The following is a 111,933-nucleotide window of genomic DNA, read 5'->3' as shown; positions in this document are numbered from 1 at the left end:
ACATTTATCCCTTCACCAACATCACTAAAACAGTTTAGCTGGTCATTTATCTTATTGCTGTTTGTAGGACCTTGCTGTGTGCACAATGGCTGCTGCATCTCACAACAACAGTGACTACACTTCAAACAAGTATTTATTGGTTGTAAGGTGCTTTTAGGCGTCCTGAGGTCATGAAAGGTGCTAAATAATGCATCAACAAATTTTTTATTCCTTTCTATTCCTACACTCCATGGTGCCAATGAAACCATTCAAACACTGCGGCATCACAATTGAGCCTGATCCTCCCATCAGGGTTCAGAGGATAGCATTAGGAATGGAAACCCTGGCCAATTTTACCAAATATGCTGAGGACAATACCACCACTCCTGTCTGAGGTCAGATAATTCAGTACAACCTGGTTCAAATGCAGGATCTTTATGGTCTGTATGGCTCAACCACTGTCTGGATAAAGTCACTAAGCTATTGGGTAATTTATGTATATCTATATATTAATATAATACAATACAACACAAACAGTACATCATGTGCCTATTTCCTGTGTTACACTTCAAAAAAACCATAAAGAAACAAAGACATTGGGGACGTTTTTCATTATCCGCGTTAACGGGTGGATAATGGCCTCAAAATGGGGTTGGTAGCCTTACTGCCATGTTAACATTGGTGGTGCGGCTGGGGCCTACCCAGGGTGTCCAAAGCCTGTTTCAGTCGATAGGCCCCTTTTAATATGGAAATCAGGGTCCTATAATATAAATACATAATAGTGACTACACTTCAAAAGTAAATTAATTGGCTGTGAAATGCTTTGGGATGTCCTTCCTTCCTTTCTTCTTGCCTTGGTACCCTTTAAAGCACAATAATATCCTTCTTATGAATAATTGACCAGAATTGAACAGTGTTCCAGGCATGGACTGACTAATACCTCATACAATAACAACAACAACAACTTGCCTTTATATAGTGCCTTTAACGCAGGAGCGTTTGTCAGGCAAAATTTGACACCAAGGCACATAAAGAGGTAGTAGGACAGGTTTTGGTCAAAGAGGTAGGTTTTAAGGAGTGACTTAAAGAAGGATAGAGAGGCGGAGAGGTTTAGGCAGCTGAAGGCACAGCCGCCAATGGTGGAGTGATGAAAATCGGGGACGCTCAAGAGGACAGAATTGGAGGAGCTCAAAGATCTCAGGGGGTTGTAGGGCTGAAGGAGGTTACAGATATAGGGAGAGGCGAGGCCATGGAGGGATTTGAACACAAGAATGAAAATTTTAACAGTAATGTAACCTAGTTTGAATTTTAACAGTAATATAATATAGTATTATACTAATATAGTATTTTGAATTGTACTCTATTGTTCTCCTGATGAAATGCAGTATATTATTTGCCTTTTTTAACCACAGCCGACCCCTGAGCTAATAGTTTCATAAATTTAGCTGCAATAAATTCCCACATCACTTTCTTGATCAACATGTTGTACGACAGCAACACATACTCACACTTTTGGGCCTTGACGTTACATTGTGTGGCACTGATGTTGTTTCTGTTAAGCCAACAGACAAGGGAATGTAATGTAAACACACTAATCATTTGTAAACTAATACGGTAATATTTAAGTCCATGGCTTCTTGCTTGCATTGTTCCCCAGTATTTACTTTGCACCCCTCTCCCCCATTTTGGGATCATCTGTTAGGGGCAGGGACTAAAACATGACCCAACTTTTGTTGTTGGGGGGTAACGGAATAGTGATCAAACTTGAGCTTGTTATATGACTTATTCTTTTATAAAGTAGTTCTGACAATCATTACATTGATTTTCAAGTCCTTGAGAACAGCTGCAGTCCAACTCTGAAAAGATGAGATTAAAAAGAAAAAAACTCCAAATGCTGAGATAAAAAATATAAAAATGCTGGAAATGAACTGTCGGTCTATCAGTATCCCAAAAGAGACAAAAAGCAGGTTAATGTTTTGTCAGAACTGCAGAAACATTAACTAACTTTTCTCTTTTCATGTCCCAACGGACCTGCAGTATGTTTTTTTTTCTTTTTAATTCTGAAAACATAAGGTTTCTGTTGTGAGAGACTTGCTGTTTACAGCAGATTAGTTTATTAGATTCAATTGTTTAGCCTAAGTCCCAGTAATTCCAGTGTAATATAAGTTTGCATTGGGTTATCTTGCTGATTATCTTGCTGAGCACTCTGCTGGTTCAGATCCAAAGTTCCAGTATCTCCTTGAATTGTCATGTCCACTTGACAACAACTATCAAACTCAGGATCGTTTGCGTCATCCAGACCTGGTGCATTTTGCAACTCCGTCACATTTAAGGAATTCTTCAAATATGGATTGGTTTTAATTATTTGTGGAAACACGTCATTTTCATCAGTATATTGTGGACAACAGTTTTCTCCTGCTCCATCAAATGTATTTATTCCAGTTTCCTGGTCGTTTGTACTTTTTTCCAAAGTATTTGAAAGTAGTGGCTGTTTTGACAATGACCTGCTGATGCCAGGAACTTGGCTCTTGTAGCCTTCTTCCAAGACTGTGTACATTACTGTATCCACAGACTGTAATAACTTGGTCTTTTCACCATCTGAAGTGCTTTGCTGAGGGGAAGGCACAATAAAGGAACATTCTACTTCTGCTGCGTGCAGATATGAAGTCTTGTCTTTCCCTATATAGTGTAGCTTGTCTTCCTCAGACACACATACGACTTCAACTGTGCTGAAGGTAGAGTTGAAATCATTCCCTGGATTCAGTATTTTAGGGGTTTGATCATTCTTGAAAAGGAAAAAAAAAGTTCAATCCTTCTGGTAAAATAAGACAGACACCACAGTAATAAAGTACTGCACCATAGCAAGAATTGAAAATTAGCTGATTCCATATTATTTTCCAGTCATTCCCTTTAATCCAGTCCTCTTTCACTGCTACCCTCCTGAGATTTTGTCCTATTTCCAAGCTGCCATTGCCACTACTCACCCAGAGGCCACTGTTGGTCCTCTCCACAAGGTTACCTCCCTGAGTCTATGGTTACTGATCTTCTAAGCCAGTTATTATTTCTCTTCAAATCCATGGCACTATATTTACCAGTATTAGCAAAAAAGTCAGCACAAGTAGAAATTCATTTTGATGTAAATCAGTTTCTCCTTGTACTTGTATCAGCCCTAACTGTGTCATGCAAGTCACCCAAAGAACAGGTAGACACCTTCAGGAGGTAGCTGCACACTGCTCAAGTTTTACACCAGATGGTCATTTTCTAACCTTCATTTTAAATGCAGTTAATATTCGCGGTAACTTGACATCCCACATTCTGAATTCTGATTATTTTTTAATAAGTAGAGAGTGGCGCTCTTCCAGTGCCATTTCTATTCCTAATAAGTGTCAGTTTGGCTTAGTGGTAACACTCTCACCAGAGTCAACCAGGGGTTTAAGCCCCTCTCCAGGACATTAGCATATCATCTATGTTCAATGCTGTACTAAGGAAGGTGCTGGTTTTTGGATGAGACACTAAACTGAAGTCCCATCTGCCTGTTCACGTTGATGTAAAAGATCCCATGACATTATTCAAAGAAAAGCAGGGAGTTCTCCTGACGTCCTGGACAACATTTATCCTCCAAACCAGACCAGTATATCAGATTAACTGGTCATTTATCTCATTTAATGTTTTCTGGAACATTGCTGTACGCAAGTTGGCTGCCACATTTGTCTACAAAACAATAAATTACACTTCAAAAATAACTCATTGGCTGTAAAGTACTAGCATCTTGAGGGGGTAAAAGATGCTATGTAAATGCAAGTTTCTTTCCTTTACCAATGGACACTGCTTCCCTCCTCAACATTGTCATTACCTAACTATAGGTTATCAATCACTGCTTCCCTTCTCGTGGCTATCACTACCTCCTGCTAGTCTCCCCTATAAGTACAATCAGTACCAAGCTGTTATAAGTAGTTCCACAAGTTTGCACATCCAAGTACTCCAATATACTTAACCAAAAGGGTAACGAGGGAGAGAGTAGGGCCTCTTAAGGATCAACAAGGTCATCTATGTGCGGAACCACAAGAGATGGGTGAGATCCTGAATGAATATTTCACATCGGTATTTACGGTTGAGAAAGGCATGGATGTTAGGGAACTTGGGGAAATAAATAGTGATGTCTTGAGGAGTGTACATATTACAGAGAGGGAGGTGCTGGAAGTCTTAACGCGCATCAAGGTAGATAAATCTCCGGGACCTGATGAAATGTATCCCAGGACGTTATGGGAGGTTAGGGAGGAAATTGCGGGTCCCCTAGCAGAGATATTTGAATCATCTACCGCTACAGGTGAGGTGCCTGAAGATTGGAGGGTAGCAAATGTTGTGCCTTTGTTTAAGAAGGGCGGCAGGGAAAAGCCTGGGAACTACAGACCAGTGAGCCTGACATCTGTAGTGGGTAAGTTGTTAGAGGGTATTCTGAGGGACAGAATCTACAGGCATTTGGAGAGGCAGGGACTAATTAGGAACAGTCAGCATGGTTTTGTGAGAGGAAAATCATGTCTCACGAATTTGATTGAGTTTTTTGAAGGGGTAACCAAGAAGATAGATGAGGGCTGTGCAGTAGACGTGGTCTACATGGACTTCAGCAAAGCATTTGACAAGGTACCGCATGGTAGGTTGTTACATAAGGTTAAATCTCATGGGATCCAAGGTGAGGTAGCCAATTGGATACAAAATTGGCTTGACGACAGAAGACAGAGGGTGGTTGTCGAGGGTTGTTTTTCAAACTGGATGCCTGTGTCCAGCGGTGTGCCTCAGGGATCGGTGCTGGGTCCGCTGTTATTTGTTATTTATATTAATGATTTGGATGAGAATTTAGGAGGCATGGTTAGTAAGTTTGCAGATGACACCAAGATTGGTGGCATTGTGGACAGTGAAGAAGGTTATCTAGGATTGCAACGGGATCTTGATAAATTGGGCCAGTGGGCCGATGAATGGCAGATGGAGTTTAATTTAGATAAATGTGAGGTGATGCATTTTGGTAGATCGAATCGGGCCAGGACCTACTCCGTTAATGGTAGGGCGTTGGGGAGAGTTATAGAACAAAGAGATCTAGGAGTACAGATTCATAGCTCCTTGAAAGTGGAGTCACAGGTGGATAGGGTGGTGAAGAAGGCATTCAGCATGCTTGGTTTCATTGGTCAGAACATTGAATGCAGGAGTTGGGATGTCTTGTTGAAGTTGTACAGGGCATTGGTGAGGCCACACTTGGAGTACTGTGTACAGTTCTGGTCACCCTATTATAGAAAGGATATTATTAAACTAGAAAGAGTGCAGAAAAGATTTACTAGGATGCTACCGGGACTTGATGGTTTGACTTACAGGGAGAGGTTAGACAGACTGGGACTTTATTCCCTGGAGAGTAGGAGGTTAAGGGCTGATCTTATAGAAGTCTATAAAATAATGAGGGGCATAGATAAGGTCGATAGTCAAAATCTTTTCCCAAAGGTAGGGGAGTCTATAACGAGGGGGCACAGATTTAAGGTGAGAGGGGAGAGATACAAAAGGATCCAGAGGGGCAATTTTTTCACTCAAAGGGTGGTGAGTGTCTGGAACGAGCTGCCAGAGGCAGTAGTAGAGGCGGGTACAATTTTGTCTTTTAAAAAGCATTTGGACAGTTACATGGGGAAGATGGGTATCGAGGGATATGGGCCAAGTGCAGGCAATTGGGACTAGCTTAGTGGTATAAACTGGGCGACATGGACATGTTGGGCCGAAGGGCCTGTTTCCATGTTGTAACTTCTATGATTCTATGATTCTAGATGTTTTTAAAGTTAAAGGGGCTGATATTACAATGGCAGCTGCCAATGTGCTGAAGTGTACAGGCAGCTCACTCCCCAGAAAATCAAGCATAGAGGCCCGAGACCCACAAAGACCTCAACATGTCCCAATGTGAGCAGCAAGTGCAAACACGGCCAGAAGCCAGTGCACAAGTTGTGTACTAAGCTTATTAAGCCCCCGAAGTCATAATTAAATGCTGCGTCCGCCCCATAACATGTTGGAATGCCTGAGCAGCACTCATTTGGAATGATTGCTGAAGAAGAGGCAACCTCTTAATGTAAAAAAGAAATTGGTCACCTCTACCCTTCTCCCCTCCCCCCCCCCCCCCCCCCACCTCTGCCAAGTTGTGAAACAGGCAGCCAGAAGCCCTTCACTGGCTGCTGGCACCCAATGGCGTGTCCCTAGGGCTTCAGCACATTGTGAGACACATGCATTATACAGTGAGGTGAGGTGAGCCGGTGGTGTGGTGCATGAGCTGCATCATCAGCTCCAAAAAGTCCTGAGAAATCCTCTCCACTCCATAAACTCTAATTGTCTTTATTTGTGCAATCACTAGGTAGGACACAGCTGTGTAGATATTTTATAGAGCCACATGGGATCCTAAACTACAGAAACTCTTTGGCATTAATATATATCAAAGGCATTATTAATCAGGCCACAATAATATTAAATCTCTTGCATGCATTTGTCTGATGTGCCTTTCTGGCAGTGGACTAGTGGTTCAAACACTATTTTTATTTTTGTAATATACAACAAGATGGCACCTAATACAAATGCAAATGTGAAAGATTAGAAATTAAGAAGCAAAAGGAATATAACAAATTTTTACATTAAAATCTTTTTACGACAGGAATAAAGATTTGTGTTGTGACTGAAGATTGCAAAGGTTTTTTGGTACTGATTGAATTTAGAAAAATGTCCATCCATTCAGTCTGTCATCACCAAATTATAAATTACACTCTTAAGTGATGTTAAGGGCTGGTAGACAAAAAATACTCACCACATCCATCCATTCCACTGTCTTTGAAAAATTTCACAAACATATATACCAAATTAAAACCTCCTCTACAAATCATAATTATCAGATCAGGAAAAAGTATACCTTAGGTTGGTGTTTCTGCAACCAATCAGCCACACTGCTCCCTGATGGATCGGCAACATCAGGCCAAATGTGTTTTTTAATCCTGAAAGAGTCAGAGATGATTATTATATTTATAATGAAATGCCAGTCATGGGAAGTAGAACATTTTACAAGCTTTCACCTTATTGGTTTCCTCAGGAAAGAATGGGAGAACTGAAAAACCTAAATCAGATTACCACAATGCTACATTATTAACTCAACCTGTGGATTGAAGCAAAGGGCAAACCAATCTTACCACTTGCAGTCAGGGACAAGATCCCACAACTACCACCCACTTCTAAGTCTCCATTATGTAAAATTAATACTAATGAAGTCAAGTGACCTCTGCACAGTCCTTGTGAAGACAAAATCTTGTCTCCACCATGAGGACATCCTCCGTCATGTAGTGTGGCATTACCACTGTACTAAGCAGGGCAAATGAAGGAAGGGTCTAGCAGCCCAACACTGGGCACCCATGAGGCGCTATGACGCATCATCAGCAGCAGAATGCTTAGGCTGATAAGTGGCAAGTAACATTTGTGCCACACAAGTGCAAGGTAATGATCATCTCCAACAAGAGAGCCTAGTCATCTCCCCTTGGCATTCAATAGCATTACCATCACCAAATCCACCACCATCCTGGGGGTCACCATTGACCAGAAACTCAACTGGACCAACCACATAAATGCCATGGATACTAGAACAGGTTAGAGGCTGGGCATTGTGTGACAAGTGGCTCACATCCTGACTCCCCAACAACTCTCCAACACCAACAAGGCACAAATCAGGAGTGCGATAGAATACTCTCCCCCCACCTGGATGGGTGCAGCTGTACAGCACTTAATAAGCTTAACACCAAGCAGGATAAAGCAGTCTGCCTGATCAGCACCTTGATCCACTAGCCTAAACATCCAGCAGCGGCGTACCGTGGCTGCAGTGTGTACTATTTACAGATGCACTGCAAAAAGTTGACATGGCTTCTTCGGCCGCACCTCCCAAATCAGTGGCCTCCACCACCCAGAAGCACAAGGGCAGCAGGTGTATGGGAACACCATCCCCTCCAAGTTCCCCTCCAAGTCACACACTATCCTAACTTGGACATATATTGCTGTTCCTTCATCGTTGCTGGGTCAAAATCCTGAAACACCCTACCTAACAGCATTGTGGGGGAGTACCTTCACCACACGGACTGCAATGGTTTGGGAAGAAGGCTCACCACCACCTTTTAAGGATGACAACAAATACATGCCTTGCCAGCAACACCCACATTCTAAGAATGAATAATAAAAGGAAAAAAGCAGTCCTGATCAGCACACTACTTAACTAATTTTATTTCAGAAAATGTTTTCTCCTTTAACACACAGCTGGAATTATGTCTTTGGTGAAAATACTTCAGCTGTGCCTTTGTACAGTAATTGGCTTGCTGTGGGTGGGTGGTAAATGTTAACATGTTGAATTTTTTTGAATCCAACCTGACTTCACCCTACGATGGGTGATTCATTCCTTCCTTTTGTGCTCCTTTTATTGGTTAAATAATGGGATTCAGCTGGAGCGGGATTCTATTGGCAGTGGAGAAACGTATCTCCTGCCAGCCACTAAATTCAATATTAAATTAATATCCCAGTCATTTGAAAAGTCCTGTTAAACAGGTTTCTTTTTTAAAATTCAGATTTCTGTGAGGTTTTTTTTGATAATTGTATAAAAAACAAAGAAAATGTACATTTAAGAGTGTAATTGAGCAAAATTAGCCTCAGTACCCTTTGGCTAGGGAAAGGATATATCAACCAGCATTCCCACTTCTGATCACTGTCCAATGACCATTACTGGAAAGGGCACATGTGGATGTTAAATGGGAACAGGATCGTCCTTCCACTGTGATGTCTCCTACACTCAAGCAGCCTATCTCAGGGAGACCAATAACGTAACGTTGAGCACCTAAAGCACTGCAGCAATTCAAGCACTGGGGCCCATGTTATGAGGCATTGAAGCCTTTTCAGCGCTTGATACATTCCAAACTCTGTTTTGTACGATGATTTTGTAGCTGTTCCATACAGCCTCTACAGCGAATGTGCAGAAAGCTCATTAGGCCCACAAGTTGGCAAGCAAATAAGGCTGATGCCTAACAATGCGGCTGGAGCCTCTGAGAGGCACTCCAAACATTAAGCATGGTAAGGATGCTTCCAGGAGGCCCATCTAGAAGGAAAAATTATTGCTCCTGGGTGACCCTCTCTTTGAAATATGGGCAACCCTTCCTTCCTACCCCTGGTTTCTTTGGCCTCTAACAGCCATATCCTGCAAGGGGATTAGGTCCCCAGTGCTGCAAGTGCAGCCACTGACTGCTGACATCAGACATTTCAGCTCCCGACCCACAAGCCATTGCCCATGCATCATGTGCTACATGTGGCAATGCCACAAAATATTGAAATGTACGCAATTTTACGTTGGGAATGGATATTGGAAAATTGGGCAGCTGCTGCCCAGCATTATCCACCCATTCAATTTAGTTGATGAAAAATCAACTTAATCACCTGATTTTCTGATGTGTGTGAAGTTCTGTCCAGGGAATGCAGAAGGCCAGAACTTGTTACAGACCAATGGTACTTGAAATTTCAAAAGATGCATTTAAAAGTCAATGTACTTACCTATGTTTGTTGTTGAAACAGATTACCGATACAATGACTATTAGTAGGAAGCAGAAAAGAACAGGAACCACAATCACCACAGTGTCTTCTTGCTCTGCAATACAATTATAAACTGACTATTATTTTAAAGCAAACCACAAACTTTTAATGCTTGTATCACTATTTAGATTTGACAAGGCTTCCCTTAGTATTAATGTAAAATGGTATATTTTAGTGTTATCCACTATTTTGTTCCATTTACACATGCTGAGAGTTTTACTTAATATGCTGATAAAGGTCAACTTCCAGTCGATTCTCCACAAACTTTCCAAGGGCCTTGAAATTATGCTACACAAATATTAACTCATTTGTATGGAATTCTTTAGTAAGCTATTTTAATTAGATATTTATTTTAAATGAATTAACCCCTCCTAATATTCGCACAACATAATTTCACAGCCAAGGAGTTTACAGGTGGGATATCAAACATGTAGATTTAAAAAGAAATCTTTCATCTGGTGATGTCAAACTCCATTGACAGTGCATAGCTTACATAAATTAAAATTAAAATAGCACCTTCTTGCATATTTACACACTTGATATCATGTAAACTTAGGTTACATTTCTTCTTGCTTGAAGGGGAAGCATGTTTTAAATCACTTAAACTCTTGTGGTTTCATGAGAATTCCAATTATTTAAATTTTCAAACAAAACTGATTATCTCAATATGTTTGCCAGAGCCAGTGTTTTTATTTTGTCACAATTTGAATCTTGCTGAGTAGATCAGATATACTTTACTTCTGAGCATACTTCTGCAGAATGGAGCACCTGCTGTTTCATTGTTATATTGAATAGTCATCTATTTTCAGCTGTTCAGCTACAAATGCAATGAAACACATTAAAGATGCTAGAAACACATTGATCAGCTGTGCAGAATTTAAATGGTACTTGTGCCCTCAACTTAGTGAGGTCTTTGAAATGCCTCTTGTCCTCTGAATGCACTGCTCAGTGTAGAACTGAACCATCCAAATCAAAAGGTTGCCAGCATCTGTGTAACCATACCCTGGCAGAAGGGTGGAATTGTACCCTGGCCGGACTGCAGAATTGTACCCTGGCAGGAGTGCGGAATTGTACCCTGGCAGGAGTGCGGAATTGTACACTGGCAGGAGTGCGGAATTGTACCCTGGCAGGAGCGCGGAATTGTACACTGGCAGGAGCGCGGAATTGTACACTGGCAGGAACGCGGAATTGTACACTGGCAGGAGCGCGGAATTGTACACTGGCAGGAGCGCGGAATTGTACCCTGGCAGGAGCGCGGAATTGTACCCTGGCAGGAATGCGGAATTGTACCCTGGCAGGAATGCGGAATTGTACACTGGCAGGAGCGCGGAATTGTACACTGGCAGGAATGCGGAATTGTACACTGGCAGGAGCGCGGAATTGTACACTGGCAGGAGTGCGGAATTGTACCCTGGCAGGAGCGCGGAATTGTACCCTGGCAGGAATGCGGAATTGTACACTGGCAGGAGCGCGGAATTGTACCCTGGCAGGAATGCGGAATTGTACCCTGGCAGGAATGCGCCCCTTCAGGATACAAGGGAAGAAAAATAGGATGGAATCTCAATTTATGAAGCAAAGGCAATTAGGAATAAAAAGAAATTAAAACCCAGTTTCTTTTCTGATGATTTCAATTGATTTGCCTGTCAAATACAACAATATTATTGCACTGGCACTAACATCAGCCCTAAATTTCCTTCGGGCCTGCAGTATTTTCCCAGTAGGTGAAACTGGCAGTGGTGAGAAATGGGCAGGACACATTAACGCTAAGTCTCAGTCCTGAATTTCCTTTGCGGCAGAAGGCACAGCAGAAGTTTCATTTGCTCCGTGGAACTCTAGAGTCTGAAAAGGAGGTGCAGCCCAGCAGGAGGGTGTTATGTCCTCTGGAATTCCCATTGCTCCCACCTGCTCTGCCCTGAACTAACTGGATGTTGGCAAGATACCATCATCCAGCTGAGTGGAGCACCAGAAGTGGAGCCCGTTGTCATGTTCCAAGCCTGGAACACTCCAGGAGATGAAAGATTGTTAAAGTGATATCAGCCCTCTTCTAAAAGGGATAATTTTAAACCTTATCAGAAGTTTTAAGCCAGTCTTGCTGATTTTACCCACACACAGTTGACAAGCATTGCATTTCTCTCTGCCCCTGCCCCCTCCCCCCAACCAGGTGCCTATGATGCATCAATACTGGCACAGGTGCCTGCCTATTTTATTCAAATAGTCTAATCTCAAAGACTTTGGCAGGGTCAGGTACACATCTCACCTGCAGGGCTCTGTGTGTGTGTGTGTTTCATTTTAACTTTTCTCCTGTTAGTGTTGGTCTAGGCTTCTTGGCCATGAAGTTGTGAGGAAAAAGTGGGGTAGGAGGAAGAAAGGAACATGCTGCCCCATATTTTTTACATGGCACATCGCCCTCTCCTTTCAGCTTCAAATCCTCCATTACCCCTGATGTTTCTTCCACTGCCACCATTTCCGATTCTTCTAGCATCTTCGTTTAAGCTTCTGCAAATATTTCCTGCACTTCACCATGAGGAGGCATGAAAGAGCACCCCTCCCACCCCTCCCCACCCCACCTCAATCCCTCTTCCTTCCCTCCTCCCCACACAGGAAAGCATCTGGCATCCACTCAGCTCCTGCTTCTGATAGCTCAGGTAAAATTAGGAACTCACCTCTTCCACCTGCACCCTCGTCCGTCCCGAAAGCGGCACCTACGCCCAGTAAAAATCGAGGCGCAAGTGTCCAGGCCAGGACCCCTGAGGATCATCGGGGGCAGAAGTTTATCCTATTTCTTTAAAGTGGCTCCTGACACAGGGGCCTATTGGAGGCGACAGTATCAGCCTTGCAGGGGTGAGAAGTTGTCCTGGAAAGGGAACACCACAGATGCACCTGTTCCACGAGGCCCCTCCCCCTGACTCCACAAACCTTGGCGGGGTCAGCCTCAGGCACAATCCCATTGCAAGTGTCGGGATTGCACCCTTGAGGAATTTCTGGGCCAATTACGTTCAACTAAGAAAGCAAGTATGACTGCAAAAATAAGTTTGCAGCTCATTTGGGTTATTTACTCTTGTATAAAACTGGAATGGTTTTGTGCAACTACAAACCTGAGAAATAAATGCATGAATTGCAACCTTTTTCTTAGATTGCTTCACTTACCAATTGCATTTGTTTTGAAGAAAGTCAATGTGCTATTTGTGCCTCCCTTCTCTGTGGATGCCATAACATATGCTGTGTATTCAGTATTTTTCTGCAGAGATTTCAGTGTATATTCATGAATAGTCGAATTTACTGTTACAGCTGGAAAATATTGGAAAAAACATTTAGACGGCAACAAAAAAGTGTCCGAGAGAACTTTGTAAAGAAGTCTTTGTGTGCATGAACAGTGCTTTAAAACATTATTCATTTCACAAATTAACTGAAAAACAGACCCCTCAAAGGCACATTCAGTAAATGCACAGACTAGGAAGGCCCCAGCTTCAGTCCAAGGTCTACATTGAGCAAGGGTCCTTAGCATTCCTGAGCTAAAGGCGGGGGGGGTGGGGGGAGGAGTTACTGCTGCCGCAGGGAAATAAATACTTCAGTCATGTCTCAAACAGTAAAATTTCTGCACTTTTCATGACATAATTCAAGTAAAATATTGTGTAATCGAGATGGATTTCAGTTAGCTGTATTCTTAAAAGGGGTCTCTTGTCAGTTAGAGATAACTATTCAGAAGGAAACTGTATTACCAAAGTTAATGGGACTAAATAAAATAAATCACCCAACCTCCTGCAGCATTCCGGGATGCGTGCCAGGCACAGATGGTATGCATCCCAGAAAACTGAAAGAGGTAGGGGAAAAGATAGCAGAGACATGAATTATAATTCTTCAAACATCTTTGGAAACAGGAAATTTGCCAAGAGACACTCGGTCTAAGAACTTAACTGCGGTGGAGCAGGAATCACAATCCACCGATGGAGAGATAGCCTGATCCTACCTGAGTTTTAGACCTCTAAATAAATCAGGCGGGCAACTGTCCCAGTATTGGTACATGCCAGGTGCCCACTAGAGGGGGAGTGCAAAATACAGTTAAAGTCATATTCCAGTTGGCAGGACTGGGCATAAAGTGTGACAGACATTGAAATTGGCCTGCTTTAGCAGAGGGGCAACTTAAATATTGAAGACTACCATCTTCTGCGGTGCTCCAGGCCAGGACCCCAGCCTGAAAATACCTGTGGGTTCCACTTCCGCTGCTCCATAGTACTGGAGGTTGGTATTTCACCAGCGTCCTGTTCGACCTGGACTCAGGAGGTGGGAGCTCCAATGAATGTGCCTTGCTTTTGATTGCCAGGCCACCGGGGGTGGACAGAACTTCCGTTCACCCCCGCCCTAAGGAGACAGGTGCCACACCTTCAGGGTGGAAGCCTGGTGTTATCGGATCCAGACCATTTTCTATCCCCACCATACTTGGATTGCCAGGCATCCATCCAAAATGTGCCACTGGCCCGAAGGAAATTCAGGGCCAGTAAATATAAGAACATAAGAAATAGGAGCAGGAATAGGCCATATGGCCCCTCTAGCCTGCTCCACCATTCAATAAGATCATGGCTGATCTTCGACCTCAACTTCACTTTCCCGCCCGATCCCCATATCCCTTGATTCCCCTATAAAAGCAAGGAAGTGATGCTGAATTTGTACAAGACATTGGTTAGGATACAGTTGGAGTAATGTGTCCCATTCTGGGCACCCCATTATAGCAAGCATATTAGAACCATAAAGGGTACAGTGAAGATTCACAAGAATAGTACCAGGTATGACAAGTTATAGTGAAGAGGAAATGCTAAACAAATTGGGTCTTTTTCCACTAGAACGGAAAAGGTTGAGGAGCGATCTAATAGAAGCTTTCAACATTATGAGAGGTTTTGAGAGAGTAAATAACAAAAAAAATTCCACTGGTTGGCAGATCAGTAACAGGAGGGCATAAACAGGATTACCACTAGAAGAATGAAGGGGAAAGTTAGAAGACACATTTTTCCACATAGAGTTTTTTTTATTCATTCATGGGATGTGAGCATCACTGGCAAGGCCGGCATTTATTGCCCATCCCTAATTCCCTTGAGAAGGTGGTGGTGAGCAGCCTTCTGGAACCGCTGCAGTTAAGAATTGGAGTCACATATAGACCAGACCAGGTAAGAACAGCAGGTTTCCTTCCCTAAAGGACATTAGTGAACCAAATGGGTTTTTATGCTGGAGGAGCCCTATTTAAAGGGGTAGTCCTCCAATGGCTGCTCCTGGAGCAAACACCCAAGTAGCACAATGGAGCAGCCCAGGGGAAAGGCTGCTCTTAGATTCAGTGATGCCTCACTCCAGGTGCTACTGGATGGGGTGAGGAGGAGGAGGGATGTCTTCTACCCGGCGAACGGGAGGAAGTGGCCTGCCTCTGCCACCAAGAAGGCCTGGCTTGAGGTGGCAGAGGAGGTCACCAGCAGCAGCAACATCTCCCGCACCTGGATCCAGTGCAGGAAGCGCTTCAATGACCTAACTAGGTCAGCCAAAGTGAGTACACTTATTCATTCTCCTACATTCCATCTTCCACATCACCGTCCCCACCCCCCAACTCATTCTGCACTGCCAACACTACTCTATCACATCACTCCTCACACCCACTTAAGGCTCATCCTCAACTGACCTGCACTTCCTCACCTCCCCAGTATTCCCCTCACCACTACCACTCAACCCAATCCTCATACAATGTCATGGCTCTGTCTCATACTCACCCTCTGATGCATCTCTTTCACGGTCAGCCGCACCCAAACCAATGCATTCATCGGTTGGCCACGCCACCATCACTCACTCACACGTCTGTACTTTCTCCCCTTATAAGAGAAGAGCACCCAAAATGCACGGGAGAAGGCAAGGACTGGAGGGGGGGCTGCAACAGGTAGTCGTGCTCACAGACGCGGAGCAGGAGGCGCTGGAGCTGAGCCGCACCCTCGAGTGCCTGTCCGTCGGGGACGCCGAGACTGGCACCCGACAAACATCTGGTGACAGAACTTTAACATTCAGCACACACAATAGCAAATGATGTTAACATGCCTTGCCATCTTCAGCATCTCAACATCTGTCATCATGCTGAATATTGCCTCCTGTTCTCTTACAGGGCCTTCAGCAACTGCTGTGACAGCGGAGGGCGATTCCTCAGAGGACCTGCCGGCCTCTGAGCGTGCACCGTCACATCTGAGTGAGCCATCCACCAGCGCAGATACACACACAGCTCGGTGGGTTCCGTCCTCAGTTAGTTGGGGTTGCACATGGTGAGTTACCACATACGTGAACACGAGCAGACACCAGCGGCAGGGGCAGCTGTGGAGAGTCCGCGTCGGTGGGAGCACTCTTCTCCAGGCTCTGCTCAGCTGGACACAGATGCTGAACCCTGGGGGCCATCTATTAAAAGGAGAATGATCGAGGGACAGCAGCACATTTGCGAGGTGCTGGAACAGGTGCCACGCGCACTCTCCACAATCGCGCAGAAGATGGAGGAGTCCAACTCGTGCATGAATGGAATGGTGGCACAGGTAAGGGAGGGCATCTCTAAGATACTGTCACAAGGATGTGAGGGCATCTCTGAGATAGTGTCGCGGGTAAGTGCGGGAATATCTGCGATGGAGGGAAGGCTAGCCTCCATCGAGCTTCAAGCACGGCTCACAAATGAGTCCATTCAGGCCCTGACAACAGCCGTTCGGACTCAGGGTGAACAACATTCTGCCACCTTAAACAGGGAGGCAGATACTCTAGCACTGGCCTTACAAGGCTTCACACATGTTCGGAGGTGAAAGGCGAAGGTTTTGTGAGCACAAAGGGGATGCACAAGGGTGTTTGACGGTTGGTAATGTTTTTTATTTATATATGCTTTTTGTTAAACACACATTAATTATTATTGTCACCACGACTGCCACGTCTTGGTCATTCTTGACTGGCTTCTGTAATAAGGCCTATTCATGAGGTTCACCATGAACGCCCACACTTGATGCCACCCATTGGGTCACTCTACAGTGGATATATGTATAGTTGCAGGACTGTTTTGTGCAGGGAGTGGGGGGGGGGGGGTGGTGGAGGGGATGCTGGTGTGGTTGCCGCTCGATCCAGGTGGTGAGGTCTGGACACTGTCTGATGTTAGGAGAACCGATCACATATCAGTGACTCCCTGGCCTCACAAGCAGCCAGGTGAGCCGCTGTTTTGCCCATGGGTTGCTCCTCCTCCTCTGCCTCCTCCTCCTCCACCTCATCCTCCGCCTCCTCCTCCACCTCCTCAATGTGATTGTCAGATGTGGATGGGCCCTCCTCAAGCGGCACCCCTCTCTGTTGTTCCATGTTGTGCAGCACACAACATACGACTATAATGCGTCCCACTCTGTCTGGTGTGTATTGAAACACTCCCCCAGAACGATCAAGGCACCTGAAGCGCATCTTGAGCAGCCCTACAGCGTGCTCAATTGTAGACCTGGTAGCGATGTGGCTGTCGTTATATCGACGCTGTTGCTCGGTGATGGGGTTCCTCAGAGGTGTCATGAGCCACGTGTGCAGGGGGTATCCCTTGTCCCCGAGGAGCCAGCCCTCGCGGATGTTCAGTGCGTGGAAGAGGGGCGGGATGTTGGACTCCCGGAGGATGAAAGAATCGTGGCAGCTGCCAGGGTATCTGGTGCACATATCAAGGAATCTCTTACGGTGGTCACAAACGAGCTGAGTGTTGATGGAGTGATAGCCCTTCCTGTTGATGATCAGTCCTGGCTCATGTGGAGGTGCTCGTATTGCTATATGGGTGCAATCGATTACAGCCTACACCCATGGGAAGCCAGCCACAGCTTGGAATCCCACTGCCCTCTCTGTCTGGCTGAGGTCGTCCATGGGAAGTTGACGTAGTGCGAGGCCCTGCGAAACAAGCCATTGGCGACCTGCCTTATGCACTTCTGTGCAGACGACTGAGAGACCCCAGCAATGTCCTCGGTGGCACCCTGGAATGATCCGGAGGCGAAGAAGTTGAGCGCAGTGGTGACTTTGACAGTGACAGGTAAGGAGGTGCTGCTCGGCCCAGCCGGGAGCAGCTCGGCATGAAGGAGGCTGCAGATGTCTGCAACTACCTGGCGACTGACTCTGAGCCTCCATAGGCACTACTCCTCAGAGAGGTCCAGGAAGCTGAGCCTCGTTCTATAGACCCTGTTGCAAGTGTAGTGCCTCCTGCGACGTCACTCTCTCTGTTGTTGCCCTCCATGCTCTTGTGCAGGTGCATGTGGGGCAGCACTGTGTTGTGGAGCTCCACATGGCGGAGGTGGACGGCATGCCTGCGAGGCTGGTGATGTTGCTCGTCCTCGGATGAAGTGATGAATGCAGCTATGGCGCCCACCATCCTGACGGTGTGAGTTTGAGGGGATCCGCAAAGTAGGTAAATGTGTTTGCACAGCAGAGTTTAGGGTATAAATTAAGAATTTTGAGTGGAAACACAAAGGTCTTGCAGCCAAAACTTTGTCTGAAGTGACAGAGTGCCCTGCTGCAATAAATGAGGATTTCCCCCCACTTGTCAAATAATCATTTGCATCTCCCACTGGCTGCTGGCTGAAACACGTCTGTTGCAACAGGGAGTGTTTCCCACAGCACGGGAAACACACTGAGGACCCTTCAAAATTGCACCACTGCCAAAATGTCTACTCAATGAGGAATCTCAAGTACCTTAACTATCTGTCAAGGTTTGTAAATCATCATCCTGCCGGCTTTAATTGCCGGTGGGACTCCCGCATTCAGGAGGCACGCACGCACCTGAACGTGTCACTGGGGAACCCGGAAGTCAGCGGGTTGGAGCCAGGCCCCGAACCCGCTTTGGATTGCTACAATTTTAGGAGCCCCCCCCCCGCCCCCAATGCACCCGCTCCGCCATCTGAAAATCGGGGCCATAGTCTCAAGATTATTAGTCCAGGCCTCTGCATTACTAGTCCAGTAACCGAACCACTATGCTACAGTACCCTCAGTTACTAGAACACAAGTGGCTACTGAGGCAGAGACTGTAACATCATTTAAAAAGGGACTGGATACATATTTAGAAGAAAGAAAAACTATAAAAAGATAGAGTAGAGAAATGGAATTAGAGTAAACAATTCCAGTTGAAGAGATAGCACTGGCACAGGCACAATGGGCTGAATGGCCTTCTTCTGTGCTGTAAATTCTATTCTATATGGATAGCACTTAATTGAGTAATAATATGTGAAAATACATTGATACTCAGTACAAAGTGAAGCCCAGTGTCAAACCAATAACTGGCAGTCTTAAAAAAAATTAGTGGATAACTGCTGCACATAGCATGTAACTATAAAGTGTAGACCAGGCATATCCCAGGTTTGATCAACAGAGAAGGGGAGAAAATTAGTTCCTGTAACAATAAAGAAATAGTGAATTCCGTAAATGGAATAAACCTTAGAGAGTTTTAGCAGCATCAAGCAGAATAGTACATAGAGGCACATGTAGGAAACAACTAAAAGAATGAGACATTCACAATGATAACACTGGGGTTTCCAGTCACAACACTGATATAGACCTGACTGTGACTTAATATTGATTTTTACTAGACTACTGTAACGATAAATCTTACCATTTTCGCCTTTCTTAGATTTGTAAAAGATGGTGTAATTGGTGATGAACCCACGTCGTTTTTCTACTGGGATTTTATTCCATTTAATTGAGGCTTCCGTTCCTCTCACATCTTGAGTAATACCACCTGGACCTTCTGCCGGATCTAAGAAAGAAAACTTTAGTCTAACACTCATGATATTTCAAATGGTATGTTGGCCTTTATTGCAAGGGGTTTAGAGAATAAGAGTAAGAAAGTCTTACGACAATTGTACAGGGCTTTGGTGAGACCTCACCTGGAGTACTGTGTACAGTTTTGGTCGCCTTATCTAAGGAAGGATATACTTGCCTTGGAGGCGGTGCAACAAAGTTTCACTAGATTGATTCCTGGGATGAGAGGGTTGTCTTATGAGGCGAGATTGAGTAGAATGGGCCTATGTTCTCTGGAATTTAGAAGAATGAGAGGTGATCTCATTGAAACATATAAGATTCTGAGGGGGCTTGACAGGGTGGAGGCTGAGAGGTTATTTCCCCTGGCTGGAGAGTCTAGAACTAGAGGACATTGTCGCAGGAGAAGGGGTCGGCCATTTAAGACTGAAATGAAGAGGAATTTATTCACTCAGAGGGTTGTGAATCTTTGGAATTCTCTACCCCAGAGGGCTGTGGATGCTGTGTCATTGAGTATATTCTAGGTTGAGATAGATAGATTTTTGGACTCTAGGGGAATCAAGGGATATGGGGATCGGGCAGGAAAGTGGAGTTGAGTTTGAAGATCAGCCATGATCTGATTGAATGGCGGAGCAGGCTCGAGGGGCCGTATGGCCGACTCCCACTCCTATTTCTTATGTTCTTAAACTAGTAATGTGCAGCATTTATTTGTATAGAATCAGAGTCATTTTTTTTTCTTTCTCATCGCCATTGGGCATTAATGACAGACAGCAGGGTATTTTTACATTACTGTACAGATTTGTGGGGAGCGGTATTCATCAGCCTCTCAGCAACACATTTCCCCCATTTACTTTTCCACCCATACACTGGTCAGAAACAGAATCAGTGAACATGGTAGTAGTTCATTAGACCACAAAAAATGTTAGTCTCCACTACTACCAGGACATGATAAGTCAGCCCTTTTATCTTCCCAAGTGAGTTTTATTTCCTTGCCTGTTATAATGAATGCCCTCTACAGATTATAGACTGATCCTATTAGGATTAGCAATGTTTAATCAAGTGTAATCAGGAATGTCATCCTTAAAGTCACTGATAATTGTAAAACTTAAAGCTTAATAAATCAGATGAAAACTGTTACCCACACAGAAATAGAAATAAATCCGGATATTTTTAATAATCAGGACAAATCAACAGGAAAAGTAATCTTTACACATTTTAAATGTAACATGTTTTTCTTGGTTTAATGAAATGGCACATTAACATTGCACAAAATATTACTTCAGTTTAATTACAAAACAGAAAAAGTGAGATTATTTTAACTGTGCTTACTTTTAAAGGTATTGTACTTTCTAGACCAGGGCTTGTTTTTAAATCAGGAAATACAGAATTTGAACAGTGCCAACTTGGCAAGCTGCATTTCCAAGTTGACAGCACTAGCTGGGATTTCTGGGACAGAATGATGATGGCCTGCTCTCAGATGTTCAGCCACACAATCTCTATAAACTGCCAAAGCCACTCCCTCAAGTCAAGGTCTCTGGAAAACCTTTCATTTTAATATTAAACCCTGGAGTATTTACTTACAATTTTGCTGTAGGTACGCCAGTGCTGAAAATGGATTTCCTGGACCATCACTGTACACGGCATAAACAGAGATGTTATAGCACTCAAATGGCTTTAAATCTCCTGTGAAGAATTCAACAAAAGGAATAAATGTGCAGCAGTTTAGCCAGATTCTTAAATAGTTTATTTTTAATATGGACACCAAAATATAAACTTCTTGTTAAAACTCCTAGTAGTCATATTCTCTTAATTAATACATGCAGTGCAATGCATGAAGTTTTTAACTGATCTTAAACAGCCAAATATTGGTAGCTACTGTGCTTTAGTGTTAGACCATTAACCAGGAGGCCAAAGTTCCAATCCCAATCTTCACTGACACCTCCGCCCTGGCTGAATTGTTTTTCTAGCTGGATTGTCTGAGGAACTGAAGGACTACTGGTTCCAGCCATCATTATCATTCAATAAGATCAAGAAGACTAAGGTGGAAGAGAAGATAAAGTAAAAATGCTATGAAATCATTTTTTGTGTTGCTTTTTTTAAATAAAAATATTTCAGGACATTCATGAAAGTATATTAGGTAGGATTACCATGGCCTCAAATTGTCACATAAAACTATGATACAACTGAAAGTCCCAGCTAGTAATTTCTTCTGTCTTAAAATCCGCAAACTGGGAAGATGATTACTAAAGGACTAATTTCCTTAATGTCATGTAAGTGTATATTTTTTGTTGCGAAGTATTTTCACTATTTTGGCACTCACATCTTATTTTAAATGTGTGGGCAGTACTAAGAATTTGCACATCTGTTCATGCTGTTAATACTGTGCTTTGTTTGGAGGATCTCTGCACAAATTAGACACAAGGACAGATTCCCTTCCAAAATCTCTTCAACTTTCTACCTCTCTCTCCTCCTTTAAGAAGCTCCCTAAAACCTACCTCTTTCTGTCCTAATATCTCCTTATGTGGCTCGGTGTCAAATTTTGTTTGATAATCGCTCCTGTGAAGCGCCTTGGGATCAGTTGAGCAGTAAGTTATTATGACCTGCTCGACTGTTAGTGTGCTGCCCATGATTCTGCATGGTTAGCTTTATTTACATAATGTGGGTGAGCTCCTAGCCCATATTTGGTCTGGTGTTGGGAGCTCCCCAGAAGAAATCATGTGTAAGCAGCTCTTAAAGGCAGTTTGCTACAACAACAACAACTTGCATTTATATAGCGCCTTTAACATAGTAAAACATCCCAAGGCGCTTCACAGGAGCGATTATCAAACAAAATTTGACACCGAGCCACATAAGGAGATATTAGGACAGAAAGAGGTAGGTTTTAGGGAGCTTCTTAAAGGAGGAGAGAGAGGTAGAAAGTTGAAGAGGTTTTGGGAGGGAATTCTAGAGCTTGGGGCCCAGGCAGCTGAAGGCATGGCCGCCAATGGTGCAGTGATTAAAATCAGGGATGCGCACGAGGCAAGAATTGGAGGAGCGCAGAGATCTTGGAGGGTTGTAGGGCTGGAGGAGGTTACAGAGATAGGGAGGAGGCCATGGAGGGATTTGAAAACAAGGATGAGAATTTTAAAATCAAGGCATTCCCAGACCGGGGGCCAATGTAGGTCAGCGAGCAGAGGGGTGATGGGTGAACGGGATTTGGTGTGAGTTAGGATATGGTCAGCAGTGTTTTGGATGAGCTCAAGTTTATGGAGAGTGGAAGATGGGAGGCTGACTAGGAGAGCATTGGAAAAGTCAAGTCTAGAGGTAACAAAGGCATGGATGAGGGTTTCAGCAGCAGATGAGCTGAGGCAGTGACAGAGATGCGCGATGTTATGGAGGTGGAAGTAGGTGATGCAGCGGATATGTGGTCAGAAGCTCATCACAGGGTCAAATAAGACACCAAGGTTGGGAATGGTCTTGCACAGGATGATGGGCAAAATTAAAGGAAAACCATCCATTAAAACTTGAGTGGCTACATTTAGGAACAAAATTGTTGGTAGGCTTTACAGAGGCTTCTAATATTGTTATTTGCTTCAGCATTTGCAAAGGCTTTGAAAATAGCTAGGAAATCCCAGTGGCTGGCACATATAAATGTGGAGATGGGAACAGAGTTGGTGGCCAAGTCACAGAGTTGTGCAACCCTCCTGTTTAATGGCCTGCAAAGAGGAAGTGGTGCAGGATGAGATGGTAGTGAGATGACTGGCCTTGCTTGCCACTCCAGGGCACCCATTGCAGCATTTCTGACAGGAAGTGGAAGAGATGACTATGTATACAGCTGATAATTATTGCCACTGACAAAGCCCAACCTTTGGTCCATGTTAGCTATGGATGTTTTGGCTCTCTAATAATCCAGAGCCTGTAGTTTTTCCACTGTATTTCCAGGTAAATGGACCTCTTCCTCTGAGTGAGAAGGTACCAGTAGTTGGGCACAGTCTGCCTTTGCTGCAGCCTGGCCTGCCTAACATCCCTCCATTGCTCGTCCCCTTTTTTTCTCCAAAATGCATAGAGAGGGGAATTTTCATTGGGAACCCCATTGTCCCAATATTTTTTAAAAATGACAGGGCCAGAGCATTTGGGACAATGCTTCTCAATGAAATGGAAACATAAAAGAAACAAAAAAAAGAAAAAGGTTTAGATATAGCCTCAAAATATCTTGACAAATCTTACATTAAATGGACTTCAGTAAGTAGCATTAGGAACCCTGGTTGCCCATTTTAACTGGGCAGGAGGATGATTGCAATGGAAGATCAAGCAATGGATCATCAGGGCCTAACATTAATGAAATTAGCTACAAGCTGGTAAGCACCGATACAGAAAACAACCAGAAAATTGGACGGAGAACTATACGGGTAGATATCCAGCATAACAGATCTCTTCCTATTTTTCCATTTGGTCATACCCACTTTAGGCCCATTAATCAGATGCTACAGTGTGCTATTCAAAACTGGACAATTGTGCTTCTCTCCTGCCCCCTTTGAAATTTTTTGCTCATTAAGATATGCGATATCAATTCTGGGGAATGGAATATTTTCCCATGGAATATTAAGCACTTCCAGATTAGATACAGGATGGTTAGATATAGAGTAAAGATCCCTCTAATCTGCCTCACAAGTCTCTGAACAGGAACCCTAGTTAGAATAGAATATACTATTGCACTAGTATATATTTTTCAACACCAGCCATCTTCTGGCTTCTCAGTGAGATTCCATTTCTTTTCCACCATAGGGGCTATTCTGTGCTATGGACACATGCCCAACCTCAATTCGTGAAGGACTCTTACAGCCAGCAGGCAGCGGAGATTTTTATCTCATTGGTCTGAATTGGATCTGAACCCAAGTCTCAGAGGTGAAAAGCCATTGTGCGCCAGTCCCATGGTTATTTCTAATTAGCGCATATTCTGTTGCCATCTTGTGAAAGCTGGTATATAAAGGTCCATTACCCAAAGAAAAGATGAAATGCAGGAAAAATGCATGCTAGAAAGATAATTATTAAAAGTTTCTTGGCAGTGACTATGTTTAAGAGTGATAGGAAAACAGGTTATGCACTATGTGCGACAGAATTATTAAAAGACAAAAAAAAGGAAAATCTCAATGTTATTACAGGCAGCATCTGCAGAAGTAACAAAAACTACTGAAGTGAATTACTTAAATAACGCCAAAAGGTAGGCCTGCTAAGCCAGCAACAGGTGTAATTCTACTCAATATTAATTAAAGTAGTCATGGAAATCCAGTCTAGAAACAACTCATTTATTATTTTCAAAGATGGCGTTATCATTAGTGATACCTGGCTCCCTGTAATTGGAGTTACCTGAGCAGTGGATTCTGAGTTTTCCCTAACTTGTTGACTTCTGGTGCCTGTAACTCGGGATATCTAGGCAACAGCTTTTGCATTTGATTAACTTGCAACCCATTACGCCTGCTGCCCTTTCAGTAGGCCTGTCTTTTGCTGTTATTTAAATATTTATCTTCAGCATTTTTTGTTACTTCTGAAGATCGTGGACAAAAACCCTGGAGAAACAATGTTAATAGCAGTTTATACTGTTACTGCAGAGTTTCTGTCAATCTTCCGCCTAAATTACAGTGGGAGATCATAAGAATCCCCACAGAAATTCCAGGAAAAGATCTTAAAAACTGCTGAAGAGAATCATTTAAATTCTTCAGCCCATCTGCAATAGGGGTAAATTGTCAAATTTACTTTTTATTTTTGCCTTTTCTGTCTTTATAATTTTCTTCTCATAATTCTGTAACATCTAGTACATAATCTTCGCTCTTGAAAACTATTTTAAAAAATCTCTGGAGAAATAAATGTCCTTTCCTATTTCTACTTCTTTCATTGCAACATTGTGATATCAGGATGACTAGCATAGCTATAGTACAATGTGGACATACAGGAAGCGTGTTTAAAGTACGAAATTCCCAATAATGTGTACAAGTTAGTCAGAGTATAATAGATTGCGGTCAGAGGACTGAAGTTGCACAATATTAGTTTTTCAAATAATAAATAGATAGTTAGTTTTTTCAGCTGGTTAACTGTACTACTTAGTGTGAAAATGAGTCCCACAAACCAGGAGTAATGCAGACAAGTTTGATGCCTGGTCTCTGCTGAGTTAGCAGATTGCAGCCAGATTCCCACTCCTAATTGCTATCCAATGGCCTCTGATGGTAAGTGTGCTTATGTGGTCATTGGGTAAGGTCAAGATTGGGCTTGGCTGATGATGGTTTAAGCCCATCCACAAAAATGATCATCTGAGAATGATCTGTGGACCCAACCCTAGTATGAGTCAGCGTCTTTAGGGAAGAAGAAATTGAGGGAAGGGAATAGCTTTCCTTCTCCTTTAAACCCTCAGTGCATTTAGTGCAGTCTGGAGTGACCATTTTACAATTATCTTATACTAGCATCCATACAGTATTTCTTTAATGTTACATAATGAATATTTACCCAGTAAGTAAGCCATCTCAGAAGTGTTGTGCTCATGTTGCCAGTGTAATGGCCCAGCACATGGGTTTGATTCCAAAAACAAACACCATTCAATGACATATCCGTTATCAGGTGGTCTTGGAGCCTTCCACTGTGTGAGCAGTTGGTTATTCTGTGGTATAATTCTAACATACTGAACAGCTGGAAGATCTTCTTTAAAAAAGAGATGAAGAGGCATCAGTGTACATTGTAGCATGAAATGCTATAGAACTGTAGTAATCCACCCATTAAGGTTAGGAAGCAGGAATAATCTGTTGTCCCTTTACCTTTTATTCAGTCTCTACTGCCACATACTATCTATGGAAAGCAATCAATCAAGCAACCTACTTCCAGGTCTGCTAATGTCACTCTGAAACCAGTTGCTAAGAGGTGCCTAACAATAGTGGTACCATAGAAGTTCATAGCACAAAAGGAGACCATTTGACCTTATGATGGATAAATTGGGCCATGTAGCGCCCGTTGTGTAGCCGCTACATGGACTCCTAAGCCCCGAAAATGGCATCCGAGATGCGCACAGATTCACTTCACCATTGACTTCTACCACTTCCTGCAGCCACAATGCACCTCCCCTTTACGAGGTGCAGGCTGCCTTTAAGTAGTGCTAGCCACTCCCGATATCGGGTCCCCCTGCTGGTGCATGCAGCAACTCAACAGCGCAGGTAGCGCTGGCTGCACGCAGCAATCACTGAAATCACGAATGTTACGTGCTGCCTGCACGGGTTAATTGCGCACCGCGTTCCCAGGGCCCGTTTTTGGTGGTTAACCGATTTAACCCCCATTGTGTCTCTGCTGGCTCTTTGCTAGAGCAATCTAAATCTAATCCCACTGATCCACTCTGTCCCCTGGCCTTGTGTCTTCTCCTGCTTCAAGTCTTTATCCAATTTTGCCTTAAAAGATGCAATGGTCTCTGCCTTAACCACTGCCTGTGGTGAAGCATTCCATGTCCCAACAATCCTGTGTGAAGGAAATTTCTCCTAACCTCCCTCCTCACACTTAGTGATAATTTTAAATTGATAACCCATCATCACTGACTCCCCAACCAGAGGCAATAATCTTTCCCTATTCATTCTATCAAAACTCTTCATAATTTTAAAAACCTCTATTAAATCTCCTCTTCATTTTCTCTGCTCCAGTGGAAATGGTCCCAGTATCTCAAGTCTCTCCTCATAACTTTAGTTTCCCATCCCTGGCATTATCCTGGAAAAAAGAATACTGTGCGCTCTATATGGCTTCTATAATGGAATGCCCAAAGCTGCACACAGTAATCCAACTGTGGCCTAAGCAATGTTAATTACTTCTTTACTTTTGTACCCCAATTTATAAAACCCCAAATTCTACTGGACTTTTCTATGGCTTGATCGACCTGCGTGCACACTTTGAGAATCATTCAGTTGAATCCCTAGGTCTCATCCACACCTTTTAGTGTCTTTCCACTAAGTATATACTTCTGTTCCTCATTCCTTTTCCCAAAGTGTATTCCCTCACACTTATGCACATAAAATTGCATCTGCCACCTGTCTGCCCATTCTACTAACATGGCTCTGTCTTTCTGAAGTCCTTCACAGTCCTCCTCACTGTTTGCCAAACCTCCTACTTTTGTGTCATCAACAAATTTCAAGATTGTGTTCCTTACGCCCACATTCAAAATCATCTATATATACCAAATTACTCCCTCCACATTTCCTGCTATTTCCATGGGGAACACCCGTACTCCGCTTAATAGCTCTCACTAGGGACATGGCTGGGATCAGGAACTCCGTATGCAGCTGACTGTGACCTGGGCATGGATCCACATCTTATCATTTCATGAGGTTGCAAAACATTGTGCAAACATGCTGCCCATGGAATAGCCAGGTTAGTTTATATGTATATGAACAGCAGATTTCTTGTAGCAAGAAGTTTGCCTCACACCTCATCTGGTGGTTATAACCACAACCCAATTAGAATAGTATGTCTCTTGTTAATTGGTCAAACAATTCAAAGTTGCTGAACCAGCAAATGGTCTTAGTCTGAAAACAAGTTCTGAAAACAATTCATGCCTGACAGTGTTGGATTTCAACAATCAATATTTTCACACGAGTAGCATTCCTACACCGAACAGGCTGAAGAAGAATGATCAAACTAGTGGCAGAAAACGTTTTCACTCGATAGTAAGCAGACTGTGTGATTAGGATATGGTTGAATATTATGTAGAGATTGGGTGACATACCACAACATGAAACTAGGAAACCTGGGTTCAAATCTCACCTTGTCTGGCATCAGCACCCAATTTTTTTGCCTAGTGAAATACCAGCGGCAGTATAGTGCAAGGATGAGGTACCTCAAAGTGAGAGGAAGCAGATGTTATTTTGGGTTTCTACCTCATGCCATAGTTCACAGAACTGACCGGCCACAGAAAAGCATTGACGGATGCTTTGAAAAGTGCATAGTTGACCATCCTTTCTTTACCAAAGTCTTGAGCCTACAGACTATAAGGGATAGAAAAGTGGGGCATGGGGAGCGCTCCTTTGGAGTTACACAACAAAATGGTTAATTATAATATTTCTGATATTAGTACTTCCTTTTGTGGCTCTTAGTAAAAGTTTTCAGTTACATAATTATCATGTGTTAGAGACAGTGAGACGTACCTGTCTGGTTGACTGCTGGAACTATCAAGGTTGCTTTAGGGGAGTCACCAGCTGAGTTATAAGCAACTACAGTTATAACGTATGCTTCATGGGTCAGGGACAAAGAATAATTCAAGGACGTTGTCTTATGCTGTTGCATCACTGACTGGTCCCTTCTTTTCTCACACCGTACTCTGTATCCTAAGATGATTCCATTTGCTTTGGACCTGTTTAATGCCTGCATCAAAAATAACAAGTCATTCTGAAAACAATTTTATTTCCAGTCATTTTCCATGGTTAAGATTATAGATTTACCATAAAGCTGTGTCTTCACGTCACTGTTACTATTATTAAATTCCAGATTTTCAGGGTGAAAATAACTGAAAATATTACTTCATCCTCTTTCTTGTCTTTCAGGGCCCACAAACTCTGATTCATTTTTCACTTCCTGCATACTTCTATGCTTACGCAGTTTGGGGAAAAAACATGCGGGAAAAGTACAATGTCTGGATCCAGAGTTTGCAATAGTTATACACAGGACTAACTGGAAGCTCAACTTTAAATAGATGCCTATTAAAATGTAAAAATTGCTAACTTAATTAACCTTTCTCATTCGAGCTACAACTAGTTCAACTTTAGCCCTCCAAGAAGTGATTTCTTCAGCCTAGTCTGTTACTCAGTGGGTAGAAAACCTTTAAACCCTTTAAAATAATAAACTTGGCAAAATACCCAGATTATCACTTATGATCATCATGGATTGAAAACTGGAATCCAAGGGTTTAATGTACTGATGTAATGGATTGAGGACACATATGGACTATGTATACAGAATAACAACAAACAGGGGGGAAAAAATCTGCAGTCTTATTTCTTTAACAAAAACAGTGAATGGAGAAGCACAACTGGAGTCTGAGGATACAACTCATTGCCACACCAAACTGAAGAAATCTAACTAGTGAATCCAGCTGTCACAGCAGCAGGAAGACCAACTTCTGTTTTTTACACTCGGTTTGTGACTAACATGTTTTCAGTACGACCCAAACATTGGCCCAGACTTTGCTGTAGCCAGTCATCGAACAGTGCCTGCTGTTAGTTAGACTTGTCCTTGCCAGTTTAATCTCCGTGATATTTTGCACCGCAAATAGGGATGCCAACTCTGGCTGGAGATATTCCTGGAGGTTTGATCACATGACTTCTACAAATGTTATTGTATTTAACTTTTAAAGGTTGGGTTCCCTGTAGTTGACTATTTTTGCTCATGGTTTCGCGCCAGCAGTTATTGTGCAACAAGTTCCAAGAACCAGGAGGCCTCCAGCGAGCAGGCGAAGAGGGGAAACCGAGGGTGGGAAAGAGGGGAAACCGAGGGTGGGGAAGAGGCGAAACCAAGGGTGGGGAAGAGGAGACCCCCCCCTTCAGAGACCCCCCCATTTCAGATCACCCCTGATTGCTGAAACCCCCGGATTGCCAAAACTCCTCGATTCACAACTCTTCAGCCTCCGCCCAACAGCGCTCCACGCAGTCACATCTATGTGGGTGACACCAACAAGCCGGAGGCTTCTCCAACAGCAGCCGGTGATGTCATGGAGCGGGGGGACGCACTCTGGCAGGAAATTTAAATTGCTGAATCTCCCGGGTTGCAGGAGGCAGTGCTCTGGAGAGCAATCCCCGATTCCAGGAAACTCTCGGTCATTCCGGGAGGGTTGAGAACCCTAGCCACAAGTTGCTGGAAGTGCGAGATGGAAATGATGCGGCAGCTTCTACACGGCATCTGGGATCTGAGTGAACAGGGCAAGCAACTGTGTATCCCCTTGACCAATCAGATTGAAGGATTGTGAAATTAATAGCACAAGGACTGAGAAGGAAGTGTAAGTTAGAATGGGTGAATTCAATGTCAAATCAGGTACAGGAAGAGAAATAGAGAGAGGGAAAGAAAGATTGGATTGAGAGAGAGAGAGAGAAAAGAGACGGAAAGAAAGAGTAAAAAACAAATTTTAATTTTAATGTTTAAAAAATCTCCAACAACGATTAAAACCTGAAGGAATGAGACTCCACACTTGTAATGGTTAATTTTCAGTGCCAGAGAGGTTGACTGGCAGTAAGTAGCACTTATCACGTCATTAAAAGGGTACTTAGACATGAAAGGACTTGACTTAACTTTCTGTGGCAAGTTTAGTTCGTATCTACCATGCAAATACAGGAACTTCACGCTGTTCAATGCATTTCAATGGGGAGCCAGACAGCGAGATCCCATTTTCATGAAGCTAACAGCACCAGGAACAGTAACTTTTGGATTTCTGCATTTAACGTCACACCTGCCCTCACCTGAAGTTTGTGCGCCATTAGCCTCATCGTTATTTTGACAGCAAATTCTGGGCCATTTATAAATGAAATTAAAGATTTTTATAAAGTTACAAAATCATACTCTAAAGAACTTTAAATAGTTGCAATAGTAGCATCATAAGAACATAGGAATAGGAGTAGGCCATACGGCCCCTCAAGCCTTCTGCGCCATTCAATAAGATCACAGCTGATCTTCTACTTCAACTCAACTTTCCCGCCCTATCCCCATATCCCTTGATTCCCTTAGTGTCCAAAAATCTGTCAATCTCAGTCTTGAATATACTCAACGACTGAACATCCACAGCCCTCCGGGGTAGAGAATTCCAAAGATTCACAACCCTCTAAGTGAAGAAATTTTTCCTCATCTCAGTCCTAAATGGCTGACCCCTTATCTTGGGACTATGACCCCTAAACTCCAGAGAATATACGCCCATTTTACTCAATCTCTCATCATAGGGCAACCATCTCATCCCATCTCATCCCAGGAATCAATCTAGTGAACCTTTGTTGCACCCCATCTAAGGCAAGTACATCCTTCCTTATTTAAGGAAACCAAAACTGTACACAGTACTCCAGGTATGGTCTCACCAGAGCCCTATATAATTTCAGCAAGACCTCCTTACTCTTATACTCCAACTCCCTTGCAATAAAGGTAAACATATCATTTGCCTTCCTAATTGCTTGCTGTACCTGCATGTTGACTTTTTGTGATTCCTGTTCAAGGACACCCAAATCCCTCTGAATACCTTGATTTCTTAGTCTCTCACCTTTTAAAAAATATTCTGCTTTTCTATTCTTCCTACCAAAGTGGATAATTTCACATTTCCCCACATTATACTCCATCTGCCACCTTCTTGCCCATTCACTTAATCTGTCTATATCCCTTTGGGTCCTCCTCACAGCATCATGCTGCAAAGTAATAAAATTCTTTAAAAAAATAAAGAAAACACTGACTTGGTCATCCAAACCAAAATCAGAACCAGGTTAGTCATCTCTGTGGGTTATTAGTCAAGGAAATGAATGACATTTGTGACTAAGAGAATATTATTTTGCTACCTTAGCTTTTGCAGTCAAAGCCATTTTGCCATTGTCTTCGGTCCCCGCTACAAACTCTGTTCCCTAGCATCCAACTCCATCCCTCTCCCTGGACACTATCTGAGGCTGAACCAGACTGTTCGCATCCTTGGCGTCCTATTTGACCTTGAGCTGAGCTTCTGGCCCCATATCTTCTCCATCACCAAAACTGTCTATTTCCACCTTGGTAATACCACTCGTCGCAGCCCCTGCCTCGGCCCATCAGCTGTTGAAACCCTTATCCATGCCTTTGTTACCTCTAGACTCGACTATTCCAATGCTGTCTTGGCCAGCCTCCCACCTCCCACCCTCCATAAACTTCAGCTCATCCAAAACTCTGCTGCCCTTATCCTAACTCATACCAAGTTCTGTTTACCCATCAACCCTGTGCTCGCTGATCTACATTGGCTCCTGGTCCGGCAACACCTCGAATTTAAAATTCTCATCCTTGATTGAATTTTTTGATGAGGTAATAGAGAGGGTTGATGAGGGAAATGCGGTTAATGTTGTGTATATGGACTTTCAAAAGGCATTTGATAAAGTGCCACATAATAGGCTTGTCAGCAAAATTGAAGCCCATGGAATAAAAGGAGCAGTGGCAGCATGGATACGAAATTGGTTAAGTGATAGGAAACAGAGAGTAGTGGAGAACAGCTGTTGTTCGGACTGGAGGATGGTATACAGTGGTGTTCCTCAAGGGTCGGTACTAGGACCACTGCTTTTTTTGATATATATTAATGACTTGGACTTGGGAGTACAGGGCACAATTTCAAAATTTGCAAATGACACAAAACTTTGAAGTGCAGTAAACAGTGAGGAAAATAGTAATAAACTTCAAGAGGACATAGACAGGCTGTGGAATGGGCAGACACATGGCAGATGAAATTTAACGCAGAGAAGTGCGAAGTGGTACATTTTGGCAGGAAGAACGAGGAAAGGCAATATAAACTAAATGGTGCAATTCTAAAAGGGGTACAGGAACAGAGAGATCTGGGGGTGTAAATGCACAAATCCTTGAAGCTGGCAGGACAGGTTGAGAAAGCGGTTAAAAAAGCATACGGGATCCTGGGCTTTATAAATAGAGGCATAGAGCACAAAAGCAAGGAAGTTATGATGAACCTTTATAAAACACTGGTTCGACCACAACTGGAGTATTGTGTCCAATTCTGGGCACCTCAATTTAGGAAGGATGTGAAGGCCTTAGAGAGGGTGCAGAAAAGTCTTACTAGAATGGTTCCAGGGATGAGGGACTTCAGTTACATGTACAGACTGGAGAAGCTGGGGTTGTTCTCCGTACAGCAGAGAAGGTTGATAGAAGTGTTCAAAATCATGAAGGGTTTAGATAAAGTAAATAAAGAGAAATTGTTCCCATTGGTGGAACATTTGAGAACCAGAGGACACAGATTTAAGATGATTGGCAAAAGAACCAAAGACAACATGAGGAGTAGTTATGATCTAGAATGCGCCGTCTGAAAAGGTGGTGGAAGCAGATTCAATTGTGGCTTTCAAAAAGTAATTTGATAAATACTTGAAGAGAAAAAAATTTGCAGATCTACGGAGAAAGAGCAGGGGATTGGGACTAACTGGATTGCTCTTACAAAGAGCCGGCATTGGCTCAATGGGCCAAATGGCCTCCTTCTGTGCTGTAACCATTTTATAATTCTATGTTTGTGCTCAAATCCCTCCATGGCTGCGCACCTTCCTGTAACCTCCTCCAGCCCTGCAACTCTCCGAGATCTATGTGCTTCTCCAATTCTGGCTTCTTGCACATCCCCGATTTCCATCGCCCCACTATTGGATGTGCTTTCAGCTGCCTAGGCCTAAGCTCTGGAATTCCCACCCAAAACCTTTCTGCCTCACTGCCTCTCTCTCCTTCTTTGAGACGCTCCTTAAAACCTACCTCTTTGCCTGTCCTAATATCTCTTTATGTGACTCAGTGTGAAATTTTGTTTGATTTCGCACCCTTGACACGCCTTGGGATGTTTTACTACATTTAAGGCACTATATAAATGTAAGTTGTTGTTGTTTATAAACAGTACTGAAACCTTCTCTTAGTAATGTGCCGTTGTTCTACATATCAAGGATTAATTAAAAAAAACAAGAAAAAAACAGAAAATGCTGGAAACACTCAACAAGTCAGGTGCAGCATCTGTGGAGAGAAGTGACAAGGTAATGTTTCAGGCATAGGCCTTCAGCAGAACTAGGGGATATTACAGATGAACAGCTTTTAAAAAGGAACAGATTGAGGGAAAGGAAGAAACACATGTACAAGAAAAGAAAATGAGCTGTGAGGTGATTAGAGAGAGAAGAGGAGATGATTAAATGACAGAAGTGATAACAGCATAAGACAAAAGGAGGCATGGTGAGAGAAATTAGAGAAATAAAAGACATATTTTTTTTTTTATTCGTTCACGGGATGTGGGCGTCGCTGGCGAGGCCAGCATTTATTGCCCATCCCTAATTGCCCTCGAGAAGGTGGTGGTGAGCCGCCTTCTTAACTGAGTGGCTTGCTAGGCCATTTGAGAGGGCAATTAAGAATCAACCACATTGCTGTGGGTCTGGAGTCACATATAGGCCAGACCGGGGTACGGATGGCAGGTTTCCTTCCCTGAAGGACATTAGTGAACCAGATGGGTTTTTACGACAATCCGGTAGTTTCATGGCCATCATTACTGATACTAGTATTTTTAATTCCAGATTTTATACAAGACCCAGAGAATGTTTGCTAAATTGGAGAGGAAGAGCATGAAAACCTGGCAAAAAGAAGCAGGCTCCAATGGTCCAGGAGCCTAGTGGAAGGAAAAGGTAGGTCGATACCAGGGGGGTTGCAGACCACCTCACTGGTGGTGTACCGATGGTGAATCCCCATCCCAAGCGCTAAGCTGCTCCCTCCCCCGTCCATGGAAACGCTGGTACAGTCATCCTACTTTACCAGTATCTACTGTCAGAGAGAAAATGGGAGCTATGGTTAAGGTCTGGAGTTGTTAAAGTCAACATTAAGGCCAGACAGCTGAAAAGTGCCTAGTATAAAGATAAGGTACGGTTCCTGGAGCTTACATTGAGCTTCACTAGAACAGTGTAGGAGGCCAAGGAAAGAGAGGTCAGTGTGGGAGTGGGATAGAGAATTGAAGTGGTAAACAACAGGGAACTCAGGGTCATGCTTGCATACAGAATGGATGGGTTCAAAAAACAGTCACCAAAATCTATGTTTGATCTCCCCGTGTAGAGGAGACTGGATACAGTATACTAGGTTGGAAGAAGTACAAGTAAATCGCTGCCTCAACCGGAAGGGGTGTTTGGGGCCCTGGACGGTGGTACAGGAGGGGATGAAAGGGCAGGTGTTGCATCTATTGTGCTCACATAGGAGGTGCCAGAGGAAGGAGAGCAGGTGTTATGGGTGATGGAAGACTGGACTAGGGTGCCACGGATGAAACGGTCCCTTTGGATGCTGAATGGGGAGGGGAGAGGAAGATGTATTTGGTGATGGGGTCGTATCAGAGGTGGCGGAAATGGCAGAGGACAATCTGATGTATGTGGAGACTGGTGGGGTGGAAGGTCAGGACAAGGGAGACCCTATCACGGTTCTGGAAGAGGGGGGAGAGGGTGTGGGCTGAAGTATAGGAAATGGGACGGACTTGATCAAGGACCCTATCTACCATGGTAGAGAGGAGTCCTTGGCTGAGGAAAAAGGACGACATTTCAGAAGCTCTAGTATGCAATGTGACATCGTCAGAGCAGATGCGATGGAGACAGATAAAGAGAGAAGGGGATGGAGTCCTTACAGGAAGTGGGGTGGGAAAAAGTATAATCTAGATAGTTGTGGGAATCAGTGCACTTGTAATAGATGTCAGTGGACAGCCTATCCCCAGAGATGGAGATATAGAAGTCCAGGAAGGGAAGGGAAGAGTCAGAGATGGATCATGTAAAGGTACAGTAGGGCTGGAAATTTGAAGCAAAATTAATGAAATTCTCCACGGGTTAATGTCCATTTGTTATCTAAATTCCTCTTTTACTTTTGACAATCAATTGGCCATTTTTAAACTGGAAACAAGTTACCTTCCATAGAAGATGCACTTCTCTATTCCCCTGATAATCAGGATATTTAATCTGTCTCCAAAGGTCTGGTCCTGTTAATGGTTCTGGAAATAAAGAGAGGGAGAGAAAAATAAACAAAGAAGAACTCTATTAAACTTTATTCTGATCAATCCACTTATTCCATGTTTTGCTTTAATACAGAAATGCAACAAGTCATTCTTTTCATCTCAGACATTCATTTTTGGATAGTTATTGAGAAATTACATTCACTCACCTTTTTTCTTTGATGTTTACCAAGATTCTTTTCCACTTTTGTTAACAATCAATCATACATTGATGCCATCTCAAATGTAAAATTGAAGCCTTAAGTTTAATATGCACACTGCTAAAGTGGGTGGGTTGTAGAAGAAAGAGAATTGTGGAATGGTTTAGAACAAAGAAAAAGAAATATTTTTGTAACAATTCAAGACGATGTACACAAAAGGAGGGTAAGTGTCAGAGAATAGCAAAGTCAGATGGGAAAATATGTTTATAGCAGTGGAAAGCTTGATTGGCCGGTGTTTGGTTGTTGGGCTCATTGACAACAAACAACAATCCTGTTCCCATGCTTTGTTTGAAAATTTTAGTTTCAAATCCTGAAGTCCCTATTACGATGTATATTTGTCAAAATCTTAATACATACTGGCTTCAGAAGTTAATCCAGTTTCCTTTGAACTCCAGTCACTCCAATAGATCTGCTGTTCACCAATGCATCGCACAGCAACTGTATAGTTGGTGAAGGGTTTGAGATTCGTAAGCACAAATGAAGTATTGATAATTTCTTCTTCTGTTACCTAAGAAAATGTAATTGCTGCATATCATTTACTATACATTATTCAACCAACTGTGTCAAAGCAAGCGAAATGTCATATCAATAAGAATAACTTCTCTGAAAATATATGTGGACCTAGTGTTCAGTGTGTCTGGTTATTGGATATTTGTATTAAATAATTCTGAAGTGCTAACCGCCTTGCCTGAGCCTCCGGAGGATATATTGCACATTATTATTAAGGTAACTGTCAAGATATAACACAACAATCCCCTATTGAATGCATGAGCCTACAAACTAGGCTCACACATTGTCAGAGGTGCCATCTTTCTGATGAGCCTGTTCAGTGGACATATTATTTGAAGAATAGCAAAGTCCTCCCAATGCCTTAGCCAGGATTCCTTGCTCAACCACCACCAAAAACTCAGATTAATTGGTCATTTATCTCATTTGCTGTTCGTGCCTAAATAGCAACAGTGACTACACTTGAAAAGTAATTCATTAGTTGTGAAGCAGTTTGAAACACCTTGAAGATGTACTAAGGCACTATATAAATCTATGTTCTTTCTTTCTTAAAATATGCCGTCGGTGATTTGGAGCAGCACTCTGCCACTCGAAGGGATGGAACTCAAGGCCTTTATCGGGCTGAAGAAGTAAGTTTTAGAAAGTCCTTGTTCCTTGCAAGGAACAGTGAAACAGCATTAAGAAGGTAATTGATCGCTCTAGGGTCAATCACCTTGGGTGCACGCATTTTTGGGGCCTTCAGTAGGCCCACAGCGGGACTCATCTACTCGCGAAGAGAATGGGATTAGACTTGGTGGTTCATGCGGAGAAAACACCAGCACAGACTTGATGGGCCAAATGGCCTGTTTTCTGCACTATAACATTCTAAGCCAATGCCTTCAGGAGAGGAAGGGAGACAATTGGATGGAGATTTTTTTTTTAAAGTCTGTAATTGATTTGCAGTTACAAATGGGAGACCTAGAGGAATCCAACAGCAGTAATAAAGATAATGCTGCCCATTGAGGGCTTTCGCATATTATTGGTTGCTTGTGCACTTGGGTTTGCCTAGTGTGGAACAACCACTACTGTGCTAAACCCCTGAGACAAGAGTATCTTCTCGTTCATTGTTGTATCATCAGTGCACAATCTAATATGGTAGAATAACTTGCTCTGTTTGCTATAATAGTAGTTTACAATCAAAGCAACGGAGCATTAGTGGTGCCTCTAACAGACAGATGTTTCACTTTACATTCTGTTACTTTTTACCTTCAGACGTGATTTAGCTTATGGCTGTGATGTCATAAATGATCAAATTAGGAACTTGCGCTCCAGTTCAATGTTCTAACGTAAATTATAATTCACTGCTGCTCTTAACAAGCTTCTCTCCAGACGCTCTCAATGAGCAGAAAGATGTTTCAAATGTGAACTTACAGCAACCCATTTCTATCACTGCTTCTTAACATTCTAGGTTAGATTATTAACAATGAATCATGCATTTTAGGAAGGTAAATTAGATGAGATCTAATAATTGCCTAATGCTTTTTAATCCTTGGGTGTAGGAGAGAGCCTTAATGTGAAGGCAAATACTGTTGTCACTAATAAGATGCAAAGTTCTAATCCTTTAAACTATCAATTAAATATTAATATTACATAGAATTTACAGCACAGAAGCATGAAAGTTGCTTGTTATTTCAAAAAAAAGTGGCTTACAATTGGTTAAAGTGGTTGTGTACCTGAATCCATTTGCCTATACCAACCATTTGGTATTGAAGGTTATAGAATAATGTAAATTTTGGTGGCAGCTCTGTTGGTTTGTGCCAGGTTACAAGCAAAGACCTCTCTTGACCCAGGATAGAATGAACAGTTACATTCTGAGGAGGAGCAGTTTTCCCTGCATTGAAGAATATACCAGTCATCAGTCAACTAAACCTGCACTTATTACAACTTCAAAAATGTAATGATAATAAGATTACTTCACGTTCACCCTGGGCCAAATTAGCCAAAATTAAATGGCTTAATCTTAGGATACAATGGTTAATTCAGCACAATTCAATAAGGGGACAACAAAGTCAACTAACTCTAATAGGGTGATCACTGCTACAACATCACTATATAAATATATTTTTAAAATTAATTCTCAGGATGTTGGCGTCGCTGGCAAGGCCGGCATTTATTGCCCATCCCTAGTCACCCATGAGAAGTTGATGGTACTTCTTTAAACACTACAATCCATATGGTGAAGATACTCCCACAGTGCTGCTAGGTAGGGAGTTCCAAGGTTTTGACCCAGTGATGATGAAGGAACGGCGATATATGTCCAAGTCAGGATGGTGTATGACTTGGAGGGGAACTTGGAGTCGATGGTGTTCCCATGCACCTTCTGCCCATGTCCTTCTTGATGGTGAAGGTCTTGGGTTTAAGAGTTTGATTTACTTAACATTTAAGCCTATATCACTATTTTCATAGATATGCCAGTTAGGTGCATCAAACGAATTGTTGTACACACTCACAACAATACTCAGTTGTTCAAACTACATTTTACAATTAACAGTTTAAAATTTAAGAGAACTACATTTAATTTTCATTGCCACTTATTTTGAACAGCAGGATGTGCATGTACCCTATAGTGCAAATACTCAAATCTTCAGTGCTAGCTTTTTCTGCTGAACCACTGTATGAAATTTACCTTGTAGTCTCTTCTGCATATTTAAAGCTTTGATTAAAAAAGTATGTACATTGAGAGAATGGGTACACATCAGAGTGAGTTTCTGATCTCTGCTTGAGGAAGTTAGACAGTTTCACCAAAGGAAAAAAGAGAATTTATGGCAAGATACCCAGGGTGGTACTTGAGTTGCCACGACTGACTGGTTATGGACCAACACTGTGAGATATCTGGGTGCTGGGCCTTACTTATCTTCTGGCTCCTAACTTCTCCATTTTTAAGTTGTGCCCCCATGTATTTGAACCCTTTGCCACAGTGAACAATTTGCCTGAATTAACTTCACTGATCCCCTTCCTAATTTTAACAGTTATCTCAAAGTCTCTTTTTGAAAGAGATCAAGCCCAATTTCCTTAAACTTTGCTAATAATCTGATAGCTCACAGTAGGGTCTGACCAGCACCATGTGCAGCAACAGTATAATCTCTTCTGAGTTATATTATATCCCTGCTAAATGCAACTCAATACTTTATTTACCTTTTATTCTTTGCTGAGGTGAAGCACTGAGTTGATCATCTTATGGATTTATCCCTATAACTCTTTCTTTATCAGCAAGTTGCATGGCCATTCCATTTAACACACGACAGCCCAGCAGTTAAAAACAGCCGGAAATTGGAGCTGTTAAAAGGGAACTGAGCGGCGGCTCAGCCCAGCAGTTAAAAACAGCTGGAAATTGGAGCTGTTAAAAGGGAACCGAGCGGCGGCTCAGCCCAGCAGTTAAAAACAGCTGGAAATTGGAGCTGTTAAAAGGGAACCGAGCGGCGGCTCAGCCCAGCAGTTAAAAACAGTCGGAAATTGGAGCTGTTAAAAGGGAACCGAGCGGCGGCTCAGCCCAGCAGTTAAAAACAAATTCAGGGGGAAATCTCAAAAGGTGACATCATAGTCAGCAAAGAGGGGGGAGCGGCGGAATCCGAGGAAATTAAACTAAATCTTCAATTTACTATTACACACTTTATTTTCAACTATATAATATAAATAAATAGTTAAATAAATAAATATTCAAAATAATTAATTATTAATTATTTAAAAATCAAGCTAAACTCCATCTACTAAATATAATCTCGACCTTAAGTTTCTATTAGGTCTAGGATTAAATTAATACTAACTAATAAATAAATAAAAGCTAGACATGACCATGCAAGCCAAATGTTGGGACTGTAATATGTGGGAGTTTGTGGACAGTGAAACTGTCCTGGATTGCCACATCTTCAGTAAATGTTTCTGGCTTGAGACACTCCGGCTCAGAGTCTTTGAGCTGGAGTGTGAATTAGAGACACTGCGACACATAAGTCAGCAGAGTAAGGGGAACCAAGGGGATGTAGAGAAGGAGGTCCCGCAGACACTGGTCCTATCCAACAGGTAAAATGTACATACTTGTGAGGATAAGGATGTAGGCTGCGGGATGGACAGCCAGAATGCTAACCATGGCACCATGGAGCAGGAGGCAGTCCAAGGTGGGGAGAAGTGGAATAGAAAGGGCAATTAGGGATGGGCAATAAATGCTGGCATTGCCAGCGACGCCCACATCCCATGAACGAATAAAAAAAAAAGTCAAAGGGGATTCGATCACTAGGGGGATAGATAGCGTCCTCTGCAGTCACAACAGAGAGTCCAGAAGGATGTGTTGCCTACCTGATGCAAGGGTAAAGGATATCTCGGAGCAACTGGAGAGGAACTTGGAAAGGGAGGGGCAAGATCCCATTGTCGTGGTCCATGTTGGGACCAATGACATAGGGAAGAAGGAGGGGGAGGTCCTGCTAAGAGAATATTAGAAGTTAGGAACTAAATTAAAAAGCAGGACCTCATGGATGGTAATCTCAGGATTACTACCCGAGCCACGTGCTAATGGCATAGGGATAGACAGATCAGAAAGGTGAAGGTGTGGCTGAAAGAGTGGTGAGGGAAGGAGGGGTTCCATTTCATAGGACACTGGCACCAGTACTGGGACAGGAAGGAATTGTACTGTTGGGACTGGATCAACCTGAGTGGGACCTGTGCCCTAGTGGAAAGGATAAATAGGGCTATGAATAGGACTTTAAACTAGCAAGGTGTGTGGTTGGGGGGGGGTAGTGGGGGGGGGGGGGGGTGGAGGGATCTGGTGAAGATAACATAAGTCGGAAGAAAAAAGAAATAGGAAATGAGAGTAAAGGTCAGACCAAGATAAGGAATAAGGGTAACATAAACGGTCAGGGAACAAATACAGTTATGAAACATAAGTACAAAATGACTGTTAAACAATTGCTAAAAACAAACTAAATTGCCTGTACAACAACGTGCACAGCATCTGAAACAAAATGGGGGAACTGGAGGAAATAATTCATAGCGAGGAGCCAGATGTTGTAGGGATAACTGAAACACGGCTACATAAGGAACAGGACTGGCAGTTAAATATTGCAGGATATAATGTATTTAGAAAGGATAGGGAAGGAAGAAGGGGGAATGGCGCAGCTGTACTAATTAGAGACAACATAATGGCAATAGAAAAAAGGGACATAAGTAACATTAAGATAGAAACAGAATTCATGTGGATTGAATCAAATGATAAGAAGGGATCGATCACATTAATAGGTATATTCTACAGACCACCTAATAGTGGAAGGGAAGTGGAGGATGAAATCTGTAGACAAATCTATGACATGTGTAAAAAAATCAAATAATAATCGTGGGAGATTTCAACTACTGCCAAATAAACTGACAAGAAGAGGTAGGGAAAAGGAAAAAGGGAATGGAGTTTTTACATTGTGTACAGGATTCCTTTCTTACCCAGAATGTGAGAAGCCCAACAAGAGAGGAATCACGGCTGGATCCATTAATGGGAAATGAACCAGAACAGATAAGAGAAGCAAGGGATGGGGAACATCTAGGCAGTAGCGATCATAATATAATAAGGTTTAAAATAATGATTGAGAAAGACATAAGTAGGACAAAGACCAAAATAATAGATTGGAAAAAAAGCTAATTTTGAGGGGATGAGAGTGGAACTAGTGACGGTAAACTGGAAAAAAATTGACAGACAAAGAGATAGAACAGCAGTTGGAAATATTTAAAACGGTGATCAATAAGAGTTTAGGAGAAGTATATTCCTCCAAAAAGCAAGAATAAATTAGCCAATAATGAATCAACATCGATGAATAAAGAGATAAGGGTAAAATTGAAACTAAAGAAAAAGACATACTCTAAGTACGTAGACAATAAAGGAGGATGACAAAAGGGATTACGAAGAGGTTAGGAAGGAAGTCAAAAAAAAATTAGGAAAGCAAAGAGGAACTACGAAATTAAATTATTAAGGAATATAAAAAAGAAATAGTAAAGTATTCTACAGACACATAAATAACAAAAGAAAAATCAGGATAAGGCTAGGGCCACTAAAGGATGCACACGATAAACTCACAGATAATGAGAGCGAAATGGCAGAAATATTGAATAGTTACTTTGCCTCACTAATTATCAGGGAGACTAACATGGTGGGCATAACATTAGAAGAAGAGAGCAACAAAGACATGAAAGCATTTAAAATAGAAAGAGGGGAGATAATTGATAAACTAATCAAACTTAGAGTGCATAAAACCACTGGTCCGGATGGATTGCATCCACGCATATTAAAAGAAGTTAGGGAGGAGATAGCAGAGGCACTATTACATATATATGAAAATTCATTAGAATCGGAAATAGTGCGAAAGGACTGGTAGACAGCTAATATGACTGCTATATTCAAAGAGGTAATAGAAAAACATCTAGAAAACAAAAATCTAATATAGTCAGCAGGGATTTCAGAAGGGAAAGTCATGCTTGACCAACCTTATTGAATTCTTTGAAAAAGTAACAGAGAGAGTAGACAAGGGTAATGTAGTAGATGTAATATATTTGGATTTTCAAAAGGCCTTCGATAAGGTACCGCATAGTAGACTCATGACTAAGGTCAGAGCATGTGGCATCAGGGGGCAAGTAGCAGAATGGATAGCAAGCTGACTACAAAACAAAAGACAAATAGATGGGGTTAAAGGTAATTATTCAGACTGGCAAAAGGTGGGAAGTGGTTTTCCACAAGGACGGGTGCTGGGACCACTGTTGATCACCTTTTAAATTAAATGATTTAGACTCAGGAATCGGGAGTACAATTTCAGAATTTGCAGACGACGCCAAATTGGGAGGTATAGTTAATACAAAGGAAGAATGCATCAAAATGCAAGAGGACATCAATAAACTTGCAGAATGGGCATGTAAATGGCAAATGAATTTCAATATAGATAAGTGTGAGGTGGTGCATTTTGGTAGGAAGAATAAGGAGGCATCATACTGCTTGGATAATAAGAGTCTAAACGGGCTAGAGGAGCAAAGGGATCTAGGGGTACAGATACACAAATCACTAAAAGTAGTGACGCAGGTTATTAAGGCCATTAAAAAGGCATGATGTGGAGATGCCGGTGATGGACTGGGGTTGGCAAATGTAAAGAATCTTACAACACCAGGTTATAGTCCAACAAATTTATTTGAAAATCACAAGCTTTCCTCCACTGTGAGCCGGCAGTTTGTGGTGTGATTTGTGATTTTCAAATAAATTTGTTGGGACTATAACCTGGTGTTGTAAGATTCTTTACATTAAAAAGGCAAATCAAGCACTGGGGTTCATTTCTAGAGGGATAGAATTGAAAAGCAGAAAAGTTATGTTAAACTTGTATCGAACTTTGTTTAGACCACACTTGAGTACTGTGCACAGTTCTGGTCTCCATATTATAGAAAGGATATAGATGTATTGGACAGGGTGCAAAAAAGATTCACAAGGATGATACCAGAACTAAAAGGATATATTTATCAGGAAAGGCTGATCAGGCTGGGGCTGTTCTCTCTAGAAAAGAGAAGGCTGAGGGGTGACCTGATAGAGGTCTTTAAGATAATGAGAGGGTTTGATAGGGTAGACGTAGAGAAAATGTTTCCACTTGTGGGGGCGTCCAAAACTAGAGGCCATAAATATAAAATAGGTGCTAATAAATCCAATAGGGAATTCAGGAGAAACTTCTTTACCCAAAGAGTGGTTAGAATGTGGAACGTGCTACCACAAGGAGTTGTTGAGGCAAATAGAATAGATACATTGAAGGGGAAAGTAGATAAGCACATGAGGGAGAAAGGAATAGAAAGGTCTCCTGATAGGGTTAGATGAAGTAGGGAGGGAGGAGGCTCATTTCAATGTAACTCGATGTACATGGGTAATGGCATGGAGCTGTGGTCACAGTGAGCACAGAACAGAGCTCCCCCATATGCGCAGGTCACTGTTTGGAGCATGGGATTGCAGAATTACCCTTACATGTTTGGGTTCTTTGCTCCCAATTTATCCACTTATCCACATGGAACTAGATCTGCTACTTATCAACCAGTTACCAAAAGGAGAGAAATGCTTCTGAAAATGTTCACTTTGTTATGCATTGTTTGCTCTGTCTCCTATTTTGGCACTGTCTGTGAACTCAAAGCTAAAAACTTTCTTCATCTCTGATATTGTCTATCATTGGGTAGGTACGACTTAGGCTGGCCTTTGTTAAATATTCATTAGGCATTGAATAGTTCAACTTCATATGCATACCTTTTGTTTTGTCATTTGGAATGTAAGTGTGCAATACAAAAAGAACTTATTCTAAACTATTTTTAATTTTTTATCCATATTATGTGATACCTTCAAGTTTTCAACTGGCTGTAAAAATTACCATACAATGCCTGTGATTTGTCTTATAGATTGTTTGTATGAAATTCTGATAATTACAAGTGTGCCAAACATCCAGGTCAAAAGGATCAGACCAAACTTTGCCGAGAGCATTCTGCGCCATTACAATAATTTTAAGATTTCCAGCAATGTTCATCTCTGGGAAAATAAAGGAACACATGTTCTTCCTCGAGTTAGCACAGGTGTCATTTTTCATATCTTCCCTGAAAAACAAACAAATAAAAATTTACACAAAACTAAAATAGCATCAAAAGAAACCATTTACTTTTCTTTTTACTGGTTATAATAAACATGTAAATGACAAGACTTTACGGAGCCGATCTTCCTCCCCCAGCACTGACCAGGTGTATTTATGGTGGTTCACACCAGAAGTGTGCTCCACCACACTGACATGTTCAGTGTCCAACCTTTCTTTTAGGCCTCATTGCCATGAAGCAGGCACACAGCAGACGCATGTAGGGGTACAGTCTTGGGCAGGGGAAGTTCAGGTGCTCCCTGGGCGTCTTTATACACGAAACACAGAAAGTTAGCATGCAGGTACAGCAAGCAATTAGGAAGGCAAATGGTATGTTGGCCTTTATTGCAAGGAGGTGAGAGTACAAGAGTAAGGAAGTCTTGCGGCAATTTTACAAGGCTTTGGTGAGACCACACCTGGAGTACAGTGTACAGTTTTGGTCTCCTTATCTAAGGAAGGATATACTTGCCTTAGAGACAGTGCAACGAAGGTTCACTAGATTGATTCCTGGGATGAGAGGATTATCCTATGAGGCGAGATTGAGTAGAATGAGCCTATACTCTCTGGAGTTTAGAAGAGTGAGAGATGATCTCATTGAAACATATAAGATTCTAAGAGGGCTTGACAGGGTAGATGCTGAAAGGATGTTTCCCCCTGGCTGGAGAGTCTAGAACTAGGGGACATAGGATAAGGGATCAGACATTTAGGACTGAGATGAGGAGGAATTTCTTCACTCAGAGGGTCATAAATATTTGGAATTCTCTACCCCAGGGGGCTGTGGATGCTCAGTCATTGAGTATATTCAAGGCTGAGATCAATAGATTTTTGGACTCTAAAGGAGTCAAGGGATATGGGGATCGGGCGGGAAAGTGGAGTTGAGTTCGAAGATCAGCCATGATCTTTTTGAATGGTGGAGCAAGCTCGAGGGGCCGTATGGCCTATTCTTGCTCCTATTTCTTATGTTCTTATGATGGAAGCCACAGGAGGCAATCAGGACTTTCAAGGTGACATTTTTTATCTTCACAGCTTCTGGGGAAGAATGGTTGTTTCTAAATCTATTGAAACGTGCCAAAAGCTGCAATTCCTGGTGCTCTTCATCTTTATTCAAAGGTGTTGACCCCTGTCAATGTGTTTGTTCTGCTGTGCCATAGATGGGATAGCAGCAGTACCCCAAGCAAAAGTCCAGGCACCCCTGAAGTCTGCCTTGGAAGAGCTAGTAACATGGCATCATGGTGCCAAGCAGTAGGTAGTAGAACAAGGAAAATTAATGTGGAATGAAGAATAATGGTGGGGAATAACAGGGGGTTGCCGGTTTGACTCTAAGGTTTCTCTTTTTATTCAAGGTGAGATGGAACAATGGTATGATTGGGGAGAGAGGGGATTCTTGCTCCATGATAGGGAAACAGATGTTTGTGGCTCAGAAGAGGAGCAGATGTGGCAAGAGCAAAGAGATCTAATGTGCTTGAGGTTCTAAGTTGTGTATTACACTGAAGGAATTGGACTTGACCTGAAGGTAGCGGAAATGGAATAATAACAGTGGTGTCAAAGGGAGGCAATAAAACAAAGGAGAATGCTTTGCTGCCAGCGTTGAGAAATCTTCCAAGTCACAATCTTCCTGAGGCTCAATTTTATGTTTTTCTACCTCCAAAGCAGCTGGGGCCACCTCCCAGGAATTTCCATGTCCAAGTCTTTTTGTACTGCAAAGTTGTGCAGGGCACAGCAAGCTACCATTATGTGTAATATATATTGCACAGCCCCACTTGATCTTTCCAGGCAGAAAATGCAGCCCTTTAAGACCTCTATAGTTCTCTCTAAAACAACTCTAGTAGAGGGATGTGCCTTGTTGTAGCATTCCTCAGCTTCTATTCTTGCAACTCACATTATCTATGTTAGCAGGGGGTATACTTTATCGCCAAAAGCCATTTTGTCACTTGAATCTCTTTCCTGAACACATCAAATTCCTGCACTTTTGACATTGGCATGGAGAATCCTTTGGAGCTGATAATACACAATTTGAACAATAAATGAGTGAAACCCCTTTCTATTCAAAAAGTTCAGAGGGTTTACTATGTTCGTGCCATCTACTGCATCCTGAACTTTTGGGAAACTAGCAATATGATAAAATGAGATGGTCCTCTCATGCTGCTGCCTTGCTCCATCATATCAAATATTTGATGAATTCCCTCCTAAAAATAGTGTCAGTAACCTGACAAATGCATGCCTGGCAATCACCCTGGGTGAATTTACACAGATCCCTCAGATAATGAAGCAGTCCGTGCCCGCATGCAGCAAAACCGGACAACATCCAGGCTTAGGCTGATAAGTGGCAAGTAACATTCGCCCCAGACAAGTGCCAGGCAATGACCAGCTCCAACAAGAGAGAATCTAACCACCTCCCCTTGACATTCAAAGGCATTACCATCGCCAAATCCCCCACCATCAACATCCTAGGGGGCACCATTGACCAGAAACTTAACTGGACCAGCCACATAAATACTGTGGCTACAAGAGCAGGTCAGAGGCTGGGTATTCTGCGGCGAGTGACTCACCTCCTGACTCCCCAAAGCCTTTCCACCATCTACAAGGCACAAGTCAGGAGTGTGATGGAATGCTCTCCACTTGCCTGGGTGAGTACAGCTCCAAAAACACTCAAGAAGCTCGACACCATCCAGGCAAAACAGCCCGCTTGATTGACACCCCATCCACCACCCTAAACATTCACTCCCTCCACCACCGGCGCACAGTGGCTGCAGTGTGTACCATCCACAGGGTGCACACCAGCAACTCGCCAAGGCTTCTTCGACAGCACTTCCCAAACCCATCACCTCTACCACCTAGAAGGTCAAGAGCAGGAGGCACATGGGAACAACACCACCTGCACGTTCCCCTCCAAGTCACACACCATCCCGACTTGGAAATATATCGCCGTTCCTTCATCGTCGCTGGGTCAAAATCCTGGAACTCCCTTCCTAACAACACTGTGGGAGAACCTTCACCACACGGACTGCAGCGGTTCAAGAAGGCAGCTCACCACTACCTTCTCAAGGGCAATTAGGGATGGGTAATAAATGCTGGCCTCGCCAGCGACGCCCACATCCCATGAACGAATAAAAAAAAAGATCCCCCTGTGGCTGCTTGAAAGCAGCAAGTGACATAGACATTGAATGCAGTGGTAACTTTTACAGCTACAGGTAGAGCTGTCCATAAACTTGAGCTCATCCAAAACTTTGCTGCCTAACTCACACCAAGTCCCGTTCACCCATCACCCCTGTGCTCGCTGACCTACATTGGCTCCCTGTCCAGCAACGCCTCGATTTTAAAATTCTTATCCTGGTTTTCAAATCCCTCCATGGCCTCGCCCCTCCCTATCTCTGTATCCTCCTCCAGTCCTACAACCCTCCGAGATCTCTACGCTCCTCCAATTCTGGCCACTTGCGCATCCCTGATTTTCATCGCTCCACCATTGCCGGCCGTGCCTCCAGCTGCCTAGGCGCTTGGATCTGGAATTCCCTCCCTAAACCCTTCTGCCTCTCTACCCCTCTGTCCTCCTTTAAAATGTTCTACTTCTTTCACCAAGCTTTTGGTCACCTGGCCTAATATCTCTTTATGTGGCTCGGTGTCAAATTTTGTTTGATAACGCTCCTGTGAAGCACCTTGGGATGTTTTATTACAGAGACATGGTTGCAAAGTGACCAAGGTTGGGAACTAAATATTCCAGAGTACATGAAGTTTAGAAAAGACAGGCAGAATGGAAAAGGAGGCGGTGTAGTCCTAATAATAAAAGATGACATAGGACAGTGGTGAGAAAGGATCTTGGCTCGGAAGATCAGGAAGTAGAATCAGTATGGGTGGAAATAAGAAATAACAAGGGGCAGAAAACCTTGGTGGGCGTAGTTTATAGGCCTTCTAATCGTAGCTATACCGTTGGACAGAGTATTAATCATGAAATAATAGGAGCTAGTAACAAAGGTAATACGGTAATCGTGGGGGACTTTAATCTTCATAGAGACTGGGCAAATCAAATTGGCAAAGGTAGTTTGGAGGACGAGTTCATGGAATATAATTGAGACAGTTTCCTACAGCAATACGTCATGGAACCAACCAGGGAACAGATTATTTTAGATCTTGTATTATGTAATGAAACAGGGTTAATTAGTAATCTCACAGTAAGGGATCCTCTGGGGAAGAGTGATCATATATGATTGAATTTCACGTTGAGTTTGAGAGTGAGGTACTTAAGTCAGAAACTAGAGTCTTAAACTTAAATAAAGCCAATTACAGAGGTATGAGGGACGAGTTGGCTAAGGTAGATTGGGAAACCAAATTAAAGGGTAGGATAGTTGAAAAGCAATGGCAAACATTTAAAGAAATATTTCAATATTCTCAATAAATATACATTCCAGTGAGAAATAAAAGCTCCACGGGAAAAGTGATCCACCCATAGCTAACTAAAGAAGTTAAGTATAGTATTAGATTAAAAGAAGAGGCTTATAATGTTGCCAAGAAGAGTAGTAAGCCTGAAGATTGGGAGAGTTTTAGAAACAGCAAAGGACGACCAAAGAATTGATAAAAAGGGAGAAAATAGACTATGAAAGTAAACTAGCGAGAAATATCAAAACGGATTGTAGGAGCTTCTACAAGTATGTAAAAGGAAGAGAGTAGCAAAAGTAAACGTTGGTCCCTTAGAGGCTGAGACAGGAGAAATGGCAGATGCATTAAACAAATATTCTGTATCTGTCTTCACAGTAGAAGACACAAGAAACATACCAGAAATAGTGGGGAACCAAGGATCTAATGAGAGTGAGGAACTTAAAGTAATTAATATCAGTAGAGAAAAAGTACTTGAGAAACTAATGGGACTAAAAGCTGATAAATCCCCATGACCTGATGGCCTACATCATAGGGTTCTAAAAGAGGTGACTGGCGAGATAGTGGATGCATTGGTTATGATCTTCCAAAATTCCCTAGATTCTAGAACAGTCCCAGTGGATTGGAAGGTAGTAAATGTAACCCCGCTATTCAAGAAAGGTGGGAGAGAGAAAACTGTGAACAAAGGCCAGTTAGCCTGGCATCAGTCGTCGGCAAAATGCTGGAATCCATTATTAAGGAAGTGGTAACAGGGCACTTAGAAAGTCATAATTTGATTAGGCAAAGTCAACATGGTTTTATGAAAGGGAAATCGTGTTTGACAAATTTATTAGAGTTTTTTGACGATGTAACTAGCAGGGTGGATAAAGGGGAAAAGTATGTCGTATATTTGGATTTTCAAAAGGCATTCAATAAGGTGCCACATAAAAGGTTGTTGCACAAGATAAGGGCTCATGGCGTTGGGGGTAACATATTAGCATGGATAGAGGATTGGTTAAAGGACAGGAAACAGAGAGTAGGGATAAACGGGTCATTTTCAGGTTGGCAGGTTGTAACTAGTGGGGTGCTGCTTGGGCCTCAACTATTTACAATCTATATTAATGACTTAGCTGAAGGGACCGAGAGTAATGTATCCAAGTTTGCTGACGTTACAAAGCTAGGTGGAGGACACCCTAGAAAGTAAGCTATGAGGAGGACACAAAGAGTCTGCAAAGGGATATAGACAGGTTAAGTGAGTGGGCAAGAAGGTGGCAGATGGAGTATAATGTGGGGAAATGTGAGGTTATTCACTTTGGTAGGAAGAATAGAAAAACAGAATATTTTTTAAATGGTGAGAAACTATTAAATGTTAGTGTTCAGAGAGACTTGGGTGTCCTTATACAAGAAACACAAAAAGTTAGCATGCAGGTTCAGCAAGAATTAGGAAAGCAAATGGAATGTTAGTCTTTTTTCTAAGGGGGTTGGAGTACAAAAGTAAGGAAGTCATACTACAATTGTACAGGGCTTTGGTGAGACCTCACCTGGAGTACTATGTACAATTTTGGTCTCCTTATCTATTGAAGGATGTACTTGCCTTAGAGGCGGTGCAGCGAAGGTTCACTAGATTAATCCTGGGATGAGAGGGTTGTCGTATGAGACGAAGTTGAGTAAAATGGGCCAATACTCTCTGGAGTTTAGAAGAATGAGAGGTAATCTCATCGAAACATATAAGATTATGAGGGGGCTTGACAGGGTAGATGCTGCGAGGTTGTTTCCCATGGCTGGAGAGTCTAGAACTAGGGGGCATAGTCGCAGGATAAGGGGTCGGCCATTTAAGACTGAGATGAGGAGGAACTTCTTCACTCAGAGGGTTGTGAATCTTTGGAATTCTCTACCCCAGAGGGCTGTGGATGCTGAGCCGTTGAATATATTCAAGGCTGAGTTGGACAGATTTCTGGACTCTTGGGGAATCAAGGGATATGGGGATCAGGCAGTAAAGTAGAGTTGAGATCGAAGATCAGCCATGACCTGATTGAACGGCGAAGCAGGCTCGAGGGGCCGTGTGGCCTACTCCTGCTCCAATTTCTTATGTTCTTATATTCTTCTGTTAAAGGCATTATATAAATGCAAGTTGTTGTTGTCCAGGCAGATACTCTTGGCTGCAGGGCTTCATTGGCACAGCTCTCCTACCGTCTCTTTGGTGAACTGCACTCTTCTCATACAGAGCATCTCAATGAGATCTTCATAAGATCTGTATGGCCTGTAAACACTATGGGGGCAAGGGTACTATCTTGTGGGATGAATCCTCCTCAGATGCTGCCTCACCTTCCTTTCCTTCATCCTATATTGCTCATTTGTTTAAGTGTCTCCCTTTATCACCACTGACATTATTCCATTTCCACTGCCTTCAAGCCAAGTTTCAGGTCACAGCTAACTATTATTGTGCCAGCCCTATGCTATATGGTAGCCACAGGCCACACAAGAGTCCCTAGATCAGGATCCTGTCCCATGTTCTTCTGCCGCAACCCCTTTGCTTCATCGTGCCTCAACCTCCTTTCCTCTATGCTGTAGGACTCCCCCTCCTGCATTAAAATATTGAACAACAGAGTGCCTTTTGGGAATCCTATTATCTTTACTCAGAACCTCTTACTTTAAATGTGGAAAATGTCCTGCTGGTCTCACAGGCCCTTAAGCTGTCAGAGGCGAGGCCAGCTCTGTACAGGAGCACTGCCAAAGAAAAACAGCTCCAAAAGATCTCTTCAAAACTCCAGTAATCACTGTTTAAGGCTCCTCCAGGCTACAGGCTACAAACTAGAAGCACCTTCTCCAGCATCAGCTGTTGCTAGCAACAGCAACTTCTCATTTATTTCACCATGAATTATCCTTGGAGCAGCATTGGGACTTTAAATCATGGGATTTGAGCCTACCTATGATGATCCTCTCATTAGTATATATTAAACCGAGCATCAAGCAGTGTCATTATGTGCAGGCCTAACCGGAAACAACACTGCAGCAGAAACAAGATTAGCAGGTCTCAGAGTAGAAACACCATTCCAGTGCCAATAATGTGCTGGAAATGGCAAGCACATTTGAGGCCATTATATTTACTTTCAAACAATCTGAGCTAGTAGTTCTTGAATACCAAACAAAATGAGTTAACGTCCTTTTATGGCATAAAGAAAATGACTGAAAAGCTGATATCAAGTAAAATGTATTAACTTTTCATACTTACTGTATTCTAATTAGTGTAAAATTAGTCTCTATATAGGTTTCACGCCCTTGATCCCAGAAACAAGTAAAGTTTTTTCGCCAGTAAGAAATGCAGGAAATATTTTTTGGCTTATCAGGAGGCACTGAAAAAAAAATATTTATGTTGAAACAAGAGATATTACAGTGGTGTTAACTTTATAGAATACATTTGATGAATTTGCACCTCTGGCAGATGCACTACAAAAAAACAGCACATGTTGGCAATTCGGGCATGGAGGTCAGTGGAATCCATTTCAGAGGAAAGCAACTAGGCTGATCCCCAGTGTCAGAAGGAAGAGTTATGGGGACTATCTTGATAAGTTAGTGCTCTTCAGTCTTGAAAAGGGGTGTCTTAGAGCAGGCCTTACAGAGCATGAGTGTTAAAACTTGTCTTGGTGGGCACTATAGTAGTGTACCATGGAAGTCCACAGGTCATATATATGCTATGGGTTGGCAATGAGTTTCCCTACTTGGCATAACAGGACAAAATCTGCAAACCCTCTATTTTCATATACGATACTGGAACATGGAGAGGGTGTATGGGAGTTCTTGTTTTTATTATGCAAGAAGGTGGTAATATGGGGGAAGTCATCCTCTTAATCACCTCTTAGTCCTGGGGCTCTTGAGACTTCCCCTCTCATCCTTTTTGAGGCAACCCTTCTAGTAGGCCTTGGTACAAATTACAGCCACTGAGTGTATTCACTTTCCCAAAGCAAAAACGATCAAAGCAGTGATTAACTGCCAATTAAAACAGGAAGGAACTGACATTTCAGCATTAATCTTAAAAAAGATCCAACCTCCCATGGATTGAAGACTAACTAGTTATATTATTCTTTTTTTCTTTCTCCCCCCAAAAAATCTTGACTCGATCATTGTTTCATTTTGGGGTTTTCACTCCAGGTGTTTTTCTTGGGTTCAGCATCTCGGACGATATCCATATAAAGTGCTCACTCCCTATGGCCCAGAGTATGCCTAATATCTAGATAATTTGAAGTGAGTCCAGGGATTGAACAGAAAACCCTTATTAGTATATTTCAACTACTACTTATATCACACGCCCTCATGTGATCTTCCTGGACTTCAGAAGATGGTAGAATATACACTTCACAAGATTACAGTTTAGAGTATAAACTGAAAAACAGATTTGTTAACCAGTGAATAGATAAGTGAACAGAAGCAATGACACACTGCAGATTTACACAAATAAAACCCAGAAGATGCTTGTATTTGAATTGAATAGAATGGTGTCCCCCTCCCCCTTGGATGCCTGGCCAGACGTAATGGCCCTGGTGGAAGTGCAGTTGAGTGGGACTCCCATCTGCCTACAGTCAGAGCCATGAACGCAGACCCAGATCATGGGAATAGAGTCATTACCATGCTTAGGGCAGCTGGTCTGTGACTATATAGGCACAATGGAGGCACCTGCTCCAAAAGTAGTCCAGTAAATCAGAGCAATGCCATGCCAAGGGTCTTCAAGGGCTGAATATAGTACGTCCATCAAAGTCTTCTTATCTTCACAGGGATTAAATTGACAGAATGGAGAAGGTAATAAATTTTACCCCCCAGGACTGATTTCTTTTCTCCAGTGCAGTCCTGGGGCTTTTACTGTTCCTTTAGCTGCCATGAGTTCCACTGGGTCTAATCAGGGCATATTGGGCCAGGAATTGGTCCTTGTTGCGCTCATTTTCTGTGTCATGCCGGCAGCTCACCCCAGTTGTTACGATGAGGCCCAAAATCCAATTTCGGGCGAACCTCAGGCCTCTCGATTCGGGCACATGTTGCATCAGTTATGCATCCGAAAATCAGCCATAATGAATTCATACCCCAATGAGTCCAATTTCTGGGGTCGACTGAGAACTCCCCAGACACGCACCCCAAGACATAGGGGGGACAGTTGAAAGACTCGTCCACTCCCCCTGACAGGTACTGGGTCGCAAGTTAAACGGAGTGGAAACCTGGCAGATCCAAATTCCGTCTCCCATGCCCTCCCAACCCACCAAACTTTTGGTTCCAATAGCTATATTCTGAGGCAATTGTATCAAAAGAAGCCATTTTGTGTAAATGAATCCGGTTTTTAATCCCATTTGTACCACGACAGAAAGGAAGAAACCAATACATGATACATCACAGATAAAAATGCTTCATTTTTTATCCAGTCATATTCATAATTATTTTCTCTGTGCTGGAGCGCTTTAGCATCTTATTGCAGGGTTGAAATTGTAAAACTAGCAAAGCTAATCCTATGGTCTTATTTTGTATGCATTCCGCCTTCTGTCTCTCTTATTGCCAAGCTTGGAAGTTTTGCCTATTATAGAGATTAACAGTAATTATATCAATTGTTTTCAGAACCTGGAAATTCTTTACTTGAAGCCTTTTAGATAAATAAACTGTCATTAAATATTTTCACGTGTTTTATTCAGTTATATTTAAATTTATATTTCCTACAGCACTTTATTCTTGCCCAAGAAATCATGCATCCAATGTTACAGAAAAACTACTTACATCCTGCTTTAACTGCAAAACGGTGAAGGAGACTTGGTGCTCCTTTGATGCAAATGTGACATGTCAAATAGCCTTCCAATGCATCAAAATGCTTTAAGGTTACACGGGAAATAGTTGCATTGAAATAGTATTGCTCTCGTGGAATTCTGGTATCGTTTAGTATCCAGAATATGTGACTTGCATTTGCATCTAATGATTCGATGCACTCCTCTCGTAATGTGCATGATAGCGTTACATCTGACCATCGTTGTACCAATTTTAACGTAGAATCAACATCATAACAAAGCATTGACAATCCACCTGTCCATTCAGGAAAAAAAAGCACATCAAAGCCAGGTAAAGCTGTGCAGTTAGAAACCAATTACATTGCTGGATACTATTGCTGAATGAAATGTTGAACAGCAAGTATTTGCTTTTGTAAGTGGAGCTTTGATTGGAAAACATGATTCATTCTTTTTGCAGATGCTGTGACACAAAAAGACACCCCCCAATGTACCACTAATTAATTCAGACTGCAAAGTCCAAGCTTCAATCCCCAGTATGTGTTAAGTTAACTGGTCTCAGCTGGTGCAGTAAGATGTGTTTCAATTGACCTCAGTGCCCCTAGGGAAAGGGAATTCAGCCAAGGTTACATTTCCTGATTGTTACTGAGTGACTTTCTACTGAAAAGTATATGTGTGTGGACATCAGCTGAAAACAGGGTCAGCCTCGGCTCCGATGTCCTCTACATGAAGAATGGTCTCTGAGGTGTGATACCAAGATACTTCGAGAGCAGACAGTATCTGTGGACACTATCCCAGTAAAAGGGGGAAATTAGGAAAATATAAATTAACTCAGAAGCTTCTGTATTTTTAGTTTCTTTCTCCAAATTATATTGATAGGTTCCATGTAAAAGAGTTAATTGCATCGCACAGTGCTTCCAGATCATGATCAGACTTCTCCTGTACATTGTAAAATTCCTGTATTTCTGTCTCCCTCTCCTGTTTTTCAGTCCCTGCGCTGTTTTCACTTTTCATTTTAATTATTTATGTCTCTTTGTTGGACAGCCTCTTGACACTGCTTTTACTTAATGTTTAAGTCCTTTGCCACTGTTTTTATTAACCTTGTCTGAGTTTTTTCTCTCTTTCACACATTCTTTTTTCCTATCTTCCTTATTCTCTTTCACTTTCTCTCTTGCACACTTGCTGTTTTTAACTCTTTTTCTCACACATTTTGTCTTCGTGTTTAAATTCTGGACCTTCGCCTGCTGACTCAGGCTGCACTGCAGTGTCACAAGGACACAAGTATTTTTCTAGTGTATTTAATTTATATCCAATTGAATTAGAAAAATAAATAACTAGATGGTTAAAAAGGAGATCACTCTGGAGGTATATCCTCTGAATGATAAGTAATTACTCAGAATGCTGGGTACTCGTCATTTTACGCTGGTTTTCCAGTTATTCCTATTTTGTGGAGCTCTCCATATCCTCCACTTCAGTGCAGTGGACATAATAGGGATGACAATTATTTAATGGGGTTCCTTTGGAAGACATCTACTTTTTATCGGTGGTTTCAGCACCTACTTCTTGCTTTCACCGTAGGTTATCTTTTTTGGGGACTCCAAGTACAGTATTTGTTCTCTTTTAGCAAATGCTCAGGAAGAAAAAAGATTATCAGAGAGAGAAACAAAAGGTACTTTTACACTTGTCAATTGGAGCTGCCGATGGCAAATGCAGGATTCCGTTGCTATTGAATACAGTTTGAAATATAAACTGCTTGATTTACCTTGTTCTGGGAGCAGCAAAGGCCTACTTTTAAATGCATCTTACTGACTACCACTGATCCACCACCATCACTTCTGTGTGGTATCTGATGGAGGATCCTGATGGGTGGAAATGAAGAGGAGGTAGAAGTGCCAGGAGGCCGATAAATGTGGGGGAAAATTGGATAGGGTCTATTATTGGGCAGGGGTAGCGCGATCTGCTATTACCCCGTGCCCAATGGCCCCTACGAGATTTTCGTCAGGCCTGAGGACTTATCTGCAAGCAGCATTCCGAATCAGCATTGACGCAATTCGCACTTTCCACCAGCAGGGGGAGCGCTAATCTCCCTGGCTGTCTCATAAAAATCTCTTAAAGGTAGCTGGTACCTGTTATTTGCTGAAAATAACAGTCTGCTGTCTACATGGAGTCTGAACAGAGATCAGACATTGCAAAATACAGATGCAGCTCCCGTCCCTATGTTTACAAACTGATGAGTTATGTTAAAACATTGAATAAAGGTTGCACACTACTAAATCCCACATTCTCCAATCTGCATGCCAGACCTCACGAATCTGCCGATCTGAGTTGGTACCAGGCCTGCAAGAGTGCGTGTACCAGGTTCTCTGCTGATGCACTAGGGGCCTTGGTGCAAGAGGTGGACAGAAGGAGGGGTATCCAATATCCGCAAGGATAAGGGGGGGGGGAGGGGGGGGAGGCCCTCCAGACATATGCCCAAAAGGCAGAGGGAGGCAGCAGGGGACAAAGTCAATGCAAGGCACACAGCATCATGAACATGGATGCAGTGCAGGGAGAAGTTCAATGCTTTGACATGAATGGTCAAGGTGAGTGAGGTCAACTGTTAAGTGGCGTCTCCTACCAACTACACCACTAGCCACATCCACTGCTCCACACACCAAACTCCCATCACCCACATACCAATAAACTCTTTCCATTAGTACTCAACTCTGCCAATCGGATGCTTCCTCTCACCCTCACACGTTACCACTGTTGCAAGCCGCCCACCCACAACTCACAGGCCACACACTGGCAGCTATTCAACCATGGCAGGCACATCACCCAGACACACGTCCCGCTTTCTTGCAGAAGAAGGTGACGCATATCAGGAGGCAGCAAGTGGTGGCAGTAGCATTTAGCCCCTCGAGCTTGTTCCACCGTTCAATGAGATCATGGTGGACCTGTGACCTAACTCCATATACCTGCCTTAGCCCCATATCCCTTAATACCCTTGGTTCATAGAAATCATCAATCTCAGGTTTAGAATTCACAATTGAGCTAGATGCCGTTTGCAGAAGAGCGTTCCAAACTTCTCCCACCCTTTGCTTGTAGAAGCATTTCCTAATTTCACTCCTACACGTCCTGGCTCTAAATGTTAGGCTATGTCCCCGCATCCTAGTAATCAAGTATAGGAGAACTCCAAAAACAGTTACAAATGTCTCAGCAGCCAGAAGCAATAATCCAGCCACTAACCTGTAAATCCTGCATGGTCCCTTTAAATAGCGTTGGTGGGGGTCCTCCAGGCACTCTAAGACACGTTCAGATGGTTGGGATTAAGACTGTGCATTGAGTTGAGCGTTAAGTCCCAAAATGGTGTCTATCACTTTAAATCAGCATTGCACACTGATTGTATCCATTTTCTCCTTACTTTACATGCTTCCAGCATTTGGTATTTGCACATGCGCTAACTCCTATACCAAGATGGTGTCCTGGAAATGTGTGTGCTCAGCCAAGACACCATCTTGGATGTTGGAGAGGCCGTGTAGCGCCAAAACAATGGGCGCTACATGACCCAATTTAGCGCCCACCGTCTTTCTCATAACTGGCACTTCAATGTAAAAGCACGTTAAGTAGAGGCCTATAAGAGCACATACACAAAGGCAGGGAAGAACAGACACTGAAAAACAGAGGGACAACAAATAGTATATAGTAAAAACAGTAAGGTTGAGAAAGGCAGCTGTGAAGGCACAGAAGAGGTAGGAATAAGCAGGTAGTGTGAAAATAGAGACAGAAGGTAATCATGACAGAGATACACATGGAGATACAAAGAAACAAAAGTAGATGGAAACAGAAAGACAGAGATGTACTGTGAGTACAGTATATGTTGAAACATGTAACGTATCCATGGGAGGTGGTCCTACAAAATTAATCGTATCTGCATTCATACCATGCATTAAATCTTTATTATTACCTTCAATAATGAATGCACTTATCGAAAACATCACCAATGCCCAAGTAGAGATTGTGTTTTCTGTGGTAACTGGAAAATTTAAAAAATACTTTATGAATTGATTTTAACATTAAAACAAACATTTTTTGACAACTAAAAGCAACTTCGTGTTATGGAAATAAATACAAACAAAAAAAATCTGCAAAGGCGGGACATCTGAAACAAAAACAGAAATGACAGGTTAATGTTTTGGGTATAACTGTCATAGGAAAATAGGAACAGGAGTAGGCCATTTAGCCCCTCGAGCCTGTTCCCCCGTTCAATGAGATCATGGCTGATCTGTGACCTAATTCCATATACCTGCCTAAGCCCCATGTCTCTTAATACCTTTGGTTAACAACAATCTATCAAACTCAGATTTAAAATTAACAAATGAGCTGGCATCAACTGCCATTTGTGGAAGAGAGTTCTAAACTTTTACCACCCTTTGCATGTAGACGTGTTTCCTAACTTCACTCCTGAAAGTCCTGGCTCTAATTTTTAGGTTATGTACCCTAGTCCTAGATTCCCAACCAGTGGAAATAGTATCTCTCCATCTACCCTGTCTGTTTCCGACCACAGATGCTGACTGACCCACTCTGTTTTTCCAGCAATTTCTCTTTTTCTTGTAGATTCAATGAATCTTTGTAAAAGGTAGAAACTAACTGAATAAATTTAAATATTTTATTAATTCATTCTTGGGATGTGTGTGTTGCTATCAAGACCGGCATTTATTGCTCATCCCTGGTTGCCCTTGAGGTGGTGGTGCCCTTGAACTGCTGCAGTCTCTGACCTGCTCTAGCAGCCACAGCAATTATGTGGCTGGTCCAGTTGAGTTTCTGGGCAATGGTGACTCCCAGGATGTTGATGGTGGGGGACTTCGAAGCCAAGGCTTCTTCGACAGCACCTCCCAAACCTGCGACCTCTACCACCTAGAAGGACAAGGGCAGCAGGCACATGGGAACAACACCACCTGCACATTCCCCTCCAAGTCACGCACCATCCCGACTTGGAAATATATCGGCGTTCCTTCATCGTCGCTGGGTCAAAATCCTGGAACTCCCTTCCTAACAGCACTGTGGGAGAACCTTCACCACACGGACTGCAGCAGTTCAAGAAGGCAGCTCACCACCACCTTCTCAAGGGCAATTAGGGATGGGCAATAAATCCTGGCCTCGCCAGCGACGCCCACATCCCACGAACAAATAAAAAAAAACTCGGTGATTGTAATGCCATTGAGCAAAAGAACATAGGAATTGTTAGACGAGAAAAACCAAGGTCCATCGAGTTCACCTTCTATAATCCTGGTAGTTGCATGATACAATGATAATGGTGTTGATGACTAATCATGGCAATCAATTGCTATCAATTAGTCTACAACAGACCCAGGGAGAGGAAAACCTGCAAGTAGTGAAAAGCTCTCAAACATACCATACGTACCATATCTCATGCCTCAGATTACTCATATACTGTATCCCAAAAGATTAATTTCTGAAAGAACTTATAGATTAGATAGATTTCTATCATTTTGTTGTTTAATTTGGACTAGAAAATGTTTGTTTCATGTTTTTCTTTTGAACTTTCTAAAGTCATCTCTAGTTGCCATATTTTAATTACTATTCACATTGAAGAATTGATGAATTATTCAGTTTGTTTTACGTTTCCATCCTTTTCTCCCTTCTGCTCTTCCTGGCACTGATTCTTGCTGACGTACCACTTCGGGTGTGGTGTTACATTGGTCCCATGTGGCTGTTCTTCATTTGTGAGTCTGGACAGTGTGTTTTGGTAGATTATTTAATCGCTGCAAACATCACTATCCTGTACTCACCTTTGCACATATATATTTTCCAACAATCAGCAAGGGGAAAGCTGGTTGATTTTTCTCCTCCCTAGCTGCTGCTCCAGTTGAGAGCAATTAAGTTAGCAAAGACTGGGAATGAACCTTGGCCCTTGTGGTGTGTGAACTGGAGTTCCAAGTATACCTAGATTTGTGGGTATACATGAGTTAACATAGTGAGGTTAATGGATAGAGTGAGCTTAATGGATAGAGTGAGGTTAATGGATAGAGTGAGGTTAATGTGCATTGTGTGACAACTCTGGGCTCAAATTCTTCAAAAGTAACAGTAGTGTAAAACACTTCTGTGAAGTGCTCTCACTGTCAATGCCACTTTTGAACAGGCAAGAACCCAACAACAACTTGAACTTATATAGTGGCCTTAACATAACAAAAATATCCCAAGGTTCCAATCAGTTTTATACTGCATGTTTGATCATAGTGCTGTGCCATCTTCTGCACCACACTGTTCGTGGACTTTCAGTATAATTCTGCAGCATTATGGTTCACAGCACCAGTTTCAATTATCTAAATTCTGCAGAAAGGTAACATTGGAATTTGCTATTGAAAATTGCACAAGAGCATTAATTCTGCCATTCTTTTCCCTAACATGAGCTCAACTGACTCCTAATCATTGGCATTACCGTTAGCGTACAACAGACTGTTTAAACCAGTGGCAAATATGCCTCGTGTTTAGTCACTGTTGAAAGAAAATGCTACTATCAATATTAAATGTGGACAATTGCTAGGCAAACTTAGCCAAAAGCCTAAAGCCCGAGTAAAACCAATAGGATACAAATCCTGGCTCAGAAGGAAGCTGTAGGGATTATTACAAATGATATACCATATAGCATGGTTGAATATATATATCATATCATATATGAGAATTTTTTTATGTTGACTATTAAGAAATAGAAACTACCAAGAAATGTTGGAGTTAGACCTGTTATTCAGTGCCACATGTTTTATGAAGTTGGGCAGAGATTGTCTCACTGAGCTGTGTAGTCTTCTAAGGAAATGACTGTGGTGTCAGACAAGTGACTGAATGAATGGAAGGAAGTGGGACAAAGAATAAATGTCCAACAAGGGAATAGGAACATTTAGACTTTTGTTTTTGACTTGTTTTGTGTTGGCACCAAAAGCACTCAGTGGCTTAAACATGAATATTTCCAAAAGATAGTTTGACTTAGTTTTGTTTTACATCAGAGGCAGTTCTACTTGCCTGTTTTTTAAAGAAAGAAGAAAGAACTTGCATTTTTATTGCACGACCTACAATCTCAGGACATCCTAAAGCGCTTCACGGCCAATTAAGTGCTATTTTAATGCTTTTAAAACTTAAACAAACTCTTGTACTTCCATTCTATTTTCTACTCTTCAGCCAACTTGCCCCTGTCCTCAGCATCTCCACCTTGCCACTTCCCTACCTTCAAATATTTCTGTAAGGACCTCCTAGCTGCCTGTGACTTTGCTCCCTCCTGACCCTCTTTCCCCTTTCTTGTTTTCTTCTGAAACACACGCGGAGTAAAACAGAGAAAGTAAAAGGGCTTAAGTACCTAGTGATATCTGGCAGTGCAACAATTATTTAAAAAGAGAATCAGGAATAATAATATTCAGTTTTTGTTCCCCTGACAAAAATGTTTTATAAAATCTCCAGAATATGGCTGTGATCATTATTAGTGCAGCTATAAGTACAAATCCGGCGTCAGTTCTGTTTGGCTTTGATTCAGTTAAATGTTGGACATTTTAGGTGCTTTCACAAGAAATGAGACAAAGGCAGGAATTATCACCTTGGCTGCTAGTTTGCACATTAATATCAAAACTGCAATGGGTTTTTCTTATGTGCTGACAGGAAAACCATAATAAGCTTTCTGACTTTACTCGTCATTGATGCCCTGCCAGATATTGTAATGTACTGCGAGCCCTTTTATTTTCTCTGTTTGTTCTGAGCGAGTTTCCCTGATTTTTTTTTCCAGAGAAAGGCACAATGGAAACCACTTTTCCCTCCAAATGTTCCTTTCTTCACAATTCTCCCCTGCAAAACAAAAATAAAGTATTGAACCCTCGAGGGTGACCATGTTCTCAGAGATAAATTTGTAGTTAAAGAGCTCAGGAGGCCTCAGTAGTTTAATACATCCCTAGTGTTTAGCACTGAGGCAGCCACAGCCTGCCATAACTTGATAGCTCTGGGTAACTTATAGCCAATCTCAGGGGTCTGACTTTTGCAAATAATGTTGTTTTAAATTCTACAAGAAGCACAATAATGCCTAAAACAGATACATAATACTTCTTCTCTGGTCCACCATATAAATCTGACATAGTCCCCATGATGACCTAGTGGATAAATGCACTGCCCTGTGTGGTAGAAAGCCATTCAGACCAGGAAGCTTATATCACAGGGTTGCCAAACCTCCAGGATTATTCTGGAGACTCCAAGAATTAAAGGTTAATCTCCAGGACACTGCTGGGAGTAACCCAGGAGAAAAATCATAGGGGCATTAAAAAATAATAATTCTCTTTCAACACTTTTGCTTGTTAGTTATAAAAATGTTGGAGATGGGAAAGAAAAGGCTGTTTGACTGACAGTCGAGAATCATCCAATCGGGTAATGGAGAGTCTGTTCACTTTCCAATTGTCTGGGTAAGGCAGTGCGCCGACAGAATGGACATGTTGGGCTACCAATGTGGGGGGAGCATGGGGGTGGGGCAGTTGGAGGGAGGAGGTCGTGTGATGAAACCTCCAGGAATACATCCAACCAGGGTTGGCAACCCTATTGTATCACAAGATGGGACATGTGAGTAAGGACGGCACATGTGACAGAAAGGAACTTCACATTAATTTACAGTGCACAAAAACACTCCCAAAATGGATGTATATCTATTTGCAAATGTATGCATAATTCATTATGTCTGGTGATGTATCAAGAATAATCATGGGGGGCAATTCTAACTCTCCCCGCTGGGCTGGGCAGGAATCGAGCTGTCAAGCAGTTAATATGGAGCAGCTCCATTTCCCATTCCGGTCCTGCCGATCTCGGATTTTAACACCTAAATGTAGGGGGCATGATTAAGAAGTTTACAGATGATACAAAAATTGGCCGTGTGGTTGATAGTGAGGAGGAAAACTGTAGACTGCAGAAAGATATCAATGGACTGGTCAGGTGGGCAGAGAAGTGGCAAATGGAATTTAATCCAGAGAAGTGTGAGGTAATGCATTTGGGAAGGACAAACAAGGCAAGGGAATACACAATAAATGGGAGGATACTGAGAGGTGTAGAGGAACAGAGGGACCTTGGAGTGCATGTCCACAGATCCCTGAAGGTAATAGGACAGGTAGATAAGGTGGTTAAAAAGCCATGCGGGATACTTTCCTTTATTAGCTGAGGCATAAAATATAAGAGCAGGGAGGTTATGCTAGAACTGGATAAAACATTAATTAGGCCACAGCTTGAATACTGCGTACAGTTCTGGTCAGCATATTACAGGAAAGATGTGATTGCACTAGAGAGGGCACAGAGGAAATTTACAAGGATGTTGCCAGGACTGGAGAATTTTAGCTATGAGGAAAGATAGGCTGGGGTTGTTCTCTTTGGAACAGAGGAGGCTGAGGGGAGATTTAATTGAGGTGTATAAAATTATGAGGGGCCTAGATGGAGTGGATAGGGAGGACCTATTTCCCTTAGCAGAGGGGTCAGTGACCAGGGGGCATAGATTTAAAGTAATTGGTAGAAGGATTAGAGGGGAGCTGAGGAGAAATGTTTTCACCCAGAGGGTGGTGGGGGTCTGGAACTCACTGCCTGAAAGGGTGGTAGAGGCAAAAACCCTCAACTCATTTAAAAAGTACTTGGATGTGCACTTGAAGTGCCGTAACCTACAGGACTACGGACCAAGAGCTGGAAAGTGGAATTAAGCTGGATAGTTCCTTTTCGGCCAGCACGGACACAATGGGCCGAATGGCCTCCTTCTGTGCCGTATCTTTTTACGATTCTATGATTCTATGGTTTTAGCATTGGAAGAGGCACCCGCCAGACCCAGGTGGGAGCCTCATGCACACGAATGCTAACTGGGGTCTTATAACGACAATAGGACCCCGATGGCATTTTAACTGGGGCCTGAGCGGGGACGCAGCTGTGGCTTTTCTGCCAGCCTGAAGCAAGTCGGGAAATGGTATGAAGGATGAAGAGGGACTCCAGGTAAGTCAAAAAAATGTCCTTTCTGGGGTCGGGGGAGCATGTGTGTTCCTCCGGGCCCACAAGAAAAGTCACAATCTCTCCTACCCTGGACATTCCCCCCTTTCCCTCCCCCAAGAACCTCCCAAAAGACCCTCTGCACAACTTTTCTGGAAGCTGGCGGGTGGCCAAAAGATTCTTGATGTTTGCCTGTCGGCAATCGCTCCGTGCCCTTGTCACACCCATTCCAGGTGGGAAGTGGACCGGTGGCATTTAAATGAAGCTGGGATAGTTGTACAATTGGTCTCAAGCCCCTGGTTACAGAAAGTAATAAACAGCCAGAATGCCCACTCCTAATTGTTATTTAGTAACCATTGGTAGGAAGTGAATTTGTTTGGGTATTGGGTGAGGATAGGATTAGGCTTAGCTCTGATGCTCCACAGTCAAGGCTCACTGCTGAAGAATGGCTGGTTGGAACAAAGTGCTGGAGCTTTGCTGGCACCCTCGAACCAGACCAGAGCACCTCCACCACAGGTGGGCAAAAAAGTGATTCTTTTTTTAGGTAGTAGTGTCACCTCTGATTGGGAGCTTAATTCAGAAGTGTGATTTACTACTCACTACTTGCCTGGATGAGTACAGCCAAAACAACACTCAAGAAGCTCGACACTATCCAGACCAGAGCACTTTGCTTGACTGGCATCCCTGTCACTGGACTCAATATTCAACTCCCTCTATTACTGTGCCCTGTGTATATACTATTTACATGATGCACCAAAACAACTCACCAAGGGTACTTCGACAGCTCCTACCAACCTCACGGCCTCTACCACTGAGAAAGACAAAAACAACAGTGTTGTGAGAATGGCACCTCCAAATTTCCCTCCAGTCACACACCATCCTGACTTGGACATATATCACTGACCCTTCATTGTTGCTGGGTCATAACACTGTGGGAGCACTATCACCACAAGGACTGCATGGTTCAAGAAGAAGGCCCACACCCCCTTCTTATGGATGGACAATTAAAATGTAGCCTTGCCAGCATCGGCCACGTGCAGAGAAAACAATTTTTAAAAAGCATTTTACTCTTTTACGCTTGGGCATTAAACAAATGTCTGGGAGAAATGCATATTGGAAAATCTTCTCCAATGTCTGGCAGGTTGCAAGAGGGCTGAGAGCCCGCAGTTCACAGGTGGAGCAATAGAAGCATTCTTGCAGGAATTGAGGTAGAGGAGAGGGAGTTTCTTTGGCATGAAACTCTGCAGGCTCCAAAGAAGAGCTGTTCAGTGAGAATGGAAGGAGTTAGCCAGGGAAGTGGAGGTAACTCATTCACCCCATGCACAGCCAAGCAGTGTAGATAAAGGTCAGGGAAGGTACGAGGAGCCAGCTACATCTTCCAAGAATGCATTGTACCAAGCATGTCTGCCACTTACGTTGGATTGATCCTCAATATTTTAATTAGTTACCATCATTGCCCATAAGGCAGCAGAATACCCTTGACATCCCCAGCCTCCAACTGGAAGTGTTCTTTCACTTACATCCTTGCATGAATTCACCCCACAAAAAGCCTTGCATGGGATGTAATTGCTTACTGCATGCACATGTGATCACAACCATTATGAGTTGCATGCTGACACCAGGATTTTACTGCGTCTTGATTTTTTTCAGTGAAAGATAGTCCATAATATGAAAGGGAGAGAGAAAGAGAGACAGGAAGATGGAAGCCCCAAACCTTCAACCTCTCAATCTCTAAGAGGAATCCTGAGGAGGGAGACAACAGAGGGTGTCAGAGGTGTAGAAATAGGATGGCATGTGCCGACTTCCTCACTTCCATCTGATCCTGAAAACATAAGAACTAGGAGCAGGAGTAGGCCATACGGCCCCTCGAGCCTGCTCTGCCATTCAATCAGATCATGGCTGATCTTCAACCTCAACTCCACTTTCCCACCCGATCCCCATATCCCTTGATTCCCATAGATTCCAAAAATCTATCTAACTCAGCTTGAATATATTCAACAACTCAGCATCCACAGCTCTCATGATCCTTTGCATTATCTGTCAGCAAACTATATCATGAAACCCTTATGTTACTTCTTCTACTGAAGTTAGACATGACCTCTGATCATTAGTAAACCACGGAACCTCTCTTCCTCTTTTCCTCCTCTAAATGTGCCTGAGAAAGTCCCCAGTATATCTGGCTCTGCTCTCACTTCATGCCACACACTGTCAATCACTCTATCACTCCCAAGCACTAGCAGAACAACAATCACTCCAGGGAAGTTAGAGAGTCAGCCAGAAGGGACATTAAATCAAGGTCATGTCTGTCTACTGAGGTATCCTGGCCACCATTCCTCCCTCGACCACCACCATCAAAAATAGATGATCTGGTCACGTCTTAATTTTTTTGTTTGCGGGACCTTGCTGAGTTCAAATCGTTCGCCAAGTTTGCCAAAATAACAATAGTGACTCCTCTTTAAAAGTAATCCTGTAGTTGTAAAGTACTTTGGAATGTTCTGAGGACATGACAATTTATATATAAATTTAAGTTTCTTCTTTCTTTTTCAGACATTGGTCTTGCACAGGTTTGGAAGTTGCTTTCATCAGGTAACAAGAGTGGAAGCTCAGTAAGTTGTTGCACACAGAGAAGGGTCTGTAGGTGATGGTGTATTTGTGGAGGGAAGGAAGAAGTTGTCAACATGATTATTGGTGCAGTTGCTCGATGTGAAAGTCAAGAGAAAGTCTTCTGTATGAGAGTGGCATAAAAGTCTCCTGCAGCTGGCAATAAGTGACCCTCCACATCCTTTTCAGGCTGCTGCTGCTCCTCACTGTCTGTGGGGGACTTCCTCCTCCACAGCCTCTGTTATGAGGCCTCATCATAAGGCAAAATTCTGCAACATGCAGAACAGAACCATGTTCCCTGAGACCCTAGCCAGACTGTATTTCAGGGCGTCCAAATTGATCCAAACACCTGAACTGCACCATCAACGGCCTATTGGTATACTAATTAGTAGTCTGGTGCAAGAATAGACCTCATTGTATGGATACAGCACAGATGTCGGGAGCCATGGCTGCAGCTTGATCTGTAGCCATTCTGAGGCTTGCCTTTCAGGGGCAAAGAATGCTGGTATGCATTGCAACAGTGACTACACTTCAGAAGTACTTCCTTAGCTGTAAAGCGCATTGGGACGCCCTGAGGTCATGAAAGGTACTCTACAAATGCAAGTCCTTTCCTTGGTGATGGAGTGTCCAGGGGCAGGGGCGCGGTTGCAATGGGTACTGATGATGGTACTGTCTCTCAGAACAGCAACCCATCCAGATGCTTCTGGATAGCCTTTCCAATGCCTCCGCAGGTACTGGAAAGCACATAGGATCAGGCTGACCACACAGTTACAACAGTGATGGAGTCCACAGCTGGTTCATCTCAGGGCCTAGGAGTCGAGAGCCACCTTGATCCCACGTGCTCCTGTTCCTGAGGAAACACCAGATTGGGTTTAAGGGGACGTACATAACACACTGCCACTAAGGGGAAGTGCCAGGGAACAAATGAGTAGGCAATTACACACATCACATGTATGATTATTAAAAGCTGGTTGCACTGCAGGTGGTCTATTTGCAGAGTGTGTCCCCTCTAAGGTTTTGAATCATGTTTCAGCAGCTGGCAGGAACGGGGGTTCTGGAAGTTGAGGAAGAAAGTTAAAGTCTATAGTAACCTTCACAGCCATAGAACCATAGAAATTGACAGCATAGAAGGAGGCCATTTGGCCCATCGTGTCAGTACCACCTCTTTGCTAGTATAACTGCAGCCTAAACAATGCTTTATACAAATAAATCATTACTTCTTTACTCTTGTACTCTATAATCCTATTTATAAAAATCAAAATGCTGTTGGCCTTTTTAATGGCTTTATCTACCTGCCCTTTGACTTTCAGTGAACTCCTAAGTATCTCTGTTCATCCACACCCTTCAGTGTTTTTCCATTGAGTGTCTGCTCCCATTCCTTGTTTCTCCTCCCAAAATGTATTACTGGCAGTGCTGTTCCTGTGCATGAATTTGGCTGCAGGTCACTTTGCAGCATGCAATACAGCTCAGTCACAGTCTCCTTTGTGAATCACAGGCTATTTAAGCACCACTTCTCTGACCTATTGAAGCATAAATGTACCTCACTCTGTAAGAATGGGTATGAAGTTATTGGGGGTAGGGGAGTTCAATACATCTTGCAGCTGATGCAGTCTGACCTGCCTTACATCCCTTCATCAATCCTGCTCTTCTTCCTCCAAAAAAAACACAAGTATGGGGGCTTACCAGCAGGAAATCCGTTGTGCTACTATTAATGAAGTTGGGTCAAAATTGGAAGTTGGCCAAAAATTACCACAGAGATATATCACCAACTAAGTGATAACAAGAAGAGACTAAAAACAAGGTGTAAATTCTCCTTGCCGACTTCAGGCAGGATTCTTTAGAAACACTTTCACGCACAACTCAGGCTCTAAAGCCCTGGGCACCCATTTAATATGGAGGATAGGTGAATCAGCTTTAACCCCATCTTCCAGGCAAAATTCATGCTAAGTCCTATTACAAAATAGTACAATATGTTTAGGGTACTCAAGCTGATTCAATGCCTATCCATCATATTGACACAATATTGTCTCATTATATAGTTTTTGACAGGATTGACTGACCAATGATTAATGCCATGACAAAACTACTTTAAAACGTTACAAGATTCATGTTTAATCTCAAAATGATGGCCACGTATTGATTACATTGTGACTAATATTTGTACTCTATTTCCCCCAAGATGGTAATATGTCATTTGGGGCTCATATGTATGTTAAAATTGTCAAAGTTACGATGGCAGTCCGGGAGCAGCTCCAGGGAAATTCCTTGCCCATGTGATGAGCAAGAATATCTCCTCACAAACGTACAATCATCACATCTAGATGTCACCGAAAGACCATTCCTCTTTCAGATTATTGGAAAGGCATTCTAAAGAAGATATTTTAACTCTCCCCATCCCTCCACCTGTGGACTAATTCAACTTTAATTGGAGGAGATTATCACTGGTGCCGCTGGGCAGACGCAGGGCGGTAGTGCCCCAGAAATGGTGGGAAAAAGCTTATTGCCCTGTTCCCGCTCCTGATCCGGCTGATGCCATCTCATCTTTGGAAGGGCCTAATGCTGGGCGGTTGGAGTGCCCTTCTGATTTAGCCCGAAGACTATATTGTTAAGCAAACCAGGGTCCTATGATGTACACAGGATCCCAATTGCCATTTCGGGACACAACTGGGTGGATCGTGCGCCATGCATGCTCCACCTGGTTTCACTTGATGGTCCAACCAAAGGAGAGCTAAAATGGTACATTTTTAATTATATTTGTGGGGCCAGGAGGAGCAATTTCATAACCCCGTGCCACATGAACAATAATTGATATGTTTTCACAAGAATATTGGTCTAAAAGCATGTCATTTCTTATGTTTATAAATATAAGGGTCCATGGCACGGATGAGGAAAGACAACACTGACAGGGCAGAAGGTTGTGGAAAGGACAATTAGGTTTGTTTTTGATCAATACTGTTTAATAGACTGAACTAAAGGCTTCTCTTTGAAGTTAATATGTACTTCAACCAGTAAAACCAGTGACAAGTTTTAAATTGTTTATTTTTCCACTGGAACCACTTGCCATGTATGGGAAACACTAGGCAGAGTTGCTTAAATTCAGTTCCTAGCATGGCTAAGTGGAGAAAAAATTATGAATTCGTGCTTTCAGCACAGAACTTTGCATCCTGGGAGTGCATATTGTGAATTCTGACATGGAGTTCAGCTCATAATGTATGTTTTTCTATCCATCTACCCATTAAAATTAATGGATAGAGAGTCATGCAGCACCACTGATCTCCGCATCCAAATTCCTGCTATGCGCCCCTATTGCGTGAAGCTCTGCGTCAGGAGCAGTAACTCAAAACCTGCTCACGTAGCTAACCTGAAACAGTCACAACAATAAGTGAATGCAAATAACAAAAACCATAGAAATATAAATATCAAAGATCATCCCTATACTACAGGAACTTTACCACAACAATGATACCGTTATTAAAATGGGGTAGTGAAAGGTTAAAGCTATACATGCTATAGTGTAAGATGCTTATTTAAATTTAAACATTTGCCACTTACAGGAATCTGGAAGTAACAGTAAATCAAGGAAATGTCTCGTAATTTTCAGTACAACATGTGCCATGTCACAAAACCACAATTTTGTCCACTTCTAATAACTATGTTCATGGGAGTGTCTTGTATATTGTTCATATGATAAATTCATTCCGTAACACAGTTAACTTAAAAAGACCCCACCCTAAACAAAACTGACCAACTAGAATAGGGCACAGTTCACATCAAAACATCCCCTAGCATCATGCAACTATCATCCCATCATTTACACCTTCATGATAAGAATGACATAACAACAATAACAACAACCTGCAACAACAAAGTCAACAATAGAAGCATAATCAAAAAGAATGGATGCCGAGCAAAGAAGGAGATATTAGGAAAGGTGACCAAAAGCATGGCCAGGCCAAAGAGGTTAGTTTCATGGAGGATCTTAAAGGAGGAGAGTGAGTTAGACAGAGGGGTTTAGGGAGGGAATTCCAGAGCATAGAGCCTAGGGTGATGAAGGCATGGCTGTCAAAATTGGGGTGAAGGGGGGATGCACAGATGAAGAATGATAGTGTCGATGTAAAGCTGGAAGTTATAAAATATCTCTTATTCAGTCTGTGACAACCCATTGTGACATGAGTGATTAAACTACTACCTTACTAGTCCTAAAGATGCTACTAGCATAGAATGTGAGAGCAATGGTCACCTTCATTCACACTGACAGTGCACAATTCATGGCAACCTGACATTCTAAATTCCTTGTTTAACTCGTCAATTGGATTACAAAGCATTTTTTTAACTCAATATAAATATCTGCAAACAGTAACAAAACAGAAAGTGCTGCAAACATTCAGCAAGTCAGTCAGCATCTGTGGAGAGAACAGACAAGTTAACTCTTATTGAACCACTCAATAAAACTTACGCATTGTCGATAGATCCTGAGGGGTATTTGCCTACCCACAGCATTATCATGCAGCGTCACCAGTAACCATTTCAATTCTTCAGAAATTAGAATGAAATAGGCATGAAATAGACAGCAGGTCTATCAACACCTGAAAATAGAAAAGGCACATTAACATTGTGGGTATTGATCTTTGGTCAGAATTCAGGGTTGTGATGAAGGGTTTACACCTGAAACATTAAACTAGCTTTTCTCTTTTCAGATGTTGACTGACCTACTCTGTATTTCCAGCTTTTTCTGTTTTTATTTCAGATTTCCAGCATTTGCAGTGTTTTTCTTTTATGGCTGCAGATCCTATACTCACTGATCACACTGAATTTCATCTTCTGTACCATTTGTTCACACCACTTCCTACTGATGTAATCAAAGGCCTAATTGGGGGATTATAATCTCTAAACTAATTGATAGGATCACCGATTTGGCTGACTGCATCATTATGAATCATTTCCAAAGCCCTGACACGTAAAATATGCAGTGGCAACTGATGTAACTATAAAATACAGTCCAGCTCAAACAACACTACCAAACCAATGTGCAAAATGTGCTCCCTGAAATGCCCAACTTGAAATTAAATTTTAGCCCCATGTTTTAGAATATCTACATTATTTGTTGTTTTCTTCTGTTACCTCTCTGAATGTGTCCAGGGTTTTTTATAGCATTCTTCATAAATAGTTTGAGTCAGAAAGAACAGGGGTTGTTGTTGATCTCATGGCCAGGAACATGTGTTTCTAATATTGCAACATGAACTCTTCTGCGGTTTTCCAAAACATCTTACCACTAATACGTCCACATAACCTTATGTGTCATAGAATCATGGAATCATACAGCACAGAAGGAGGCCATTAGGCTCATCGTGTCTGTGCCGGCTCTTTGAAAGAGCAATCCAATTAGTCCCACTCCCCTGCTCTTTCCCCATAGACCTGTACATTCCAGGTCATAAGAACTCACTCCATAAAAAAAAATTCTTTATGGAGCCTCTGGTTCTTTTGCCAATTACCTTAAATCTGTGTCCTCTGGTTACCGACCTTTCTGCCACTGGAAACATGATTTTAAATACCTCCATCAAATTTCCCCTTAACCTTCTCTGTTCTAAGGAGAACATCTCCAGCTTCTCCAATCTCTCCACATAACTGAAATCCCTCATCCTTGGTACCATTCTAGTAAATCTCCTCTGCACTGTCTTTATGGCCTTGACATCCTTCCTAAAATGTGGTGCCCAGAATTGGACACAATACTCCAGCTGAGGCCTAAGCAGTGTTTTATAAAGGTTTAGCATAACTTCCTTGCTTTTGTACTCTATGCCTCTGATTATAAAGCCGAGGATCCCGTATGCCTTTTTAACAACCTTCTCAACTTATCCTGCCAGCTTCAAAGACTTGTATACGTACACCCCCAGGTCTCTCTGTTCCTGTACCCTCTTTAAAATTGTACCATTTAGTTTATATTGCATCTCCTCATTCTTCCTACCAAAATGAATCACTTCACACTTCTCTGTGTTAAATTTCATCTGCCATGTGTCTGCCCACTTCAACAGTCTGTCTATGTCCTCCTGAAGTCTGTTACTATCCTCATACATTTTCGAGTTTCGTGTCATTTGCAAACTTTGAAATTATGCGCTGTATACCCAAGTCCAGGTCATTAACATATATCAAAAAGAGCAGTGGTCCCAACACCGACACCTGGGGGATTCCACTGCATACTTCCCTTCAGTCTAAAAAACAATCGTTTACCACTACTCTCTGCTTTCTGTCCCTTAGCATATTTCCTATCCAAGCAGCAACTGCCCCCTTAATCCCATGGGCTTCAATTTTGCTAACAAGTCTATTGTGTGGTTCTTTATCAAATGCCTTTTGAAAGTCCATATACACATCAACCGCATTACCCTCATCAACCCTCTCCATTACTTCATCAAAGAACTCAATTAAGTTAGTCAATCACGATTTGCCTTTAACGAATCCATGCTGGCTTTCATTTATTAACTTACATTTTTTCCAAATGCCAATTAATTTTGTCCTGGATTAATGTCTCTAAAAGGCTTCCCACCACTGTCGTTAGGCTGACTGGCCTGTAGTTGCCGGGTTTATCCCTCTCCCCTTTTTTGAACAGGGGTGTAACATTTGCAATCCTTCAGTCCTCTGGCACCACTCCCATAGAATCATAGAATCATAGAATCAGTACAACACAGAAGAAAGCTATTTGGCCCTCGAGCTTGTGCCGGCTCTTTGTAAGAGCAATCCAGTTAGTCCCATTCCCCCGCTCTTTCCCCGTAACCCAGCAAATTTTTCTCTTCAAATATTTATCCAATTTCTTTTTGAAAGTCATGATTGAATCTGCATCCACCACCCTTTCAGGCAATGCATTCCAGATCATAACTATTCGCTGCGTGAAAAAGTTTTTCCTCATGTTGTCTTTGGTTCTTTTGCCAATCACCTTAAATCTGTGTCCTCTGGCTCTCGACCCTTCCACCAATGGGAACAGTTTCTCTTTATTTACTCTATCAAAACCCTTCATGATTTTGAACACATCTATCACATCTCCACTTACCTTCTCTGCACTAAGGAGAACAAACCCAGATTCTCCAAACTATCCACATAACTGAAGTCCCTCATCCCTGGTACCATTTTAGAAAATCTCCTCTGCATCCTCTCTTATGCCTTCACATCCTTCCTAAAGTGTGGTGCCCAGAATTGGACACAATACTCCAGCTGTGGCCGAACCAGTGTTTTATAAAGGTTCAGCATAACTTCCTTCCTTTTGTACACTATGCCTCTATTTATAAAGCCCAGGATCCCGTATGCTTTTTTAATCACTTTCTCAACCTGTCCTGCCACCTTCAAAGATTTGTGCACCTATTCCCCCAGGTCTCTCTGTTCCTGCACCCCCTTTAGAATTGTACCATTTAGTTTATATTGTCTCTCCTCGTTCTTCCTACCAAAATGTATAACTTCATTACTGCATTAAATTTCATCTGCCATGCGTCCGCCCATTCCACCAGCCTGTCTATGTCCTCCTGAAGTCTATTACTATCCTCCTCACTGTTTACTATGCTCCCAAGTTTTGTGTCATCTGCAAATTTTGAAATTGTGCCCTGTACATCCAAGTCCAAGTCTTTAATATATATCAAAAAAAGCAGCGGTCCTAGTACCGATCCTTGGGTATACCTTCCCCCAGTCTGAAAAACAACCGTTCACCATTACTCTGTATCCTGTCACTTAGCCATTTTTGCATCCATGCTGCCACTGCCCCTTTTATTCCATGGCTTCAACTCCACTGACAAGCCTACTATGTGGGACTTTATCAAACGCCTTTTGAAAGTCCATATACGCAACATCAACCGCATTGCTCTCATCAACCCTCTCTGTTACCTCATCAAATAACTCTATCAAGTTAGTTAAACACGATTTGCCTTTAACAAATCCGTGTTGGCTTTCCTTGTCGAAGTGACTATTAATTTTGTCCCAGATTATTGTTTCTAAAAGCTTCCCCATCACATAGGTTAAACGGACTGGTCCGTAGTTGCTGGGTTTATCCATACATCCTTTTTTGAAAAAGGGTGTAACATTTGCAATTCTCCAGTTCTTTGGCACCACCCCCATATCGTAGGAGGATTGGAAAATTATGGCCAGCACCTCTACCATTTCCACCATTACTTTCCTCAGCAACCTAGGATGCAACCCATCCAGACCTGGTGACTTATCTATTTAAGCATAGCCAGCCTGTCTAGTACCTCCTCTTTATCAATTTCACCCCATCTAATATCTTAACTATCTCCTCTTTTACGGTGACTTTGGCAGCATCTTCTTCTTTGGTAAAGACAGATGCAAAGTACTCATTTAGTACCTCAGCCATGCCCTCTGCCTCCATGCATAGATCTCCTTTTTGGTCCCTAATCGGCCCCACCCCTCCGCTTGCTACCCGTTTACTATTTATATGCCCATAGAAGACGTTTGGATTCCCTTTTATGTTAGCCGCCAGTCTATTCTCATACTCTCTCTTTGCCCCTCTTATTTCCTTTTTCACTTCTCCTCCGTACTTTCTATATTCAGCCAGGTTCTCACTTGTATTATCAACCTGGCGTCGCTCATATGCCCCCTTTTTCTGCTTCATCTTACTCTCTATCTCTTTCGTCCTCCAGGGTGCTCTGGCTTTGGTTGCCCTACCTTTCCCCCTCGTGGGAATGTACCTAGACTGTATCCGAATCATCTCCTCTTTAGAGGCTGCCCATTGTTTGATTACAGTTTTGCCTGCCAATCTTTGATTCCAATTTACCCTGGCCAAGATCCGTTGTCAACCCACTGAAATTGGCTCTCCTCCAATTAGTATTTTTACTCTAGATTGCTCCTTGTCCTTTTCCATAACTGATCAAGAAAGTTCTCCTGAACACACTTCAGAAATTCCTCCCCCTCTTTGCCCTTTACACTATTACTATCCCAGTCCATATCCAAGGAGGATTGGAAAATTGTGGCCAGAGCCGCCGCAATTTCCACCCTTACTTCCCTCAGTAACCTAGGATGTATCCCATCTGGACTGGGTGACTTTTCTACTTTGAGTACTGCCAATCTTTTTAGTACCTCCTCTTTATCTATTTTTATCGTATCCAATTTCTCTACTATTTCCTCCTTTACAGCATCCTCTTCTTCAGTGAAGACAGATGCAAAGTACTCATTTAGTACCTCAGCCTTCACAAGATCATTGTCTTTTTGGTCCCTAATCGGCCCCACCCTTCCTTTGACTATCTTTTTACTATTTATATGTCTATAAAAGACATTTGGGTTCCCTTTTATGTTACCTGCTAATCTATTCTCCTATACTGTCTTTGCTCCTCTTATTTCCTTTTTCAGTTCTCTCCATTCTTTTTATATTCAGCTTGGAGTTTGAACCCAACATTTATCATAAGCCTCCTTATTCTGTAATCTCTATGGACGCTAAATTGAGTTGTGTAGCACCCGTTGTTTCATGTGCCGATAACGATCGGCAGCATCATGTAAAGTAGGGAGAATATGCGTTCGATCAGTGTGCAACGCTGATTTAAAGTGATAGACACCATTTTGGCACCTAACGCTCCACTCTTAACCACGACCAGCTAAACATGAGTTAGAGTGCCTGGAAGACCCCCCACCAGCGCTATTTAAAGGGACCAAGTAGGATTTACAGGTTAATTGCTGGATTATTGCTTCTGGCTGCTGATGCATTTGTACCTGTTTTTGGAAATCTCCTATTCTTGAATACTAGGATGAGGGGACATAGCCTAACATTTAGAGCCAGGACAAGCAGGAGTGAAGTTAGGAAATGCTTCTACAGGCAAAGGATGGGAGAAGTTTGGAACGCTCTTTCGCAAACGGCAGTTAATGCTAGCTCACTTGTGAATTTTAAATCTGAGATTGATAGATTTCTGTGACTCAAGGGTATTAAGGGATATGGGGCTAAGGCGGGTATATGGAGTTAGGTCACAGAAAAAACAGGATCTCATTGAATGGCAGAACAGGATCAGGGACTAAATGCTACTGCCAATTGCTGCTTCCTGTTATGCGCCACCATCTCCTGTAAGAAAGTGAGAATTGTGTCAGTGAGTGTTCTGCAGGATGTCTGGCTGATGTGCCTGTCATGACTGAATAACTGCCAGTGCGTAGCCTGTAAGTTGCGGGTGTGCAGCTTGCAACAGTGGTAATGTGTGAGGGTGAGAGGAAGCATCTAATTGGAAGAGTTTGGAGGTAGGTGGGTGATGGGGGGTGTAGTGCGCAGAGCAGTGGATGCGGCTAGTGGTACAGTTGGAAGGAGATGCCACGTGACAGTTGGCCTCACTCACCTTGACCACTCATGTCAAAGCACTGAACTTCTTCCTGCACTGCAGCCATGTTCGTGGCGCTATGTGAGGTTATTCACTTGGTAAGAGGAATACAGAGTATTTTGTAAATGGTGAGAAACTATTAATGTTGGTGTTCTGAGACACTTGGGTGTCCTCATACAAGAAACACAAAAAGTTAGCATGTAGGTACAGCAAGCAATTAGGAAAGCAAATGGCATGTAGGCCTTTATTGCAAGGGGGTTGGAGTACAAGAGTAAGGAAGTCTTACTACAATTGTACAGGGCTTTGGTGAGACCTCACCTGGAATACTGTGTACAGTTTTGGTCTCCTTATCTAAGGAAGGATATACTTGCCTTGGAGGCAGTGCAACGAAGGTTCACAAGATTAATTCCTGGGATGAGACGGTTGTCCTATGAAGAGAGGTTGAGTAGAATGGGCCTATACTCTCTGGAATTTAGAAGAATGAGAGGTGATCTCATTGAAACATATAAGATTATGAGGGGGCTTGACAGGGTAGATGCTGATAGGCTGTTTCCCATGGCTGGAGAGTCTAGAATTAGGGGGCATAGTCGCAGGCTAAGGGGTCGGCCATTTAAGACTGAGATGAGGAGGAATTTCTTTACTCAGAGGGTTGTGAATCTTTGGAATTCTCTACCCCAGAGGGCTGTGGATGCTGAGTCGTTGAGTATGTTCAAGGCTAAGATCGATAGATTTTTGGACTCGAGGGGAATCAAGGGATATGGGGATCGGGCAGGAAAGTGGAGTTGAGGTTGAAGATTAGCCCTGATCTGATTGAATGGCGGAGAAGTCTCGAGGGGCCGTGTGGCCTACTTCTGCTTCTATTTCTTATGTTTATGTTTCTTATAACCCCCCATATCTTTAGTCATGCAGGGAGCTCTAGCTTTGGATGCCCTTCCATTTCCCCTCGTGGGAATATGTCTAAACTGTACCCAAACTATCTCTTCTTTGAAGACCTCCCATTGCTCATTTACTGTGTTAACTACCTATCTTTGATTCCAATCCACCCAGGCTAGATGCCTTTTTCACTCACTGAAATTACCCCTTTTCCAGTTGAGTATTATCACATTTGATTTTTCCTTCTCCTTTTCCATGACTATTCTAAACCTAATGATATTGTGATCACTGTTTCCCAAATGCTCTCCCACTGAAACATATTCCACTTGCCCCACTTCATTCCCCAGAACTAGATCAAGCACTGCTCCCTTCCTCATTGGGCTGGAAACAAAATTATTAAATTGTATATATTACAAAGTTCTATATCTTTAGAGTAATGCAAGTTACAGGGACATTTCCCACACAACTGCAGTAAGAAAATTAAAGAGGCAAGGTCCTTTGCAGAAGCATTTATTTCTGTGCAAGTGAGACTTGCGAGCAAAATTAAAGCCCATGGTATTAAAGGGACAGTGGCAGCATGGATACAAATTTGACTAGGGGACAGAAAACAGAGAGTAGTGGTGAACGGTTGTTTTTCAGAATGGAGGAAATATACAGTGGTGCCCTAGAGGTCAGAATTAGGACCATTGCTCTTTTTGTCATATATTAATGGCCTGGGCTTGGGTATGGGGGGAAAAATTTCAAAGTTTGCAGATGACACGAAACTCGGAAATGTAGTAAACAATGTGGAGGATAGTAACAGACTTCAGGAGGACATGGGCAGACTGGTGAAATGGGCAGACACATGGTAGATGAAATTTAACGCAGAGAAGTGTGAAGTGATTCATTTTGGTAGGAAGAATGAGGAGAGGCATCCAAACGCGCCTCCGTTAAACCCGGAAGTGGGCGCGTTGGAGCCGTGTTTTAACTACCCACCCGCCCCCAACACACCCATTCTTGAGAGTTAAAACTCCCCTGTGGCAACACACCAGCCAATCAGAGTCTTCATGACACGGTTTGATTGACAAGAGCACAGAATTGCGAGCATCGCGCGCACAATGTTCGCATGTGCAATGGCACGGTATTCAAGCAAGGAAAGGGATCAACTGTAAATTTCTTTTTATATGATCACTGTTTCCCAAATGCTCTCCCACTGAAACATATTCCACTTGCATAGCAACCATATAATTATCATGCAATATGTTTTGTTTATTCATAATAAACTAATGCCAGTAGCTATTTGTCACGTACATATGCAGTAAAAGTAAAAATATAAACTAAAAAGTTACAGTATGTCATTCTATGGTAAGCTGATGCATTTCCAGCATTGTTTATCACTAAAACATTGAATCCTTCACATGTTATTGACCACAGTTCCAGAAAGGAAAACTAAAACAAAAACATTCACAAGTTATCAGGCCTCTGTAGCGCACAATTCGCTACAAATCGCAGAAGTCAGTAAGATATAAAAAGTGTTTAGCAAACGTTATTTCAGTTGCCAATCAATAAGCAAGGACACAATTCACATTGATACGTGTCTGAACATTGCAAAATGTGACCATGTTGCTGTGATCAGGATAAATATGATTTGGGGCACTTCTACCTTCTCAACACAGCAATGGTTTTCCTTTAAAGCAATATGATGCTGCCACATTTTAAAATACTGAGCTCCTGAGGGAAAAAGTACAATAAAGTATATTTTAATTTTAACGGTACTGCATGTATTTTAATATACTAATAGTAAGTAATCCCAATGACAGACTGGGTAATTGTACCACTTGGTGGAGAGACCAGGAAGGTACAACATTCAGTGCCTGGTCTGTTCTAAGTTAGTTGATCTCAGCCGAAGCAAAAGTAAAAAAGAACTTCTATTTATAAAGCAACTTAACACATCTCATAGAAAAGTACTTCACATACTTTGAATTGTGATCACTATTGTCATGATGTCCAATCTAGGGGCCCCCTGGCCAGGGCAGTCCAGCCCCTAACGCTCAGCAAGATCAGTCCTATTTGCATTGATAAGGGTGGAAATTTGTCTGGACCCGTTTTCAGGCCCAGAATCGGCAGTGCACAGTGAGTTCAAACCCAACCCCGGGAGACCCAAGCTGGCCCAAAATTGGGCCTCATTTTAATAAGTTTAGCGAGCTGCCAGTGTCTGCCGAGCCTACACAGGCAGCTCAGCCATTTCGGAAAATTAATTTTGGGCTCTTGCCTTTAGTGGCCTTTAGGTAAGTGCTGGGGGAGGACAGTGGGAGGAGGGCCAATGGCGGCCGGTAATGGCCGTCAGGAGAGTTGTGGAGCACTCCTGCTCCTCCTGGTTCGACATGAATTATTTTTTAAAATTTGAACTTATCTTTTTGGTGGCGGCCACTTGTTTGGCCGCCTCCACACCTGCTCCACTCAGGGCAGCCCAATTTCTTAGGTGGTCCTAAAACTGGTGTTAAGCCCCTCATTAGCGTATGCAAGGAGGCTAATGCCTGTTTTGGACGATCACCTGAAAATCGCCGAAGCCCAATATGGTGGTGGATGATTTTCAGGCGACCTTGGGGCGTAGGGCATAGCCCTGTGAAATTGGTCATTTCTGCCCCCATTTTCCGGACTAATTTTTCATAAGGTCAAATTTCCTGACCCTTGCTGCCGGGGAATGCCCAGTTAGTTCCCTGTGTGCAAAAGTCAGGAAAAAGTGGCGTAGACCTGTTTCACCAGATTCTTACATTGCCCCAGGATTTTCTGAGCTTTCCTGGCAAGGGTGGAGGTGGGCCTGTGCCTGCAGTAGGTACAGGCCCTTTAGAGCCATGTATATGAAGCAAGGGGGAGAATTCCTGCCCTTCCATCTAAATTTCTGGACGGTACACTCACTGGACACCCCAGCACAGGGACAACCAGAAAACATGGTGCTATGGCCTGCCCCCAAACACCTGTCAAATGGAAGATAGAATCATAGAATCATAGGAGTATACAACATGGAAACAGGCCCTTCGGCCCAACATGTCCATGTCGCCCAGTTTATACCACTAAGCTAGTCCCAATTGCCTGCATTTGGCCCATATCCCTCTATACCCATCTTACTCATGTAACTGTCCAAATGCTTTTTAAAAGACAAAATTGTGTCCGCCTCTACTACTGCCTCTGGCAGCTCGTTCCAGACACTCACCACCCTTTGAGTGAAAAAATTGCCCTTCTGGACCCTTTTGTATCTCTCCCCTCTCACCTTAAATCTATGCCCCCTCGTTATAGACTCCCCTACCTTTGGGAAAAGATTTTGACGATCTACCTTATCTATGCCCCTCATTATTTTATAGACTTCTATAAGATCACCCCTAAACCTCCTACTCTCCAGGGAAAGAAGTCTCAGTCTATCCAACCTCTCCCTATAAGTCAACCCATCAAGTCCCGGTAGCATCCTAGTAAATCTTTTCTGCACTCTTTCTAGTTTAATAATATCCTTTCTATAATAGGGTGACCAGAACTGTACACAGTATTCCAAGTGTGGCCTTACTAATGTCTTGTACAACTTCAACAAGACATCCCAACTCCTGTATTCAATGTTCTGACCAATGAAACCAAGCATGCCGAATGCCTTCTTCACCACCCTATCCACCTGTGACTCCACTTTCAAGGAGCTATGAACCTGTACTCCTAGATCTCTTTGTTCTATAACTCTCCCCAACGCCCTACCATTAACGGAGTAGGTCCTGGCCCGATTCGATCTACCAAAATTCATCACCTCACATTTATCTAAATTAAACTCCATCTGCCATTCATCGGCCCACTGGCCCAATTTATCAAGATCCCATTGCAATCCTAGATAACCTTCTTCACTGTCCACAATGCCACCAATCTTGGTGTCATCTGCAAACTTACTAACCATGCCTCCTAAATTCTCATCCAAATCATTAATATAAATAACAAATAACAGCGGACCCAGCACCGATCCCTGAGGCACACCGCTGGTCACAGGCCTCCAGTTTGAAACACAACCCTCTCCACCCACCCTCTGTCTTCTGTCGTCAATCCAATTTTGTATCCAATTGGCTACCTCACCTTGGATCCCGTGAGATTTAACCTTATGTAACAACCTACCATGCGGTACCTTGACAAAGGCTTTGCTAAAGTCCATGTAGACCACGTCTACTGCACAGTCCTCATCTATCTTCTTGGTTACCCCTTCAAAAAACTCAATCAAATTCGTGACACATGATTTTCATCTTACAAAACCATGCTGACTGTTCCTAATCAGTCCCTGCCTCTCCAAATGCCTGTAGATCCTGTCTCTCAGAATGCCCTCTAACAACTTACCCACTACAGATGTCAGGCTCACCGGTCTGTAGTTCCCAGGCTTTCCCCTGCCGCCCTTCTTAAACAAAGGCACAACATTTGCTACCCTCCAATCTTCAGGCACCTCACCTGTAGCTGTCGATGATTCAAATATCTCTGCTAGGGGACCCGCAATTTCCTCCCTAACCTCCCATAACGTCCTGGGATACATTTCATCAGGTCCCGGAGATTTATCTACCTTGATGCGCGTTAAGACTTCCAGCACCTCCCTCTCTGTAATATGTACACTCCTCAAGGCATCACTATTTATTTCCCCAAGTTCCCTAACATCCATGCCTTTCTCAACCGTAAATACTGATGTGAAATATTCATTTAGGATCTCACCCATCTCTTGTGGTTCCGCACATAGATGACCTTGTTGATCCTTCAGAGGCCCTACTCTCTCCCTAGTTACTCTTTTGCCCTTTATGTATTTGTAGAAGCTCTTTGGATTCTCCTTTGCCTTATCTGCCAAAGCAATCTCATGTCCCCTTTTTGCCCTCCTGATTTCTCTCTTAACTCTACTCCGGCAATCTCTATACTCTTCAAGGGATCCACTTGATCCCAGCGGCCTATGCATGTCATATGCCTCCTTCTTCTTTTTGACTAGGGCCTCAATCTCCCAAGTCATCCAAGGTTCCCTACTTCTACCAGCCTTGCCCTTTACTTTATAAGGAATGTGCTTACCCTGAACCCTGGTTAACACACTTTTGAAAGCCTCCCACTTACCAGATGTCCCTTTGCCTGCCAACAGACTCTCCCAATCAACTTCTGAAAGTTCCTGTCTAATACCATCAAAATTGGCCTTTCCCCAATTTAGAATTTTAACTTTTGGGCCAGACCTATCCTTCTCCATAGCTATCTTAAAACTAATGGAATTATGATCACTGGTCCCAAAGTGATCCCTCACTAACACTTCTGTCTCCTGCCCTTCCTTATTTCCCAAGAGGAGGTCAAGTTTTGCCCCCTCTCTAGTCAGGCCATCCACATACTGAATGAGAAATTCCTCCTGAATACACTCAACAAATTTCTCCCCATCCAAGCCCCTAATGCTATGGCTGTCCCAGTCAATGTTGGGAAAGTTAAAATCCCCTACTATTACCACCCTATTTTTCTTGCAGCTGTCTGTAATCTCCTTACATATTTGCTCCTCAATTTCCCATTGACTATTTGGGAGTCTGTAGTACAATCCTATCAAAGTGATCTCTCCCTTCTTATTTTTCAGTTCTACCCATATAGACTCAGTGGGCGAACCCTCGGATATATCCCCTCTCACTACTGCCGTGATGTTCTCCCTAATCAAGAACGCAACTCCCCCTCCTCTCTTACCTCCTGCTCTATCTTTCCTATAGCATCTGTACCCTGGAACTGGGATCCTAGAATCAGATCAAGGTGGCACGTGAGAATTTTTAAATTCCTCTCCAGGATCTAATCGGGACCTTCTGGCTGCCGATGGAATATCAGCCAGGGTCCCAGTCTTTGAAGCCCAACCTGCCCATATAAATGGTGCAGGACAGGAAATCCTAGGGTGCCTGCCCAGTGCTGTGGCGGGGGGGGGGGGGGGTTAACAGTAAAGATACTACAATTATTCTCAGCACCCTCTGAACTAGGAAGTTCAGAAAGAAAGATTAGCAAGAGTTCTAACTGCTGGTCACTATTTAGCAACTCCGGGTGGAAAGTGTGACCTTGTGGATGCTGAGTGAGGACATCAGGCTCAATTGCCTGCTGACACTTATTATCTAAATTCACATATAAGGAATGGCCACTTTGATATGTTAGCAGATGGCTGCCAATGACTTTAGACCCAAAACCTAGCATTAAACACCATTTTCAGGACACAAAAGGAAAGCCGAGATAATAACTATAATAACAAGATTTTGAAGATATTGAAAGTTAAGTTTACCACTTTATTTTATATGCTAACAAAAGCAAGTATAACAATGCAGTATATTTATATCAAATTGTAATCTTAACAAGCAAAAAACCTAATGATACTTACATGGTTTTTATGCTGTACTTTTAAAACTAGAGTGACTGCAAAATCCAGTTCTAAGAGTGGACTATAAGTATCTACATTTAGTCCTGGAACAAACTCTTTTGCTCGAAATTTCACCCCAGTATGAGTCAGATTCCTTACCATGAAATGCACCGTGATATCAAATTGAATATCATTCTGACCAAGATACCAAGGACCTCAAACATACAATGCTGTTACCAAAGTCTTTATACATTTACAATCATACTGTACATCGTGTGCCAGACACAAAACCAGCTCCCGTCATAATGAAAATATTTGAGGATCAACAGATGACGGGTTAGTGAGAGGTTGATTTTCTTGTGGTCTGAAAATGTGGATTCAATTTATAATTACTAGCAATTTGGTGAGGAATGGATGAACATAGATTATAATGACAACTCGCATTTATATAAGGACTTTAGCGTAGTAAAACGTTCCAAGGTGTTTTAGAATTCACTATAAAAGAATTCATTGTTACATTATGGAGAACCATCAACTGAAACTGCACTTTGTTTAGTGAGATTTTGATAGATCATGTGATTGATTTACTATACCACACTGAATACTTTATATTGTATAAATATTTATGATAGCAGTCTGTGTACACGCACAACCAATCACAATGTATGCTGAATGCATAGCTTTCTCTCTGCAAGTTCAATTTGAACTTTGACCAGCTCCTAATAATTCCCCAACATTGTAAGTGCTGGAAGCAGCAAATCATTTTTCAAAGGGTTAGAGACATTCAATTTTCTTTTAACAATCACTCTCAGTATGCTCACTGTCCCAAAAGCAAGGCATCCTTTGAATGAGGCTGGCAATTTAAAGGCCAATTCACTGATCCCACACTCCTTGCGGAAAGTCATGCTCAAAGGGAATCGGTGCTATATCCTAGCCCTGTCTAACCAGCTGGGAGTAGAGGATTGGTGAATTTACCCTTGAATGCCAATTGGGCAAAATTGTGCACCGTTTATTGTGATGGACCAATACCTACTAGTAACCAGATTGAGATTGCCCAAAGTCTTTTCATTTGGAGCTTTACATCCAACAGTCTCAGTCCCAGTAATTTCTTCCAATTCTTTGCTTTCTCCGCATCGATACTCCCCCTAACTTCAACACTGAGCTAGTGTTGAAATAAAATGTTATGATGACAGTAGATACTTTTCATTTTGCAAAAGCTAAATTTTATTATAATGGCCTTAGGCATAAAAATTCTGCTAAATTATTCCAAATAATGAACAAATATCACACAATATAACCTCATGGTTTCTTTTTTCCCGTAAATATTAAGTCCCTGAATTTCCATGGGGTTTTTCCCGATCTCCACCGTACTTTTGACAGGAGATTGACAGAACTCCCAGAGCAAAGGTGTAAACAGCCATTTAGGCCGTTTCTCCAGGGGTTCCGCCGATGTTCCACACAGTTACAGCGGAGAATGGACATTCAGGGCCAACGTGTTTAGGTACTAGTTTGAACACAGATTATGCAACGCTGAGTTAGAACACATGGATCTTACCATTTCACATTACTGTGTGCACACCATTCCTTGGAGTTATAAGCTAAATCTAATCTGTGCTATACCTGACATGCCCAGTGCTGCTGAAATAAACAAATGGGAAATAAATCAGCCAAAGTTTCTGTTCCCGATCACTATCCAGTGAACCCTATTGGACAGTGCAAGCACATGGATATCAAGTGACGACAGGGCCGGGTTTGGCTCTGATCCCCACCCCCACCCCCTTTCCCAATCAAATAACTTGATTGCACTTGCTGTCTAGTGTTGGCAACAAATGGGTTAAAATTAATTTATGGCTTGCTGTAAAGAGTACATGCAATGTTCTCATGCTAGGCACATGATGGAAAAGTACCAAGTACTGTTAGGCAACAGAGATTAGGAACCATTAACTCTTATCTTAACGAGGATGAGCACATACTTGAGGGATGGAGAAGTCAGAGCCAATTAAAAAGGGTTAAGAATGTGAAGACAAAATGAGGCCCAAGGACTGTGCAAGAAACAGACTTTAGAAAGAGAATTGACTGAGAGCTAATGAATAATATTAATATATGCATTTCTGTGCTAACTATAAATATGGAGGGCATCTGAGGGGCTACGAGATCCCTACTCCAAGGAGCCTTGCAGCTACATCCATAGAGGTAGCAGAGCAGCGTTACTACTTGCACAGTTATGGTTGTCTCTCGAAGCCCCGATGGGAAACCCTTTGTAAGTAAATGAACCAGATTTGCAAATGTTTATTTCTGAACTACTATAAAGTGCTAATTAGCCCACTCTCAGTGTCTGAATCTTGTTTGGAGTTACGCAGTCGAACAATGGTGTCGGCTATGGCTCAGTGGTAGCACTTTCACTTCTGAGTCAGAAGGTTGTGGGTTCAAGGTGCCGTCTTTTGGTGCGACGTTTTGGATGAGGCCCCTTCTGCCCTCAGGTAGGCGTAAAGGATCCCATGGCACTATTACGAAGAGAGGAGAGCTCTTGCTAACATTTATCCCTCAACCAACATCACTAAAAAAACAGATTATCTGGTCAGTATAACATTTCTGTTCGTGGGACCTTGTTGTGTGCAAATTGGTTTCCCGACATTACAACAATGACTACACTTCAAAAGTACTTAATTGGCCGTAGAAACATAGAAACATAGAAAATAGGAACAGGAGTAGGCCATTCGGCCCTTTGAGCCTGCTCTGCCATTCAATATGATCATGGCTGATCCTCTATCTCAATACCATATTCCCACTCTCTCCCCATACCCCTTGATGCCTTTTGTGTCTAGAAATCTATCTAGCTCCTTCTTAAATATATTCAGTGACCTGGCCTCCACAGCCTTCTGTGGTAGAGAATTCCACAGGTTCACCACCCTCTGAGTGAAGAAATTTCTCCTCATCTCAGTCCTAAATGTCCTACCCTGTATCCTGAGACTGTGACCCCTCGTTCTGGACCTCCAGCCAGGGGAAACATCCTCCCTGCATCCAGTCTGTCTAGCCCCGTCAGAATTTTATATGTTTCAATGAGATCCCCTCTCATTCTTCTAAACTCACGTGAATACAGGCCGAGTCGACCCAATCTCTCCTCATACGACAGTCCTGCCATCCCAGGAATCAGTCTATCAGTCTGGTGAACCTTCGCTGCACTCCCTCTACGGCAAGTAAATCCTTTCTTAGCTAAGGAGACCAAAACTGCACACAATACTCCAGGTGTGGTCTCACCAAGGCCCTGTATAACTGCAGTAAGACATCCTTGCTCCTGTACTCAAATCCTCTTGCAATGAAGGCCAACATACCATTTGCCTTCCTAACTGCTTGCTGCACCTGCATGTTTGTTTTCAGTGACTGGTGTACAAGGCCACCCAGGTCCCTTTGTACATCAACATTTCCCAATCTATCACCATTTAAATAATACTCTGCCTTTCTGTTTTTCCTTCCGAAGTGGATAACTTCACATTTATCCACATTATACAGCGTCTGCCATATATTTGCCCACTCACTCAACTTGTCTAAATCGCCTTGAAGCCTCTTTGCATCCTCCTCACATCTCACGATCCCACCTAGTTTTGTGTCATCAGCAAATTTGGAAATATTACATATGGCTCCCTCATCCAAATCATTGATATATATTGTGACTAGCTGGGGCCCAAGCACTGATCCCTGCGGTACCCCACTAGTCACCGCCTGCCACCCCAAAAAAGACCCATTTATTCCTACTCTAAGTTTCCTGTCTGTTAACCATTTTTCAATCCATGCCAGTATATTACCACCAATGCCATGTGCTTTAATTTTGCACACTAACCTCTTATGTGGGACTTTATCAAAGGCCTTCTGAAAATCCAAATAAACCACATCCACTGCTTCTCCCTTATCTATTCCACCAGTTACATCCTCAAAAAACTCCAGTCGGTTTGGCGAACATGATTTCCCTTTCATATGTTGACTTTGTCTAATCCCGTTGATATTTTCTAAGTGTCCTGTTATCACATCCTTTATAATAGACTCTAGCATTTTCCCTACTACTGATGTTAGGCTAACTGGTCAGTAGTTCCCTGTTTTCTCTCTCCCTCCTTTTTTAAATAGTGGGGTTACATTTGCCACCTTCCAATCTGCAGGAACTGTTCCATAATCTATAAAATTTTGGAAGATGACAACCAATGCATCCACTATTTCCATGGCTACCTCTTTTAGTACTCTGGGATGAAGATTATCAGGCCCTGGGGATTTATCAGCTTTCAATCCCATTAATTTCTCCAGCACTATTTTTTACCAATACTAATTTCCTTTAATTCCTCCTTCTCACTAGTCCCTTGGTTCCCTAGCATTTCTGGGAAGTTATTTGTGTCCTCTTCCGTGAAGACAGAACTAAAGTATTTGTTTGATTGCTCTGCCATTTCCTTGTGCTCCATTATAAATTCTCCCGTTTCTGACTGTAAGGGACCTACATTTGTCTTCACTAATCTTTTTCTTTTTACATACGTGTAGAAGCTTTTACAGTCTACTTTTATGTTCCTTGCAAGTTTACTCTCATAATCTATTTTTCCCCTCTTAATCAATCTCTTGGTCTTTTTTTGCTGAATTCTAAATTGCTCCCAATCCTCAGGCTTGCTACTTTTTCTGGCAACTTTATACGACTCCTCTTTGGATCTAATGCTATCCTTCATTTCTTTTGTTAGCCATGGTTGGGCCACTTTTCCTTTTGTGTTTTTGCACCAGAAAGGAATGTATAACGGTTGCAATTCATGCATTCGTTCCTTAAACGTTAGCCATTGCCTATCCACCGTCATGCCTTTTAATGAAGCTTCCCAATCTATCATAGCCAATTCACTCCTCATACCTTCGTACTTTCCTTTGTTTAGATTAGGACTTCACTTTCCATCTTAATGAAGAATTCCAACATGTTATGGTCACTCTTCCCTAAAGGACCCCACACAACAAGATTATTAATTCACCCCTTCTCATTGTACAATACCCAATCTAGGATAGCCTATTCCCTGGTTGGCTCCTCAACGTACTGGTCTTAAAAACCATCTCATACACACTCCAGAAATTCATCTTCCACAGTATTATTGCTAATTTGGTTTGGCCAGTCTATATGTGGATTAAAGTCACCCATGATTACTGTAGTACCCTTGTTACATGCATCTCTAATTTCCTGTTTGATGCTGTCCCCTACGTTACCAGCTGTAAAGCGCTTTGGGATGTCCTGAGGTCTAATACTATGAAAGGCGCTATAAAAATGCAAGTTCTTTCTTTCTGTCTAGACCACAGGCTTTCAAACTAGGGTCCACAACAAGGTCAAAGGGCATCCGTTTGATCATTAACTATCTCTCCATCTTTCTCTCCATCTTTCTCAGACATGCAGCACGTGGTCCCAAAAACCCACAGCTCTGTATGATTAATCACACCTTGTTTGGGATGTATGGGGCTGTGCAGAGATGGAAATTGGGACCGGACCTGGATCCACTGGATCTTTGTCCTGCTTGACATCTATCAGTTTTTCTACCAAAGGTGAGGATCTACACTTTATGTGCTGACCTCCCTTCCAAGCATCATCAGTGAAAGAAGCAGGACTGAGGGGATGATGTCATTTAAGGGGAAGCTAGATAAACAGAAAAACAGAAAAAGGAATGGAAGGATATGCTGATAGGGTTAGATGAAGAGGAGTAGGAGGATCCTCTTGTGGAGCATAAACACCGCCATGGACCAGTTGGGCCAATGGCCTGTTTCTGTGCTGTAAATTCTATGTAATTCTATGTAATTTGCCGTCACTGACCAACTCTGTGTACACCAGCATAAAGAATCACATTCTATGCCAGGAACATATAATGGTGGAAATGGGGTCCAACGCAGTTTGGACAGGCTAGTTTCCTTACAAAGCGATGGGTTACCGGAGGGAAACCAGCCTATTTGAAAACAGGCCTCTTGGTTTTTTTACAGTTTGGGAAATCTTCGGCCAGCACAGCTGCAGCATGGCTCTGCAGTCAGGTTCCTCCCCCTTATCAACCGGGCATCCCAAGTACACCGCAAACACCATTACGGGCCCCTGCCCAAATTATGCAAATGCCCTGACCCTGGGAATTCAGATAGGGTGAGGGGTGCAACTTGCCAGCAGCTGGAAGTCCATCTGCGCATAGTTACAGTGGTGGATCGGGACATGTGATTGCCTTGGCAATTCTATATTTTTATATTTTTTCAGTATTGCATGGCTCACGTTATGTTATTTCTGTTGCCAAAATTATTTTTTAAAAAGTTTTCTACAATGAAATCAATGGCTCTGAATTTCCATAGGGGTTGTTCCGATCTTCTGCCTTAACTTCAGCGGGAGATTGGAAGAATCCCTTGGAGAAACAGCGTCAATGGCGGGATTCAGCTGTTTCTGCCATTTCCCCGGTGGGTTCCCCTGATCTTCCACCAAAGTTATAATGAGAGATTTGGATAAATCTCATGTTTTCCTTTATGTACCTGACACTATCTTTTGGAAGTTAGAATAGAAAAGCTTCAGGAGTGCATGTGTCAGTATTTAAAGTGTCCCCGAATGTGTCACAGAGGTTTGAAAACCATACTGGTCTAAGCTCAGATATGGAAAAGGGTCACTTTGACAAAATACTAAAGCTTACCCAAGAATGAACCAGCACTTTCAGGAGAGGAGGACAGAAAATTGGGAGGGGCAGAAATGATTATATTTTGAAAAACACAATACACTTCTATTTGTGCAGAAATGGCAAAGATCTTGAAGTAACATTATTAAAATTACTGCCTTCAAATGGTCACCTGATAAAATAATAGAATCAAAGGATGTTACCACATATAATCAGGCCATTTGATCCATAAAGTCCATGCCAGTGTTTTCTAGTGGCTGATTAAAGAGCTATACAGGTACGGACCTGAGAACAGGTTTCCCCTGAAGCTGTTTTAAAGAGCTTTACTGGTCCCACTTGTTCCTGATGCATGGGTCTCATGCAGCCGATGTCAATCCCAAAGTAAATGATGGATTTGCTACTGAAAAGACCTGTTTTGTAACTAGGTCTTCCTGGTGGCTGGCCTTAGTGAAACCAACAAGTTTACTTTGGGGTATCTGCTGGTCGTGCAAGATTCATGCACAGCATAAAATCAGCTTAAAACAACTACCAAAGAAAGAATAGCTTGAATTGCTGGACATGAACAAACATAGCCACCAGTATCTCTACTCATGTTTCATTGAAACATTAGCCTGAATTGGAATATTCCAACTACCACCTTCCTGGTGTGGTAAGCAAAGTGCAGTAGCTGGGTGCAGATAACACACCAATTGGAGAAAGCCTCAGGGTTTGATGGCTTCCCTGCTGAGTTCTTCAAGGCCCTATTCACAGAGCTCACTCCTCTTTTACTGAAACTTCAACACTATATACTGGAGATAAAGATCCTTCCAGACGCTCTCAATGTATCCACAATACATAAGAGAAGTAAAGACGCTACCTAGTGCTGATCATACAGATCTATATCGTTCCTCAATGAGGACCATAAAATATTGGTCAACTCTTAGCCTCAAGACTAAACGCAGTCATCCTTGGGCTGTTCCATACTTTATACAGCATCATCTCTCAAGGGACAACACTCAGTGCTGGTTCAATGTGGTGCACTACTGCAATTGAACCAATGCATTGTGCAATAAGGATAAAGTCACTCCAAAAACTATGCATGGGATTGTACACTCTCATAACATATGTGCAATGAGGTTAAAGTATCAAAGTGAATGTACTTTTAATCGAACAATGGCTTCTTAAAAATGTGAACATAACATATATGTATAGTTGCTTCCTTACATATATTTTTTTATTCGTTCATGGGATGTGGGCGTCGCTGGCGAGGCCGGCAATTATTGCCCATCCCTAATTGCCCTTGAGAAGGTGGTGGTGAGCTGCCTTCTTGAACCGCTGCAGTCCGTGTGGTGAAGGTTCTCCCACAGTGCTGTTAGGTAGGGAGTTCCAGGATTTTGACCCAGCGACGATGAAGGAATGGCGATATATTTCCAAGTCGGGATGGTGTGTGACTTGGAGGGGAACATGCAGGTGGTGTTGTTCCCATGTGCCTGCTGCTCTTGTCCTTCTAGGTGGTAGAGGTCGCGGGTTTGGGAGGTGCTGTCGAAGAAGCCTTGGCGAGTTGCTGTAATGCATCCTGTGGATGGTACACACTGAAGACACTGTGCGCTGGTGGTGAAGGGAGTGAATGTTTAGGGTGGTGGATGGGGTGCCAATCAAGCGGGCTGCTTTGTCCTGGATGGTGTTGAGCTTCTTGAGTGTTGTTGGAGCTGCACTCATCCAGGCAAGTGGAGAGTATTCCATCACACTCCTGACTTGTGCGTTGTAGATGGTGGAAAGGCTTTGGGGAGTCAGGAGGTGAGTCACTCGCCGCAGAACACCCAGCCTCTGACCTGCTTTTGTAGCCACAGCATTTATATGGCTGGTCCAGTTAAGTTTCTGGTCAATGGTGACCCCCAGGATGTTGATGGTGGGGGATTCGGTGATGGTAATGCCATTGAATGTCAAGGGGAGGTGGTTAGATTCTCTCTTATTGGAGATGGTCATTGCCTGGCACTTGTCTGGCGCGAATGTTACTTGCCATATATATATATATGAACGTACAACTGTATGTATAACAGTTTCATAAAATGTGACTGTATATTCTTAACAACACAACAAAAATGGAAAAAATATGTAGCCAAGTCCAATGCCAGAATTCTGAATAAACAATTTCACTTACTAGAAAGTAATTTCATATCTTGTCCTAACTGAAGTAAAGAGGTGCAATTGTGCTACCACATCACAGGCAGGTCACAGAAACAAAGTTCTACGATTAAATGGTGTATTACTTTTATGATGTCTTATTGCTCCATCTCTACCACTGTCTATTATGCTGATCCTTTTCATAAAGCCATATTGTATTTCATCTGTCAGTCTATGTCCAATTCTATCCTTGTCTATTGTCGCTATATCTTTATGGCCCTAAGTTACATCTGTTTCACCCTAAAATTCCCTCCAATAATCTTGTGTTCTTGATCGACTGTTGGAAAAGGATCAGCATAATAGACAATGGTAGGAAAAGTTGCTTGTCCTTTAACTGTAACTTTAGTGGAACTTTAAGCTATTTTCCAGCATAAATATGAACATGTTGAAATTTAATCATTACAGATGTTTCTATGGCAAATCTTCATTTGTACTACACTAATTCATCTTAATAAAACCTGGGAAGGCGAGTTAACCAAAACATTCTTTCACACAGGAGGCAGATTTAAGAAGCTGAGGATAATTTGCCTAAACAAGGTGATGCATAGAAGTCCTACCTAGACAATTTAAATGCAGACAGTTTTGCTGGTTGGTGCTTCACAGGTCAGTATCAAGTCCCCTTGTCTTGGACTCATTCTTTGTTAAAGCAGAAAAATGTTCAAAATTATTCACTATGTCAAGGTATCAGGAAAAGGTGCAAGTGTTTCAGTGACCAGTGGCATCTAATTCAACACAGGAATAGAGCCTAAAACTTCAACCCAAGTGGAAAATGTTAACGGACTGTTGGGTGAGACTTTAAACTGTTGTTAAAATGGGTCTGAAAGTCGCATCCATTAACGTGCGTAGCGTTAAATGCACTACACGATGTGTGTCGACCTTGGACTACCTGGCCATGGTCAAGAGCGACCTGCTGTTCTTGCGAGAGTGCGGCCTGCACCTCAGCAATTACCGGCAATGGTCGCAGCGGTGGACCCACGGGCCGTCGATCTGGTCGGGAGGCAACGATAGCCGTGCCTCTGGCCTGGGGATTCTGCTGCGGGGAGGCAACTTCACCATCACCGAAGTAAAGGAGGTGGTGGGGGGTCGCCTCCTCGTAGCAGATGTAATGTACAAAAACACTCCGCTCCGACTGATCAACGTGTACGCCCCGACTCTAAACAGCGAGCGGCTGGCCATCTTCCAGCAGCTCCCACTGCTGCTGGCAACGTCCAGGCCGGTCATTCTCGGCGGTGACTTCAACTGCATCATCGATGCGGCTGGATGATCCGGCGGAGCCGACAACAAACTGGACACAACGTCCAAACTCCTAATGGAAGCGGTGAAAGATGCCAAGCTGTGCGACGTCTTCAGCAACCCTGCAGACGGAGTGGCGCGTCAATACACCTGGTCCAGACCAACACGGGTCCATCTATTCCAGGATAGACTTCCTGTTTGCATCCCCGAAGCTCAAGATCAGATCCACCAAGGTCACACCGGTGTTCTTCTCTGACCACTGCCTCCTCCTGGCCGACTGTCACCTACAGGACGATCAGAGAGTGGGCAGGGGGACATGGAAGCTGAACGTGAAACTGCTAACCCCGGGAAACATTGAGGAACTGAAGCTGGATTACAAAGGTTGGAGAACCGTAAAGCCCCTCTTTGACTCCCCAATGCACTGGTGGGAAGCCATCAAGGCGAACATCAAGAGGTTCTTCATCCTCAAAGGTGTTCAGAAGGCGAGAGAGAGGCAGAGGGAAACATCTCGACTCCAGAAAAGCATGCAGAATCTTCTCCTGCTGCAGTCGATGGGGATCGATGTCGGGGAGGAACTCAGAGAGGTGAAGGACCAGCAAGCCTCGCTCTTTGTCTCCAATGCCTCCAAGATCATTTTCCGGTCCAGAGTCCGCTCCGTGGAGCAGGACGAGACTTGCTCGCGTTTCTTCTTCCAAAAGGTGCACAGAGAAAGCTCTGTGATCAGCAGCCTGAAGGAAGAGGATGGCTCGGTCACATCCTCGCAGCCCGACATAATGAGGATCTGCAAATCCTTTTATGCCGGACTGTACGACGCAAAGCCCACAGACAGCGTGGCCTCCCAGTCCTTCTTGTCGTCTATCATGGAGGTTCTAGACGACAGCAAGTGGGAGAGTCTGGATCACCCGTTAACTCTGGACGAACTGACAAAGGCCGTCCGTTCCTTCGAGAAGATTAAGACTCCCGGAAGCGACGGCTTACCGGTGGAGTTGTAATCGGCTCTGTGGGACTGGATAGGCCCAGACCTGCTGGAAGTGTACGGGGGTATGCTTCTGGCAGGCAGCATGTCAGACTCCATGCGGAAAGGCATCATCACCCTCATCGACAAGCGGAAAGGGGAGAGGGAAGAAATCAAAAATTGGCGACCTATCTCACTACTTAATGTGGACTACAAAATTCTGTCCAAGGTCATCGCCAATCGGGTCAAGTCAGCCCTGGAGGTGGTGGATTCACCCTGATCAGACCTGCGCCGTACCCGGCAGGAAGATCTCTGATAGCCTGGCGTTACTCAGGGACACGATCGCCTACGTACAGGACAGGGGGGTGAATACCTGCCTGATCAGCCTGGACCAGGAGAAGGCCTTTGACAGAATATCCCACACGTACATGATGGACGTGCTCTCCAAAATGGGGTTTGGGGAGGGAATCCGCAATTGGATCTAACTGCTCTACACAAACATCAGTAGCGCCGTTTCAATCAACGGGTGGGAATCAGAAAGCTTCCCGATCAAATCTGGAGTTAGGCAGGGCTGTCCTCTCTCCTCCGTCTTGTTCGTGTGCTGCATCGAACCCTTTGCCGAGTCCATCAGGAGGGATGTGGGCATAAGAGGGGTGACGATCCCAGGCAGCGGAGTCACTCAGGTCAAGGCCTCCCTGTACATGGATGACGTCGCCGTCTTTTGCTCGGATCAGCTGTCGGTCCGCAGATTGATGAGCATCTGCGACCAGTTCGAACTGGCCTCAGGGGCCAGGGTAAATCACACCAAGAGCGAGGCCATGTTCTTTGGGAACTGGACCGACCGATCCTTTGTCCCCTTCACCGTCAGGTGGGATTACCTGAAGGTGCGGGGATCTGGTTTGGGGAGGCCGGGGCGTGCACCAAGAACTGGAAGGAGCGTATTTCCAAGGAGAAGCAGAAACTGGGACTGTGGGATCGACGATCCCTCTCGATCATGGGCAAAAACCTGGTCATCAGGTGCGAGGTGCTTTCGGTGTTGCTGTACTTGGCACAGGTCTGGCCCATTCCTCGCTCCTGCGCCGCGACAGTCACCCGAGCCATCTTCCACTTTATCTGGAGATCAAAAATGGACCGTGTCCGCAGGGACACGATGTACAAATCTCCAGAGAAAGGGGGGAAAGGGGTGCCGAACATGGCCCTCATCCTGATGGCCAATTTCGTGTGCGGCTGCATCAAGCTTTGCGTGGACCCTTGGTATGAAAACACAAAGTGTCACTACGTGCTGAGGTTCTACCTATCCCCGGTGTTGCGAAGGATGGGCCTAGCCAAGCTGCCAAGGAACACTCCGTCCAGTTGGACCGTTCCGCTCCACCTGTCCTTCGTCGAAACGTTTTTGCAAAAAAACACTTTCAACCACAAGGCGATCAGTAAGTGGTCTGCACGTAACGTCCTCGAGACCCTGCGGGAAAAGGAGACGATGGATCCTGTCAGTTGGTTCCCCGAGCAGACTGTCAATGTCATTTGGCAAAACACCTCATTGCCAGAACTTTCAAACAAGCACCAAGACATAGCTTGGCTGGTGGTGAGAAGGGCCCTTCCCGTCAGATCCTTCATGCACTCCCGGACTCTCAGCGCCACCGCACACTGTCCCCGAGGAGGCTGCGGTGGAGACGAGACCGTCACCCATCTCCTTCTGGAATGTGCCTTTGCAAGGAAGGTCTGTAGAGAGATGTAGTGGTATCTGTCCAGGTTCGTCCCGAGCAATTCCGTAACACAGGACTCTGTGCTCTACGGGCTGTTCCCGGGGACGCACACCGAGACAGACATCAACTGCTGCTGGAAGACCATTAACTCGGTGAAAGACGCCATTTGGTATGCCCGAAACCTGCTGGTCTTTCAGTGCAAGGAGCTGTCCTCGACCGAGTATTGCAGACTGGCACATTCCAAGGTCCAGGACTACGTGCTCAGGGACGCACTGAAGCTGTGTGCGGCCGCCCCAAAGGCTCTGTGGGGAAAGGCAACCATTTAGAGCCTTCCCGCCATTGTATACCGAGGGGCTGCAATCAGGGAAAACCCGCCCTGGGCAGAATGTAAAATTGAAATTGCTGTAATGTAGCTGTAATGAATCCGTAATGTACCTGTAATGAATCTGTAATCAATAATCTGTATTGAGTATAATGCAATGAGACACCCCAGAGTGTCATGAACTGTAATTATGTACAATTTGTTCATTGAACTGTACTTGATTTAACCTGCAAATTGTATAATCTGCATTGTGTACGTTTGGAATGTGATATGACAACTGTATTATATGTTTTGCTACAAATTTTATGAATAAAGTATATTTTTTGAAAAAATAATCAAACACAACTTTTCAGACATTGCAACTAGGAGCCTCCTGCTCAAACACTTCCTGCATCCTTTACAAGTGTTGGGATCTCAGTGGTAGTAACAGAAGTCTGCCTGTTAAACAGAAGCATACAGTAGGGGGATTTAAATATAAATATATGATTTGGGATCTGTGTTTTCTTGTTTTACAGATTTTCATGGAAAGATTCTTGCTCTTTTTCTTCTCAAGCCATTTTCCAATACTATTTTCATCCATTTTCATTTTGGTCTAACATTGTTCCCCAGTAAAAACCTAGTTCATGTATTCATTTTGCCTCGAATTGAACTACAATTGCTACTTCCAGCTTCCCAAAAACCCAGGCTTTCCTTTCCTTTCCTGCATTCGTATTAAGTTAAGAGTCTGAATATTATTCTTTTATTTTCTAATTACAATTTCCACTGAATGTTTTTTTCTTTTTTACTCATATAAACTTGGAGCTCTATATATAATACACATTTTATACTTCATTAACTAAGACTTTAGATATGATACATGTATAAAAATGCAATTGTGTTGTTACTACAGACTTCTGGACAATATCTAGACATGATTTTCTCATTTGAAATGTTCACTGCTTTCCGAGGTTGCCTTGAACAAATGTATTATGTTATTGGCATTTTTCTTTCTGTTATAATACACACGAGGTTAAAAACCAGGTTTACTCCAAAAATGGCCCGGTTTAATACACTTTAGCGCCAGAGCAGACCTTATGGGGTAGATTTTCATGTGCCCACTGAATGGAATCGATCCAAGGCCCGACCAATTTAAATGGTCGGGCCTTATTTTCATACTGTCGGCTAGCTGCTTGCTCATTTTGAGCAGTTTACCAATCAGAGAGGGCTGAAAATCCAGCAGCCTCAGCATAGAGCCCAACCAGTAATGGTAACTTAAAGTGGGGGGGGAGGGGGGGTGATCCTGGGGGAGGGCTGCGGAGGATTGGGCATTGTGGGGCTCAATTTTTGTCGGGTCAGGAGAGCATTAACGTTCCTCCTGACCCCATAAAAATGATTCTAAAAGCTTAACATACTTGTTTATGAGCAGCCTTTTGAGATCCCTTTTCGGACCACTGGTTAAGCCACTCAATGCAGTACCAATGTGCAGAATATAGCCGGCACACGCTCCATCCACTGGTACCTGAAAATTGCATTGTGGCCCAATTTGCACGGGCTAATGAGGCGCCCACATGTTTTCAGCAGGCGCCTGGACCGCTCATTTCAACCACTCCACCAAGACGACAATGGCCAGACGTCAGCAGGAATAGAGTAGTAAGCTCTGTACTCCAATTTTCCTTGTGCTAGAACCCCATTCTCAGCTGAAAGCAGGGATGAAAATCGGCCCCACGTCTGCAACAGGTATCCAGGAGGCGAGCAAGCCCTTCAGTTCAAATACAAGCATCCAGTTGAATTGGCAGCTTTATTTGAGTTTAAGAGGTGGACATTTAAATTGTTTTTGTCCTGGGAAGCTTGTTTTGATCAAATTTAGTAGTCCATCTGAAGTCAACAGAAAGATAGAGATAGGCCACAGAGATTCCATGAAAGATCAGCAGAGAAATACCACTTAAGGTTATTATTCAAGGACTTGTATCTGGTCCAGTTTACATTGAAGTTTAGTGCAGCTGTTTCCACTGTTATTTTCAATCTTCTAAGAAGGGATTTAATCCTGAAAATTACTGTATATCTACAGTGTGACATTACTGCTGTTCACTTATCCATTTACTGTTTAATAAATCTGTTTGGCAGTTTATAGCCTAAGATGTCAGTTTGGCTCAAATGGTAGCACTCTCACCTCTAGAGTTAGAAGGTCTTGAGTTCAAGCCCCCCTCCAGAGACTTGAGCACATAATCTAAGCTGACACTTCAGTGCAGTACTGAGGGAGTGCTGCACTGTCTGAGCTATCTTTCGGATAAGATGTTAAACCGAGGCCCTGTCTGCCCTTTCAGGCGGATGTGAAAGATCCCACAGCACTATTTCGAAGAATAGCCGGTAAGTTCTCCCAATGTCCTGGCCAACATTTATCTCTCATGTAACACCTAAAAACAGATTATCTGGTCATTATTTCAATGCTGTTTGTGGGGGCTTGCTGTGTGCAAATTGGCTGTGGCATTTCTTGCAATACAACAGTAACTATACTTCAAAAGTACTTCATTGGCTGTAAAGCGCTTTGGGACATCCTGAGTTCATAAAAGGTGCTATATAAATGCACATTCTTACTTTAAGCCAAGGTCCACTAAAATGTTTATTCTACTGCTTTCTAAGGAAGGAAAATCACATGAGGGCACTTGATATATTTAATAAATTGAAATATAGGGCAACGATTCTTTGTTCCACACCTGGGCTCACTACATGTTACATAAATATTACACAGAATTACATAGAATGTACAGCACTGAAACAGGCCATTCGGCCCAACAGGTCGATGCCGGTTTATGATCTACACGAGCCGCCTCCCACCCTTCTTCATCTAACCCATCAACATATGCTTCTATTCATTTCTCCCTCATGTATTTATCTAGCTTCCCCTTAAATGCATCTATGCTAGTCGCTTCAACTACTCCTTGTGGTAGCGAGTTCCACATTCTAACCACTCTCTGGTTAAAGAATTTTCTCCTGAATTCTCTACTGGATTTATTAGTGACTATCTTATATTTATGGTCCCTAGTTCTGGTCTCCCCCTCAAGTGGAAACATCTTCTCTACGTCTACCCTATCAAACCCTTTCATAATCTTAAAGACCTCTATCAGGTCACTCCTCAGTCTTCTCTTTTCTAGAGAAAAGAGCCCCAGCCTGTTCAGACTTTCCTGATAGGTGTAACCTCTCAGTTCCGGTATGATCCTAGTAAATCTTTTTTGTATCTTCTCCAATGTCTCTATATCCTTTTTATAATATGGAGACCAGAACTGTTCACAGTATTCCAAGTGTGGTCTAACCAAGGTTCTATACAAATTTAACATAACTTCCCTGCTTTTCATTTCTATCCCTCTAGAAATGAACCCCGGTGCTTTGTTTGCTTTTTTTATGGCCTTATTAACCTGCCTCGCTACTTTTAGTGATTTGTCTATATCTACCCCCAGAACCCTCTGTTCCTCGAACCCATTTAGACTTTTATTTACCAAGGAGTGTGTGGCCTCCTTATTCTTCCTATCAAAATGCACCACCTCACACTTATCTATATTGAGATTCATTTGCCAACTGCACACCCATTCTGCAAGTTTATTAATGTCTTCCTGTATTTTGCCCCAGTCTTCCTCAGTATTAACTATACCCCCCAATTTTGTGTCGTCTGCAAATTTTGAAATTGTACTTCCGATTCCTGAGTCTAAATCATTTATTTAAAAGGTGAATAACAGTGGTCCCAGCACCGATCCTTGTGGAGCACCACTTTCCACCTTTTTCCAGCCTGAGTAACTATCCTTAACGCCTCCTCTCTGATTTCTGTTTTGTAGCCAGCTTGCTATCCATTCTGCTACTTGTCCCCTGACTCCACATGCTCTGACCTTAGTCATGAGTCTACTAGGCCATACCTTATCGAAGGCTTTTTGAAAATCCAAATATATTACATCCAGTACATTACCCTTGTTTACCCTTTCTGTTACTTCTTCAAAGAATTCAATAAGATCAAGCATGATCTTCCCTTTTGAAATCCTGTGCTGACTATTCTTTATTATATTTTCAGTTTCTATATGTTTTTCTATTATATCTTTGAGTAAGGATTCCATTATCTTACCTACCACCGATGTTAAGCTAATTAGTCTACAGTTCCCTGGACTTGTTCTATCTCCCATTTTAAATATAGGAATAACATTAGCTGTCTGCCAGTCCTCTGGCACTATTCCTGTTTCTAATTAATTTTTATATGTATGTAATAGTGCCTCTGCTATCTCTTCCCTAACTTCTTTTAATATGCGTGGATGCAATCCATCCGGACCAGGGGTTTTATCCTCTCTAAGTTTGATTAGTTTATCAATTATCTCCCCCTTTCTATCTTAAATGTCTTTATATCTTTTTTGATCTCTTCTTCTAATGTCATATCCACCTTGTGAGTCTTCCTGGTAAATACTGAGGCAGAGTAATTATTTAATATTTCTGTCATTTCGCTGTCATTAGAGTCATAGAAGTTTACAACATGGAAACAGGCCCTTCGGCCCAACATGTCCATGTCGCCCAGTTTATACCACTAATGTAGTCCCAGTTGCCTGCATTTGGCCCATATCCCTCTATACCCATCTTACCCATGTAACTGTCCAAATGCTTTTTAAAAGACAAAATTGTGCCCGCCTCTACTACTGCCTCTGGCAGCTCGTTCCAGACACTCACCACCCTTTGAGTGAAAAAATTGCCCCTCTGGACCCTTTTGTATCTCTCCCCTCTCACCTTAAATCTATGTCCCCTCGTTATAGACTCCCCTACCTTTGGGAAAAGATTTTGACTATCTACCTTATCTATGCCCCTCATTATTTTATAGACTTCTATAAGATCACCCCTAAACCTCCTCCTCTCCAGGGAAAAAAGTCTCAGTCTATCCAACCTCTCCCTATAAGTCAAACCATCAAGTCCCGGTAGCATCCTAGTAAATCTTTTCTGCACTCTTTCTAGTTTAATAATATCCTTTCTATAATAGGGTGACCAGAACTGTACACAGTATTCCAAGTGTGGCCTTACTAATGTCTTGTACAACTTCAACAAGACATCCCAACTCCTGTATTCAATGTTCTGACCAATGAAACCAAGCATGCTGAATGCCTTCTTCACCACCCTATCCACCTGTGACTCCACTTTCAATTACCTGTGAGTTTATTGTGTGTATCCCTTCATGGCCCTATCCGTATCCTGATTTTTCTTTTGTTGTTTATGTGTCTTTAGAATACTTCAATATTTCTTTTTAGATTCCTTGATAATTTAATTTTGTAGTTTCTCTTTGCCTTCCTAATTTTTTTCTGACTTCTCTCCTAACCCTTTTGTATTCCCTTTTGTCATCCTCTCCTTTGTTGTCTATGTACTTAGTGCATGCCTTTTTCTTTAGCTTCAATTTTGCCCTTATTTCTTTATTCATCCATCGTGTGTCATTACTGGCTAGTTTGTTCTTGCTTTTTAGTGGGATATATTTCTCCTGGATTCTATTGATCACCGTTTTAAATGTTTCCCGCTGCTGTTCTATTTTAAGGTTTCTCAGTAAATTTTTCCAGTTTATTTTCCCTAGTTCCATTCCCATCTGCTTAAAATCAGCTTTTTTCTAATTTATTACTTTGGTCTTTGTCTTACTTATGTCCTTCTCAATCTTTATCTTAAACTTTATTATGTTGTGTTCACTTTGCCTAGATGTTCTCCTACGCTTACTTCCCTTATCTCTTCTGGTTCATTTCCCATTATTAGATCCAGCAGTGCTTCCTCTCTTGTTGGACTTTTTACATAGTAGGTACGAAAGGAGTCCTGCACACATTGTAAAAACTCCATTCCTTGTACCCTTTTTCCTACCTCTTCTTGCCAGTTTATTTGGGGGTAGTTAATATCTACCATGATTATTATTCTATGTCCTTTACTCATTTCATATATTTGCTTACATATTTCTTCCTCCACCTCCTTTCCACTATTAGGTGGTCTGTAGTATACCACTTTAGTGTGATCGATCCCTTCTTATCTTTTATTTCAATCCATATGGGTTCTGTTTCTATCCTTCTGTTAGTTATGTCCCTCTTTTCTACTGCCATTATGTTATCTCTAATTAGAACAGCTAATCCACCCCATCTTCTTCCTTCCCTCTCCCTTTCTAATTATTTTATAACATGCAATATTTAGTTGCCAGTCCTGTTCTTTATGTAGCCATGTTTCAATTATTCCTACTATATCTGGTTCATCACTATGGATTATTGCCTCCAATTCCCCCAATTTAATTCGCATGGTGTGTACATTGCTGTACAGGCAGTTTAATTTGTCTTTAACAGTTATTCCGTTTTCTTTATTTTTAACAGTCCTTTTATACTTCTGTTTTGTCATAGCATCATAGTAGGTACAGCACAGGTGGAGGCCATTCGATTTATTGTGGCTGTGGTGGCTCCTTGAAAGAGATATCCAATTAGCCCCATTCCCCTGCTCTTTCCTTGCCCTGCCCTCTTGCCCTGTAATTTTTTTCCCTACAAGTATTTATCTAATTCCCTTTTGAAAATTACTATTGATTCTGCTTCCACCACCCTTTCAGGCAGTGCATTCCAGATCATTACAAATCGCTGTGTAAAAAAATGATACCTTATGTTGCCTCTGGCTCTTTTGCCGATCACCTGAAATGTGTCCCCTCTGATTACCAACCCTGCTGTCATTGGAAACAGTTTCTCTTTATTTACTCTATCAAAACTGTTCATGATTTTGAACACCTCTATCAAATCTCTCCTTAACCTTCTCTGTTCTAAGGAGAACAACCCAGCTTCTCCAGTTTCTCCACATAACTGAAGTCCCTCATCCCTGGTATCATTCCAGTAAATCTCTTCTGCACCCTCTCTAAGGCCTTGACATCCTTCCTAAAGTGTGGTGCCCAGAATTGAACACAATACTCCAGCTGAGGCCTAACCAGTGTCTTATAAAGGTTTAGCATAACTTCCTTACTTTTTTACTCTATGCCTCTATTAATAAAGATGATGTGGAGATGCCGGTGACGGACTGGGGTTGACAATTGTAAACAATTTTACAACACCAAGTTATAGACCAACAAATTTATTTTAAATTCCACAAGCTTTCGGAGGCTTCCTCCTTCGTCAGGTGAACGGTATGTATGTTCCATACCGTTCACCTGACGAAGGAGGAAGCCTCCGAAAGCTTGTGGAATTTAAAATAAATTTGTTGGACTATAACTTGGTGTTGTGAAATTGTTTACAATCTATTAATAAAGCCCAGGATCCCTTATACTTTTTTAACAGCCTTCTCAATTTGTCCTGCCATCTTCAAAGATTTGTGTATGTGCACCCCCAGGTCTCTCTGTTCCTGCACTCCCTTTAAAATTGTACCATTTAGTTTATATTCCCTCTTCTCATTCTTCTTAACAAAATGCATCACTTCACACTTCTCTGCGTTAAATTTCATCTACCATGCGTCTGCCCAAGTCACCATTCTGTCTATATCCTCCTGAAGTCTGTTACTATCCTCCACATTGTTTGCTACATTTCCGAGTTTCATGTCATCTGCAAACTTTGAAATTATGCCCTCTATACCAAAGTCCAGGTCATTAATATCTATCAAAAAGAGCAGTGGTCCTAATACAGATCCCTGGGGAACACCACTGTATACTTCCCTCCAGTATGAAAAACAACTGTTCACCACTACTTGCTGCTTTATGTCCCCTAGCCAATTTTGTATCCACGCTGCCACTGTCCCTTTACTCCCATGGTCTTTAATTTTGCTAACAAGTCTATTATGTGGTACTTTATCAAATGCCTTTTGAAAGTCCATATACACACCAACCCTCATCAACCCTCTCCGTTACTTCTTCAAAGAACTCAATCAAGTTAGTCAAACACGATTTTCCTTTAATAAATCCAAGCTGACTTTTATTTATTAGCCCATACTTTTCCAAGTGCCAATTAATTTTGACCCGGATTATTGTCTCTAAAAGTTTCACAACCCCACCGTTGTTAGGCTGACTGGCCTGTAATTGCCGAGTTAATCCCACCCTTATTTTGAACAGGGGTATAACATTTGCAATCCTCCAGTCCTCCGGCACTATCCCCATATCTAAGGAGGATTGGAAGATTGTGGCCAGAGCCGTCGTAATTTCCACCCTTCTTCCCTCAGTAACCTAGGATGTATCCCATCTGGACCGGGTGACTTTTTTACTTTGAGTACTGCCAATCTTTTAAGTACCTCCTCTTCATCTATTTTTATCCTATCCAATATCGCTACTACCTCCTCCTTTACTGCTACAGTGGCAGCATCCTCTTCTCTAGTGAAGACAGATGCGAAGTATTCATTTAGTACCTCAGCCATGCCCTCTGCCTCCATAAGATCTCCATTTTGTCCCTAATCAGTCCTACTCTTTCTTTGACTACCCTTTTACTATTTATATGTTTCTAAAAGACTTTTGGGTTCCCTTTTATGTTAACTGCTAATCTATTCTCATACTCTCTCCTTGCCCCTCTTATTCCCTTTTTTTAGATCTCCTCTGTACTTTCTGTATTCAGCCTGGTTCTTTATTGTATTATGAACCTTACATTCGTCATAAGGCTCCTTTTTCTGTTTCATTTCAATCTCTATATCTTTAGTCATCCACGGAGCTCTAGCTTTGGATGCATTTTCTTTCTCCCTCGTAGGGATGCGTTTACTCTGTACCCGAACCAACTCCTCCTTGAAGGCCTCTCGTTGTTCAATTACTGTTTTGCCTACCAATTTTTGGTTTCAATCCATCAGGGCAAGATCCCTTTTAACTCACTGAAATTTGCCCTCCTCCAGTTAAGCATTTTCACATTTGATTGTTCCTTGTCCTTTTCCATAACTATTCTAAATCTAATGATATTATGATCACTGTTCCCCAAATGTTCCCACACTAAAACATGCTCCACCTGCCCCACTTCATTCCCCAGAACTACATCCAGCACTGTTTCCTTCCTGGTTGGGCTGGAAACACACTGTTCCAGAAAGATTTCTTGAACACATTTCAAGAATTCCTCCCCATCTTTACCCCCTTACACTGTTACTCTCCAAGTCTATATTGGGATAATTGAAATCCCCCATTATTATTAATGTATAGTTCTTGCATCTTTCTGTAATTTGCCTGCAAACTTGCTCCTCTATCTCTATCTCCTTCTCACTATTTGGTGGCCAAGAGTAATATATCCTGCAGCGTAATAGCTCCTCTATTGTTCCTTAATTCTAACCAAATAGATTCTGTCTTTGACCCTTCAATTACATTATCCCTTTTCAGTGTTATATAATAGTTTCTTTACCCAATACTGCCACCCCCCTCCTTTCTTTCCTTCATTACCTTTCCTGAATACCTTGTAGCCTAGAATATTAAGTACCCAATCCTCCCCTTCTTTGAGCCAGGTCTCTGTTATCGCCACTATATTGTAGTCTCAAGCGGCAACTTGAGCCTGCAGCTCACCAAACTTATTTACCAAATGCATGCCAAGTGCATTTACGCACATGCACTCCAATCTCATCTTAGATTGCCTCGGATTTGCCCCCTGTCTGACCCCTCCTATTTCTGAACTATTCTTTACTCTAGTTCTACTTGTCCCTCCCATTCCTCTGTGCACCTTGTTTCTCCTCTCTAATGTTTCACCCTGGTGCCCATCCCCCTGCCAAATTAGTTTAAACCCTCCTCCACAGCACTAGTTACCCTCCCCACAAGGACATTGGTCCCAGCTCTGTTGAAGTGCAATCCATCTATCTTGAACAGATCCCTCCAGCCCCAGAACTGGTCCCAATGCCCCAGGAATCTGAAGCCCTTCCTCCTGCACCATTTCTCCAGCCATGCATTAACCTGTCTTATCCTACTATTCCTATAATCACTAGTGCTTGGCACTGGGAGTAATCCAGAGATTACTACCTTTGAGGTCCTGCTTCTTAACTTCCTCCCTAGCTCCTGAAACTCTGACTGCAGGTCCTCGACCCTTTTCCTTCCTATGTCATTGGTTCCAACATGGACCATGGCTGTTCCCCTTCCCCCCTCAAAATGTTCTGCAGCCTCTTAGTGATGTCCTTTACCCTGGCACCAGGGAGGCAACACACCATGCTGGATTCATGTTGGCAGTTGCAGAAACACTTATTTATCCCCCGACTATCGAATCCCCTATAACAACTGCATTTCTTTTGCCTCCCTGTGCAGCTGAGTCTCCCACAGTGCCGTGGATTTGTTCCTGACTGCACTCCCCTGAGGTATTATCATCCTCACTGGTGCTCAACACTGAATACCAGTTTGTGTGTGCCACACTGCCAGAGACTCCTGCACTGCCTACCTGTTCCTCCTAGTTTGAGGTGGTCACTCAATCCCTCTGTGCCTGAATTCTCTGTAGCTGCAGGGTGACCACCTCCTGAAATGTGCTATCCACAAAACTCTCAGCTTCCCGTATGCACTGTAGTGACGCCAGCTGCCCCTCAAGTTCAGAAACTCTAAGCTCGACCTTGAGCAGTTGGTGGCACTTCCTGCACATGTGGTTTTCCAGGACACACAAAGTGTTCTGGAGTTCCCACATGGCACAGGATGTGCATGCGATGGACCCCAGCTGTTTTGCCATGTTAGCTACGGTTACTTAAACTGTTTGTTTAGTTTTAAAGCAATTTATCGATTATCTAACACTAAAACACTAACCACTAAAAAACAATAACCAATCACTAAAGACACTAACCACTAAGAGCAATAACCACTAAATCACTTAGCACCTCCTTCCCCCTCTGCACCTAATTCCCAGTTGAATGTTCTCACTCTGTTAGCACATCACTCCGTTAGAGATTCACTCTCTGTCTTTGCCAACAACTATATTTGTTCCTTGACAAGGTATGTACGGAGTGAGGGTTCACATATGTAAATAGCCTGAGAGGCCAAATTCAAGTAAAATATCTGGAGTGAAACCTCCAAAAAATTAATGCATGTACAGTTAGAGAATTAACTGTCGCAGCACTTTGTACATTAAATGCAAACAATTTTACAACACCAAGTTATAGTCCAGCAATTTTATTTTAAATTCACAAGCTTTCGGAGGCTACCTCCTTCCTCAGGTGAACGATGTGGAAAAATGAGGAAGGAGGTAGCCTCCGAAAGCTTGTGAATTTAAAATAAAATTGCTGGACTATAACTTGGTGTTGTAAAATTGTTTACAATTGTCAACCCCAGTCCATAACCGGCATCTCCACTACATTAAATGCAGCACTGAAGTTTTCCCACTCCATGAGATCAGTGAATGATAAAACAGTTCGCTGGAGTAGGGATAATTGGAATCTGCTGATTTAGTTGCACACACCGTCAAGCTGCTATCCCAAACACTGCACCCCCAAAACTGTCACTAGGGGAACATTTGCTTCCTCTAAATCAGCACTACATGGGTAGTATACCCTGTACTGCAGAGCCGTACGACAGCACTGTCCTGAAAGTAACAAAGGTTAATATAGTATATGTCAGAACTGACTGAAACAGGATGCATAAAAAGCATTACAATATTCAACTGCACTCTTTGAAGCTGAAAACTGTTATTTAGACACTGACCCAAAAAATCGAGCTAACTTACAAAGAATATGTACAGTACCTTTTTTCATCTTTGAAGGAAAATAAATCGACAATCTGCACATGTATGAACACGAACAAGGATTTTTGGAAAGACACCAACAACAGAATACTTTTAGGAGCGACTCAAACTAAAACAGGCCGATTGAAAAAAAAGTTTGCGCAGAAAATGAGGATGTGATCAACCACAGAAACACAACCTTAGTGTCAGTAACGTAATATCTTAGTTCTTGTAGGATCACAAGGGAAATGACTTGACCCAACTCATGTAGGGAAATTCCACCTCCTGAAAAAAACTCAGGGGTCTGAACTATCAATGCGGCAGTTCTCAAGCCAGTACATTTTTGATGTCTCTTCTACGCTCGCTTGAAAATTTATTGCAGATTTACAACTCCAGAGACTCCTAGTGCCCTTAGCGTGAAATTACTGACAACATAATTTTATCTTGACACTTAGTGAAGATAATGTTTCAGAATTAAAGCGACTTTATGAAAACTGGAAAGTTCTGTGCGTTCAGGGATTAATGAACTGGTGATGGGAATTGTGTAGTGCTCCAAAAATCAACTGCATTACTGCAGCCTGAGACATGTCCAACTCCAATAACAGGAACGAGCACATTTTTTTGTTGGAGCAAAATCCTAAAGCTCTGAAGCAAAATGGTTTCAGTTTCATGTTTTGCAAGCCTGTCCTCACGGGCGCTCACTCAAGCGCATGTCCATTCACTGTAAATGGCAATAAGCAATCTTTGTCCACATGCGGACACAATTCTCTATTCCCCTTCCCTATGTGTGTACTTGTGGTTCTCTTCTATGTCTCATGTGTATCTGCGATTATCTTCTCTCTAGTATGTACTTTCCCTCTATCTCTGTGCCTATGTTTTGTTTCTCTATCTGTGGGTATCAATGATTCTGTCTATCAGTGTGTGAATCTCCCTCTACATTTCTCACCTTTCTTTTCCTCTCCATATGCTTTTGTGCTTCTTTCTCTCCCCGTGTGTCTGAACCTCAATCACCTTTACTCTGCCTGAACTCTCCCTACAGTTCTGTCATTCCTTATGTGTCTAGGCTTTTTTCTCTCTCCCTTTCTGAACTTTTCTATCCGCCTTCCCTTTGTCAGCATTTTCCCCAATTTGACTGTTGCCTGGTCTGGACCTCTGTCTGAATTCTCTTCTCTCCTCCACCCCACCCCGCGCTGAACTTGTCTCTTCTCTCCGTGCATCACAACTTTCTTTTCCCCTGAGAGTCCGCACTCTATCATTGCTGATCTTCTTCTCCCTTTGTGCGTTTGAATTCTCTTGCTCCCTCTTCCCAATATATCTGAATTCTGTATTTCTTTCTCTCCCCTGTGAAAAAACCTGTACTGAAACCAATGACAGAGGTTCGCCAGCAGTATTTTATGAACATAAATGCCTTTGTCACGTTCAGACTTGACTATTCCAATGCTTGCCTGGCTGACCTCCCATCTTCCACCCTCTGTAAATTTCAGCACAACCAAAACTCTGCTGCCTCTTTCCTATCCTGCATTAAGTCCCATTCGCCCCTGTGCTACTGACTCGCAATACCTCCAATTTAAAATTCTCATCCTTATGTTCAAATTTCTTTATGGCCTTGCTCTTCCCTATCTCTGTAACCTTCTCCAGCCATAGAATCCTCGCGAGCTCTGCGTTCCTCCAACTTTGGCCTCTTGTGCATACTCCACTCCCTTCGCCTCACTATTAGTGGCCGTGACTTCAAGCCTTCCAGGCCCTAAGCTCTGCAATTCCCTCCCTAAACTTCTGTCTCTC

At 42.7% G+C, this 111,933-nt stretch overlaps 1 protein-coding gene across 3 annotated transcripts; it reads right to left on the bottom strand.

Annotated features, from left to right (window-relative positions):
- Positions 1-2,098: 2,098 nt before the first annotated feature.
- Positions 2,099-110,374, bottom strand: LOC137322877 (interleukin-6 receptor subunit beta-like). Of its 3 annotated transcripts, none has more exons than XM_067986060.1 (18): positions 110,173-110,374; positions 72,540-72,669; positions 66,250-66,293; positions 59,448-59,516; positions 55,500-55,799; positions 52,981-53,101; positions 45,206-45,369; positions 38,469-38,626; positions 36,607-36,757; positions 35,946-36,028; positions 28,497-28,713; positions 25,831-26,022; positions 20,935-21,036; positions 19,208-19,351; positions 12,748-12,888; positions 9,562-9,655; positions 6,902-6,983; positions 2,099-2,764 (listed from the first exon to the last, which is right to left on the bottom strand). In XM_067986060.1, the coding sequence occupies exons 2-18, from the start codon at positions 72,587-72,589 to the stop codon at positions 2,102-2,104; spliced, it is 2,775 nt and encodes a 924-aa protein (XP_067842161.1). In that variant the 5' UTR covers positions 72,590-72,669; positions 110,173-110,374; the 3' UTR covers positions 2,099-2,101. The 3 variants fall into 3 exon arrangements, with proteins under 3 accessions (XP_067842161.1, XP_067842171.1, XP_067842180.1); XM_067986070.1 differs by having other exon boundaries at positions 25,831-26,019; XM_067986079.1 differs by lacking the exon at positions 66,250-66,293 and having other exon boundaries at positions 110,173-110,373.
- Positions 110,375-111,933: the final 1,559 nt, after the last annotated feature.

Source organism: Heptranchias perlo, chromosome 1 (assembly GCF_035084215.1).
Source record: "Heptranchias perlo isolate sHepPer1 chromosome 1, sHepPer1.hap1, whole genome shotgun sequence".
NCBI lineage: Eukaryota > Metazoa > Chordata > Chondrichthyes > Hexanchiformes > Hexanchidae > Heptranchias > Heptranchias perlo.
Note: the sequence above shows the minus strand (reverse complement) of the source record. Positions and strands in the feature narration are given on the sequence as shown.

What these genes read in the sequence shown, in the direction of transcription:
- LOC137322877 (XM_067986060.1), bottom strand. Translation starts at nt 72,589, where the DNA reads ATGATAATGCTGTGGGTAGGCAAATACCCCTCAGGATCTATCGACAAT. An exon ending in CTTCAAAACAAATGCAATTG is followed by an intron (nt 9,656 to 12,747) that starts GTAAGTGAAGCA and finishes ATTGTATTGCAG; the next exon opens with AGCAAGAAGACACTGTGGTG. An exon ending in TGCAGAAACACCAACCTAAG is followed by an intron (nt 2,765 to 6,901) that starts GTATACTTTTTC and finishes TTCCTTTTCAAG; the next exon opens with AATGATCAAACCCCTAAAAT.